The following is a 144,179-nucleotide window of genomic DNA, read 5'->3' on the forward strand; positions in this document are numbered from 1 at the left end:
AGATTATGAAGTTTTAAGACCACAAGTTGAAATTTGTAAATGACACATTATACTGTGGCGACCCCTTAATTTGAGAGCATTTGGGTTGGATCGGGCTTAGAACCAATTTGATACCTATGGTGTAAATTAACCAAAGCTTTAAAATAAGTAAAGTGAAATTTGTAACGGACATGTGATCCTAAATATCAGAGGGTTTTGGTTGGAATGGTTCAACAACCAATTTGATACTTGTGGTGGAGATTAAGAAACACATTAAGAGAAGTACTTGACATTTGTAAAGGACGTGTTATATTGTCGAAAAACCTTAAAATCTAGGGGTGTTGTAGTCATCATAATGGGAAAATGCTAGTACCGCACCATTATATTGTAAATATACACCATAAATGATTTTATGGTGAAATCACATTATAATTATAGAGAACAAATCTTACATTTACATAACCTCATTTTATTGATGTCGTTTATAATAAATTTATATTTATTTATCATATGTATTCAAATTAAAATAGTGTGGTAACATCACAACCATTATAATAGAAATACTACACTTTATCTTATTGTAGAATCACAATGTAACTAAAATGATTCATTACATTAGGAAAAATTCCTTAATATGAATACGTATTAACCATACAACAAGAGTTTCATGGCTTACCTTAATGTGCACACCATTAAAAGATTAAGAAATTGCAAAAATGCAATCTTTAATGGACCTTGAACTATGAATGCGACTAATCAAACTCTAGATATTAAAGTTTATGATGCAACAAAAAAGAGTATGACTAAGGCATGAAAGTATGCTATCAACGAGAAATTGTGGGGTTATATGATCACCATCAAAGTATGTCCTCTACCTCTCATGTGTAACACATGTCTCCAAAGATATTTAAGGTTGTATGACGATCAAGGAGAGGGGGCCCATAGTCAAAATGATGGAGTCAAGCTAGGCAAGGGAGGCCCATCTTTCTCAGGTAGTGGCGAGGAACTCGGGTCATCCATAAGACCGGCTTCGGGTAGATTTTTGACTCAAGTCTAATAAAGATTTTTTAACCCTCATCCTTAACCTTATTAGTTGACACAATAGGAGTAGTTTATACGGAATCGTTTAACTCACGGGTCATACGCTTCTAGTTGCTTCCAAGAGTGATCCACCTCTTTTAATCAATCCCTTTGCACCAACAATTATAAGAAAATACGTGTAATGAGGCTTTTGACCATTATAACTAAATCATTGGGTTTTCGTGTAAATTAGGAATTTTATGTGATAAAAATTTGATAATACGTTCAAAAGAAATGAGAAAAATATAAAATATGTGTATTATTAGGTTTCTGTCTAAGTAGTCCCAAACTTTTAGACAGTGACTTTATAGTTCATTTAGTAAAGGGTATTTTAGTAAAACACCTAAGAAATGGGCCATATTAGTGTCACCCCCTCCCCCCTGAAATGCAAGTTAAGGTCCACCCCTTGGACTTTCGTCGAAGCAATCAAACAAAAATGATTGTCTCTCAGTAGAGATGGTAAAATGTACAAAAATACCTTAATGCTGTTGAAATTATGAAAATGTCCTTCGATTAACACCATTCAACCACGTTTGATCTAATCGTTCTAAACACTATAATGTGAGAATCGTAATCATTCTCAACTTAATGTTGTCGTTTGAAGTTGAATCTCAATATTTTCAACTCAATTTCATATTTTCAACATAATCTCATCGTTTTCTACTCAACCCAAGGGCATTCTTTGATCTAGTGGAATCTCCACTGAAAAAAGAAAAATGAATTAGTAATATCCCCTATTGCAAATAATTACATTAGTTCTACCCCCCTTCCTACTCCCAATGAAAACATACAACTTTTTTCTTGGTTTTTTTCACTGAACTTAAGCCTTGAGGTTGAAAATGTTAAAACAAGCCCACAAGACCGTTTAAACCTCCATCTATTAATGATAGGGTTTGAAAGTAATGGGTCTAAGAAATACATCCCAAACACTCTTGAGAAAAATTCAACAATAAATAATACAAACCTAACTAGAATATACGAGGTAATGGAAAAACCCTAACTTCATAAGCATATTTCTAAACAAAATGAAGTTAAGTTTTTTCCTTTTAGTCGAATGATGTAAATTGTTTCAACCCAACAATGTAAGTTAGTTTTTATTTATTTTTTATTTTTTCTTTCATTTAAAATAATGGTATTTTGGTAAATTAAATGCTAACATGGTATTTTGGGTATTTAAACAATAAAACATTCATTGAAAAAAAGTTTGTAACGATTTGATTGTGTCAACGAAAGTCAATGGGGTAGTCGTCATCTTACCTATCAGCGAGGGTAACACTAATATCACTCATTTTGCATTAGGTTTTATAAGAATTCCCACTAGTAAACTTTTTTTCCTTTCTTAATAGTCCATGGACATCATATTTTCTTATAATATTTTTAAAGTACCTAAACTACCATTCTCGCATCTTTATCACACATACTTAGGTTTTTTAACGACAATTACAATAATTTTTTACAATTTTTTTGGGTGAATAGATGATAGGTTTTTGAACATTTAGATGTATTTTCTTACAATTTATAACAAAAAAGACGAATGAAGTCGGGATTTTTATTTTTTTTGAAGATTTAATCATAACTTATGATTTGAATACCAATTTCATAACTATAATATATGCATTTTGGATTTTTCAAGAGTATCTATCCGGTATCAAAGTCTAAAAAATGAAAAAAATAAAATAAAATCTTGATCACGTTTACAATGTTGAGTTCACCACATTCTCTTATCGAGTTCAACATTGTTATTGTCGAGCTTACCACTTTTTATGGCCGAGTTCAACATTTTACTATCAAGATTAAGATTGTCAAGTTCGACATTTTTTATTGTTGAGTTTGATCATGTTTTTGAGCTCAACAATTTTTAGATCTATTGGAATGGATGTATTTGTCTATAGCTCAACAATAAAAATTTATGAATTCAACAAATTTTAAAAATTGTTGAGTTCGACAATTTATACTCAAATAAGTAGTGTCGATCTCAAAAATAAATAAATAAAATTGTTAAGTTAAAAATTGTCAAACTCAACATTTTTTTTTTTTTAATTTTAGAATTCAATGAGTTTTTTTGTTGAGCTATATAGAGTGATATATTTGCCACAATAAATATAAAAAAAAGTTTTGAACTCAATAATAAAAATTGTTGAACTCAACAATAAAAAATTATCGAACTCAATGATAAAATGTTGAATTCGACAATGACAAGTGGTGAGCTCGACAATAAAAATGTTGAACTTGACACTGTAAACATGACCAACATTTTATCGGTTAACCCCTAATTCAGAGAATTTCATGAATTTAAAACAAAAAATGGAAAATTTTGTGAATATGCAACATAGTTTAATCAATTGTAGGTAATTTTGGAAAAACACTCCAAGTTTTGGTGCAAATTAGAGACATCTCATGCATTTTCAAACTAATGGCATACCCTTGACTTTAGTCTTCCATGAGATACTAATATAAAATGATTGAAATACTCTCATCTTCAAACTCAGATTTATAAATGAGCCTTAACCACTGTCGAGGTTCTCCATCAAACAAATGGTTGAGATGCTGGAGATTTCAAAGTAAAATGTATCTCTATAAGTATTTTATATTAACCCTCCAAGATAAGAATTGATATCTAAGTTTTTCCCCCTCTAATCTTATAAGGAAAAACGTTAGGTTAATGTGACTCAATAATATTTCAAATCTTACATGAATGCTCATGTTGGCAAAATGCACCATACCACTGATAGTTGTTGCAATTATGGATGTAGACTATGATATAGCTTAAGGTCGCTCTATTTCCACCTACCATTAGATGTAAGTGTACTATCTTTATAAAAAAAAAAAGACATACTTTTACATCCATCGATTTTTAATAAGTGCATCAACCACTTTCAAACACAAGGCCCTAACCTCTCTGTCATGCATTTCATGTATAAAACGAATTGTAAATCTTAATTATTACATTTTTTATAGATTCATTCGCTATAAATTTTCTAAAATTCAAAATTTGACATATATCAATGGATATGTATTTCAACTGATATGTATATGTGTGTGTGTGTGTGTGTGTGTGTGTGTGTGTGTGTGTAATTCATTTACAATTGAACTTAATGATCTCAATATAAATGGAATGGTGAAATTGAAGAACTTCAAGCAAATTCAATAAACGGTGAGTTAAATGACGAATGCAAGAAAATTGGCTAGAAATTAGAAAACACACACACACACATATTTAATAAAATTATTAATTTTATTTATGTCAACATGTAATAGGCCATGTCGATAGGTGAATTGTCAAAATGATTTTATCCATGTGGATAAGCACCTATCAGCATGGTGAAATTGCCTTAACTCTTTTTTACTAAATAGTTTAAAGGAGTCCGATTGGTACATGGGAGATTTTATAAGAAATGGGAGTCATATCTAGTTTAGGTCTATGAACCAAAAATAATTCCAAATGGATATGGATCGATCCACGGATAAAAGAAATGGGTAAGGGATAAAATTATGAATTTCGGAAGGTGTTAGACACCGAACTCGCCCGATCGAGATGATCGGTTTCTACTACAATCCAAAATTATCCTATGCTCAACATACAAAATCTAAAGTCAAACTAAGGTCCAATCATCATCAAAGTATATCGGATTTGCTAAACGAATCTTACAACTAATATTATCTCAAATATCACATAATTTCTCAAATTTCGCACAAGAACGAGAATTTATGAAAAAACCCAAATCATATTTCATGTTCTAGGATTTACATGGCAATATTTTTCAATTAAAAATTTACACATGCAAATATTTTTCAAATCGGATAAAACATAAATTTGTAAAAAATCTTCAAATTTCTAAATTGACAATTTATAAAGTTTCAAAATTAGAAAATTTTCCCAAACCAGAAATTTGCAAATATGATGAATTCCCAAATTAGAAATTTATATAAATGAATTTTCTAAAATAGAAAATTACAAATACAGGACGAGTTCCAAATTAGAAATTTGCAAAAAATGAATTTTTCAAAATAAAAAGCTTCAAAATATATAATTTCTAAATTAAAAAATCACAAATTTCCACGAACATGAAATCTTCAAAGTAGAAAGTTTCAAAAAAACATGTCATTTCCAAATCACAAATCAACATGGAATTTCCACAAAAAAAAAAAAAAAAAGTAAGATTCCCAAATTGGACAATTACAAATATATGAAGTTTCTAAATTAGACATTTATGAATTTGAATTTTCCTAAAATAGAAAATTATGTAATTTCCACATTAGAAAGTTTCAAATGTAAATTTTTCAGAATTGAAACTTCTAATCATGAATTTTCCAAAATATAAATTTAAGAATATGAATTTTCCAAAAATAAAGAATTAAACATGAAAATTTCAAATTAGAAAATCTTAAATTGCCATGAAAATGAAATTTCTAAATAAGAAAAATGCAAACTTTCAAATTGGGAAATCACAAAAAAATAGAATTTCTAAATTAGATGAATATGAATTTTCTTAAAACAGAAAATTATGAATTTCCAAATTAGAGAGTTCCAAAAATGAATTTTTAAAAATAGAAATTATGAGTATGAAACTTTCCAAATTAAGCAATTATGGACACATGATAATTCAACAAATTGACAAAATTCAAAATCGTATAGAAACACCCAATTAACAAAATATGAATATATATGAATCTCAAAATTAGTAAAAATCAAAATCATGTGAAATTATCAAATCAGAAAAATTATGAACATGTTAACAAATTCATGAATGAAATTTATATATGCCAAAGTTCTAAATTATGAACATCGTGAATACATAGCAAATCAACGAATAAAAAAAAACTCACATATATGTAAAATCTTAAAATCAAAATGATATATATGAAATTTTAAAACCATAACGTTAGGAACACATGAAAAATCCGTGAAGAAAAATTCATGTGTACATATAAAATTTTAAAGTAAAAAAAAAAAAAGTTAAGGATACACGGTAAATGCTACAAACACATTGACTAAAGTTGGACAATCATCCATACATAATAGAAACGAGAAAATGAAAAAAAATAAAAAATAAAAAATAATTAATTAAATAAAATAAAAATAAATTGAACTTACCTCCATGATTGAGTTGTGGTCGCAGTGCATTTCTTCAAACAAAACTTGGAATGGCTTGCAAGTATTATAGCAATCTTGCAAGTATTATAGCAATTGAAGCGGCTGTGTGAAAGAGAGAGATGTCATGTGGTTGTTGCTATGGAAAGTTCTTTAAGAGAAAAAAAAAATGTTTGTGAGAGAGGGAGAGAGCATCATTACTACTGTTGGGAGTTGGGACGTGGAGGGAGAACGTGAGAGAGAAATGATGGCAATGTTGAATGTAGTTAGGTAAGTCTCCGTTCTCTCTTCTCTTTCTTTCTTGCTTCTTTTTTCGTTTGTTGTCCAAAACATGGACTGAATTAAAAAGACAGTTGAGCAAGAGGAAAAGAAGGAGATAGAAAGGGATAGACATAGGGAGAGGTGCAGGGCATAAGAGAAGGAGACGTTCAACACGTTTAAATTGTTCGAGAAGAGTAGCGTTAAAGAGAAAAAGAGATCGTGAGAATTGGGCAGAACGTTATTGCAGCAGGGAGAAGGAGTTGGGGTGTTGATGTAGCCAAAAGAGATGAGGACGTGGATCTGGGAAGAAGATATTGCAGCAGCCAACAGAGAAGAAGAGATCAAGAGATGGAGGAGTTCAGTCTGTAGAAGACATGCAGACCACAAAGAGAAGATAAAAACGTTCGACAGTTTTTTTTTTTTTTATAGAGAAAAGGGAGAGCGTTCAACAATTATACGTTGGAAAATAGATAGCCAAATTCATTGGAGAAGAGAAAGGGCTCCTCGTTTTATAGAAACAAAGTTGTCATTTTTTTTTCTTCTTCTTTTACACATTACTTTCTTTCTTTTTTCTTTTAAGATAATGGGAGTAGCGATTCCACGCTACTCACCTCGTTGATGAGTTTGTGAGTTGGTTTTGTCGATTGGATTTTGAATTTTATTTGATTAATTGATATCAACAATGAATTCTTCAAGCAAATGAAACTTTTGAGGAAATAAAAAACTAACAAAATAAGAGCGAGAATACTGGCACCCACATTTTTAGACGTTTACACCCACTTAAAAATAAGAAAAGAAAAAATGCCGAATTGGTCTCATTCGTATCAGTAGTTGGACTCATCATTATAACTAACCACTTGAAATCTAGAACCCTCAATTCATGCTCATGCCATTGGGGAATACAAATAGAACTTTTCTTAGTTATTCTATTTTCTATTGATTCTAGGTTTCAAAGGATTCTAAAAATCAATATTTCGACAAATTACGACAATGTAAATTGGTTACTATTGAATTCTCATTTAGATTTTTTTATTGGTTTATTTTATTTGTTTGAGCTCAAATGAATGATTCCCCAAGAACTAAATCTAAAAAGGAAATAACCCAATCAAATGACCACTATTACAAAGAATATATTCGTTTAAAAGTTGTAGATAAAACTTGTATTTTTCTATGCATATATCAATCTCTGTTTTCATATTTTACGTTAACTCCATGTCAGCAGGATGCATCTAACATGGCTTAATACATGTTGCTCATGCCCCTGTCGACATGCCATTTCACTCCTGTCCCATCAACACAAAGTTTTTAGATACAAAAAAATATGTTGACATGACACATCTAAAATGGCTTAATCCATGTCAAATGTGTCCCATTGACATGGTTTAACACATGTCGACCTTTCGTAGATTGAATGCATTATCAAGAAGTTATTGTTATCAATAATTTCTAAAAATATTTGTCAGCGTTTTTAAGCATTCAAACGTTGTACATTAATTTTTTAAGTCTAACCTAAATCAATTCCTATTATCTACCCCAAATTTTCTATTGTTTTTCCCATCATAAACACATTACAAAATAAAGATGATAAACAAACAAAAAATAACTTATGTTTAATACATTGCAAGGTTTAGAGCAACTCTTGGTTGAAGATGAAGTTCTTCGTGGGACAAAGATGTCTTGAGAAATTTTTTTGAGTGTAACAGACGAAAACATATTTGATGTGTGCATATACCATGATCTTAACAAATTTGTTGTAAATTTTAAGAGTGCAACCACTTAAGTGGGAGTCTCAAAAAGTGGGTGTGTGTATTCTTACTCCTAAAACAAGTTGCAGGGTATTTATACGAATAAAAAGCAAAAAAATTACAAAAAGCTACTGGCAACCCAACTTTTACTTATTATACACCAATTTCTTAAATATTTGTCACACCCCAATTAAATATTAAAACACACTTTTCACACATTACAAAGGTTTGGCTTAAACGAGAATCTCAACAGTAGAAAATATTATAACACTTGTTCAAACAATTTCAATATTTGTTTACGATTATGACTAGCCTCATATAAAATCTTAAATCCAAAAAATAGAAATTTGGTAAAAAAATAAATGAGAGAGCTTTTATTGGTACCCCCAACTTTTATTCATTCTTAAGTCAGGGCATAATAAGTAAACATTGGGGTGCAAATAACATCTTTCTAAATTTAATACAATCAAGACCATTTTGGTAAAAAACTAAGAAAATTGCAATCAAATGCTCACTTTGCATAGATTTCAAAATGACAAAACTATCATTTTTAGCTTGAATAATGATAAATTGACTAAAAAAATCATTCAAAATTCAATATAACCATAGACATTTTTCCTTATGTGTCATGAAGAAAAAATTCTATGATTTTGCATCTACCATGTAGGTTGAGTGAATTTTGAAATTCTTTTTACGAGTCCGTACACTTTTTTAAATTTTTACTATGTATGATTTTAAAAGAGTCGTGCTGGAATGACCTCAATATTGTACCTCATACTTACTTTCTTAATGTGGAAGTGTGTAGGAATCATAGATGCTTTTTTACTTGTATCTTAATGAAAATCATCTATGGTTCTTACATACTTCCATATCAGGGAAGCGAGGCATGGGGTATGATAATGAGGTCACTTCTTATTCTATTAAAAATCCTTTAATTAATACTTTAAACTACAAATGAATCCTTTTGATACATGTGCACATGCCACCTTCTTGTGTTTATAGAGAAAGACTAATGATAAATTGACTCGGCAAAACATACGTGATCTGTACACAACAAGGGCACGAAACTGTTGATCTTTTTCCTTGTGTATCCTGAAGAAAAAGATTTATGATTTTGTGCACTTGTTACGTCGGCCATGTACAAATCGTGTACGTATTGTGCGTCAATTAATCACGACTTATAAATAAAAAGGACATATGCTAGATCGGTATATTTTTCCTCGGGATATACACTTTGGAAAAAAATCTATGATTCTAACCTATACTACGTCAGGGAGCGTATGTCAGAGGGGGCGTCCGAAAATCACGACTCAATTTTCAACACACTCAAGCCAAGAAATTTCGCTCCCCGGCGAATTCATTCTTCCCGCTAAACACTAAACTCATCCTCACCGTCCATTTCCATTTTGCAAAATCGACGGTTAATGTCATCGATCCGCGTCAAAGAAAATACACCAATCAAACTCATTTTCCAATCCTATAAATACCCACGTTCTCTATTTCTTCAGAAACTCGCAATCTATCCCAAGAAGTATTCCCTTTCGCTCCCCTCCCAACCTCGCAAAAGTCTCTAATGGCGCCGAAGGCAGAGAAGAAACCAGCAGAGAAGAAGCCAGCCTCGGCTGCTGCAGAAGAGAAAAAGGCTGAGAAGGCTCCAGTTGCAGAGAAGAAACCCAAAGCAGAGAAAAAGCTCCCAAAGGAGGCAGCTTCATCTGACAAGAAGAAGAAGCGATCGAAGAAGAACGTAGAAACCTACAAGATCTACATCTTTAAGGTCTTGAAACAGGTCCACCCTGATATTGGTATCTCTAGCAAGGCTATGGGAATCATGAACAGTTTCATTAACGACATCTTCGAGAAGCTTGCGCAGGAGGCTTCGAAGCTTGCGAGATACAACAAGAAGCCAACAATTACGTCTCGGGAGATCCAGACCGCTGTTCGTCTCGTGTTGCCTGGAGAGCTTGCAAAGCACGCTGTATCTGAAGGGACTAAGGCGGTTACTAAGTTTACCAGTTCTTAGGTTTTTTTTATGAATTAGGGTTTGTTCTTTATAGTGTTATTGAACTTGGTTATCCCTACCAACCAGTCCTTGTTAAATGACAGAATCTATTTTTAATTAATATCAATTTTATGATTTTTGTCAATCATGTTCTCTGGAAGAGTATTAACGTTCTGTGAATTATAGTCAGAAACCTTCGCTTCTTTCTCCGTTGCCAAAGTTCTTGGATGCCATTAATTGCTAGTTAGGGTTTATTTTGATTGGACCAGGATGCTCAATTTTGTCCCTTTTTAGAGTGATCTTTGCTATAATGGATTGATCTCTCTTGTATCGATGTTAATTTGTTGTATCCAGAGTTTTAACTTCAATTTTGGGCTAATTCGTCCTTGAAAGCATGATCCGTGTTTTGACTGATTTCTTTTAGGGGTTAATTATGAAAGAAAAGATGATCTTGGCCTAATTAGCTAAACATTGGTTCCTGAAAAAAAAGCAAATGTAGAGAAAAAATGTTAAAAGATTTAGAATTTAAGACCATCTCATCTAGAATTATTGTAGAGACGCCAACTTACCCAATTTTGATATTCTTTTTGTGGTTAAAAAATTCTAGGGTTTGATAATCTTTGAAGCCATGCAGATTCACTTGGAGCTTTCTTTCTTGAGATTTGAATAATAAATTTTAGGTTTTGAAGTAATGGAGTTCTGGTTTGATCTTGAAATAGAAAGAGAGATTAAATGATCTTTGGATTCAATTGCGGAAGAAAATGAGAGAACAATGGATAGATTGATACATATCCTTTGTATTTTATTATAGCAAGCTATTTATCTTTTTCTCATTATTGCAATGTTCTTTCCTCTGTTTTATCTCTTATCCTAGGTTCTTAAAATGCAGAAAAATTCAAGGTAGTTTATACTTAAAAAAAAAAAAAAAAAAGAACTTTTTCTTGGATGGTTTATATGCCAAGTTCTTCCAAGAAATATTGCTGTTAAGGTTTCAAGGCTCCAAAGGAATGAATCAACAAGTGTTACATTTTTCAAAATCATTAAAATATGTTTTAAGTTGCCAAAGAACCTTTCAAAGTAGTCTGCCCTTTGTTGCTGAATAGGTTCTGCACTTATTTCTGATTTTAGTCTTGCCTTAACTGATTCTTGTCTTCAGAAAATCAAACACTTCAGCACAAAAAGAACAAGCATCGAAGCGATGTAATTGAAATAACTCAAAATGCAGTTGTTGCGTGCTCGTATGCAACGAGGCTGATATGCTAATCCCATTTCCCATCCAGGTGAAACTTGGAATTGAAAATGACTTGATTTAGTTTTAATAGCCTAATTAGCTTCACATTTGGTTTATGGTTGCTGTCTCGAAATCAAGTACAAGATTGGATACTTCGTTATCTTGGGCTGCGTTGTATTATGGTTTTGCAGATCCCAAGTTCCAACACTGTATTACAATGTTTTTGGTGATAAAATGTGTAGAGTACCTTCTGCTTGCTTATTTTTTATTACATGTGGCATTTAAAATGTCACGTGGCTTGTAATGTGGAGGGTTCCTTCAAATTTTGAAGCGAGCTGCCCACTTCAAAGTCGGACTTGATTGTACATAGTGATATTTTTTGAACTTGAAAACTAATTTAACGAGCTATTTGATGTTGTATCTCAAGGAGTACTTGTGATTGCAGCTTGAAGGTTTCAAAAGCCAAATATGTAAGGTTTCAAAAGCCAAATATGTAAGGACGTCGCCGGAATATTAAATGAAATGCTACATCATTATAATCAATTGTTGCACAGATCAATACCTCTTTTGCAGTGTTCAAGTTCTTTTACTCTTTTTGTGTTCTTGTTTCTGTTATGGTATCAAAATTTGGTCCACTGCAAATCCTACTATGTTCGATTTGGATCTATTTGGGTTACCAAATGGATATTGTTAACATAATGTATCGTTACCAGGAAATCTTAATTATTTTGATAGAATTTGCGTGGATGTAATAAATTGGGTCGAATGCCAATCTACCAGTTGGCCTGCCTGTCTGGTACAGTACGTATTTCCATTTTGGATCTAAGCTTCTGTTGATCGATTGGTATTTGTTATTGTAATGGATTATTTATTTGCAAAATTTCAAGAATATTAACATCATATGTATATATTTTTTATACTAAATCATCTCAACACCGCGCTAATGTGACTTTGTGCAGAGAACCATGGATTTTTGTCCTTATATCTTGAGGATGTTTTTATTTGTGATTCAATTCCATGAACGCTGCCACATCAGCACAATGGCAAAGGAAGCCGGTTTTGAGCAACTCCAAAATAATTAATATGATGAGTTGTGTAGCTTAAAGTGATGCAATGATACTTTTATAACTTTAAAATTAAATTATTTGCATCAAGAATAGTCGTCCTCTCATTATAATTGTGAGGATACGTCGTAAATTATTGATTAGAGTTGTGATTTTTTGATGCCCTCTCTGACATAATGCCCCCATACGCTCCTTAACATGGCATGGGTTAGAATCATAGCTTTTTACTTGGGATACACAATTGTACATCTTTATAAATATGTGCAGTTGTGTATCCCAAGAAAAAATATTTATGATTTTAACACATGTCTTGATAGAGAACGTAAGGGGGTGTATGCTAGTGGGGGCTTTAGAAAATCATTATTCTATTAATTATACTTGATGGAAGAAAAAAGATGGGTGGGTGCCCTAATCCAAACAGATATTAAAAAAGTGTTCAAATTGAAGATGGAAATGACACTTTTGCCTAGAGTTATATGTCAAGTAACTTTAAGCCTTTTGATTGCATTGGCTATTTGTTTGGAATTTTCCTTATGGAACTATTCGATTGGAAACTTATTGGTGTTTCCTTTCCTTGGGTTGGTAGGCTGGCAAAAGTGTTTCAATGGACATAAAAAAAAATTAATACTAACCCTCTTTTTGGAAATAGAGAGAAACATGATCAAACATCTAAATCTTCACTCCTTAAATGTACCTTTGATTTAAAACAAGAATAATGCTGAAGTGACCTCAATATTGCACATCCTCATGTTTGGATGTGCAATGTGAGATACAATATTGAGGTTATTACAGCACGACTCTTAAGACGATAGTCTAATTTTAACATCGGGTTGATAGTAATTATTATCTTTTGATCTCAGGACCCCAATGTAACGATTGTCAGGTTGTAGAATTGATTTTAGGATTTGTATATTTAGTCTTGTTTATCAATGATAAATATGAACATTTTTTTAACTTATGGTTGTCATGAATTGAATTAAAATCATATTATTTTGGATCAGTCATCAATGTCAACAATAGAGAATTACATAATAACACGGGTACTCTTAACTTGTGAGGTGTGACTTAAGGGCACACGTTAAGATACATTAAATACGCCTCTAAAATTTATTTTACTACTTAAAACATCCCCATAAATTTTTTTCCTGCCCAAAACACCCTCAAATACTTATTTCAAAGTGTTTTCAATACATCTAAACATCAACCTTTAAGATTTTATGAAAATATTTATATTAAAAAAAAAAAATAATTAATTTTCAAGTTTGATCTCAAGTGTTGAAAATAGATGATTATTGAGCATCCAAATTTAAAAATAAAATTTAACGATAAAAATAATATATATATATTTTTAAATTGACATAATTTTGTCCTCTACAACTCCATTGCATCACGAGGTGATCACATCAAAATTTTTTTTTTTTTTTTTTACTAAAGGCAAAAGAGAGAAAGGGTGTCAGGTGCATTCGACAAAAGGTGTTGTATTATCAAAATTCTTAATGAAACCCATAATTAAAATATAAAACTCCATTAATCCATGGTCCCGAAATATTTCGATACTCTTAAAAACGATTGCTAATTGAAAACCGTCATACATGCTAAGTTGGATTTGGTAAAATTGCTTTTGGCAGGTATAGTAGCTGATTAAACATTCATACTGCATAGATACATAAATCCAACCAAAATTGTCCAAAAGCGCGAAAAGAAGAGTAGATGAGAAAATGTAAATTGGCGCTTTTATAAGTAACAAATAATTTATGACAAACTGTTATTAAAAATTAGTTAGACGCCAGGACGACAAACACTCGCTTCTCTGTGCTGTCATCACTGCCTCCCTCTTTATTCTTCTCTTTGTGTACATCTCTTCTCTTCTCTTCTTCTCTGCATCCATGGCGTCTTCAAGTTCTGGAAATTCTCTACTCGCACCAGGTAACCCTAATTTCCATCAAATGATCTCCAATTCCGTCTATTTCTTCTTCTTCTTCTTTTAATAATTATTATCTTTCGTTACTGTTTCAGAGGCCGTACAGGTTCTTGTTTCTTCGCTTGCAGATGAATCTTCTATGGTTAGGGAAGCTTCCATGGCTGCTCTCAAAGACATCGCTGCTCTGTAATAAGCTTCTCATTCTCTCCCTTTCTATATAAAAGCAAAAATAGATCTATTGTTTTTTGATTGTTTGAATCTAAATGAATTCGTGATTGCAGGAACCCTCTTTTGGTCCTTGACTGTTGCTCTTCAATTTCTCGTGGAGGGCGTCGGGTACTCTTAATTTCGTTTTTTTGTTTAGTTTCTAGTTTAGGTTTGTTTTTCTCCGTTTTTTAATTTAATTAAATTGTTTTGTTTTCTTCCAATGTGGCAGCGTTTTGGGAACATGGCTGGTGTTTTTGAAGTGATGGCTTTTGCAGTCCGTTCTCTGGACAAGAAAGAAGTTGATCCTCCTTTCATGGCGAAGCTAGCTAAGATCACGACTGCTGAGATAATCTCTTCAAAGGTACTTTATTGTTTCTTCCACTCGATTTGGTACAATTTCCAGTTTCAGATCTTGCAAGTAACTGATAAATGCTTAGTATTATCCGAGAAACACCTCATCGCCACGGACTAATGATTTTCTGTTTTTATTTTATTTTTGATATATTTAAAATTTCATTAATAGATTAAAATGGAGGTCAAGAAGACCTACCTAATATGGGGATGAACAGAGGGGAAATAATATAACACTACCATATGTAATTGGAGTTCTCTTTATGAACATGGCTCCATCCGAAAAGAAAATCCTCAAAAGAAAATCCTTTAATGTTATCTAAACCTTTGCTTCAATAACAATTCAGCTGTATTATGCTAATAATGAAGTACCTATTTCCAATGTGTAAGGCCCTGGACAAAGGAGTGCTTCTCCCCTACTCAGGAATGATGGTGCATAAAACACTCGGTCTATGTTATATATTAACTAAACCACTACTCATCTTGTTGGAGGAAAAAAAAAACGAAAACAGTACCTCAAAGTGACCGAGAAAGCCTGCAAAGGAAATAACAAGCGAACAACAGAGAATTAGTTGCCCTCCATCTTCACTCCCACCCCCATAATGAGACCCAATCTAAATGTACGTGATCTTTAAAGAAAATCTGATGAAACTTAGATTGTTTGTGCAAAAGAGATTAATATTAATAATAATGGCTTGAGTTTCTTCCATAATGCTTAGATAGGTGCCACATGATTTGAGGCTTGTTATGGAAAGGTTTACAATACACTTCAGAAGTTGATGGAGCTAGAGGGATCAACATAGTGAGGTTGATAGATATATACTCTTTTCCATGTTCACTTTAGGTGGAGCTTGTTTTAACGAGAAGTGTCTTTTGCTTTATTTTGAAACCCTATTTTATCATTGTTGTAATCTTGAGCCCCCACGAAATTAAAAGTGACAACTTTGATAAACAGTATGATGAGTGTAGAAAATGACCAGAGAGGGGGGTGTGTGTTAACTGTGGGGAATTCTTTGGATTTTATTTCACTTTGGATGTTAATTTAGTTGAAGAAAAGAATAAAAACTCATGATGTGCGTAGTTGGGAGGATTGACAAGAAGATCCAAGTCATGGAGGAAGTTTAGAAATTGATCAGTAGGAGACTGTCTCCCGACTTTTTACACAAAGAAAACACACATGGGCATTCTATTTTTCTTACTTTTCAAATGGTCCATGCTTAGGATCAACACTGTGGCTGTCTGCCAAAAGAAAACTAACACATGGATTTAAATAATGCTGGACTAAATTTTTTCTTAAGGATATTTTTCCTAGTAAGAACTTTGTTTGCAGTTATGGAGTTTATTCGTACAGTTCATAATTTCTTTTTCACATTTATGTAGGAACTTAATGCTGTTTGGCAAAGGGCTGCAGCAGGTCTACTTGTTTCAATAGGCTCTCATTTGCCTGACCTGGTAAGCTTTGTTGACATGACGAGAATTTCATTGGTAGTAGTAGCTATGTTATTTGAATAAATAGTTGGAACTAGCCATTGACTTGGTTTTATACCTGAGAATTGACAGGTGCTTTTTATTCATAGGAAATGATAGGTAAACAGTTCCATATTGGTGTTAACTAATGAATATTAGAACACAGTAAACAGGGACAGAGCCAGGATTTTCTAGGATGGAGGGCAAACTATAGTTAATTGTTAAGGTAGAAGAACTTGAAGATGACTGGCTTTGGGAGAAAATTCAAGGTTTTTTGGTCAGAGGTTGAAGAAAACGGCATTTAGGTAATTTTCATTAGTCTATGATAGAAGACCCAAGTCAGGGTGATTACTTGAGTTTAAAAACATAGAATATCTCAAATATTCACCAAAACTCTTACATGCCCCCTTGACCTCTGTCTTCTCTAATAAACTAATGCAAAATGATCTCAATACCCTCGTCTTCAACCTAAGATCAAAAGCTCTTTGAATTATCTTCCCCAAATCAGTCATCTTCAACCTCTTGGGTAAAACTTTTTACCCTAGCCTTCAGCCTTAAGATTAATATTTTACCTTAATACCTAAAGAACAAGATAGGATTTTTGAATTAGAAGAGGATGAAATTTCTTGATAGACAATTCTAGGGTTTTCTACAAGGGATTAAGGTGAGATTCAAACCAATGGATCGAAGTTGAGGTTAAATAGATTAAAATTAATTTACCATAGAGGTTGAATAGTTTGAAGACAGTCGATTTTAGGAAGAAAAATTAAAGGTTTTTGGTTACACTTCTAAATACAAGCTACTACCTAATAATACTAGGCAATGTTTTGTTAGTCGCATCTTCTAAGTACTTTCTCATGCACTCTTTTGTATTATTCTCTCTCTCTCCCCCCCTTTTTGAAGTCATTTTTCTGCCTTTTAATTTGTTAGATGATGGAGGAAATTTTTCTTCACTTGTCGGGGCCTAATTTAGTCTTACCAGCCATGGTTCAAATCCTAGCAGACTTCGCTTCTGTTGAAGGTTAACCATCCTTTTTCTATCCTCCCTTTCTGTTGTGATAAGCTTGATATAATTCTGGGATATTGCACTGTCAGAAAAAAAATCTAAAGTGCCCCTGTACTTGTTCATTTAATTGAAGCTTTGCAGTTTGCTCCACGACTAAAAGATGTTCTTTCCCGAGTTTTGCCTATTCTTGGGAATGTGAGGGATGCTCAGAGGCCAATTTTTGCAAATGGTAAAATGATCTTTTCATTAACATATTATTTAGAACTTGCATCATTAGAATCTTGTTAACTATTTTATCTAATAAAAAAAGTTCAATCACTATTTAGTATTGTTCTTTGATAATCTGCTGTAACTATTAATGTTATTATTGTGCACTTCATTTTCTTCTTCTCATACATTTAAGCAAGTATTTACTGATTCTCGGTTTATTTCCAGCATTCAAATGTTGGTGTCAAGCTGTTTGGCAATATGGCGTGGATTTTCCATCTCATTCACTCCTTGATAGTGATGTCATGTGAGCTTATTCTCGTTTATGTTGTGGTTCTAACCTTTGAAAGCTCAATTAATTTTTCAAAGCTGTTATATTTCTAAAATAAAGCTGTATCCTTCTAGTGCAGGTCATTTCTGAATTCTGCCTTCGAACTTCTATTGAGGGTTTGGGCAAGTTCCCGGGATCTGAAGGTCTGTGATATAGGCTCCCCCCCTCCCTCCCTCCCTCCCTCCCTCCCTCCTAATGTACTTCACTAACTGGTGGTACTCGATCGTTATAGTTTTATTAATTCTTTTTTTGGATGATCGGCCTAAAATTCAATAAATAGATCGAAGACAGAAAAACCGTAGGCAAGAATAATACAATAGTTCTAGCTTTTCTGTGAAAAAAGGGAATATTACCATGTACACCACTCTTGGTCCTGTATAATAACTTTAGCTTACCTTTTAGCATAATGAAGGTATGGCCTTAAAATATTGTTGAAGTACATTTGATTTGTTCTCTCTTTTTATTTAATAGGTTCGTGTCTCTTCTGTGGAAGCATTAGGTCAGATGGTTGGCCTTATTACCAGGGTGCAACTAAAAACAGCTTTACCAAGACTGGTTCCAACTATATTGGATTTGTAAGATTTTTATCAAGTAGTGACGTTGGTTACTTTCCATCATTTCATCAACAGGGATCACCATTGAAGTTCCTATATTTATTGGGTTCCACTACGCAGGTATAAGAAAGATCTAGAAACTGCCTTTCTAGCAACATGTAGTCTACATAATCTCCTCAATGCCTCTTTGCTATCAGAAAATGGTCCTCCTTTGCTTGACTTTGAGGTAATATTCATCTTTTCCCATTTTGTTTTGGACTTCTGGTGTTAATCTGAACTTTTTTTGCTTATTAAAAGTTGTTGATCACGCTTATCTGCATCTCTTATAATTTCATGATTCCTTTGTGAAGAATGGAGAATCTCGCAATATATCATTTTCTATTCTTTTCTTTTGGTTAAACATCTTGAAGATAACCTTCTTTGGATCTTTATTTGTTTTTGTCAATGCCTTGTAAATTTTTTAACCATTGGAGTGATGTTTGCTCCTCTGTATTAGAGCTATATAAGTTGGTTTTCTCCCCAAGTTTGAGTACCGATGAACCGAAGTGCAGAATTTCACGGAATGTGATGAAATCGGACTCTCTGGTCTAACTAAGATGACCAAAAACTGGAATTTAACAAGCAGCACTTTAAGCTTCAATGGAAATAATTCGCAAGAGGATTAGTGCATGGCCTTCTGAAGTTCATTAAGTTGTTCTATGGCGTTGTAAGAGGTTTCCCTCTCTTTTAGAAGGATACCCATTCCCCAAAATGATCCATCTAACAAAGATAGGTTAGAGAAAGAGGGAATAATTAAAAACAAAGCAAGATGTCATTATTTGCCCAAGAAGAAACTAAAGGGCTTCATGAATTGAAGGCCTAAGATTTATGCCCCCTATTTTTGTAATGAAGACTTGGTTGAGACCAATTGTTCAATTCATTCCCTTCAATGCACTACCGAATCTTGAGTATTGGGCATTGTTCCAAGAAACTATTTTCTTTAGTCACAAAAATGACGATAGTGACTTAAATCTTAAGTTTCACTACACGAAACTAGGGGTGTCAACGGGTAACCAATCAACTAGTTTCTATCTGGAATTGTTCCCAATTGTCCTGTTTTGGGCCAGCTGTTTTAGTATAACTGGTACCAAACCTGAAATGGCTCTCGGAGTCTACATAAATAATAGTGCACCACAAATTTCAAGTCGTGTGTGAAATTGAGCGTTTTGTAAGTTAGATCATCATCATCATTTTTGCTCCTATTTTGGGGGATGTATTGAAGACAATTATTGAAATCATGTTTAGTTGATAGTTTATATTTAGACTTATTAAAATAAAAAGATAGTTTGTATTTGAGTAGGGTAATTTTGGTATCTTGTGTGTTTAGTCCCTCATTGCTTACAAGTTACTTTTGTACTTAGTTGCTCCTCTATGTAAAGGAGCTTAGGTCTTTGTTTGTCATACGTCTATTCCAATCATAGTTGCTCAAGTATGCTCTGTGTAACTCCATGACTTTATTTGTACTTTTTATGGAAAACTTATCACAATAAGAAAAAATGTTTTGTGGACGAAAAATGTGAAACATATGATGTATGATGTGATCATGCAACAAATTAGGTATTTATTTGTTTTTTGGGTTTTTTCTTATAAATATTTGTTATCTAAATCATCGATAAAGGATGTTGACGTTTGCTAAGATGAAATGAATTGTTAAGTGCATTTTGCTTAATCAAAAACTTTACGGGGAGTTGGTAGTTGGATTTTGTATGCATTTCGGGGTTTGGTTTATCAATAAAAAGGAAAATTGGAGATTGACACGTTGTAATCGTGCAAGTCTGTCCTTGAGAAAAATAGTTGCAGTGTAATTCATTATAGTATCTTGGCCAATTATATGGTCTTTTAAGTTTTAACAAACCTTTTCTGGAAAAACTTATGTCACCACATTTTTTTTCTGCAAATAATTAGGCTAGAGTACATTTTTGGGTTTAGGGTCGGTTTTGTGATACTTGTTCAATGTTTTGGTTTCTTCACAGGAACTCACTGTCATTTTGTCCACACTTCTCCCAGTGGTGTCCATTCATAATGACAACAAAGAGCGCTTAGACTTTTCAGCGGGACTGAAGGTGTAACTGTCAATCCCTTCCATTTCTACTCAGATTCTCTTTTCCTGCCTTGATTTTGATTAAAAGTTGACTGGTTGCAATTTTTATTTGTGTGCAATTTTTATCACTTTACCCTATTTATGTTTTTATTACTTTGGATGGTCTGTGCTCTTCCATTTCTCTTGGACTCTAGTATCACTTTTAACAACAAAGGGTTGAAAGTTCAAGTTATGATACCAAACTCATCAACATTGTCAACAACAACAACAACAGTAGAAAAGTCTTAACCAGGTCTTTACACCACTTGGTTCCGTTGAAGGCATACAGTGAAACCCTAAAACCCTTTCTGCTTCTTTGTCTATGCAAGAGAGGGTGAGCTTGTTGCCTTGTTCCATCTCTCATGCAAGAAAAGGGTTTTATAAATCAACAATGTTCTCTCTCTTCATTTTATTTCAACAGCTATCTGTTTTTTTTTTGTTGTGTGTGTGTGTTTTCCCCTATCCAATGGTCTTGCGTGGAAGGAAAATCTAAATATGTGAGCACTGAATTTCTTCCAGCCTATATTTGTAGTGGCAACCTAAAGGTGTAGCATGCTCTTAATCATGTTTTAGTTTAGGGAACCGCCCTAAATCTTCTTCAGTCATCATCAAAGATTTGGGGTGAGCTAAACAAATCCTATTCCTCCATTCGACCCTGGCCAAGGCCAAATCTACTGTTATTATTATTATTATTTTGAAATATATAAGATGCAATTATATTAATGAGAAGAACATCTCCAACATATCCAATTTTCTCAACAAATTTTTATTCTGTTTGCAATGTCAATGGGGTATCTATTGACCATCTCCTTCTTCGTTGCTCTTTTCTCATAACATTTGGCCTCACTTCTTTTCCCTAAATTGGTTTCTCTCTAAGATGTGAAAAATCCTATGGGCTATAACCCCCTTCTTTGTGTTGGAGCATTTGGAAGGAGACGAACATCCATATTTTTGAAGGGCGAGAGCAATCGCCTCAAGAGATTATCATTTCTATTATGGGCTCCCTTTTCTTTTGGTGCAAAGACTTCAAAGAGTTTAAAAGGGGTATTCTTTGAAGGCTTTCTATTTAGATGGGGTAGTGTTTTTAATATCAGAGTCGCAGTGTGCTGTGGTTTGTTTACGAGGCTTTAAGGGGTCTGATTTTCCTTGTTGATCTTGTTTGTGTTTTCGTTTCCCTTTCATTTTTTGGTCTATATCAGGTCATTTCGATCCCTTCCTTTCGTAATATAATGTTTTACTTGTCAAGAAGGTGAGTCTCTTTCCTGATGTGTGCTGTTTTTTTGCTGAAAATCATGGTTGGTTACAAAAAAGTTATATTTTCCTTTTGTTCTTTTTTTTTTTTGATGCGTAAGCTGGGCTTGAACCCACGACCTCAAGGTTGCCTTGCAATGTGTCAAACCAAACCGAGCTATGGGTCTAGGCCCCCTTTTGTTCTTTTCTTTAACACCCCCTATTCTTCTTCACTCTTTGGTGTTATTGCTGGTCCGTCCTTTTTGAGATCTACCAAGAATTGTGGATGTTTTCATTGTCCTTTTTTGATAGTCACTAGCTATGACTAATATTTTTGCATTCCATTTTTCTGTTGCCATTATCATTATTGTTAATGTGGCAGACCTATAATGAAGTTCAGCATTGCTTCCTGACGGTTGGTTTGGTGTACCACGAGGACCTTTTCGCGTTCCTTTTGAATGTGAGTAACTTTTCTAGCAAATATAGCTTTTGGATCTTCATTACTTGTACAATTTTAACATCATCGAGATACATTCAATCATTTTTTACTTATTATTTTTTGGTCCTGTAAGTTCAAGAACATAACTAAAATTCATCTTTCTTGCTGAGATGGACATCTAAGGAAGACCAGGTTCCCTTTTCTTTTCTGTTACTTGAATCTACCTATTATTGTTACTAGAAATGCAGGTTAAAGGAAGAACCTTTTACATTTGGCGCTCTTTGTGTACTAAAGCACCTCTTGCCCAGGTTCCTTTCCCTCTTATGATTCATAAACCTAATTTCAGTTGTCTTACTGGAGCTTACCTTATTTTCATTTATTCTTTGGAGGTTGTCTGAAGCATGGCACTCAAAAAGGCCTGAACTTGTTGAAGCTGTACGGCTGCTTCTTGATGAGCAGAGCTTAGGTGTTCGCAAGGCACTTTCAGAGGTCAGCCAAGTGTCGGAATATTTTGTTGTTACATTTTGCATTTTTGAATTCTTCATTTGTTTTTGGCTTTGATGCACAAGTGTGGACGTGGTGTCAAATATCTGGTGTGGACCAAAGTAGTAGACCTAATAAATCATATGGTTGACTATCGAAGATCATGATTTTTCTGGTGCCACAGTGAATAGATGCTGGAAAAAGAGGTTCCGATTCTCATTACAAAGCTTGTTTTGAGCTCTATAATAGCTAATTTAGGACTTTTGTCGATATTTTATGCTTTGGGCCTCAAATCATGCTAAAAATTTGGATGCAATGGTAATGTCAAGATTTAGGTGTATTATAGTCCTCATAAGAAAAATGTTTATGTTAATTTATTAGATGGATGGTTGGGATTTATTTTCTTTAAATGGATGTGAGAATTCCAGGATCAGATGGTCATAATGATCCAGTTGGAATAATTTTATTGATCTTGGGGATATTCCTGGGGAACACATTGAGAAGGGGAGAACAGGCTGGGGGGCCCTCACCCTGTTATATGTTCAGCACATGTTCAACATGGGCGTGGGGTAGGATTCTTTTTCTTTCATGGTTACCCCCCCATGTTTTCTCACTTCTTCAATAGTTTTTTGGATCCTGTTAATGTCTTGAGCTCATATTTTTGGAGGGATGTTTATTGGTGTTAGTTGAGTTTTGTTCGAGACTCTGCTCTGTGCTTGAATGTTGGTTAAATCAAATTCAAGAGTTTAGGGGTGAAGAGCTCCCCCCCCCCCCACAACACACACACATGTTTTCTCACTACTTCAGCAGTTTATGTCTTTAGTTCATATTTTTTTCCAGGGGATGTTTATTGGTGCTAGTTGAGTTTTTGTTCGGGAGACTGCTCTGTGTTTGAATGTTGGTTAGAATCGAATTCAAGAGTTTAGGGGTGAAGAAATGGTTGAAAAACCATTTGGATGTTGTTATCGTGGAGAAGATAACAAGACTGATGTTTCAATGTGTCTTCTTAACAAGGAAACAGTCTGGACTGTGGATGTTATGTTTGATGCGGCTCAGATCTGTTAAGAAAAATCTGTATGGGAATAATCAATTGTGTTTGGCAAAATCAATGTGGCGGTAAGAGGGTCTACTGGCACTGGGCGCTTTGTGAGGGTGTCTGAGCTTTAGATAAAAAGTGGTCCTGCCCTTTATTTTGTTGTTTTGTGGGGGAAACATAAAAGGATCGTAGAGCATGTACCTTGGCCATTGCTTCAGGGTGATGAGATTCATGCTTTTGTTAGGATCCTCATCGAAGGTTTTGTGAACTGGATATTTCCGATTCTCTGTGAAAGTTCCTTATAAGTTCGTATAAGGAGTTGATCTAGGAGGATGTGCAGGAGGCCATATTCGAGATCTCTTGTGCATCTTATTACCTTGTCCCAATGGGTTAATGGTTTTGAAGCATAGGGTCTTTATTGCTAAAAATTGGTCTGACTTTGATTGCTTTTGCCCTCCAAAATTGACAAGGATTCAGGACCATTCCATTATCCTCAGAGCATGGTGGGCTCTTTCGAATCGTATTCCATCCTTTGGGGGGGGGGGGGGGTAAATGTGTTTCATGGATTTACAATATTGGGTGTGGAAACCTAATACCTTCATCCAGGTCGGATGGTATTTGTAAAAGCTTGTCTTCATGTTCTTATTGAGTTCTTCTTGTTGGAGATCCCTAGGAATCATCCGATGGTTTGTCTGCCTCAAGAGTTCCGTACTCCATAAACTTCCCATCCCCATCTAGTAGCTTGTGTGGCTGTTTCCACGGAGATCCAGAATGATAAAAGACACTCTTCTGTCTTTCTGACGGAGGATAACAACTTTCATAGAGGCATAGATACTCTATCTATTGATGTTGTTTGCTGAAGGTCCATGGTTTGCGATTTACATGTTGGTAAGGGTTGGTATTCATTGGTTCAAGTCATTTAAGGAGTTATTTGGTGCATGCCATCGATCGAAGGGAAAGATGACTCAATGATTTACATTGTTGATGAATTCATTGAAGGATTGCTAGGTATTTGTTCAAGGTGCGATCTCTTGTATCTAGGATGCTCAAATCCAAGTGTAGCATAGATTGCCATTTTTTTTTTTTTTGGGGGGGGGGGGGGGGGATGCACTACCACCATTTGCGTACTTGTTGGATTTGGAATCATCTGCATTGAGGCCCATTGATGTCATCAATGAGTTGAGCTCATTGTAATGTTTTGTCTCTGAGTGGGCATAGTCAAGGACCGGGAGTCTTTGGTTCATGAGTCTTGAGGCCCATCCCAAATCCTAGCCCATTATCCGGAGCATTCCATTTTTCTGCCAGGTTACCATTTTCTCTGCAGTTGTTAGTTTCGATTAGCATGAGTTTCTCTTTGCTCTAGAGGTGGTCCTTCCTGCTTTTGTGAGGAAAGGTATGGTGTTGGTCTCATTCCAGATCATGAGCTGCAAGAGTTCTCAATGGTCAGTAATGGTGCTAACCAGGAGAGTAGGGCAGTTTGTGTCTGTAGTTGTTCCTAGTCCTGGTTTAGGATCTTTTATTTAGTCGCTTTGTATTGGGGGCTGCTAGGTCTTGACTTTTATTTCGTGTTGTATTAGTATATCTTCTGTATATCCCTTTTCTTTTATATAATTTCGTTTATTTTATACAAAATTGAATCGCAGGATACACTTTTGATTATTGAATACAAGACATGCTTAGGATTTAGCTTCTCTTTCGATTGCTTATGTAGCACCTTGAAGGAAATCTTTGTGCCATCCTGCAGGATATTTTATGTTGATCTTCCTCTAAGAAATCTTGGCCTCGATGGTGATTGAAGTTTTTCTCCCTCTGCCCGTACCATCATCTTCTGCACAACAGAGATATATTTTCCCCTGCATCAATTTTAGATAAGGATATGGACTGACATTGTTCATGAAAGCTGAAAACTAGGATATTGAACTCAATTGTATCACTTACTTAAGAAGAATACCTCTAAGAGGGTATAATGAGTTATATAATTGGATTTATAATGTGTTATACTGTGAATCTTGGGAACTGTGGCATGTGACACGTTATCAAAAATTGAAAAAAGGAATACTAAAGTTTGAAAAAATGGAATACTAATTGTATCTTTCACACTCAAATGTTGAATAGTCCTTCATGTGTCAACCATGATTCTTTACATAGTCAGAAAATTTCTTGCAACCTAGGTTCTCGGGTACATTTTTTCTGGATATTATATGTTTAATTTTAGCTGTTATCACACCATTCATGATATGATTTGGTTTTGTAAGTCCTACTAATATAGAGATGTAATACTCTTATGTGACAGTTGATTGTGGTCATGGCTTCGCACTGTTACTTGGTTGGTCCTTTAGGAGAGTCGTTCGTTGAATATCTTGTACTCCATTGTGCTATATCAAAGGAAGAACTAAAAGATTTTGAGAACTCCAACGGAGCTTTTCATTCTTTTCCATATAAAAGATCGGAGGTTTTACATCTGACTTTTTTTTTTATTATCATCAATAAGCGCTTTATTTTACTTTTCAATCTTACTTATGTAGCACCATGACAAACTACTTCTAGGTGAAGATTGGAGCTGTTTGTCCAACAGAGTTGAGAGCAATATGTGAAAAGGGTCTTCTTTTGCTAACTGTTACAATTCCAGAAATGGAGGTACTCTTGATTTCCAATTCTTGACATGTATTAAATGTGTTCTCAAATGCAAGTTTAATTTCTAGATGGCGATCTTTATTATGACTTCCTTTCCATTTTTGGATGTTGTTTAAAATCCAAATTTTTACAGCATATCCTCTGGCCTTTTCTGTTGAAGATGATCGTTCCAAGGAAGTATACTGGTGCAGTTTCTATGGTAGGAGTTTAGCTGTTTCTTCTTACTTCCCTGAGCACTGTGGACATTTCTTTCCAATTATAAATTTGGTATTATCCAATTATAAATGTGTGTGTGTGTGTGTGTGGAGATGGGTACGTTGGTATACATGTGGTAGCGGATGGTGGGAGGTGGTGTTTGCTGTTGTGCCTATCTGGCCAGTCACTTTTCATTTGATTTATTATGCTGTTTTTACAGGTTTGTAGATGCATCTCAGAATTATGCAGGAATAGATCATCTTATACTACTTCCTTGCTTACTGAGTGTGGAGCCCGTGCAGATATTCCTAAGCCCGAGGTAGAAGCTTTGGTCGTGTATTTAACTTTCATTTTTATCTTCTTTAATACGTGGGATTTAAACCTTGACCATCTATAGGGTGCACTATAATGCAGGAGCTTTTTGCACGGTTGGTGGTGCTTTTGCATGATCCTCTTGCTCGGGGGCAGTTGGCGACTCAGATTTTGACGGTCACTGCCTTTCTTTTTGTGCTTGATTAAGTTGGATTTATTTACATGATATTGACAAATAATTAGGAGGAAGTCCCCCATAATTAAGAGGAAGTCCTTGTCACCCAATTGAATTTGCTTCTCATTTTTATGCTCAAGACTGACTTGTTTTTTGAGGAATAGTAACTTGGATCGATTAACTGTTCGTATTGTTTAAATTCTTGTCATTCTTTGGAATATATTTATTTTTCGACATCCATGTAACAAGGGCATAGACAATGTGTCAAGGTGTCGTGACATGGCACCATTGAGAAGTCTATAAATCTGACAGTTACACATCTATTATAATTTTAAGTACGGTTAACCGGAAAGTGCTTTCAGTAAGAATATAGATTAGGGAGGAGATTGCCCTTGGGTTATATTAAATGACGTAGCAAAAAAGAAAACAAAGATATAATTAGTTAATCACAATATTTTACCCTCAATTAGTGGAAGTCTTGTCCTTGAAAAGTATGTAGGAAATGATAGTTTTTTATTCAAGTGCATAAGCCAATGTATATGAATTATTTTGGTCAACACCATAAGAAAAACTTGACATCAGGCACTTGTTTTAAACTTACTAATCCCTCTAATAAAAATATTCCTTCACATTTTTCTAGCTACTTTAAGTTGCATGCATAAACTTAATGACCATGCTTACTACATAGACCGAGGTAAATTTGGTCATGGTGATTGGTCTGTATAGCAACTGGAATATTACATTGATACTCCGGATTTCTCTCTGATGCTCCCAAATTTAAAGGAAGGGAGACTATTCTGGAGCCATATAAAAGAGAGAACTATGCTTGTTTTGGTGTTTGACACAGGTACGAAAAATGTACTGACCACCAAAATTCAATAAGCTGACAAGTTCATACAAATTGGAGAGAATGGTTCGGTTATTTCCCATCTTCAGTTCAGATGGAACCATTTTCGATATATAAGCTATATCAGTTACTGAAATAAGTTTCCTACATAAAGTAGATAAAGTGAGAGGTTTTAAAGTACATTATGCTGGCGAAATTTAGCTAAAAGAGTGTTGCTGGTTCACCTTTTTGTTTGTTTGCTTGTTTTCCTAGTTGTGTTTTCAATGGTAAGTACCTTTTAGTGTCATGCAAGTCATTTGCGATGGAGTGTTATGCTCAGTTCAGGAAACAACTCCTCTTAATTTATTATTGTTATTTTTTATTTTTGGTCCTTGCAGGTCTTGTGTTACTTGGCACCTCTCTTTCCAAAGAATATTAATTTATTTTGGCAGGATGAGGTATGTAGTATAAGGTTGTGTTATATAGGACACCCTGATGAGAGAGTGTGTTCCTTTCTTATTTTTTGGTGTTCGACTGAAAGGAGATGTGTCACAAGCTTAGAAAATGAGTTATTTCAAGAAAGGAATGATACCATATGCCTCAAATACAAATATTTATCTCATGGATGAAAATTATATTATCAATTAAAGCTCAATAACTTATTGAATGTGATGGACTATAAGAACTTGGATAGTTGGATATGCTTGTGCATTATTAGATTGTTCTCCAATTGCATTAGTAGAATGTGGTGCTCTCCAAGTACGTTATGCCATAAAAATTATGTATATGCCAGTTCTAGGTTCTATTTGTTTCAGATTGAATGTCAAATGCATAGAACCAAAAACTACAATAAAAGTTATTTATGTTGTAGTTGTTTTGGTTCTAAAATAGGTGCTCAGAACAGGGATAGTTGGTCTTTATTCCAGTCGGATCCCTGTTTATTAGTTATTCATTTGATGCCTGTATGAACGAAGTTCTGTTTTATTTTTTAATTGCTGTTGAGTATGTACTAGATATCGACAACTTATGGAGTGTTGAGTGTAGGATTCACTTGAGTGTTATGTATTTTAGTACCCCTATTTAGCCTGTGATCCTCTTATATATTTATATATCATATATATTTGATAGATAAAAGAGAAATTATATTAAAAAGAGAAGGGAGGTCGAGGTGACCAACCCGAAAATATACAAAACAGAAAAAGCCCCCAACAAGCTACGGGGTCTCTAAATTACGGACCAAGTTCCACCGTACAATGGAACCCTCAAAGAAAATACCCTAAAACTCCTTGTACAGTTTACTCCACACAAAAAGAAGAGCAAAAACATAAAAATGACATCTTGGAGGTAACTTTCCTTGTTATCAAAGATACTACTGTTCCTTTCCTTCCAAATGCTCCAACAAACCGCAAAAGGCAAGATACTCCAAAGAATGCGCTTAGATCTCTTACAAAAACCACTCTAGAAGAGCCAAGACTGAAATAGAGCTTGTATTGAAGAGGGGATCCCAAACAAAGATGAAAAATGGGTCTATGATTTCTTTAAACTTTAAAGATGACATGTACTTTTAAGGTCAAGATGGGTGATAAGGTGAGAGTTTGGGAAGGTATTTGGTGTGAGGATATCTCATTTCATATTATTTTTCTTATTTCTTTGCTTTGTCTGATTTTCCGGGGGAAATAGCTCCTGAGTATATTGATGTTTTAGTTTGGATTGAAGTGAAATTGATCTGAGTAGTTACAGGAACCCTAACAAGCGACCCTAGAAAGGATACATTTTTTTCCTTGAAGTTTTCTTGAACAAAGTAGCTTGAAGACGACCTAACAATGACGAAATCATTGTCCCTGATTATCATAACCGTTAATCATCTCAATTTCTTTATTGTTGTTCTTCCCCCTTATTCTTCTTGCTCATTTTAGACTCCTAGGTCATGAATTCAGCTACTGATTGAGTTTTTAGCTTGATTCTACTTGAAATCCAATTAAGTTGACTCATTGAGTTCTAAAACCTTGCTTCGTGTCATACTTGAAATGGAGCATATATATTTATGGAGGTGAGTAAGAGAATTTGGAAGTGGGATATTTGCTTTAATGCTCTCCTATTTTCCACTTACAATAATGTGGGGATTTGTTTTTGGGTAAAGTTTGATGATGAGTAGCGGGGATTTTCTCCAAGCTATTATTTTTCTTTTGACGTCAATGCTTTATATGATACATACGGTGGACCACTTGATTGATATTAGAACCATGCCTAATGCGTGCTTTAAATAAGTTATTATCATGCTGTGCCAAAAGTAAGTATTATTGTTTCCCTTTTTAATATACTTCATTTACTTTTAAACGTAAGTACTGCATTAAATGCTTGTATTTGACATTCAAACAATATTGTCAACCCGAAAGTGAAAAAAATTAGAATTAATACTAAGCTGATGGAGTTACAATGGGTAGCGGTACTTGGGGGGTCTTTGGAAGTGCATTTCTTTGGTAAGAGATTAAGTAGGAATGGGATATAAAGCAGGATCTCTTTATGAGCAAATGTTTCGGCTTGTAATATGCAAAAGGTCTCTTAGTCATCATTTTATCATATTTCTTCTCGATACCGCTACTGAAATTGAGACTTTGCGGTAGCACTTACTGTCTGGTTGTGAGCACTTTGAAGGAAAGGAAGTTCTTCAGACGGTCGGTGAACTAGGCGGTTATAGGGTGCCAGCCCAGATGGCTTTCCCACTGTTTTTTCCAAAAGATGTTGGCTCATCATTGGGATCAATTTTATGAAGGTGATGGATGAGTTCCATCAGGAGGGTTTCTTGGACTAGAGAAATACCGCTTTTATTACTTTGATCCCAGAGAAACAAGGGAGCGATTCTTTGAATGATTTCAGAGGCCAATTAGTCTATTGGGTAGTGTGTACAAGATTATCTCCAAGACTTAGCTCCCTGGAGGTGTTTCATGTGTGAATCCTCGTTTGTGATTGGGCTGTTTGGTCAGTCTTTGTGAGATCTTCCCTTGCACGATTAATGTATTGTAAGGTACTTCAGGGTTTTCCTACCTATATCTTTATAAACAGTTGTTTTCTGATCAAAAGAATGTTGTCATTGGATCTTCCTACAATACCTTGTTCCTCCGGACATTGATACCCATTTGTCTGATGGATTGTTATCTGGAGTCACTTTTTATGGGCTTAAAAGGTAATGCAAATTTCTTGTAGTGATTAATACATGCCAAGGTATTATTGGATGGACATACTGGGTGCTGCTTTTCCTGTTGAGTAATCTTGCAGTGGATTTAGAGAGTAAAATTTTAATTTCTGACTGAATTTGCCAGTACTAACGTAATTTCTTTTCATGATTTCTTTTATGCTGTTGTATAACATTTAGTTATAGATTGAGTTTTTCCTGGTTCTGTCATTACATTTTGTTATAGATGGGGAGTTTACTTTGTTGATTTCTGACAAAACTTTGCAAGCTGGCTTTGCTTGAGAAATTCTTATTCAGTGCTTGTTTTGGTAAGCTCTAGATTCCGAAAATGAAGGCATATATCAGTGACCCAGATGACCTAAAGCTGGACTGTTCATACCAAGAGACTTGGGATGACATGATCATAGATGTAAGATTTACTGAGTTTCTGAAACATTAACTTACGATTATGATTAGATTTAGGGTAATTTTCCTTTGGATTTTTGGTTATGGAGAATTTTATTATTTTTTGGGTAGACTTTATGTCCCCCGTGTCTAATAGAACTCCTCTTTATGAGTTCCAACAGGCAACTTGTTGTGTTTGGTTGTCGTGCATGTATGATCCAAGTCTAACTGTACTTCATCTGATAAATTACAGTTTTTAATGGGGCAAACAGAATTGGTCAAAAAACCATTCTGTTGGTTTGCTTTACTCTGTTAACATGAGTCCTGGTTTACCAGAAACCTGAGCCAGCTTAATCAAAACCAGTTTGTTCAGGGTCTGTTTGTTACGGCTTTTTTTGGTGGCTTTTTGGGCTGAGCCGAAAAAGCCAGAAAAATGTTTGTTGGTAACGGCTTCTGCTTCAACAACTTTTGTGGCAAGCCCGAAACTGCATTTTTGAGAAGTCTTGCTGGGGCTGCTTCCGTGTGAGAGCCACTAATAGAAGCCAACACCGAAAAATGTATGGAGGTGAAATGAAGATTTCACCCCCCATTCTTCTTAACTCATCGATTAAACAACAAAATCAATTTGACCTCTCTCTATTACTTCTACTACTTTTTCGTCAGTTTCTGTAACAAACAAGATTCTCTTGGAAGCAACTTTCCAGACTCTGAGCTTCTACTTCTCCTAGACACAAAATCATGAAGCAGAAGCTGGAATCTGCAAACCCTAAGTAATTGGGTTCTAATTTCTAACTTCTAAACTATTCTACCTGGAACTGACCAGAGACTGGCAAAACTGGTTTGGTCGGGTTTTTTAATGGGGTTGATCCAACTTATTACTACTTTCTTGTTGATTGATTTAACTACAGTTTTTTTTTATTTTTTATGTACATAAATGAGATTTTGTTTACTATTCTTCACCCATACGTAGTGCTAGTTTTTCTTTTGTGTTGAATCAGTATTCTGTAGGAATCTGTTATCCAACATATAACCTAAGCAACCTCATTGTACGGATGAGGTTTGATAGAAAAATGCATCGTAGTGAATTTTTGTATGTCCATTGATTTATATCCTTTGGCCTGACAGTTTCTTGCTGAATCTTTGGCTGTGATCGAGGATACTGAATGGGTGATTTCTCTAGGAAATATTTTTGCCAAACAATATGAACTTTACACGTCAGATGATGAACATTCAGCTCTACTTCATAGGTACTTCTGCATCATTTGCAATTTTTGCTTTCTAAATTTTGTGAAAGATGTTTTGGGTTGGTGTCAAGACAACTGTTGTGATATCATTTTTTCAATATATCCTTTGAGAAGTTCATTACAAAGGGGATTCTTAACATGGAATTAAAACTCAGTTTCGCGTCTCGTCTCGTCCAGGCCTGATACCGAGTCGTCTCGGACGAGTTTTCCGATACGTTTGAGACGTCTTGTGAGACATAAAAAATTTGAACGTGAGTCCTAAATCTCAGTCAAAAAATGACTTTGTGAGTTGGTCTCGTTCAGCTCCGATATCGAGTTAACTCGGGCGATACGTCTCGGTCTTGGACGGGTTTAAAAACCATGATTCTTAATGTTCCTTTCTTATGCAGATTTAGTAGTTCTTCCATCCTCTCTATATGTCAAATGTCTCTTCTTTTCTCGAGTTGTGAACTGAAATCCTTTTAGTATGGTATAATGGGCAATTGCTTGGATTGGAGTTGTAGATTCTTATCTTATCCACTCTGACATGATGGCAGTAGTCGTTGGTGTTTGAGTGTACACTGTACACTGTACACATATGGTGGGAGGCCTTAAATGTTTATCTATATCTTTCCGGTGCAGATGTTTGGGCGTACTTCTTCAGAAAGTTGATGACCGAGCTTTTGTTAATGAGAATATCGATTGGATGTATAAACAAGCTAATATTTCAGTCCCAATAAATCGGCTTGGTCTAGCGAAAGGCATGGGGTTGGTATGTAGGTGTAGTAGCTTTTAACCCTTTGTGAAAACACTGACCTTTTTTATGATTAAGGGTATTAAATTTCTAGTTTTTCTTACAGGTTGCAGCATCACATTTGGATACTGTCTTGGAAAAGCTGAAAGTCATTCTTGACGGGATTGGACAGAATATTTTTCAAAGGTACCAGTGGGTGGTGAGAACAATTGAATGTGACACACAACTTTCTAAAAAGAGCTATACAACTTTTTTCAGTTGCACCAAGTTTGTTGTACATTTTTCTTTGATGCAATATAGGTAGAGAGAAGTTTTTGATAAGAATCTAGAGATCTGATTTAGCCAATAAGTGAAGCATTGTTCGCAGAACATTGTTTTCACTTTAAAATAGTAATCAATAGAATCAGGATCCAGAACGGTGTCTACGTGGCATGATTTGGTTGGTGTTTTAAACACATTGGGCTCCTAAAGAAGCTGTGCATGCAGCACTGTGTGCTTGTAAATCCAATCAAAACGTGCCACGTAGGCACCCTTTGTTGCTATAGGAACGGGACACTGTTTTGGACTGCAACTCTAATCAATATGCTAGATTCATAATTTGGAAAGCAGTTTCCATATAAAATTTAATTATCTTTGATTCCAATAAATTATTAGGATTTCCTCTGCTATCATTCAATCTAATTTTGGTATATTTACAAATACTTTAAATTAAAAGCATATTTTCAGATTATAAGAAAAGTACCCCTATTATATTAACATGTGATACAAGGAACATGTGGAGATAATATGCTTTTAATTTACCCCTATTGATTCGAAAATCTCAAATTGAAGTTAACGGGGAAGGGGTTTCATTACTACTTGTGCTGACATTTTTAATATTCATTTGTTGCAGATTTCTTGCTTTTTTCTCTGATAGAGTCAAAGTAGAAGATGCTGATGACATACATGCTGCTTTGGCTTTAATGTACGGATATGCAGCAAGATATGCCCCATCGACAGTTATTGAAGCCAGAATAGATGCGCTTGTGGTGTGATATTACATTCTCAAAACTTGTTTACAATCCTTTTAATACACTAATTACATCTATGGCTTATGTCTCTTCCTTATTTAAGCTCTTGTTATTACTGAAGAACTAAATTCTTTGCTCTTGTTGTTTTGTAGCCATACAAAATAAATACAGTATTTTTGTTGAGATAATGACCATATTTTGTTAGTTAAGAAATGATGCCCTGTCTCTGCAAGGATATAGATTTTAAAAGAATCAAATTTATAGAGAATCACAGAACTTATGCTGTGTATACATGATGTGGATAAAAATTATTTTGCGGTCAAAGCTTTTACAGAATTGACTACATTGGAGTTTCATCTGAAAAAGAGCTGATCTGAGAGTGTAGTGTGTTACATGTAGGCATATGCTTGCTTATCAAGATTGTTAGTTTGCATACGTGGCTGCGTGGGTATACAAAAAATTCTGATTTCCACTGCCCTATGCCAGGTGAACTGTGATTCCATTGCTTTTTCTTGGTTTATGGCATACAATAATCAACCAACCTTTGCCCCAGTTCGTTATTACAGTCCATAAAGTTGGCTAGTCTGCACAAGATGACACCCTCCCATTTTTCACTCATTTGATGGCACTTGCGGATTATACATGTTTGAACCACAGACCATTCAATTTGGTTGTGAAAGACAAATGTCTGATTGATCACTGATTGGGTATGAAAAAAACTGTTGATTTGGTTTGGCTCATTGCTGCATTTATCTAGTGCTGGTTTTATTATGCATCTTTTAGTATATGGCGGGCCTATATTTTTTGGCACTCATGATGAGGATTATGTTGGCTACTGTTTATGGGTTCAGGGGACTAATATGCTTTCAAGGCTTCTTCATGTGCGCCAGCCTACAGCAAAGCAAGCTGTTATCACTGCGATTGATTTACTAGGTGCGTATGTGTATGTACGTTCCTCAAGCAATTATGAGAATTATATTTTCTTACTCACCTTTATCTAGAGAAATTAAATCTGTGGTTTACTTATTAATGCAATACAGGTTCCATATATTGTGGCATTCATAAGATATAATGTTGAATGAACAAGGTTGGTGGTGTTATTGCTGATGAATGAGTATGGGAAAGGAGTTATTTTCCTGGAGCAGTATATCATGGGGACCTGACAAAGGGGTTTGGTGTGTGTGTGTGGGGGGGGGGGGGGGGGGGTTACTTAGCATTTAATAAGCCTTTATGGGTTTGAGGAGTATTGGTTTGAATACGGGATTTATGCAGTTGCCTGCTTTAGCTTTGGAATGCAAAGCATAACTGAAAGTCGTGGTGTCTTTAACCAATCCATTTATTCTACAAAACCTAACTAGTTGAAATTCTTTCGCTTGGTTAAAATGGAAATCTTTCTTATATTTTTCCTTAAAATTTCAGATAGTAATCTGTTCTTGTTTCTGGTGAGAGTCCACCACATTTTCTTAATAGTGTGAAGTTAAAAGCCCTTAACCTATCCTACTTTTAGGAGAAAAAATAGTCTCTCAACCCACTTCATTAATCTCTCTTTTTGACCATAGAGTTGCCACCCTTAAAAGAATTCTAATGAATAAAAATTGCAAGTATGGATGTGTCAAAGTTAGCTATTTAAGAGTTTTCATGAGGTCGTGAAACTCCATATATTAGGAAAATTTTGGAATTTAAATTTACGTATTATGCTGTCTTTGGTTATATGCTAAAACTATAACCTCTTCTAATTTTCCAATTAGTTGTTCTGTTATTGTCTAGAAAATTCTTCACTTTAAATCCACATAAAACCATAATGTTTTCTTCTCCAATTCGGATGCCGTATAAAATTTTATGCATTAGTTCTGAATTTTTTTTCCCTTCGTGTTGAAATATACTAGAAAGTTGATGAGCTTTGAGAAGATCATATCTATGCATGTTATGTTGCCAATTCAGGTCGTTCTGTCATCAATGCTGCTCAAAGTGGTGCATCATTCCCGTTAAAAAAAAGAGATCTACTGCTGGATTATATATTGACTTTGATGGGGCGAGATGATGATGACAGCTTTGATGGTTCTAGCCTTGAACTCCTCCGTACTCAGGTTTTATGTTTGGATAGGACTACTTTTTCCATTAGCAAATCTTATAGTTCATTACTCCATTTTTTACTGTTCAAAAATACATTTGTTAGTGGTACATCTGCACCAACTTTCTTTTTGGTTCATCTGGTAATGGAAATTTATATGTTAGAAGAGAAGTACAAGTATTAGGTAAGTGAATTGCCTATCCTCTAAAATTCTCTCATGCTCACTTCCTCTGGTTAGAGGATCTGCCAAGTCATTAGCAACCCTAAGGGTGTATGAAAATACAACTGTCCACTCAATGTCCAACTCCCTAATGTGGTAGGCATTTGGCTGGAAATTCTTAACTTCAAAATTATTTCTGTCTATGTTTCTGCAGAGCCTTGCCATAAGTGCTTGTACTACTTTGGTTTCTGTGGAACCAAAGCTAACCACCGAAACAAGAAATCATGTTATGAAGGTATTAATTTCAGTTTTTATTTTTATTTATTTCAAACGCCCTTGTTGGTCATCCCCGTGGTGCTTTAAGAGGCCAGTACACTTGGCATGGGTTAGAAGGGGTGATTCATGTGTCCATGGAAATAATCAGACTAAGTCTGGATACCCATGTATCAATTTTTTTTGTTTTGTTTTTCCAGTGTTTATTGTCACTTGTAACTGGTCAAACTTGTCTTCCTGAATCATTTGATTTTGACCTGTGCATGATGATATTGACAGGCTACGTTGGGTTTCTTCGCTCTACCAAATGATCCATCAGAGATTGTTGATCCACTCATAAACAACCTTATAACTCTCTTATGCGCAATTCTTGTCACAAGGTACTATTTCTGTTGCTATTAATTTATTTTATGTAATATTTCCTTAAATTTCTGTTGTATTCGCTACTCGAGGTTTTTTTAATTATTATTATTATTTTTTTTTGGGGGGGGGGGTGTATCTTGTACGAAATCAACGTGCGTTTGTAACAGGACTAGGACATAGGATGGTTTTTTGACTCATTTCTTGAAAGGAAACTGTGATTTACGCCAGTGAGTTCAGCTTTGTTAGAAAGTGGACATTTTCTGGGGTTTGGCCAAGCAGGTAAAATATATTCAATACAAGTTTGATACAATTCGAAGGTTCTAAAGGGAAATAAATAGGAAGGATAAAAGAGAGATGTGAATGGAGGTAGCTATAAAATTATGAAGACTCGTGCCTTGGTTGAATATATGTGGTTTAAAATAGAGTTGGATGGATAATTAAGAATCATGTTGCCTGAGTCTAATTTGGGGTCAGCCGATTATTTATTTATTTCTGATAAGGCATATATGATGATATTAATTATACGTTCCATTGAGAATGTTGTTACAAACAAATAACCTAGGTTTCAAACTTTAATTTCAACCTAAACTTTACTGAGTTAAAATCCTTAATTAATTTGAACAAGTTTAATTAGAAAAAGAGAAGTTTTGTAAAATTTCATCAGTTTAGAGAATCAATACTAGATGGGAAAAAACTAATATTACAAAAAATAATAAAACAGGCATAATGACTACACTTACGCCTCAAGACTTTGGCTAATGAAATCCCTTGTCTCACGCCTTAGAATTTAAAACACTGGTTTTATCCAACTGAAGAATTATCAAACAACCACCTCATTTTTAGCTAACTTTAGAAAATTCATCACTCATTTCCTTTATGGGATTAAGATCCCTTTTCTTGAGCATGCAGCTCAATACAAGGGAGAAGTAGACTTTTTAAAGGCATTTGAGGTGTAGGACGCACGCGGTCAAAGTTCTAAAGGTGTTGGAAAAAATCCTTATTTTTTGGGTGCTTAGCCTCACCTAGACACCTACTTGCGTTTTAGTAGGGTTTATGCATCACAATTTTAGCTTTTCTACTGCTTTTTATTGGAGGCTTGCATCTCATGTGCACGCTACTAGTGGTTATAAACTTGTGTAGCCAGTTGCCACAATTTAACAATAACATTTTAATTGTTTCTGGTTCTCCGAACTTGTAGTACTTATCTATTATAGGTTATAGAAAAGTAACACTAACTACTTACGTGCCCCTTATGAAATATATCAATATCGAGGGAGTAAATGCATCAAGGATTTAAAAAGTGTTTGACATCAAAGACTACCCTAATTATACTTGTTCTCCTGGATATATACAATGCTATCAACTGTAGCCTTTTGCTTGCCCCTCTCCTGACTCCAGTATCTGGCTTAATCAGTGGAGAAGATGGAAGAAGCCGAGTAGAGCAGCTATTGCATATTTTGAGGCAAATTGATCTTTATGTTTCCTCTTCTGTGGAGCATCAAAGAAGAAGAGGTTGTGTTGCAGTGCATGAGATGCTTCTGAAATTCCGGACACTTTGTTCTAGTGGGTTTTGCGCCCTTGGTTGCCATGGAAGTTGCATTCACAGCCATCAAATTGACCGAACGCTGCACAGGAATTTTTCCAACTTGCCATGTAATCAAGTTCCAAGCAGCTTTCTTCATCCTTTTTGCCCACACTTTCTGCATCTGTTTGTCCATAACTTCATGTTGTTTGTTTTGTCTTCAAATACCAGCTGCATTTGTATTGCCAAATCGGGCCTCCTTGTGTCTGGGGGAAAGGGTCATTGTTTATCTTCCGCGTTGTGCGGATACCAGTTCTGAAGTTAGAAAGATTTCAGCTCAGGTTTGTAATTAACGGACACTGACTTTAACCACTTCTAATTTATGCTCTAATTCAATATTAACCTTTCTAGAAAATAAAGTTGCTCCTGTTGTATCGTGTATTCGTCACTATGATTGTGATATAGTATCTCAGTCTTCTACTCTTCTTGGATGGTTGTAGATTCTTGATCTATTCTTCAGCATATCCCTTTCACTTCCAAGGCCAGTAGGATCGACTGTCATAGAAGCTATAGAAATGTCATACAGTGCTCTGTCTTCCCTTGAAGATGTCATTGCCATTTTGAGAAGAGTGAGCATCTTGGCAATTCTCTGTTCTTTTTTTTTTTTTTCATTTCTTTTCTTGATTATAACCATTAAAACTGGTGAGTTGCTAATTTGACATTTGGTTGAGAATTTGTTTTTCCCCCTTCAGGATGCTTCAATTGATCCGTCGGAGGTTTTTAATAGGATTGTTTCCTCTGTTTGTATTTTACTAAGCAGGGATGAGGTAAGACCTTGCTATTTTATTGCAGATATAATAAAAAATTTATGGTCTAACAGCTTAATATTAGTCTCAATGATTTCTTGACAGCTTGTTGCCACCTTGCGTGGTTGCACTGCTGCAATGTGCGATAAGATCAAGCAGTCAGCAGAAGGTACCATTCAAGCCGTCGTTGAATTTGTTACAAAGAGGGGAAATGAGTTGAAAGAAAATGATGTTTCAAGGTTTGTATAATAATTAAGCAACTTGTTTCATTGCAGAATTAGTGGAGATCTCATACCAATCAGGTCTGTGTGTGCAGGACAACACAATCTTTGCTTTCTGCTACAATGCTTGTGACTGAGAAACACTTACGTCAGGAAATTCTTGGTGCTGTATCCTTTTTAGATCAAATTGATTACACAATTAAATTTTCTACCCTACAACCCTTTGTGTTTGCTTGTATTTTGACATTGTTAGTAAATGTTGCTGATGCATTGTTCTATATTTTTAACTAAGAATTCCTTCACTGTACAAAGATTTCTTGTCTAGCTGAAAACACGAGTTCAACGATCGTCTTCAATGAAGTATTGGCTGCCGCAGGTAGGGATATCGTCACAAAGGATATTTCCAGATTACGAGGTGGATGGCCAATGCAGGATGCTTTCTATGTGGGTCCCATTATTGATATTATTATTTATGACATAATTTTCTTATGTAAGATTTCCTGCTCACTTGCATTTCACCTGTTTTATTAACAATGTCAATTTATTTGTTTTACCGGTATTAGGCATTTTCCCAGCATGCAGTACTTGCAGTTCTGTTCCTAGAGCATTTGATATCTATCCTTAACCCAACAACGATCCTTAAAAGAGATTCTGAGAGAGGAGACGATAGTAGTCATTCTGTTGACAGTCTGACTGAGGAAGATGTCCTCCAAGCATCTGTTCTTGCTCTTACTGCCTTGTTCAGGTCTCGACCAATATAAATTGCAACCATTAGAAGAAATTTTTTGATAGTCATCTTTCTTTGTAGTCTATCACAACATTGTGGTATTTTTCTTCACAGAGGTGGCGGTAAAGTCGGGAAGAGAGCTGTCGAGCAAAGTTATGCTGCTGTTCTCTCTGCTCTTACACTTCAATTAGGAAGTTGTCATGTTCTTTTGGGATCTGGTCAGCAGGAACCTTTACGGTACTCGTGTTTGCATATATTTTTTATTCCAGAGACTGGATTTGGTTATTATCTACTTTTTAATCTGTGCAGGAGAATTCTCTTTGAATGCTATCTGTTTCTCTTACTTTGTAGGACCCTGTTAACTGCATTCCAGGCATTCTGTGAATGTGTTGGAGATCTCGAAATGGGAAAGGTGTGTTGATTTAGTTATCTTGTTCATTAATAAAGAATTGCAGTGAAATAATGTAAATATTTTTGTGTGTAGATTTTGGCTCGAGGTGGAGAACTAAATGAAAATGAGAAGTGGATCACTCTTATTGGGGATTTGGCAGGTTGCATCTGTATAAAGAGACCTAAAGAGGTAATGCGATATACTTGGGGTACTCTTCCAGTTCTCTATTTTTTCCTTAATCCATCGTAAAAGTTACTATCATATAAGAGGCAAGAAGGATACAACAGAAATACTAGAGAAAGGCCCTAAGCTATTTAGAAGACAGTAGACTACATCTTTTTTCATTCAATTTTTCCTATGAGAAGCAAACTATCAGTGGATGACATTCTACTGTACAAGAAGAGGTTCTGGTGTCAATCCCAGCTTGCCTACCAAATTTTTTTTATGGAAATAGGGGATGGGTATTATAGAGGTAGACTCAACTCCTTTTAGAAGTGGCAGGTCTCTGTTACATATCCAGCTATCTCTGTTACATATCCAGCTATGGTGGCAAGCTCAAAGGGCTCCCGTGTTTCACCACCTCAACATCCACCTACATGTAAAGTTTTATCCCAACAACACATTGTTACACGAAAAAAAAAGAGGCATGTTTCTTTGTGCCTATTTGAATTTCTTTTTTCAAAATTCAATGGCTGTAATTCACGTGAGAGAAATACAATGGTACATGGTAGGGTATAGGCATGACTGTCTGGGTTGGGCATGTCAGCCCTCCTCGTGCAAATAAAACCCTACATTATCGTGATGAGTTCCTGCTAACCAAGGTGTGGTTCTATCCCACTATATTGGAATTGAGCACCTACATACAATATATAATTTCTGAAGTTATATGAAATATTATGTTTTTTCAATTATTCTTGACAAAAAGTAGTGGCAAAGTTCAATTATGCATCCACATACAATAAAATTTTGAATTTCTAATAGTTCCTTTATTTGGTATTTAGTGCAAGCCTTTCTGGTAATATGGTTGTTTATTTCATCTGTAGTTTGCATTAATGTTTCTCTAGTTTTTTCTTCTCTACTTGATATTATTTTTCTGTCCAGATTCCAGCTATATGTTTGCTTCTGAGTGATGCCTTGAATCAAAACCATAGGTATCAAAGGGAAGCTGCTGCTGCTGCATTGTCACAGTTTGTCTGCTATAGGTATGACTTGGTAATCTGAACTATGCTAAGGGAAATTAGCTATATGTTACTGTCACTTGTGTATGTTCAGAATTCCACAAATTCTTTTAATAAACTAATGCAATTTGCTGAGAGAAATTTCAGATTGGTAATAGAAGGTTGATCCCTATGTTTCAGGAGAAGTTCCAATGATAAGCTAGTAATGAATATGCAGCTAGGACATTTTTCTGACCAGATTAAGCTTTTATCTCTCATGTCCATATGGAGGGAGAATAATTCATAAAGTTGATATGCTAGCTAGAGATTGGGAAGCTACAATTCGTATCATCATCTGGGTTCATACGGCCAATTTGTGATTTTCTTGTTGAGCCTCTTATGTATTTGGCTTGTCTTAGCTAATGTACTTCTATGCAACAAGGTCATTCCATTCCCTGTGCTGTGCTAATGTGTTAAGACACCATGCCAACACACTTTATATCTGCTTATTCACACCACCATTCCCTATGAGCTAGCAAATACGAGTACGATGAGATTGATGAGTGGAAAGACAAATATAATTAGAAATGAACACATCAATGAAAATTTAGTAGCTCCAATAAGTGATAAAATTAAGGGAAAGTTGATAGAGAAGGCTTAGTGATGTAGGGTAGAACACACAAAGCTAGAGTTTATGTTAAAAATCTGGTTCTAAGGTGAAATCCTAAGAAACTTCGATCAAAACATTCTAGAAACTTTGATCTAGGTTTGAAATTGATAGAAGTCAATCGCAAACATCAAAATTAAGAACCAATGTCGGGCTCTTATGCTCAAAATTTCAAGAAAAAAAAAAAAAAACAAAGAAGGGGAAGAAGTCTCTTCTTTTTCTTTTATTAATCAATCTTAAAAAAAAATTAACTCATACAATTTGTTTATTGGAGCTCCTTATATAGATAACTCCATAACAACTTAGGAATCTTCTAAAACACTAAAAAATTAACTTCCTAATCTATCTGTAACATATTACTAACCTTTTAATCTTATTAGAACTCAATTTAAATATCTAATTATGACCTAAAGAATAAAAACAAATTTTAAATATAAAACAAATTAGAAACTAACTAGGAAAAGAAACTACTTAAGCAACTTAAAAAATAGAAACTCAATAAAAGAAAGAGTCCTAAGAGAAGTTGGACTAGGTCTTGTAGACCGGTCAAAGCTTGGGTCGAGTTGATTCGGTCAAATGCTATTGATTTATTTCTTCGATGCATCTTAACTCGATCATAGGCATTGAGATAAGTGTCGGCAAGTCTATCTACATCACTTAGTCATGTGCGAGAAGAAGGATAACAACTCTCACTATAATGAAATTGCAAGTTGAAGGGTTCTAAAGAGGTAGAGGAATACCAAAAAGAATGTGAATTGAGGTAGTGAGAGTGAATATGAAAATGCCTAAATTAACAAAAGACATGGCTTTAGAGAAGAACAAGATCTGTAGCGCTCCCACCCTTGATCAGGTAACAATATTGTTTGCTTTGGGTTTCTTCTCACTGCTTTAAAACACGTTGTGTCAAGGTTAGAGAGTTGGACTACCTATAACTCAGAATCTCGAACGTTCCTTGGTCGATGTGGGACTAACTTTACCTCCTCACTGCTATTCCACCCCGCATTCATGAGCCCAACCCACGTGCAAACACATGCTTGGTTGACTACGGGTGGCGAGGGTGTGACAGCACTCCCTACCTAACCGGAGAGCTGTCCTCGGCTCTGGTACCATTTTTTTAGCGCCCCCGCCCCTGACCGGGCAACAATATTGTCTACTTTGGGTTTCCACTCTTGGATTTAAAATGCATTGTTACAAGATAAGGTAGTTGGACTATCGATGTGGGACTAACTTCACCCACATGTGTTGCACACGTGCCTGGTCGACTTCAAATATGTGACCTTTCATTTTATTGCTGGATTTTCTATGAATTGAAGTTTTTGGGAAAATGTATTGATGAAGACATCATGAGCATACCTTTCAGAGTCTTCTAGAGGAGGAAAAGACATTCAGAGTCGTTGTGGATGGACTAAGTATGGATGTGAAATTTATGGATGAGCACCATTTCATGGGCCCTTCTCATTGGGTCATTATATTTCATGTTTTTATTTAATTTATGTTTAGGAGAGTATTTTAGTGTTTAGGATGAGTATTTGAAGTTATTTTTATGTTTTATTAACCTATGATGTTAGTATAGGTGTTTAGGGGCAATTTGATAACTTTATAATGATTTTTTAATGAGTTTTCATAGGTTGAAAATTCAAGTGAAATAATGTTACGGGATTGGGACATAGATGGTATTTCTGATTTTGTTTTATTTAAGTTATTTAAGTTTTATTTACAACCATTGGATCTTATTATCTTAGTTGGATGGTTGAGATTAGATTTAGGGTTTAGAGAACATTATAAGTACATGTTTACTGCTGTAATTTTCTCGAATAATGAATAGAAATAGAGATTAAGCTTTGAGATTCCCAATAATGAATGTGGTGTGAGGATATTTTGGAGTGAGTGCAAAATAACATTCTTTTTCTCTATTGATTTCTCTATTGAGGTAGGTAGTTACTGTTTTCTTAACATCTTCTTTCTCACTTTCTCTTTTAATTTTCTGTTTGAACCTTTAAACTATCTATAAACCCTAGCCAATCCATTCTATAACCCAAAACCCATTGAAATTCTTTCATCCATTGAAACCTAATCCTAATACCCATAAAAACCCAACCTAACCCTTCCATTTCAAACCACATTGTTCCAAACCACCTTAAACCTTTTTTTTTTCAAGCCCCACTTGCCATTCAACAAATTAGCACTATTTATTTGGCTGTTTTTGCATTGAAATTGAACATAAAAATATATTTTGAGCATCTAACTAGAACCTTAGGCTAGAGGAAGACTTGCCTTTCATTTGTAACTTATTGTTAGTACTTGAATTACTATTATTGTGGGATTGTGAGAAAACTTAGAACTGTTTTTTGATTATTGCTTGGATTCTCTTGCATATCTATGAATGTATGAGCTCATAATTTATGTTTACATTGCTTATATTAATTAAATTTGATCTCCGATTCATCATCCTAGGGTAACATTCACGGTCCTGCATCATTTACTCCCTCAAAAGTGATTTTTGTCTTTATTTCTTGTTTCCAAATCATATTCTTTCAATTTCTCTTCTTTCCAAATCATCTTCTTTGTTTCAATTTCAATTTCTTGTTTTCAATTTCTCTTCTTTATTTTTCCTGTTGTCGTCTTTTATTTCATCACTCTATCTACTATAGTTTTAGTTAGTTTAGATATAGGTTTGGAAATTATACTTGCTTTTTAATTCACTGACTAATGATCCTTTTCTTATGTAGTGATGGGGCTAGTTCCTTGTTGGAACAGATGGTTGAAGCAATGTGTCGGCATGTTTCTGATGAGTCACCTACTGTAAGACGTCTTTGTCTAAGGGGGCTAGTACAGGTATTAATTCTTTACATATATCTTCTGAGGCTGAAATACTTTTGGTTCCATTGCTAAGGAATAACTGTTCAGAATGGTTATGCTATCCTTTGTCAAATGCCCAATGTCTAATTATTTTCCTTTATATAATTTGTTTGTTGTCGAAATTTTTTTCCCAGCCATCACATGTTCTATTTTGACACGGTAGACTATCTTTTTTCTTTTTTTGGTTTAATTTGCAATGTTTTAGGTTCCTCCCTGATAGTTCCTAGTTAGTTACACGTGTCGATTTCACATGCTAAAACTTTTCCCCACACATCAAGAGGTGTGACTTGGGAGGGTTTGGAGCCAACCCCAACCCAATGAGAGAGATTGAGAGAGGGAGCTTGTAGATAACGGATGTTACATATTCTTGGTTTTGATGACCCATCATGCCTTTCAACTTGCAGATACCTTCAATTCATATCCTTCAACATGCTACTGAGGTTGTTGGGGTGGTAGTAGCTTTACTAGAGGATCCCGATGAATCTGTTCAATTAACAGCGGTATTATGCTTGCTGACGGTTAGTTCTTTTTATTTCCTTTCTTTCCTTTTGAGTGTTTTTTTAACTCCAAAAAAAATCTGGTAGTTCTGTGTAGTAAGACGAACTGGAATTTGGATATCTGTCTGGTCCTCTTCCATCTTCAGTTTATATTACTTTTTACCTGTCATAGGTCCTTGAGTCATCACCTAAAGAGGCTGTGGATCCTGTTTTACTTAGCCTTTCTAAACGGCTGCGCAATCTCCAAGTGAGCCTTTTTACTAAATGATATTTTTCTGAAACTTGAATTTATACATTTTGTTGCCATCAGTTGATCCTGTTTGTTGTCAATAATGTAAATATTTCCGTTCCAGTTAATACTTTGCTAGCAAATTGATGTAACTAAATGGAAACAGTTGTATGTTGTATAGAAATATATATATAGGGTCGGGTTCCGTAGACACATAAAGCTACTCATAAAGCTACAACGTTTTTGTCTTATATGGTTAAAAAGATTTGGAGTAGGCTGATTTTTTGTGAGGATGATCTCTATGGTGAGGGAATCATCCTTGCAAAAAATCATCCCATTCCAAAACTTCTAAACCCATCAAAACTGATTTACTAAAATTGACGGTCTAAAATTTTTCAACTTGTAAACATGGGGCTAGAAGTTGCATAATAGGCTGATTTTTGGCAAGGATGATCTCCTCACCATAGAGATCATCCTCACAAAAAATCAGCCCATTCCAAACATTTTTGCCCATATAAGACAAAACACGTTGTAGCTTTATGAGTAGCTTTATGTGTATACGGATCCTATATATATATATATATATATATATATTTACTTTGTATATAATAATATCTTTGTTTTTTTTTAAAGAACTGATTTGAATATAGATAAAATAGTATATTATAATACATGTGCATGGGCATGTCAGCATTTCGAGCCTCTCCAAAGACAACATGGCACCTTGCATCAATAGACACATGAAGTTTGTGTCCTTGTTACAAAGCTTATAAGTTTGATATATTTTAAGAGCCCAGATAAAGAGAAAAAAAGAGTTTACGAAGGAGCAAGCTCTTCGCTACAACACAAAATGAGGGTACAACCATTTTTTTTTTCAAAACTACTCTTATCATACCTAAAAATTTGTGTAGTGAATGGGTTACAAAAAAAAAACCGTGAAGTAACAAGAATAACCTAAAATCTTTTCAAAACAATGCATGTTTTGGACACAGCCACAGTGGTACTTGATCCAAAATGGTGTGTTGGGAAGTATTGGACACATTTTAACATCCAGGGAGCAGGGGCGGATTTAGAGTGGGGGTACTTGCCCCCACAAGAATTTTCAAAGTCTAAATTAGTGAGATATTGCAACAGATTTTAGTGGCGGATAAAAAAATCTGCCACTATTGCCCCCACAATTTTTTTTTTCCGGTCTTAGTTGCCCCCACAACTATTTTTTTTCACTCTTAGTTGTCCCCACAAAAAATTTCTACTCTTGGTTGCCCCCACACAGGCAAAATCCTGGCTCCGCCCCCTGTCAGGGAGTAAATGGACAATGCTAAGTTTGTTTTAGTTTTGTGAAACTTGGAAATGGGTTGCACAAAGGTTTTAAAGGTCCCTTTACTCTCTTACCCATTTTTTAAGAGATAAGTAAGAAAATGCATAAAAAGAGTAACAATTGCATGATAGAAAATTCCACAACAGTCTAGAAAACATGGCATGATGACAGTTTTTGTAAAATTATTTTTATTAGTATCACTCACTAAAATATTTGAAACAGACAATTAGGCAAAAAAAAAAGCTATGCAAGCTTATTATATTAAAAGGTAACATATTGATTAGGGGTATCAATGGGCCGGTCCGGCCCAGTCTTGGGCAAGATAAATAAGTCCAGTATGATTTCCGGTCAGGCTGGGCTAGGCCTGTTTATTGTGACAGTCAGGCAGTGCTTGGGCTAGCATTTTTTAGCCTGGATTAAAAGAGGCATTCTTTTAGGCCAGCCCATCCTGGTCCATTGACAACCCTAATTTTGACTACTTAAGAAAGATTTCTAATACCAATCAATGATTGTCTTTAAAAACATAATAAATTAGTGTATGAAGGACGGATAACACCAACTCTCTTTCATGTCACTTTTAAAATATAAAATCACTAAAAATAAAGACTACCTTACATGTTAGGCTGTGTCTCATGGTGTGTCCATATGTTGATATATGTTCGACACAACAAAAGTCCTGAAATCAATGCCTAGGTAATACAAAATGTGTCTTAAGTCCATGCTTTTTAGAATATATGGTGTTTCCAAGGATATGTACCTATATCTCATTTGAATTAGTAACACAAGAGTACTGCCCTTGAGTGGTATTTATACCTCCAAAGAGTGGAATTCTCAATAAAGGTCTATTTTTTTTTTTTTTTTTTTAAATGGGAGTTGGCACTCTGATTAGGGGGAAGGGAAATGAGAACTCAAATGATAATCTTTAGAAATTGTTGATTACTCTGGAACTAATCTACTTACCCATAACCAGGAGCCAAGAATTTGGTTACTATGTTGGGAGGTGTTAGGCACCCACACTTAATACACATTCTGAATTCAGGGAATTTGCTGATACCAATGGTACACTATATAGACTTCAGGCTCTAAGAGTGACTACTTCTATACCATAGAAAGGAAAGGATTGAATGGGAATTTAAAGTAGTTCCATTGGATTCAAACTAGTTTCTAAAATAATATAATAAAAATGTCAAAACTAGAAACTATACTAGGATGGCTCTAGAAAAGGTTTTAAATGTAGCCCTGGGATATACTTGCTATTGAATAAGGGTGTGAAGAGGCATCATGAAAGGGTATGGAAACTTCTCTTGAGGTCTTCCTAAAGGTTATCTTCTACGTATATATTCTTGACAGGGAGATTGAAAAATGTTGCTGAAGCATTTTGAGGAAATCCAGGCTCATCCTGTCTATGAGAATCAAATTTCTTTTCTAAACAAATGGCATGCCTGCTTTTTGTTAGTGTATCTGACCCACCCAATAATTATCTATCTCCTAGCAGTAGCCCGTTTGTTTGGTAGATATCATATAACAATGTTCAAGTGCTTGTTAAACTCATACTCGATTTCTACTAAACTATTGTTTGCAAGTTTTAAAGTGCACAGGTAATTGTCATCATCTTGCTTTACCCTATGGTTTTTGAAGAATGTTTGCGTTGTATTTTTTTTCTTGGAGCAGGATTTACGTAATTCTAAGTTGTATAAATTAGTGTTTGACTTTGATATATGTCATTAAAGGGAACTTGCAAGCATGAAAGCTGATTCTTTTATTGTTTGGGGTAACAGATCTGTATGAATGGGAAGATGCGAGCCACTGCTTTTGCCGCATTTGGAGCGCTATGCAATTATGGATCTGGTGCACAACATGAGGCCTTTCTTGAGCAGGTGTATCTTATAGACATGAGTTTTACCATTGGAAATTATATTTAGACTTCATACATCTTTCTAAAGTTTGGAATAATTGGATACAAATTATTTTTTAACATTGTCGTATTCTTTTTTGACAGTTATTTTTAACATCCTTAACATGATAGACCATGTAAATGCTGGACTTGAGTAATATGACAAAAGACTAATTTCATATTAATGAAATAATCTTAAGAAAAAATCAAATAATATAAATTATGGGATTAGGGGAGTGATCATTGTCCTCTGCTTAAACGCTCAATTCACTTCTCGAGTGCAAGTGTATGTGTGTAGTGGTTTGTCTAGCTCAATCATTTGGCCAGTCTAGTACTTTTTTTGACACATCCCTACAATCTAATACGCTTTCAAAGCTAATTCAATGTTAATTATGATTTTCAGGTGCATGCGACTCTGCCACGCTTGATTCTCCATATTCATGATGATGATATTAGTGTCCGACAAGCTTGCCGAGTAAATTCTTTTTGTACTTTCCATCCGTTATTTTTTTATACGTATATTTTGTATGGGAACCACCTTTACACTCATTTGTTGTTCCAATAGAACACCCTCAGACAAATTGGGCCCTTGATAGAAGTAGATGGCATGGTGACTCTCTTTAACATGCATTTTTTCAATTCTGACCATCGGTATGTATTAACAGAATTACAGTTTCAAATGTCTCAAACTATTGTGTGATCCATTTTGTGCTTTGTTCTGGAATAGAATCACAGTAGATCGTGTACTTTTTTGTTTTATCAGAAGTGACTATGAGGACTTCATAAGGAACTTTACAAGACAACTGTGTCAAAACTTTGCCTCCAGATCTGATACTTACATGGAATCAGTAATCCAGGTTTACATCTTTGATTATTCTATTTACAAATACACCACAAAGCATGCCTTATTTGGTAGCATGTTGGTCAACTTACTAAATGGTTTCACGGGTTTTCTAGATTATCAATCCCCAGTCCACTAAGTTGAATATGTTTCGAAGAAATAAAATATTATAAACTAGAATGAATAATTTAGAATTTGAATTGGTTATGTGCTCTTGATGCAGGCTTTTGACGCTCCTTGGCCAACCATCCAAGCAAATGCAATTTGCTTCTCTAGTAGCATGTTATCACATTCAGATGACCAGAGCATGTTAGTAGCTCCCTACTATACACAGGTATCTCAAGTTCAACCACTTAAATTTGAAAAAAATAAAATAAACTATTTATTAGTGGTGTACATTATCTGCTAATAAACACATAAATTGACAAAAAAGAATTCTCTTCCCAGGTGTTTGGTATGTTGGTAGGTAAAATGAGTCGGTCACCAGATGCAGTTGTTAGAACAACTTGCTCTTCAGCTATTGGTTTGCTGCTAAAATCCACCCACTCACTCTCGTGGAGAACATCACGACTTGACAGAGTGGATGTGGTTCGGAGGGGCCATGACTCTTTTGTCGGTTAAGAATTAAGTACCCAGAAACCTAGGAGAAGAGAACAAATTGTACAATGATGGAGCAGCCAAATCGTTACCATAACCTACTATAGGGTTGTAGATTCACATTCTGTACGTCTCAGTTCTTCAATCTGTATAGCTGTATAAGAATGTAATTTATAGTCATGCAACATAAATTGCTCAAGGTTCTTGGCTTATTTTTGTACATTGTTGCTGCGTTTGAGAACTGTCTGAAACGAGATTTGAGTTTATCTAATAAATGAAAGCTTGTGTGGGATTGAGTTGTTTCCAATTGAGAAAGTTATATGATTTCCCTTTTGGGACCACAGGAACCTTAATGCAAACCAAAATAGACAGCAGATGGTTCACTAGTATTCTAGGGTTTACTGCTGACACTACATATTCCCACGTCATTTTTCTCCTCACCTTCACAGGAAGTTCTGCATTTACCATGAGTAAATTAGGGAAAAAGACTTGAACCTTTTAGGCTTAGACCCATAGCTCAGTTAGTTAGACACATAGCAAGGCAACTTTGATGTCGTGGGTTCAAGTCAAGCTTACCCATTGAAGTGGCCAACCCGCTTCAAAATTTTGAAGGAACCCCCTTCCATTAGATGACACGTGGTGTGTTCAGGGAGGTATCCCAATTATTAATGAAAAAAAATTGAGGCTTGAAATATACCCAAAAAGTTGCATGACATGAAGCAAGGAGGGCTCCTTCAAAGTCGGGCACAGTAAATTAAGAGGTGGTATTCACCCTGTATAAATTTCTAGCACTGGAATTGATAAATTAGTTCCATTCTCTACACATGAGTATTATCTGTTAGAATTTGATTGGCTGTGGTTGTTATCGGTATTTCTCTGTGTTGAAATGCTGGAATCCATAATACCTGCGGAAGACTATTTCAGTATTGGAACTTGGTTCCCACAAACGATAGACATGGCCCGAAAACTTAAATCAAGGATCAACATACATTAAGAGTTTTGGGAACAAATCAAAGATACTGACCATATACTAATTCTATGATTTGTAGCCTAGATGTGTGAAGGAGTACAAAATGCCAAATTATATAAGCTAGTGTCTACAATGTAACAAGAGGGGTGTGAGAAGGGAAGGTTAAGTGATGGTGAAGAAAAATGAGGTTGATTAAGTGTGATAGAAGTAACAAAGCCTTTGTTGATGAGAACGTTAGAAGTAACAAAGCCTCTGTTGATGAGAACTTTAGTGGCTGAAATTGCTGACTATCCATTCATCTAGATTCTCAAAGGGATTACAATTTACAAAGCCTATTACCATCATAATTGTGTATAAAAAATCTAAAATGATGGTAGGTGCCCCCAACTTTTTTTTGTTTGTTTCATTATTAAGTTCTTTTTAAGTAACAGTCAAACAAATCAAACCAGTCCATCATCGTATTGCATTTGAAGTTGTTGAATATTCACTGGGGCCCCAAATCAAAGTTAGGATTCAACATGGACATTTATGAAGTTTGATTCCAATTTTTTTTTTTCTGTAGTAAAATGACATTTAAAAATGGAAATAGTCTTCAAATTTTGGAACGGCACGATAAAGGATGCATTTAGATTTAGCTACAACTTTTTTATAACTCGTTTGAGTCGATTCGAAACTTGGCGGAGTCCTCTCCACTCAATTCAATTTTTTGGCATAACTTAATAATAGAGAGCTCCTATTGGCATCCCAACATGTACTCTTTATTATTATTATTATTTTTTGATAATGAACTTTTACTTATTACACTCCATAAAGAAAATAAGTGAATGGTTGAGAATAAGTAAAAGTTGGGGGTGCCAATAGAAATTTGTTTGTTTTTTTTTTTTTCTTTCGCTAGATTTATATTTCGTAGGTTATGATTTTATATGAGCCCAATCATACTTGTAAACAACTATTGAAATTGTTTGAACGAATGTTTGTAATGTTGAGATTATAATGTGAGTCAAACCTTTGTAATGTTGGAAGAGTGTTTTAATCTTTAATTAGGGTGTGATAAATGATTGAAGAAATTGGGGTGTAGTAAGTAAAAGTCAGGGTGACTATAGCAGATCTCTAATAATTAGACCTCTCTCCTCATTGGCCAGTGGCCCTAAAAGTGTGAGCATGAGACCAGGAGTTGGGTTGCAAGTTACAACTACTTGCACCTTTGTTCCAATCACTGTTGGATGATCAAAATGTACAGAGTTATTCTTACGATTCATCGATCATCATCGATTGTGCCATTGGACCAAATAGAGTAAGGGTTGGGTTGGAGTTGCTCGAATCGCTATCGCAAGAGCGATCTATGATCTTTGCACCATGGCCCACCCACCAAGAAGTAGGCCATGTATTGTTTGATCTTGGATCAATAACACCATCCTTTGCGCAGATGAACAAGGATCCTATACTCCAGGGAGTTTGAATAGCTACCCAACTCCATGTGTCCACGTGTCTCTCTAGGAGCACTCAATAATGTCTGGACATAGAGAGCACTTTTCAAGGAAGGGGTACGATAACATCAATAAACTTACCCAGACGGCAACAAACCTTCGATAGATGCTCTCTATTTCTGCTCACGTTAGTGCTTACGTCTTTAAAAATGTTGGAAGCTAGCCATAGAACAAGAACTAAAGATAAGCTTATTTTTCAATCTTATATAATATAGTCCCCACAAAGCAATGTGACATAAACCCAAACTTTGCACTCTAACCTGTTAATGATCCATCTCCCAACAATCTCAATCCCTATGGATTCACAAGCCCAACACCACCAGCTTCACTTCATCATGTTCCCTCTAATGGCCCAAGGCCACATGATCCCAATGATAGACATGGCTAGACTCTTCGCGCATCGTGGCGTGATCATCACAATAGTCACTACACCCCTCAACACCTTACGATTCAAGTCTATCATCGATCGTGCCATTCAATCGGGCCTACCAATTCGAATCCTCCAACTCCGATTTCCATGTAAAGAAGCTGGGTTGCCTGAGGGATGTGAGAATATTGACACACTCCCTACGGGTGAACTTGGAATAAATTTCTTCATTGCAACTAATATGTTACAACAACCACTTGAACAATCGCTTCGAGAACTACAACCCACACCAAGTTGTATCATATCTGATGCGCACTTCCCATGGACATCTGAGACAGCCCAAAAATTTCAAATACCAAGGATTGTGTTCCACTGTACATCTACCTTCTATCACTTGTGCTGTCACAATATAATCCATTACAAGGTTTTCGAGAGTGTCAGCTCCGAGTCAGAGGCCTTTGTAGTGCCAGGTTTACCCGATCAAATTGAAATAACAAAGGCCAAGCTGCCTGAATGTTTAACACAACAAACTGAAAGCTTCAAAGATTTGTGGAAACATATGGAAGAGGCTGAACTAACCGCGTACGGTGTTGTGGTGAATAGTTTCTATGATTTGGAACCGAGATACATTGAGGAGTACAAGAAGGCTAAACAAAATAAGGTGTGGTGCATCGGACCAGTGTCACTATGTAACAAGGACGCGATTGATAAGTTGGAGAGAGGTAATAAGACCTCAATTGATGAGAATCAATGTTTGAAGTGGCTCGATTCAAGGGAACCAAACTCTGTTGTTTATGTTTGTCTTGGTAGCCTATGTCAATTATCACCTTCACAATTGATGGAGCTCGGGTTAGGCCTAGAAGCATCGAAACGCCCATTTGTTTGGGTGATCAAAGGTGGTGACCGATATTCAGATTTAGAGAAATGGTTACGTGAAGAAGGATTCGAGGAAAGGACTAAAGATAGGAGTTTTATAATAAGGGGTTGGGCACCACAAGTAATAATATTGTCTCACCCATCGGTTGGAGGATTCTTGACACATTGCGGTTGGAATTCGACATTGGAAGGGGTGTGTGTGGGTGTTCCAATGATAACTTGGCCTATGTTTGCTGATCAATTCCTGAATGAGAAGCTGATTGTACAAGTTTTGGGGGTTGGAGTAAGGGTTGGTGTGAATGTACCTTCTAGTTGGGGGGAAGAAGAGAAAGGTGTAGTTTTGGTGAAGAAGGAAGAAGTTGAGAAGGCTGTAAACAAATTAATGGATGGAAATGAAGAAGATGGTGAGGAGGAGATAAGAAAAAGAGCAAGAGAGTTTGGGGAGATGGCAAGGAGGGCAATGGAAGAAGGGGGATCTTCTTACTTGAACATGACACTCTTAATCCAAGATATCATGCACCAAACAAACAATAAATAGTGCATCTATCCATTAGTAGAAGACAATAATATTATTGCTGATTTATTTGAGTTCTTCTGATTTTGTTACTTTTTTTTAATAAAAAAAATGTTCTCAATGGCAATGATGATTTTGTTGTTGAATGTTAGGGGATGATTTGTATGGCATTTATGTAAATTCAGGTATGCTATGTGGGGCGGACACTCTTTTGGTGCACCCACACAATAAATCAACGTTTTTTTCCTTGTTTTCTTTATGTTTGATTTGGGTACCCAAAAAAGTGCTGAAAACAAATGCTTAGAAATCACCTACTAACATAAATGACCTATTTTTGCTTCAAAATATGATATTCGATGGACTGCAAATCGCGCTTTTTCTCTTCACCATAGATCAGGGACCATTTAGGTCATTTTCTGTTAGTCTCTCATAGAAGATGTAGGTCAAGGGGGGGCATGTCTTCAGTTTGAAAACAAAGTGGGTATCTCAAGTATTGACCAAAACATGGAAGGGCAAGTCTTAATCACCCTTGTTACTTCAATTCTACACATGGGATGGGAAACTGTAGATGCACGAAATGGCTCTACACTTTCCTTCTCTTTCAGCTCGGGGAGGACTTGCAAATCAGCCCACTCCGACGATCAAGTTAGTCAAATTGATCAGTGTAATTTTTAAGAGAAGAAGAATTCGAACCCTTTTTACCCATAATTTTCTTCTTTATATAGGCGTTCCACTTGATCGTTTTCTGTGCCATCCCTTGAGGTGACCTAGGGTAGTTAGCCTACTCTCTGACATGTCAGCTGCAGGAGTTGTTGCAACTGCCCTATCACCTCTGAGAAAATCGGAGTTGGTCTGACATGACGTGGGTTGTCAGGACTGACTGTTTATCACTGGCACACCTGTCAAATCCGTCCTACCGACCTATGAGGCAGTTGCCCGGACCGCTCCACCGGCTGATGGCTTAGTTCCGAGCTTCGAATACATGCATTCGTCGGGGTTAATAAACCGAGCAAGAGTCGTTGTTCGCCCCGACCTCAAAATCATTAATCCTGGCCCCTGATCGAGCCATGTGTCCGTGCTCAAGAATTTTCCCCCACAATACCCCCTCCCGAGGGCTCGGGCAGAATGATCGGGTACTCGGGAATACTAATAATAAGTTAGGAAACTGACACGTGGGTGTCTCTCATTGGGTTTCAGCTAAGATTAATGATATCTTTATGGCGAATCGTTACTTAGCCTTTTCACTTTTCGAGGGCGGCGGTCGGTTGGGCTATTATCGCAGTTCGCGTCCTGTCTGTTGGTTTAAACGGCGCAATTATTGCATAAATTACACGTGGCGCCTGGGGAATGGCTTCGATTCGCGTGTAATGGGGCGAACGGTCATATTGGGTTTCTCAGCGTTTAATGCCTCATTATTGACCTGAGAAAACCCTGTCCGTTGATCCTAAGCGCACATCTCGAGGCTTCTCAGGCCTATAAATACCCCATCCGTTTCTTATTTTCATTTTCACTCTCACTTGCCTTGCCGTTACTCTGCCCCTTTATCGCTGTCCGGGACTCAAATTGTAAGTCGTACTCTCCGAGGATCACAGCCCACCTCGCCATCCTCCTCGACTTTTCGGATCTGTGCATCATCTCTTTCAGCGGAGTGTCCGTCACAACTCGGATGCGGTGGGAAAGGAAGTAAGGCCTGAGCTTGTGTGCCGAGTAAACGAGCGACAATCCCACCTTCTCCGTCCTGGTGTACTTAACCTCCGATACGCCCAATGTTTTGCTGACGTAATAAATAGGATATTCCCGTCCCATTTCAACTTTAAAGAGAACTGAGCTTACTGACGATGAACTGGTCGCCAGATAAATCCCCAGCTCCTCTCCTTCTTCCGGAGAGCTAAGGATCGGTGGCTGCCCCAAATACTTCTTTAGGTCGCTGAAGGCTGCCTCGCACTCCGTACTCCATGTGAAATTCTTCTCCTTTTGCAATAACGCGAAGAGCGGGCGGCATCGATCGGATACCCTGGAGATAAACCTGTTCAGCGCAGCTATTCTCCCTACCAACTTCTGCACCTGCTTCTGGTTAGAGGGGCTCGGCATTTCTACCAACGCCCGGATTTGGTCTGGGTTGGCCTCAATGCCTCTCCTGGTGATAATGTGCCCGAGGAATTTCCCAGAAGAGACAGCGAAGACACATTTCTTCGGATTCAGCTTCATTTTGAAACTCCTCAGCCGATCAAACGTTTGCTTGAGGTCTTCCAGATGATCCCCTGCTCGCTTGCTTTTTACCAATAAATCGTCGATATATACCTCCACGATCTTCCCGATCAATCCTTCGAACATTTTCGTCACGAGTCTCTGGTAAGTTGCCCCAGCATTTTTCAAGCCGAACGGCATAACCTTAAAACAAAACAATCCTTGCTCGGTGATGAATGATGTTCGTTCCTGGTCCTCCATTGCTAGGGGGATCTGGTTATACCCCGAGTATCCATCCATAAAGGACATTCTCTCATGACCAGCAGTGGCGTCGACCAACCTGTCGATCCTTGGCAGCGGAAAGGTGTCCTTTGGGCACGCCTTATTCAGGTTTGTGAAGTCAATGCACACTCTCACCCTTCCATCCTTCTTCGGCACCGCTACTATGTTCGCTATCCATTCTGGGTACTCTACTTCCCTGATAAACCCGGCCTTTAAGAGTTTCTCGATTTCCTCATTTACCCCTTGCCTAAGGCGCGGAGACAGCCTCCTCGGCTTCTGTCTAACAGGTCGGAAGCTTTCATCGACATTTAATCTATGGCACGCCACCGTTGGGTCTATCCCGGGCATGTCCTCCAATGACCATGCGAATACGTCCTTGTTTGTCCTCAGAAGTTGGAGTAGTGCTGTCTTCTCCTCCTGCAACATTGTGGTGCCAATACTAACTAGCTGTCCTCCATTATCGCCGAGGTCCACGGCTTCGACTTCTTCAACTGTTACCCGCTGCTCTCGCTGCGGCTGCTTCTGTAATTGCTACGAAGCTTCACCAACAGTTGGAGGTACCTTTCTCTTCTTCAGGGGGACGGCCTCGGGCCCGCGGTCTTGCTTCAAAGCCAGGTGAAAACACCTCTGCGCCATCTCCTGGTCACCCCTAATTTCCATTATTCCTTCCTTACTCGGGAAACGAATAACTTGATGATAGGTTGACGGGACTGCTCTCATCTCGTGTATCCATCTCCGGCCCAAGATTGCGTTATAGGCCGAGTCTGCATCTATTACCACAAATCTCGTCATTACCACTTTGGACCCTGCAGAGATCGGGAGCGTGATTTCTCCTACCGAACTGCTAGCGGCATCGTTGAACCCATAGACGAGGGTCGGCGTTGGCTCCAAACTACCTGAAACCCCCATTCTCTTAGCCGCGCTTAGGAAGAGAATGTCCACCGCGCTTCCCGAATCCACAAGTATTCTACGGAGCTCGACGTTCCCTACTGGGAGTGCGACTACTAATGCATCCTGATGGGGCCCTGCCGTTCCCTTCAGGTCATCCTCCGTGAACACAATTGCCTGGGAATCTGCTCCGTGGTTCGTCGTTCCAACTGCTCGTGCTCCTGATGCTACGTTGTTGACTCCGACCACATGTCGGATCTTTTTCACCTTCTCCCGAATCTCCCTCCTAGATGGCACTCCGTCCCCCAACACCCCCGTGATGGTATGAACTATCCTGCGCTCTTCAGTTTCTCGACGCCCACCTTTAGTTGGCCTTATTTGTTCGGGTTTTCGTTCGGCTTTCTCAGAAATTTCCCATCCTCTTCCTCTTCTCGCCGAAACGTACCTACCGAGCTTCCCTGCTTCAATCATATCCTGTATGATATGACGCAGCCTGTAACAGTCCTCCGTAGGATGGTCTTCAGCCTCATGATACTCACAATACGGTTTTCCGGGCTTCCCCTTGTACCCCCGCGGTGGTTGAATGAAATCGGGTTCCCCCTTTATGTGCCTCAGTATCACGGATAGCTTCTCGTTGAGCGGGGTATACACCCGGCCTCTCTTCCACCATGACTGCTTGTTCGAATCTCTCCGCCTTTTCTTGCTTTCTTCCCCTCCGAGGCGTGTCGGCACCTTTGCAGCGTCCATCCCCCCTTCACTGTTGGCCACTGTTTGAGCGCTTCGTCTCCTGCCCTTTACCGACTCTTCCACCAAGATGTACTTTTCCACCTTCGTATACAGATCTTCCAGACGAGTCGGGTCAGACTTGATCAAGGATTCATGCAACCGTGTCCTCGGGATGACCGCAGCGACATACGCCGCGCAGGCCGTTGCCTCGTCCATGCCTTCTACATCTAGGGCTTTTGTTCGAAAGCGAGTTACGAACGATCTAATACTTTCCCCAGGCTCTTGTCTAAGGTTAAATAGAGTGTTAACTCCGACCTTCTTCCTTCGCAAATGAACAAACTGCCCAACAAACGTCTCCTCTAGCTCGGAAAAATTTGTTATTGTTCCAGCTGGTAAGGTCTGGAACCACATCATGGCCCCGAGCCTCAAGGTTGACGGAAATTTCTTGATCGAGCCCCTGATCGAGCCGTCCATTTTCAACTCCTTGGATCAAGCCAATATGTTTATTTATTTATGGAGTCTGAGTTTTTCCATGAAATGTAGAGGGCTGTGGTTAGTCAGCATAACCAAAAACTGTCCCAACATGTGTTAGCTACTGTGGAGGATATTTTTCAAAAACGGACAGTCTGACATGGGGCAGTTATGAAATGATTCCGTCGAATATTCGACAAAACAGAAGATCGGAAGAAGGGAGATTGGTTGTTAAGGGAGAAGAATCTTAAATCGAGATTTCAAAGATTGAATATATAGTTCAAAAACACTATATCCCTGAAAATCAGGAATCCAACCATATTCACGAGAATTAAGGAAAGTCCTAAAAAAGGCAAAACTGATTGGAAGGGAAAGAATGGAAATCATCGAGGAGGCTTTTATAAACAAAAGGGCATAGGGTATTGCAGAGGTTTACAAATTTCTCCTTTAAAATCTTAAATACTATTTTTTTTTTGTACTAAGATTTTGACTTGAGTGGAAAGGTGTTGTTGCAGGCACACCCAAGTGTACAGGAAAGTGAGGAATTAGAATTCAGTGAAAATCTTGAGGTAGTGCAAGTTTTTGTATCTACAACTATCCAACTCCACATATCCACTCTAAGTGCTTCTCGAGAAACACTACATAGTACGTAGGCCTGTCAATGGATAATCGAAAATTTGAATTCGTATTTGAAATTTTGAATATCGAATTTGGATTTAGATATATTCTAAGTATTCGAATAGATTTTGGATACGAATTCGGATGTTGATACATCCAAGTTGTTAATATTTGATCCGATACCAATGCAAAATACTTATATTTTACTTTCAATTTATATTATACATAAAGAAAAGTGGAAGGCAATTTTTTCATATTATATATATGGGAAATGTTCAGCAACAAACATTTTGACAAACATTTTGGCAAAACATTTTTCAAAACATGGGTTAGAGGTTTTGGAATGGGCTGATTTTTGGTGAGGATGATCTCTACGGTGAGGAGATTATCATCACCAAAAATCAGCCCATTCCAAAACTTCTAACCCCATCAAAAATGATTTACAAGAAATGGACGGTCCACGATTTTTCAACTTGTAAACTGGGGCTAGAAGTTTTGGAATGGGCTGATTTTTGGTGAGGATGATCTCCTCACCGTAGAGATCATCCTCACCAAAAATCAACCCATTCCAAAACCTCTAGCCCATGTTTTGAAAAATGTTTTGCCAAAATGTTTGTCAAAATGTTTGTTGCTGAACGGGACCCTATATATATATATATATATATAGGGTCAGGTTCAAAGGACAACCATTTCTACACACATATAGACAACGTGTTTTGTCTTATATGGGCAAAAATGTTCGGAATGGACTGATTTTTTGTGAGGATGATCTCTGTGATGAGGAGATCCTCCTTGCCAAAAATCAGCTCATTATGAAACTTCTAGACCGTCCAATTTTTGTTGAAAAATTATAGACCGTCCAATTTTTGTAAATCAATTTTGATGGGGTTACAAGTTTTGGAATGGGATGATTTTTTGCCAGGATGATCCCCTCATCACAGAGATCATCCTCACAAAAAATCAGTCCATTCCAAACATTTTTGCCCATATAAGACAAAACACGTTGTCTATATGTGTGTAGAAATGATTGTCCTTTGAACCTGACCCATATATATATATATATATAAAAAAGGTGTGAGACACCTTTTCATATTATATATTATATATAAATAAAAGTAATCATTATACAAGACGTGTGTGAAAGGTCTCACTCTCTTTTTCCCTCTCTCCATCTTTGGTAAAGAGAAATCTTTGATCTCATCACTTTGAGGACATGGCAGCCCTGAAGCTTATTGTTGGGCAAGAACTTCGACCAAATAGATGATCGATGATCGTAGAACATTTGGAGATAAGATGTTTGAATTGGGCATTCAAATCAAAGGTAAAAATACTGCTTTGATGAAAGAGATTTTCATGCTTTCAAGTCCCAGAAATTGAGGTTTATTAAGATCTCACCATAGCTCCATCGCCATGGTAGACTTCGAAAACTCACCATAGTTAGTCTTTCCCGTCATAGAAATCCTCATCCATTTTCTCATGTGTGTTGAGATCTTGGGTTGCAAGTGATTCCTCTCTCTCTCTCTCTCTTCCTTCAAGCAAGAGTAAAAAACCCTTGATATTTTTGGGTTGAAGATGACTGGGTTGGAGGGGGGAAATTTTAGTGCTTTTGGCTTTGGGATGAGGATGAGGTCATTTCAATCAATCATAGATTAATTCAAGGGCCTGTTCAAATCGGATAATATAGGATATCCGACAAGTTAGTCGAATTTGGATTCGAATGTCCATGTATTACATCCGATCGGATTCGAATATCAATATTTTTTTTTCAGATTCTAATTCGGATATAAGACACATCCAATCGGATATCTATCACAGCCCTAACAGTCCGGACATAGAGACTATACTGCTGTTTGTATCACTTGAAGAATAGTACGTAAGAAACAAAACAAAAACCAACCTTGGATGGATACTCTGTGCTCACGTTAGAGCTTACGTCGTCAAACTTAAAAATATCGCAAGCCGCTCAAGGACTAGAAGACAAGACAAGCTTGGCGAATCTAATAATATAGTCTCCTTTGCAATCTGATCTTTATGATCCAAAACTTTACTCTTTCATAATCCATCTCCTTACAATCTCAACTCCCATGGATCCACAACCCCATCACCACCAACTTCACTTCATCTTATTTCCTCTAATGGCCCAAGGCCACATGATCCCAATGATAGACATGGCTAGACTCTTTGCACAACGTGGCATGATTGTCACGATAGTTGCTACCCATGTCAACATTTTACGATTCAAGTCCATCATCGATCGTGCCATACAATCCGGTCTTCAAATTCGAATCCTCCAACTTCAATTTCCATGTAAAGAAGCCGGGTTGCCTGAGGGATGTGAGAGCGCCGACAAACTCCCTTCAGATGACATGATGAAAAAGTTCGCTCTTGCAACTAATATGTTACAACAACCATTCGAACAATCGCTCGGAGAATTACAACCCGTACCGAGTTGTATTATATCTGATATGTTCATCACATGGACATCTGAGACTGCTCTTAAATTTCAAATACCAAGGCTTATCTTCCATGGTACATGTGCCTTCTCTCTCTTGAGCAATCACAATATACTCCATTACAATGTTCTTGAGAACGTCACCTCTGAGACAGAGCCCTTTGTCCTGCCTGGCTTGCATGATCGAATAGAGATAACAAAAGCCCAGCTGCCTGGAAATTTAAATCAACGCTCAGCGGGCATGCAAGATGTTTGGGAACAATTAAAAGACGCAGAACAAACCGCCTATGGTGTCGTGATAAATAGTTTCTATGAATTGGAGCCTAGATATGTTGAGGAGTATCAGAAGGCCAAACAAAATAAGGTGTGGTGCATCGGCCCCGTGTCACTATGTAACAAGGAAGTGATTGATAAGTTTGAGAGAGGTGATAAGGCCTCAATTGGTGAGAATCAATGTTTAAAGTGGCTCGATTTGAGGGAACCAAATTCCATTGTTTATGTTTGCCTTGGTAGCCTATGTCGCTTATTACCTTCACAAATGATCGAGATTGGGTTAGGCCTTGAAGCATCAAAACACCCATTTGTTTGGGTGACCCGAGGCTGCGAGAATGATTTAGAGTTAGAGAAATGGTTACATGAAGAAGGATTTGAGGAGAGGACCAAAGATCGAGGTATGATAATTAGGGGATGGGCACCACAAGTAGTAATTTTATCGCATCCAGCTGTGGGAGGGTTCTTAACGCATTGCGGTTGGAATTCGACGTTGGAAGGGGTGTGTGCGGGTGTTCCAATGATAACTTGGCCTATGTTCGGTGAACAATTCCTTAATGAGAAGCTGATTGTACAAGTTTTGGGGATAGGAGTAAGGATTGGCATCAATGAAGCTGTTAGTTGGGAGGAGGAAGAGAAGGTTGGAGCATTGGTGAAGAAGGAAGAGGTTGAGAAGGCTGTAAACAAACTAATGGGTGGAGGTGAAGAAGGAGAGGAGAGAAGAAAAAGAGCAAGAGAGCTTGGGGAGATGACAGAGAAGGCAATGGAAGAGGGAGGGTCTTCTTACTTGAACATGACACTTCTAATCCAAGATATCATGCATCAAGTAAACAAGAAAATGTGCATCCATGAGTAGAACATAATTGTACTGTTTTGAGTTCTCATGATCTTGATAATTTAATTTGCTATGTTCTTAGTAGTGATTTTGTTATTGAAAGTTTGGGGATTTGTATGGAATTTAGGTTCTACAAGTTGGTAATAATCTGTTGAGGTTCTACGAGTGTCATACGGATGAATGGAAGATGAAGGATTGATAATCCAAGATGAAGAAAGCCGAAACTCTGACCTACTATAATGTTCTTAGACCAAAGCATGGTCACCAAGTCGGGATTTGGAAATAAGTCGGCAAGGAAAAAAGTCGGAAAAAAAAAGGGAAAAAATCGAAATAGTATTTAGATAATTTTTTTTTCTTTCTATTAAGTGGTGTTATCATTTATATCATCAACTCCTATTTTGTTATGTGCCTAATTGTAGGGATGGGAGTAGAGTAGTTTTAAGTACGTATGATGTATAGAATATATTCTTAACAAGTAGTATAATAGTTGAAATAGGTTAGGTGCATGGGATCATAATCTATATTGTAGGAGAAGTTGAGTTGTGGGTTATGGGTAGTTTGGAGAAGTGGGTAGTTAGGGTAGTGTTTCTCTTGTATTTAAATTTATTATGAGATTAATGAAAAGATATGCAGAGAAATTGTTATTAAGATCCTATTGGATTTTGGAAATTCACTATCTCGAATTGGTGGCCTAGGAGGTCCGATCTCCCTCGAACGAGATCAATCTCAATCTATTTCTTCTTTTTTATTATTTTTGTGAACCGATCTAAGTGGGTACGTAACATATTTAAACTTAAGAATAAATGGTCTTTGAAAAACTCTTTTAAAATAGTTTGCTCAACAAAAAAATAAAAAAAAAAATCACATTTTTTGTGTTTAAATCACGATTTTTTCAAAAAGTCATAATTTAATCGCCAGCCTTTAAAATTAAAATTTAAACACGATTTATTGAAAAAGTCAACAAATTTGGTGACTATGGACCAAAGAACCAACGAAGGTCGAATCAACCATATTGAAGGAGAGGATGTAACCGATACCACTTTGTAAAATTATTTCTCAAAAATCAATTACGTTCCTCGAATGTTCACAAATTCTTCAAGTATGAGTGACAATTTGTTCAATCAGAGACACCATAACCAAACATTGGCATATATGCATAAAAGTTCTCTATGAAGAGCCGCATACTACCATTCCCAACATGAGTGACATATGTAGGATTCATCTTTTGTACAAATCTCTCTTGATCATTATTTGTTGTCTTGAAAGGATGAAAGAATGTCCACATAATTCAATCAGATTAATACTGAAAAAAAAAAAAAAAAAAAAAAAAAAAAAGGAAGTACGCAAGAGTAATTTCAATTCTGTTTTTATTTACAAATGAATAAACCAAATCATTATAGATTCAATTTAAGGAAACACACTCCTTTTGGGAAGGTTGCACATTTTCATTAGTTGCAATAACCGGACTCTCCCATGTGGCATGTTCAAAATAATCTTCTGACATGGCATGTGCTAGAACCATAGATTTTATGCCTCGGGATTCAAATCTACACATCCTCATAAATATGTGCAGTTATGTATCCCGAGAAAAAAAGATCTATGATTCTAGCAGATGCCACATCAGGACAGTATTTTGAGTATGCTACGTGCAGGAGTTGGTAAATTATTACTGAAAAATCAAGTCATTTGACAATGGTCAAACCAATATAACCAATAGTCCTACAGTCACTTATTGATCAATTAGGACCCCTCAATATCACCAAAGCCCTCTATGTGCCTGAAGGCAAATCGACTCTTAGCAATGAAGTATATACTCCATTGACCTTTACGATGAAGTATATACTCTCTTACCAAAATATATAACTGAAGTAGAAGTAGATATATATATATATATATATATATATATATATATATATATATATATATATATATATATATATATATATATATGGGTAGTGTTCAATGGCAAACTTTTTAGCAAACTTTTTGGCAAAACATTTTTCAAAACATGAGTTAGAGGTTTTGGAATGAGCTGATTTTTGGTGAGGGTGATCTCTACGGTGAGGAGATCATCCTCACCAAAAATCAGCCCATTCCAAAACTTCTAACCCATGTTTACAAGCTGAAAAATAGTGGACCGTCCATTTTTTGTAAACTGTTTTTGATGGGATTAGAAGTTTTGGAATGAGCTGATTTTTGGTGAGGATGATCTCCTCACCGTAGAGATCATCCTCACCAAAAATCAGCCCATTCCAAAACCTCTAACTCATGTTTTGAAAAATGTTTTGCCAAAAAGTTTGCCATTGAACGCCCCCCTATATATATATATATATGTGGGACTATATTTTAAGAGATTTCGTAAATTAAGCAAACACTATGCATAAACAATACAATAATGCCACTAAACTTATCAAAAATCTTGTTTAATTATATATATATATATTATTTTCATTCAGTCTAATAAAATATTTATATTATTTATTTTAAAACTAGGCCCAAAAAGCTTGCATAATGATGCCAGTCGGTCACAACCACCTGCACCATTGTTGTAAATCTTAGACGAACTAAATATCAAATGTTCCAATCACTATGGGATGATCAAAAGGTCCAAATAAGAATCACATTAGTAAAATGGCTACAACTATCCAATAGAATCTTTGCAGTATGGCCCATCAAGAAGCAGGGGTGGAGTGTTCGTTCTTGGAGTTGGACCAACCATAGTGACAATAATCTGTGATTGTTTCAAAAAATCACGATTAAAAAAAGATTTTAATAATTATCGATTAAATCATGATTTAAAAAACAAATCATGGTTAATCAACGATTATTTGAAATATCACAAATTATTTTTAAAATTTTAAGTTTTATTTATCATTTAATATATGAAATATATTTTTTATATTTAAATTTTATTTTTATTTTTTATTTTTTCTGATGTTTTCTTGACTTTATTGATCTTTTGCTGACTTTTATCGAAGCTTTCTCTTGCCAAATTTTTCCTAAACATTCGACTTTGTCACTATGGCCACCGACATTGTAGCTCCACTTTACTGTAGCGCTCTGTAGCTCTCTTGCACGGTTAAAAGACTGCCATGTCAATGATAGATTTATAATACACAGTTGATAAATGTTTGAAAATTGAAGGTTCAATGACCGTCCATTTTCGAAGTCATGAACCACCTTAAAGAAAATATTTTTATTTATTTATTTATTTATATTATTAAATCTGATCTAAAACATGAGTACAAGAGATTGAAATGTTAATTTTTTTTTGAGATTTACCGGGTAGACCCAACTGTTACAATTTTATTATAAAAACTCCCTTACTGTATCAAGTGACCAAGTCTTACTTTATGAATCAGACTAGCATGACTAACTTAATAAGATTTAAAATCTTACTAAGAGTATTTGGGCTCATATGAATTATCAAATTAACAATCCAACACCAAAGCCTTCAAGATTTCATGAAAAACTCATAATCAAAGCAAAACATACCAAAAAATAAGCATTTTCAAGCTTGGTAGTAGGTGTTGACATTGGATGGTTACTAATTCCCTAATTTAAAATTAAAAGTCAATCATAAAAATTAATTAATTAATTAATTTTTTAAAATCTTACAATTTTGTCCTTTAAAATCCAATGCCATCAAATTAATTTTTTAATAAATTAAGCCCATAAATTTGAATTTTATTATATTGATCCCAACTCCAAGGTTTGTGGGTAACAAACTTGATAAATTAAGGTTTAGAAATTGCCATGCGCATGGAGTTGTGAGAATTTCAAGGGAATTTTTGTAATTAAAGTACGACAGTTGGATCTGTCGAGTAAATCTCTCTAATTTTTTGTTTCTAATATTTTGTGGGCTGTAGAAGTCGTGCTATATGGCGCTAGAGGAAAGAAAATGGGGCAACTCACGTCACGGACCAACAGGCAACTGAGCGACGATCCTGTACTCCATGGAGTTAATACTTTTTCCTTCACAGCGCTCAGTGGATTCGTGACCGAGCAATCACATCATCCCACCCCGCGTGTAAGGATGGAATCCCTAAATTTACAAAACTAACCTTATTAGTTGCACGTGTCATGCAGTGGAGAGTCTGTGAGCGTTGTGAGGAAACAGAACGTGAGCAAAAATTTTTGAAACTAAAAAAAACCATACCGAAGACGTTATTAAAAAGAGTCCTGATAATCTGGCACTCCAATACGCCCTCATCACATAACTGTAGATCATTTGCCTCGGGAAAACAAGAAAAAGATTTATGATTCTGTGATAGGGGCGTACGTCAGAGAGGGGCGTCCAGAAATCGTTAGACTAATAGAAATGTTGAAAGCTAGCTGGCCATATCACTAAGGACTAAAGTCAAATAAATTTGGTGTAGTAAGTAGTTCCCTTGACAATGTGACTTTTTATAAATACTTATAGTCTTTCATGATCCATCTCACAACAACCTCAATTCTCATTCATGGATCCACAAGCCCACCACCACCAACAGCTTCACTTCATCTTGTTTCCTCTAATGGCCCAAGGCCACACCATCCCAATGATAGACATGGCCAGACTCATTGCGCAACGTGGTGTGATCGTCACCATAGTTACTACACCCCTCAACAACTTACGATTCAAACCAATCATTGATCGCGCCATTCAATCTGGCCTCCCAATTCGAGTCCTCCTACTTCGATTTCCATGTGAAGAAGTTGGGTTACCTGAGGGATGTGAAAACGCTGACATGCTCCCATCACCTGAATTTGGGAAAATTTTCTTCATGGCAATTAATATGTTGCAACAACCATTTGAAAAATCACTAAAAGAACTACAACCCATACCGAGCTGTATAATATCCGATATGTGTCTACCATGGACATCAGAGACCGCTCTCAAATTTCAAATACCAAGGATTGTGTTCCATGGCACATCTTCCTTCTATCTCTTGTGCTCCCACAATATATTCCATTACAATGCTCTCGATAGTGTCACCTCTGAGTCAGATCCCTTTGTCTTGCCGGGTTTGCCTGATCGAATTGAGATGACAAAGGCCCAGATGCCCAGAAGTTTAATTCAACGCTCAGCAGACTTGAAGGATGTTTGGAAACAAATGAAAGATGCTGAATTAAAGGCATATGGTGTGGTGGTAAATAGTTTCTATGAATTGGAGCCTAGTTATGTTGAAGAGTATCGAAAGACCAAAGAAAATAAGGTGTGGTGTATCGGTCCAGTCTCGCTATGTAACAAGGAGACCATTGATAAGTTTGAGAGAGGTAATAAGGCCTCAATTGATGAGGATCAATGTTTGAAGTGGCTCGATTCGAGGGAAGTAAACTCTGTTGTTTATGTTTGTCTCGGTAGCCTATGTCTCCTAACACCTTCACAATTGATGGAGATCGGATTAGGCCTCGAAGCATCAAAACACCCATTTATTTGGGTGATCAGAGGGGGCGAGATAGATTCTGAGTTAGAGAAATGGTTATGTGAAGAGGGATTTGAAGAGAGGACCAAAGATAGGAGTTTGATAATAAGGGGTTGGGCTCCACAAGTAGTAATTTTGTCGCACCCAGCGGTGGGAGGATTCTTGACGCATTGTGGTTGGAATTCGACATTGGAAGGGGTGTGTGCAGGTGTTCCAATGATAACTTGGCCTATGTTTGCAGATCAATTCCTTAATGAGAAGCTGATTGTACAAGTTTTGGGGATAGGAGTAAGGGTTGGTGTCAATAGAGCTGTTAGTTGGGGGGAGGAAAAGAAGGTTGGAGTTTTGGTGAAGAAGGAAGATGTTGAGAAGGCTATAGAGAAAATAATGGATGGAGATGAAGAAGGAAAGGAGAGAAGTAAAAGAGCAAGAGAGATTGGGGAGATGACAGGGAAGGCAATGGAAGAAGTGGGGTCTTCTTACCTGAACTTGACACTCTTAATCCAAGATATCATGCACCAAACAAACAAGAAATTGGGCATACATGACTAGTAGAAAACAATAATGGTGTCGTTTTAGGTTGGCTTATGTGATTTTGATAAAAAAAATTTGTTCTCAATAATGATGTTGTTATTGAATGTTTTGGATTTGAATGGAATTTTTGTAAATTTATGTTCTACAAGTTGAGTGAACCCTGTTAATAAATTGTTTTGATTATCGATCTATTATATAGATTATGAGAGCATTATAAGGATGGGAAGGAAGAAGGATTGATAATCCAATGTCAGGCTCTGATCTATATATCGTTCTCAAATTGAAAAACACGAGAAAATGCATGGAACCAAATCCACTTACCCATATTTTATCTCTAAGATTTTTCCGAATCTAAGTGTAGGATTAGGAAGATTCTCGAGTTGGAAAACTTAGTAACCTTGCAATTCCTAACCATCTTGACGTACAATCCTTGGAATTGTCTAGCTAAATCGACTGTCAAGATCCAAAGGCCATAACGACATTCTTAACAAATGTTAACATATATATACTCAGGTAATATGTGGTCTTACAATTTGATGAATCAAAGACACTATAACCAAACTTTGACACGTGTACCATGTTCCGAAGATCTCTCATAAAGTCTAGGGTCAAAGCATGATGCAACTATAATTTTCAAAAATTCTATGAACATGAGTGTCAAAGGTAAACTTTGATAAATGGAATTTATCATTGGACATATACAAAGGGATTGGAGCTAAATAAATGTTGTATCCACAATAATGATATTATTACCATTGCATGAGCCAATAATATTTTATTTTTTTGAACTAAAAGATAAAATAATAAATATTTACTTTAGACGTTATTGTTCTTATTTTTTAAATGAAAAATCCTAAAGTGACGCTGTAGGACAATGTGTTCGTCACTGAGCTCATGTGGAGGTGTGCACAGAACCATAGATACTTTCATCAAGATATGAGTGAAAATGCCTATAGTTTTGTGCACATCTTCATGTCAGCTCAATGTCGATCACAGTGCAATCACTCTAACACAACTCTTTCCAAATAATGTATACTGTTATGGAACGGGGGTCCTCCGTACGGTGATGAAAGCGCCCTTATGAAGGAAGGTCTTCCACTACCGGCGGGAGACAGGGCTCTCTTCCCAAAGTTAAAATCGCCTAGGTCCAAAATACAAAATTCACTCTTTATGTAGAATGTAGGCTTAGGTTAGTATCTAAAGTCACGGGTGGTCAGGGATGAACTAGGGCATTGCGAAAAGTTTAAATAAATACAGAGTCATACTAAAGTGACTACGCATGATGCTACATTTGACATTGAGCTAACGTGGTTTGAAGAACCATAGACATGAGGGGATTTACGAAGGGAGCACTTGCCCCCACAAGAATTTTTTGTCTTTTTGAACTATTGCGACATATAGTAGAGGTGGATAAAAAAATCCATCGTTTTCACTCTTGGTTGTCCCCACGTTAAAATTAATTGATCCTGGCTCCTCCCTTGACCATAGATACTTTTCACTCGTATCTCGCAGTAAAGCATTTATGGTATGCACAGCTCCACATCAGCTCAATATCAAACACAATGTCTTGCGCAATTACTTTAGGATTTTCCATAATTGAATTTTCGATGCTAAATATTATAATTTTTAATGTAAAAAAAGAAAGAAAGAAAGATATATTAATTTGTAATCAATTATTAACTAGTGGGTGACACAAAAAGTCCCATTTGTATATAGGTTAGGTTAAGTTGTCTTCGCAATTAATTTAAGAGATTGTTTTAGACATGTCCTATACTATCATTCAATGTAAAGTAACTACGTAATGATATTTTAAAATTTAAAAAAGAAATAATTAATATGAATTTAGGTCGACAAATTCACCACTTTCATTATAATAGTAGCTAGTCAAGCATGTTTTTAAAACTCATTTTGACATCTCATCTCATTCATGAACGAGACCGAGTCATCTCAGACAAGTTTTCCAATATGTTTGAGTCGTCTCGTTCAACAATGAGACAAATGGACCATATATGATTTTAAATCTCGTCCGATATGTTTGACTTGTCTATCCGTCTTATTGGTGGACGATACTGAGACATATCGGACGAGTCGTCTCGATCTTGGACTTTGATCAGATTTAAAATCATGTAGTCAAGTGACTTTTGCTCCAAGAAAATAGACTACTCAGTGACTGAAAGTACTAGGGTTTAAATAATACATAAAATGTAGAGAAAAAGGCATGGAACGAGAATGAGATGGTAAGGTTTTGGACCATCTACTAGCACAGAAGTGGTTTTGGGCTTTTAACTCCAAAATAAAAATAAAATAATAAAAAGATAAAAATTGAAACTTCGTGGCAAAGTTATAAGAACCAAGTCATTGAAAAAGATTAATTAATGCACACGGAAGGAACTTATTTCCATACACCACTAATTTTTCCACTGTAGCTTAATTTCCCCTAATCAACTTAAATCAAATGCTTTAAGTTGGAAACTTGACCCCAAGTAGTAGGCATACCCACCGAAACTATTGTTCGCTAGATTCCAATTTTCATTAAGTACTATAGACTTAAAAATTGCGTACTTGAGAAATGAATGAACCATCGACACAAAACTGAACAATTCTACAATGTTTGAACATAGTTTTAATATCAGCCAACACATTTCAAAGCAAACAAAATTTGCTCAGTTAAAAAGAAGTATCTTCCATTAAAAAAGAGTAAATTTAGTTAAGAAAACTTATGTGAATATATAAGAGAATGTAATATAGAGAGGCTAATTTAGTTAAGAAAACCTACGTGAATGCTATTGCAAGTGTTAGAGAGGCTAATTCTTCTCTCTTCAATTTTTACAGTATATTTCAGTTTCTTTCTGGTCTAAAGTACAATATTGCTTCTAATCCAGGGTAACAAGTGGGAACAACTTAAGTGGATCTATTCCTGATTCAATCACAAACATTTCTGGATTAGTGGAATTGTAAGAAACTCTATGTACCTTCTATCTTACTGTTGGTCTTGCTTAATCGTTGCTCCTCTTGTGCAATATTCTTGCATTCGTAGTAATTATGAGTTTTAATGCTCACAAGGATCTTTCATCCAACAACTTTATTGGGAGAATACCAACATAACTGTTTTCAGTTTCAATGTTTTAAGTAAATCTATTACACATCTCTTTTTTATGTCATTTTATTTTTATTAACGTAACATTAAATGTGATCTTAATCAATAAGCACATGAAGGCACCAACTTAGCTAAGATGGTAAAGGCGTGTGGAGTGTTGATCCCACTACCTAAGGTTCAAATCTCATTGAACTCACTTTCATGTTGACTACCAACCAAATTGCTTGCCTAGCAAAATTTTTTTTGTAGGTTTCTGCAATGTTATTATGTTTCATTCTGGGTTCAACTTCAATTATACGCGTATAGTACTGCAAGGAGATCATAGATAGATTGGTATTTGGGAAGATTGATTAGGTGAAATATGATGATGAAAATGATTTAGGAGAAATAGGGGGTGGTCATGAGAAACCATTCTAATTCAATCCCTATAACATCTTTTTTTGAAGCTAGGGGTTTGTCTGGATCAGTTCCTAGATTATACTTTGAGGGTGAGTTGAAGTGCTATTTGAAGGAGCTGGAGAAGTGTTGTGAGCTAGATATGCGTTTAAAAATGACGTTGGATTCTAGAAAATTGACTAGAATGTGCTTCTATGCAAACTAAAGCACTGTTTGTTATTTTTAGACTTCCTAAGACAAAAACTATGCCCTGAAACAATGTTTTGTGGATCTCACTAATAAAATAGTTAAAAAAAAAAGAAGAAGTGAGTTAATTTAAAGAGCACATTACAGCCAAAAAGATATAGCCACATCACTAAGAATTGGGATCCAAGTAAATTGGCAATGGATTAGTGGTCGTTCTTGGAAGGGACAAATTTTGGTACAATGCAGGGGATCCGTCCGTTGAAGGATTCGAGGGAGCCATTTAGTTTTTATGGCAGCTGGATCAGAGCCATTTGATGTCATCACAAATGCAGTAAAGTACGAAATTTAATTTCGCCTTTGTAATTGATCTGAGTGCATATTGTAAAAAAACGATAAAAAATGTCGGTTCATAACTTTACCTGAAAGTTCTTAACTAGACATTGATCGATTAGAATTGGTATTGATCCAAAATTATGTTATGGGTCAACCTTTAATTTAGCTGGACTTCAAATTTTTACAGGACTGTCCGAGAAGCACTTAGTTGTTATTCCATTTATTACATGATTCAGTAGATGTGGGGAAACTGGTAAGTAAGGATGACAAAAAAATTAAAATCTTTGACCAGAATTTTAAGTTTTTGGTCATGTAATTCCCTTATTGTATATCTTGTTTTTCATTATGCTTCCATTGGCAGTGGATGTCATGCTTAGTTGTTATTCCATTTCTATCTATTTTACTTGAGATATGTTGTTGCTTTTGTTTTGCATTGTAGTTATAGCTATGGACTTGAAGCAGACTGTTCAGGTTGATATAGATCTTCAAATCCGTGCTTCCTATGCAGGGCATGTATGCTCTTTGAACTTTGTGCATAAATCTCTTTCTTTACTTTTCCAACAGCCATGCGAATGCAAATAATAATGAATTTCTATTGCTAACTAACATTTCAAATTAATCTATCGTTGTACATATGAGTCATATTTTTATGCATGAGAAATTCATCTTTTACCATAAAAGATATATATATATTTATATTGTTATGCTTTTCACCTCTCTCAGATTCATGAACTTATTATTCAGAATTGTAGATTTGCTTCATCAAGAACCTGATTTTTAATTAAAATAATTATTTCAAAGATACTCATAACTTGTGTCATTTAGCAACCCTTTCCTAATTGCTTGTCCTTTAAAGCATATATGGTAAATTGATTTTGTGATGGTAAATTAATTGGGGTTCTAAAATATCATCTTATGCGGCCATTTTTATTGTATGCATACCTTGATAAAATCCTCAATAACTTGTTGATTTTTTGCTTGATGTGAATCCAATGGGAATTTGTTATTTTTAATCATCTTCTTCTTCAATGTGAGTTAGCTAGAAGGATTGGAACATTTTCTTTTCTTCTTTTGGATGTATTGGCGTTCACCTTTTTTATATTAATTTTCTTGGCCGTTAGTTCATTTCTTTATTCTTTTCCAAGGTTCTAATACTATGGAGATTGTACCTATTCAATAGAAAATCATGGTCTACTCATTGTTTGTTGATAGAGAGAAATGTTTGTCCCTTACATTTTTATTTGGACACAACAAGATGAATGTCAATTGTGATTCACAATTCTAACTGTATTTAATTAGCATTGCCTATTTGACTTTATGGGTATCAATTTCTGAATTAAAAGGCCTTTTTTTTCATTGTAAATTGTTTTTTAATATATATATATATATATATATATATATATATATAATTATTATTAACAATGGTTAAAATAAGCACCTCGAATATCTTGTTATTTTTAAATATATTATTAATACTATTACCGGCAGTTACAAAAGCGCCTCTAATACATTATTTAATGGCGGTGTCCAGTAAATGTCGTTAATATGATATATTACCGACAGTTTAAATAAGTGCTTCTAATACATTATTTAACAGCGGTTCCCAATGAATGACGTTAAAAGGATCAATTACCAGCGGTTCAAATAAGTACCTTTAATACAAATTTCACTAGTGATTTCTAATAAACGTCGTTTATATTAGACATTGCCGGTGGTTAATAACCACAAGTAATAGACAAATACATGTGGACAAAGAGTTTTGTTGGTATTTCATAACCGTCGGTAATTGATCAACAAACCGTCTTAAAAAATCCATAATTGGTAATTGTTCCATGACTGCCATTTCAACCGCCACTACAAACCGTCGTTGATATGCAATACCGACACTTCTTTATTTTGTAGTGATTTCATGGAAAACTCAGATTCAAACCAAAACATTCGAAAAAAAAAAAAGAAGAAGACCTTTTTGAGCTTGATCGTATGTGTTGAAATTGGATGGCTACCGAATTTCCAAATTTAAAATTAAAATACAATGGTGAAAATAATTTTTTGTTTCTATTTTATTTAAAAAATTCTTAAAATTTTATCCTTTAAAACCCAATGATATCAGATCATATTTCTAGATGCTACAAATTGATGAAGTTAGAATCCACACTAAGGTATGTTAAATAATAAATTAATCTCATAAATTTGAATTTTATTATATGGTTCCCGACTCCAATGTTTGCTGAGTAACAAACTTGATAAAGTGAGGTTTAGTGAGTAACAAACTTCATAAAACTCGATGGGGGCATGGAATTGTCAAAACTCCAAGGGAGTTGGGTCTGTCGAGAAAATCTCTCTAAGTAATTAATTAATTAATTATTTAAATTGATATTTTGTGGGCTGTAGAAAGCCGTGCAGCATGGTGCTAGAGGAAAATGGGGCTACTGATCACGTCACTATGGGACCAACAGGCCAGACCTTTGTGCAAATGAGCGACGATCTTATACTCCATGAAGTTATACATTTTCCATGACAGCGCTCCCAGGATTCGGAACCGAACAATCACATCATCCAACCCCGTGTGGTAGGATGGAATCCCCAAATGTACAAAACTACCCTTGTTAGCTGCACGTGTCATGCAGTGGAGAATCTATGAACGTTGTGACGAAAAGAATGTGAGCAAAACATTTCTCAATACGATATTGCTATAAAGAAGACTTAAAAAAAACTTACGGAAGACGTTAGAGCTTACGTTACTAAAAAGAGTCCTGAAAAATGACGCCCCAATACGCCCCCATCATATAACCGTAAGATCATTTGCCTCGGGAAACACAAGAAAAAGATTTATGATTCTGTGATGGGGGCGTAAGTCACATTGACAATGTGACTTCTTATAAAAACTTAAAAGAGTCTTTCATGATCCATCTCCCAACAACGTCAATTTTCATTCATGGATCCACTAGCCCACCACCACCACCACCAGCTTCACTTCATCTTGTTTCCTCTAATGGCCCAAGGCCACACCATCCCAATGATAGACATGGCCAGACTCATTGCGCAACGTGGTGTGATCGTTACCATAGTTACTACACCCCTCAACAACTTACGATTCAAACCAATCATTGATCGCGCCATTCAATCTGGCCTCCCAATTCGAGTCCTCCTACTTCGATTTCCATGTGAAGAAGTTGGGTTACCCAAGGGATGTGAAAACGCTGACATGCTCCCATCACCTAAATTTAGGAAAAATTTCTTCATGGCAATTAATATGTTGCAACAACCATTTGAAAAATCACTAAAAGAACTACAACCCATACCGAGCTGTATAATATCCGATATGGGTCTACCATGGACATTGGAGACCGCTCTCAAATTTCAAATACCGAGGCTTGTGTTCCATGGCACATCTACCTTCTATCTCCAGTGCTCCCACAATATATCCCATTACAATGTTCTCGAGAGCGTCACCTCTGAGTCAGATCCCTTTGTCGTGCCGGGTTTGCCTGATCGAATTGAGATGACAAAGGCCCAGATGCCTGGAAGTTTAGCTCAACGCTCAGCAGACTTGAAGGATGTTTGGAAACAAATGAAAGATGCTGAATTAAAGGCATATGGTGTGGTGGTAAATAGTTTCTATGAATTGGAGCCTAGTTATGTTGACGAGTATCGAAAGACCAAAGAAAATAAGGTGTGGTGTATTGGTCCAGTCTCGCTATGTAACAAGGAGGCAATTGATAAGTTTGAGAGAGGTAATAAGGCCTCAATTGATGAAGATCAATGTTTAAAGTGGCTCAATTCGAGGGAAGTAAACTCTGTTGTTTATGTTTGTCTGGGTAGCCTATGTCACCTAGCACCTTCACAATTGATGGAGATCGGATTTGGCCTTGAAGCATCAAAACACCCATTTATTTGGGTGATCAGAGGGGGCGAGCAAGATTCTGAGTTAGAGAAATGGTTATGTGAAGAGGGATTCGAAGAGAGGACCAAAGATAGGAGTTTGATAATAAGGGGTTGGGCTCCACAAGTAGTAATTTTGTCGCACCCGGCAGTGGGAGGATTCTTGACGCATTGCGGTTGGAATTCAACATTGGAAGGGGTGTGTGCGGGTGTTCCAATGATAACTTGGCCTATGTTTGCAGAGCAATTCCTTAATGAGAAGCTGATTGTACAAGTTTTGGGGATAGGAGTAAGGGTTGGTGTCAATAGAGCTGTTAGTTGGGGGAAGGAAAAGAAGGTTGGAGTTTTGGTGAAGAAAGAAGATGTTGAGAAGGCTATAGAGAAACTAATGGATGGAGATGAAGAAGGAAAGGAGAGAAGAAAAAGAGCAAGAGAGATTGGGGAGATGACAGGGAAGGCAACGGAAGAAGTAGGGTCTTCTTACTTGAACTTGACACTCTTAATCCAAGATATCATGCACCAAGCAAACAAGAAATTGGGTATACATGACTAGTAGAAAACATAATGCTGTTGTTTTAAGTTGGCTTATGTGATTTTGAGAATTTTTTTTTTGTTCTCAATAATGATTTTGTTATTGAATGTTTGGGATTTGAATGGAATTTTTGTAAATTTATGTTCTACAAGTTGAGTGAACCGTGTTAATAAATTGTTTTGATTTTCCTTCTATTATATAAATTATGAGAGCATTATAAGGATGGGAAGGAAGACAAGGATTGATAATCCAATGTCAGGCCAAGATCTATATATCGCTCTCAGATCAAAAAACACGAGAAAATGCATAGAACCTACGCCACTTACCAAGATTTTATTTCTAAGATTTTTCCGTATCGAAGTGTAGGATTAGGAAGATTCTAGAGTCGGAAAACTTAGTAACCTTGAAATTCCTAACCATCTTGATATACAATCCTTGGAATTGTCTAGCTAAATCGACTGTCAAGATCCAAAGGCTATAACGACATTCTTAACAAGTGCTGACATATATACTCAGGTAATATGTGGTCTTACAATTTGATGAATCGATGACACTATAACCAAACTTTGACACATGTGTACCATCTTCCGAAGAGCTCTCACAAAGTCTAGGGTCAAAGCATGATGCAACTATAACTTTCAAAAATTCTATGAACATGAGTGACAAGGTAAAAGTATGCAATCTCGCTTAAAAAATAATACCACTCTACCAAAATTTCAATGGTAAACTTTGATAAATGAAATTTATCATTGGACACATACAATGGGATTGGAGCTAAATAAATGTTGTATCCACAATAATGATATTATTACCATTGCATGAGCCAATAATATTTTATTTTTTTTAATTAAAAGATAAAATAATAAATATTGACTTTAGACATTACTGTTCTTATTTTTTAAATGGAAAATCCTAGAGTGACGTTGTAGGACAATGTGTTTGTCACTGAGCTAATGTGGAGGTGTGCACAGAACCATAGATACTTTCATCGAGATATCAGTGAAAAGGCCTATAGTTTTGTGCGCACCTTTATGTCAGTTTAATGTCGAACACAATGTCTTGTGTAGTCACTCTAATACAACTCTTTGTAAATATTGTATACTGTTATCTCTTCCCAAATTTAGAATCGCCTAGGTCGAAAATATAAAATTCACTCTTTATGTAAAATACAAAATTCACCACTCTCATTATAATAGTAGCTAGTCAAACATGGTTTTAAAACTCATTTTGACGTCTCATCTCATCCATGAACGAGACCAAGTCATCTTAGACAAGTTTTCCAATATGTTTGAGTTGTCTCGTTCGACAATGAGACAAATGAACCATATATTATTTTAAATCTCGTCCGATACATTTGACTTATCTATCCATCTTGTTGGTGGATGATACCGAGACGTATCGGACGAGTCGTTACTATGTGAAACTTGAAAATTTTGACAAAAAAATTCGATGAGTCAAAGCTCACAAATTTTAGAAAGTGAATTTTGACGGCCTATGGCCGTTGAAATTTTTAATGATCCCCAATTCTACAGCTTAGAATCATCAAATTTCTTTCATCCTTTATTAATTTAACGGTTTCGGTCCGTCGAAAAATAAATTTGACAATGAAAATTTTGACGCCTTGGTCCGTCAAATTTTATGAAATTCGACAGCCTGGAACCGTCAAATATAGGCTTTTTTCACGTTGTGCGACTCGATTTTGGACTCCGACCAGATTTAAAATCATGTAGTCAAGTGACTTTTGCTCCAAGAAAATGGACAACTCAGTGACTGAAAGTAATAGGATTTTAAAATAATACATAAAATGTAGAGAAAAAGACATGGAACGACAATGAGATGGTAAGGTTTTGGATCATCTACTAGCAAACAGAAGTGGTTTTGGACTTTTTAACTCCAAAATAAAAATAAAATAATAAAAAGATAAAAATTGAAACTTGGCGGCAAAGTTTTAAGAACAAAGTCATTGAAAAGATTAATTAATGCACACGGGAGGAACTCATTTCTATACCCCCCTAATTTTTTCACGATACCTTAATTTCCCCTGACCTCCCTTTAATTGGTGAGATCAATGATTCAAATTGTCGAGATGGACAATTCAAGTTATTGAGATCGATTTTTGTTTCGGGCGTCGATTTCACTAGTTACAACCATCATGAACAAAAGATTGTATATCGTCGATCTTAACGTTTGACTTTGAATCAATTGAGATCAACATTCAAATTGTTGAGATCGATTTTGAGACAATGGTCGATCTCGATGTCTCAACATGAGTCATCAAGATCAACTATTTGAATTTTAATTTGTCATTTTATCAGAGTGGGCCAATAAGAATTTTTTTTACCAACTGGGTTGTCAGGCTTTAAATTATTGATCCGTCCCAATAAAGAGATGAGTCCATTAGTGAATTTAACTGTTGGTAATGGAACAAGAAATTCGTTGATTGTTAAGCCTCGAAGAAACACCTGTCAACTAAATGGCCGAAGGTGAGACTTCTACACGTCAAGTCATGATTTAGGATCCTACGATCAAGAGCATTCAAATCTCACTTAGATAGATTATAATGCTTGGTGAAGCATAGTTATCATGTGAGAAAAATTGCACATCACACCGTACTATGATTTAAACTTGTGTCATAATCTCCAAATATGATGTAAACAAAATGTAATACTATATGATAACAAACAAGATGTCATCACATGCTATAGTAAGTAATTTTGAATTCTGATAAAATAGATAACAAACAAAGGCAAATGTACACAATTCCATCTGAAATCACATTTGCACCATAAAAATTTAAATTAATCAAGCTAAACTTCAATATATAGGTTAACCATTGGTAGACCAAAAACGCATGAGTCAAAAGAAATATATTAAAATTTATTTTTATATTCAAAATTTATTTTAATATTTTAAATAAATAAATAATAATATTTATCTTTTGTTCTCCTAAAAAATATTAAAAAATAACACCAAAACTAATTAACTGATTTTCTGATTATGGAATTGATGTTTTTTTTCGTTGATCGGGCCGATTTGATGAATTGACTTGACATTTTTCAAGTTGACTCGATGAGTTGGTTCCATTGAGTTTTGTGGCCAATTCACCTAAAAAACTACCCAAAAGACGGTTTTTTAATTTAAATTATGCTGGTAACTACACGCAGCATGCTTGGGAGGTTACCATTTTTAAAACATTCAATCCCGTAAGAGACTTGTCAAGCGGATCGTAATCTTTCAAATCCGTGCTTGCGTTAGAGCTTACGTAATTATGTTATTGAAGTGCTGGAACTTGAGACTTTATCTAATGAGGACAGAATTGGTCCCCTTCTATAGGCTTTCTAAGTCTTATTAGTTATATTATATATAGTTGGTCCTCTGGGCAAAGTGCCACTTATCCAAACTTTTGGACTTTTAACCTGTTTGTGATCCATCTCTCAAACAAATCTCAATTCCCATGGATTCACAAGCTCACCACCACCAACTTCACTTCATCTTATTTCCTCTAATGGCCCAAGGCCACATGATCCCAATGATAGACATGGCTAGACTCTTTGCACAACGTGGCGTGATCGTCACGATTGTTGCTACCCCTGTCAATATCTTACGATTTAAGTCCATCATCGATCGTGCCATACAATCGGGCCTCCCAATTCGAATCCTACAACTTCGATTCCCATGTGAAGAAGTTGGGTTACCTGCGGGATGTGAGAATGTTGACATACTACCTTCGCGAGAATTGATAGAGAAGTTCACCCTGGCAACTAGTATGTTAAAACAACCACTCGAAGAATCGCTCGGACAATTACAACCCATACCGAGTTGTATTATATCTGATATGTTCTTCCCATGGACATCAGAGACTGCCCAAAAATTCCAAATACCAAGGCTTATCTTCCATGGCATGTCTTCCTTCTCCCTCTTGTGCTCCCACAATATACTCCATCACAATGTTCTTGAAAATGTCGCCTCTGAGTCAGAGCCCTTTATCATCCCTGGCTTGCCTGATCAAATTGAGATAACAAAGGCCCAACTTCCCGGAACCGTATATCAAAGCTCGACAATTCAGCTTAATGATCTTCGAAAACGAATGAAAGAGGTTGAACTAACCGCGTATGGTGTGGTGGTGAATAGTTTCCATGATTTGGAACCTAAATATGTCGAGGAGTATAAGAGTACAAAACAAAATAAGGCATGGTGTATTGGACCAGTATCACTATGTAACAAGGAGGGAATTGATAAGGCTGAGAGAGGTAACAAGGCATCAATTGATGAGAATCAATGTTTGAAGTGGCTCGATTCGAGGGAACCAAATTCTGTTATTTATGTTTGTCTTGGTAGCCTAAGTCGCATGACATCTTCTCAATTAATGGAGATCGGGTTAGGCCTCAAAGCATCGAAACACCCATTTGTTTGGGTGTTCAAAGGCAGCGATAGATATTCAAAGTTAGAGAAGTGGTTACATGAAGAAGGATTCGAGGAGAGGAACAAAGATAGGTGTTTGATAATAAGGGGTTGGGCACCACAAGTAGTAATATTGTCGCACCCATCGGTGGGAGGATTCTTGACGCATTGCGGTTGGAATTCGACATTGGAAGGGGTGTGTGCAGGTGTTCCAATGATAACTTGGCCTATGTTTGCTGAGCAATTCCTCAATGAGAAGCTAATTGTACAAGTTTTGGGGATAGGAGTAAGGGTTGGTGTCAATAAAGTTGTTAGTTGGGGTGAGGAGGAGAAGGTTGGAGTGTTAGTGAAGAAGGAAGAAGTTGAGAAGGTTGTGAATAAAATAATGGATGGAAGTGAAGAAGGTAGTGAGGAGAGAAGAAAAAGAGCAAGAGAGCTTGGGGAGATGGCAAAGAGGGCAATGAAGGAGGGAGAGTCTTCTTACTTGGAGATGACACACTTGATACAAGATATCATGGAACAAGCAAGCAAGTCCAACCAAGACAAGAAGACAATAGTGGATTAATGTTTCTAGGCCCAAAGTCAGATTGAGATCACCAATAAGATTCTATTCGCATGTCATGTTGTTTTATGATTTTGATCATTTTGTTTTCTAAAAATAGTGTTTTTGCTATTGAATGTTTAAGGGGTTTTGTATGACATTTATGTGAACTCTGTTAATGACAAATAGTATGTGGTGCCCCATATGCTGGTAAGACCCTAACTAATACAACTAAAGCACTGTCTCTCATCTGTCCTACTTAAAGAGTGACCATATCTATGTTTAGGGAATTAGAGGTGTCAATGGTGGTCCTTCAGGCTTGAATTTGAATTGTATGGCTGGGGCTGGCCTATTAACAAATTATCATTGATGCCCTTTGGTCCATAGTTTTAGAACTCGTGGACATCAAATGTCAAGATAACTCTAACCCCAAACTTGATGGAACAAACCCATTGAGTCAACTTGGAGAATAGACCAAGTCAAATTGGCTTAGTTAGCTCAATAATGCAAAACACCGAGTCTGGTAAAAAATTTGACTGAGTTATTTGGTTCTGTATATAATATTTTGAGCGAGAACTAAATACATTTATGATTTAGTCTGCCGGGTTAATCATAACCTAAAAGCACTCAAGCGCCGATTCTTCAATCAAATCTATCTCACTTGAGGTTTAGAAAAAAAAAAAAAAAACTAGAAATTCAGTTGGCTTGACTTGTAAAATAATTACCCCTCAAGAAACTCGAGCTAGAGAAAGTAGTCCACTTTGGACTCAAAGCCTCCAACAACAAAGCAAGATTGGAAATGGCTTCTCATTTACCTAACTAGCATTTACCTAACTAGCGGTCTACAGTGACTCATAGTTGGATGTCAAGCACATCAACGGAATCTACGGAGCCAAAGGCGAATTGAATCCTCAAGCACACTTAAAGTGAGTAACATCAACTACGATTAACGTAATCCTGAATTATGTAAAGATAGATTATTCATCTTAGTTTTCTACTCTTTTAAGTCTCAAAAAATTAAGATAACAAATACGGTCCGAACCACATTAAGGAAAGAAGACTTCCAAAAGGTTGAAGAATCACCCGAGGGCAACTCAGCTCAAATAGTCGGCATGTTGAAAAGTCTACAACTTCAAATCCAGGTTGCATGGAATTATCCCAACTTGAAGAGTCGGCACGGTAACCAATCCTACAATTTCAAATCCTAGTTGCATGAAAGTATACCAACTCGAAAAGTAGGCCCGATGAAAAGCTATGACTAAGAGAGCTAAGTTGAATGAGGGAACTCCTAACTCAAGGGGTTGATGATGAGTCAACAATCAATGATTTAAATTTTATCTCAAACGAGTTGCATGGGGGCAACCCTCAACTTAAAAAAGTCAACAGAATGCAAAACATATCATTTGCTAATCCTAAGAAATAAAAGTTATTCTTAAGACCTTGTAGGAACTAAAATATTCCATCCTACGAATTATCAAAGTAACCAAATTGAGGAAATCAAATTTGACCCTAAGGATCCGATCCAAAAAAGGCAAGGAGAGGTTCGGCCAAATTGGCCAAACCCCTGTCTAGTACACCAAGAGGTTCGGCCTGTTTAATCTGCCCCTCCTTATAATGTGCTAAGAGGTTCGGTCTATAATTCGTCCCTCATGATGTACACCAAGAGGTTTAGCCTCTTAAGTCCATACCTCCTTATAATTCATCATCAAGAGATTTGGCCTCTTAGTCCTTCCCTCCTTATAATGCATCATCACGAGGTTCGATCTCTGAGTCCGTCCTACTTTACAACGCAATTCCAAGAGATTCAGCCACTAGGTCCGATCCCATTCTATATTCATCCAAAGAAGGTTTGACCTCCTCAAAAAGTCGATCCCTTGTTATTTCATCAAAATGAGGTTTGGCCTCCTCAAGGGACCAACCCCTTTCTATTTCATCAGAAAGAGGTTTGGCTTTTCCAAGGAGTCGAACCCTTGCCACATTATCTGAGCCTTCTCAACGTTATACACTACATGGTTCATACACCCAGACCAAGGAAAAACTCGTGCAGTAACTAAAGAGGCAATCTTATGCCAAGTTACCCAAGTAACACAACTCACACATGGTGTCTAAAGGAACCACAACTACATAGCTTAACTGAGTCAACTCAAAAATTGAGTAGCCATCGAGTTAAGACGATTACACATTTAAAATTGTTCCTCATGTAACTCATGTAAGTTACAAGAATCATGAGAAGTGTGTCTCCATTATCATTAAAGTATCATGGATTTTTATTATCATAAATGCTAGATAACATAGGTGAGTGGTTACAATTGAATTTACTACTCCCATTAAAGATCTTACTTTATAAATAGGGGGGTTTCTCTCACTCATACCCAAGGAAAAAAAGACAAATCACAAGTCGCACATAACTCTATTGCTCTTATTTTCTTCTTCTTATTCTATAACTTATATCAAACAATAACTCGATTGTCAAAGGTTTTTTCGCTGACACCACATATGTGTCTTTTAAGATTTAGATGAACGAAAAAGGCAATCCAAAAAAGGAATATTCACCAAAGAAGACAATCGAAAACTTAAAAGATCATCAAAGAAGAAGATCGAAGAGACGCATTAATTGAAGTGCATATCTCGATGAATGTGAGTTTCGAAAAATCCCCCACATATGGTATGCACACCTCCACATCAGCTCAATGTCAAATACAATGTCTTGCTCAATCACTTTAGTATTTTCCATAGTTTTATTTTTCTTACTAAATATTATAAGTTTTAAAGTAAAAAATAAAATAAAAAATTGTTAATCTGTAATCAATCGTTAACTAGTGGGGTGAGGTTTGTATTTTCACATAAATTACCAAAAGTCTTATTTATATATGTCAAGTTAAATTGTTTTTGCAATTAATTTAGAGAGTTACTATTGCCACACAAAATTTGGTCTGTGTAATTGTTTGGTGATTTACATAAGAATTGGTGTGGCAATAACAACTCTCTTAATTTAAGAGATTGTTTTAGACGTGCTATACCATCATTAAGTAACTATGTAAGGATATTTTATAATTTAAATAAAAAAATAATTAATATGAATTTTGGTGGACAAATTCACAAATCTCATTATAATAGTCCAAGAAAATAGACAACTGAGTGACTGAAAGTAATCAACCGCGGGCCACCATAAATCTTTAATAATACATAAACGTAGAGAAAAAGACATGGAACGGCAGTGAGATCATCCATCAACTAGCATACAGAAGTGGAGATTACTTGATGCACCCGGGAGGAACTTATTTCAATACCCCCATAATTTTTCTGTGATAATTAATGGTCTATTTAATAAATTTTTTATTTCTTAATTTCCTCTGACCTTTTTCAATTGGTGAAATGGACGATTTAAATTGTCGAGATGAACAATTCAAGTCATAGAGATCAATTTTTGTTTCGAGTGTCGATATCACCAATTACAACCATCATGAGCAAAAGATTGTAAATCGTTGATCTCAACGTTAATTTGAACTATAATCATTGAGATCAACATTCAAATTGTCGAGATTGACTTTGTTACAATGGTTGATCTCGATGTTTCACCATGAATCATCAAGATCAACAATTTGAATTTTAGTTTGCCATTTTATCAGAGTGGGGGCATTGAGCTTTATTGTTAGGCATTAAATTATTGATCCCTCTCAATAAAAAGATTTTAGTGGGCACATGTACAAGCATCTGTAGTCCTTTATTTTCTGGTCAGGGTCTACTTAACCCCCCTTTAATCTACAAAAAGAAAGACAAAAAATAAATAAAAGATGAGCCCACTAAACCATGAATAATTTAGTGAATTTAATTGTTGGTATCTGAACAAGAAAGATTACCTCAATTCTTGAAAATTGTTTGATTGCTAAGCCTCTAAGAAACATTTGCCGACTAAATAGCCAAAGGTGAGACTTCTGCACGTCAAGTCATGATTTAGGATCCTTCGATCAGGAGCATTCAAATCTCACTTAGATAGACGATGATGTTTGGTGACACATAGATGTCGTGTGAGAAAAGTTGCACACTGTACTCTGATCCAAACACTTGTCACAATCTCCAAATATGATGCAAATAAAATGTCATGCTATATGATAACAAACAAGATGTCATATAAAAATAATAAACAAAAGCAAAGATACGCAATTTTATTTGAAATCACATTATTTTAAATGAACTTAATCATTTAATGTACAATCATACATAGGGTTCTTGGTATTGAAGGTCAAAAAGCTATATACCATCAATAGGAGTTAAGTACTACACTTTATAAACATTGGTTGGATTCAAGCCTTTTTCTTGACAACAAATCTTAGCATCCATTATTGAAAATTAACAATCAAGCTAAACTTCAATATCTAGGTTAACCATTGATAGACTAAGAACGCATGAGTCAAAAAGAATATATTAAAATTTATTTATATATTCAAAATTAATTTTAATAATTTAAATAAATAATAATTTTTATCTTTTGCTCTCTTAAAAAATATTAAAAAAATAACAGCAAAACTAACTGAATTTCTGATTATGGAATCGATTTTTTTTAGTTGATTCGAGGGATTTGATGAATTTGACTTGACATTTTCCAAGTTGGCTCAATGAGTTGTTCCACTGAGTTTTGGGGCCAATTCACCTAATTTTAAATTTTAATTATGCATGTAACTACACTCAACATCCTTGGGAGGGTACCATTTTTAAAAGAGTCGTGATGAATGCTCACAGTAAATCATACACGATCTGTACGGGGTTGACGTGGCAAGGGCACATAATCATAGATCTTTTTGTTCGGGATACACAAGGAAAAACATCTACGGTTTTGTGCTCTTGCCACATCAGCCGCGAACAGACCATGAATGATTTATTGCATGCATTCATCATTAGTCTTTTTAAAACCATTCAACCACGTAAGAGACTTGTTAAACAGATCAGAATCTTTCAAATCCGTGCTTGAGTTAGAGATTATGTTAGTAAATTGTTGGAGATCGCACATGATATGCAGTCTGTATGTGATTGACGTCAAAACTTACAGACGGGCAGATTTACAGTGGGGGCACTTGCCCAAACAAGAACTTTCAAAGCCTATGGATCAGTGAGCGACAGATTTCAGGAGCAGCTAAAAAAAAAATCTGTCACTACTGCCCTCACAAAAAAAATTCCTACTCTTGATTATCCCCCAAACATGGGAAAAATCCTATCTCCACCCCTGCTTACAGACCGTGTATGATTTACCATATGCATTTATCATTATTCAATGTTGGAGCCTATAAGGACAAACTTGGTCCCTTCTTTAAGTATACATTGGAAATTGGATTTTATATAAAAATGCCCTTAAAAATTATATTTTATCAAAATACCCTCAAATTCCAATTTTCAAAGTGTATTTATTGCACTTTAACGTGTGCCCTTAGTCCCTTAGTTATATTATATATGGTCATCAGTTCCCTAGGCAAAGGGCCGCATCCAAACTCTTGGACTCTTAACATGTTTGTGATCCATCTCTCAACAAATCTCAATTCCCATGGATTCACAAGCCCAGGACCACCACCAACTTCACTTCATCTTATTTCCCCTAATGGCACAAGGCCACATGATCCCAATGATAGACATGGCCAAACTCTTTGCACAACGTGGCGTGACTGTCACGATTGTAGGTACCCCTGTCAATATCTTACGATTCAAGTCCATCATCGATCGTACCATACAATCGGGCCTCCCAATTCGAATCCTACAACTTCAATTCCCATGCGAAGAAGTCGGGTTACCTGTGGGATGTGAGAACCTTGACGCACTACCTTCACGAGAATTGTTAGAGAATTTCATCCTGGCAACTAGTATGTTACAACCACGACTCGAAGAATCGCTAGAAGAATTACAACCTGTACCGAGTTGTATTATATCTGATATGTTCTTCCCATGGACAACAGAGACTGCCCGAAAATTCCAAATACCAAGGCTCATCTTCAATGGCACTTCTACCTTCTCTATCCTGTGTTACCACAATATACTCCTTTACAAGGATCTTGAGAGCGTCACTTCGGAGCCAGAGCCTTTTATCTTCCCGGGCTTGCCTGATCAAATTGAGATAACAAAGGCCCAACTTCCTGAAACCATATATAAAACTCGACAATGGTGTTTAAAGGTATTCGACAACGGATGAAAGAGGCTGAACTAACCACGTATGGTGTGGTGGTGAATACTTTCTACGATTTGGAACCTAGATATGTTGAGGAGTACAAGAAGGCAAAACAAAATAAGGTGTGGTGCATCGGTCCAGTATCACTATGTAACAAGGAGGTAATTGATAAGGTTGAGAGAGGTAACAAGGCATCAATTGATGAGAATCAGTGTTTGAAGTGGCTCGATTCCAGGGAACCAAATTCTGTTATTTATGTTTGTCTTGGTAGCCTAAGTTGCATAACATCTTCTCAATTAATGGAGATCGGGTTAGGCCTCGAAGCATCGAAACACCCATTTGTTTGGGTGTTCAAAGGCGGCAATAGATATTCAGAGTTAGAGAAGTGGTTACATGAAGAAGGATTCGAGGAGAGGAACAAAGATAGGTGTTTGATAATAAGGGGTTGGGCACCACAAGTAGTAATATTGTCGCACCCATCGGTGGGAGGATTCTTGACGCATTGCGGTTGGAATTCGACATTGGAAGGGGTGTGTGCAGGTGTTCCAATGATAACTTGGCCTATGTTTGCTGAGCAATTCCTCAATGAGAAGCTAATTGTACAAGTTTTGGGGATAGGAGTAAGGGTTGGTGTCAATAAAGTTGTTAGTTGACGCGAGGAGGAGAAGGTTGGAGTGTTAGTGAAGAAGGAAGAAGTTGAGAAGGTTGTAAACAAAATAATGGATGGAAGTGAAGAAGGTAGTGAGGAGAGAAGGAAAAGAGCAAGAGATCTTGGGGAGATGGCAAAGAGGGCAATGAAGGAGGGAGAGTCTTCTTACTTGGAGATGACACACTTGATACAAGATATCATGGAACAAGCAAGCAAGTCCAACCAAGACAAATAGAAAATAGTGGATTATTGTTTCTAGGCCCAAACACATTTCATATGTTGTTTTATGTGAGATTTTATGATTTTGATCATTTTATTTTCCTAAAAATAGTGTTTTTGTTACTGAATGTGTAAGGGTTTTTGTATGATATTTATGTGAACTCTGTTAATGACATATTGTATGTGCTGCCCCATATGCTGAAAAGACCATACTAATACAACTAAAGCACTGTCTGTCATCTTTCCTATTCAAAGGGTGACCGACCATATTATCCATGTTTAGGGGTGTCAAGGGTGGTCCTTTAGGCTTGAATTTGAATTGTAAACCAAGTCAATTGGTCAAATTTGGATCTATATATAATGGGTCCGTTCAGCACCAAACATTTTGGCCAACATTTTAGCCAATCATTTTTGTCCTACATGGGTTAGAAGTTTTGGAATGAGCTGATTTTTGGTGAGGAGATCATCCTCACCAAAAATCAGCTCATTCCAAAATTTCTAGTCCCATGTTTACAAGTTGAAAAATCGTGAATCGTCCATTTTACCGAGGAGATCATCCTCACCAAAAATCAGCCCATTCCAAAATTTCTAGTCTCATGTTTACAAGTTGAAAAATCGTGAATCGTCCATTTTTTGTAAATCATTTTTGATGGGGTTAGAAGTCTTGGAATGGGCTGATTTTTGGTGATGATGATCTCCTCACCGTAGAGATCATCCTTACCAAAAATCAGCCTATTCCAGAACTTCTAACCCATGTTTTGAAGAATGTTTTGCCAAAATGTTTGGTGCTGAACATTTCCCATATATAATAGATCTATATATAATATTTGAGTAAAACAAAATACAAATGTTTTTATTTATTTGAAATATTAAAAATTACAACTCAAATATTTATAAATAAATGTAATTTCATTTGATTCATTCGAGCATGAGTTTTAAAACTATGATTTAGCTTGCCGGGTTAATCATAACCTAAAAGCACTCTAGCGACGACTCCTCAATCAAATCTATCTTACTTGAGATTTAAAAAAAAAATACCTAGAAATTAAGTGAGCTCATAAAATAAGTATTAAAATTTCAATTTCAATTTCAACAACAATAATTTATATTTAAAATTAATACATGATAAGGAATATAGTCGTTTTTGGCTCACAGACAGTGCTTGCCACGTCAGTATACAAGTGTACTTTTGTAAATTAGTAATGTCATTCAATACACGTGGGTACATGTGATTGGTGGATACCAGACTTCTGTGAGCAAAAAACATTTCTCAAGGAATGTGAAAGAGTAGTCTACACGTCACTTTTTCAGGGGGTAATTTATCATGTTGTCCATTCATATTAGTTTCGGTTTCTCGTTATAGTCATATATTTATATTTATATTTGTATATAGAAATCACAATCGGGCATTTGGTCTAGTGGTATGATTCTCGCTTAGGGTGCGAGAGGTCCCGAGTTCAATTCTCGGAATGCCCCTTGCTTTTAGTTTTATATTTTTTACTCCTCAAGCAAATGTTGAACTTCTTCAATTTTTCTGAAAATTATGATTTTTTTTATTATAAATTTATTGGCTAGCCATTGAATAAAAAACATGTTTTATTATTTTTATAGACTGAATCAGTTCTAACCTTCACCTCCATCTCTCAAAATCCTAACTCTAATGAACATTTTTTTAAACAATATTTTTATAATTTCTGAAATTTTACCAAATAATTGTATATTGATTTCTATAGTCCCATACGCCATGGTTTTAAAACTCGTCCGATTCGTCTTGGTATCGTCCGCCAACGAGATAGATTGACACGTCATCTCAAATCTGACATGTCTCTTAAAAGTCAGTCGATTGTGTCATTTTTGAACAAGACGACCAGAATAAATCAGAAAAAAAAACTCATCCGAGACGGCTCACTCTCGTTCGTGTACTGTGGAACAAGGACACAAGAATTTCTCAACTCATAGAACTGAATGTAGGATAAATTTTAAAGAACAGTGGAAAATAGGAAAAGTTAGGTATCAATTAGGATCAACCGGTCTAGCCACTAGTGGGATCATCACATCACGATATCAGCATAAGCCACCTGAAGCTCATCTGAGCCACAACCCATCCCTGATCCACCAAATCTCAGATTGTTAGTAAATCAACCAATGGTTGCAAATCAAACCGACGAATGAACACCAAACAGTATGGAAGTTCTCATTATGTCCTTTAGACAAGAAACTACAAGAAAGAACATTTGTATAAAACAAAGAAATTTGAATTTGTAACAAATCTGGAATTGCTTTGGATAAGCAATGAGAGACTTCAAAACCATGTTTAAGTTAAATGATCAAATCCACAAAATATAAAAAATAAATGGAACATTTCTGCAAATCAACACAATTAGTGCAGAGCACTGCTGCCCGATTATCAAAATAAAAAAAGTTTCATCAGCTTGTTTTTGTCATCTTGATCAGTTCCAAGTTTCATATCTTCATCTACTGGGGGGGAGGGGATGGCTATCACTTTCTTCTTTACCCCTGTTGCTATAAAAATTATCATTCCTGTACATGACCCACACAGATCCTTCTTTGCACATTCACAAGTGAAAGGCATAACAAAAAGTGGATCGATCATCCACACATTCCATCCAAAATTTCCCAAGAAAATACACCATATCAGCTGCTGTTGGTTGATTTATTAACAATCCGACATTTGGGGACTGGCTTCCGTAGCATATTAGTCCCTTGAAAGGTCATCAGCGGGTAGTTTTTTCTGTATTCGATCAGCTGCAACACATACATATTGAAATTTTAAATTGCAGTCAAATACAAAACCATAGAAACACAAGTGCATATACATTTTCACTAACCACTCACCTGGTCTTGGGTTATCTTATTGAAACCAAATTTATCTGTCCATATCGATTCTGCTTGGTAGGCAGCTGGGAGCACTATATTTCTTACATTCAAGAAGGCCAACAATCTCTCAATGCAAGACAACAGCGACTGGAAGTAGCCCTGTGAAAGGGATCAAAATCTTGCATCAAAAGATGGTCTTGCATACAAATTTAAGTGTAGTATCACCGTTTTGAAGATTAGGAGCATTTTATGATACATGTACGATTTGAACAACGTTGATGGGTCAGATGACTCGGATCAAACCCGAATTCTGATCCAATTGTTAAGAAATAAAAAAATTTATCAACCCAACTCAATAGCCTCACCTTCCCTTGGTTGTCACTACAAGTAGCAACTATAGGAAGTTCAGCAACTTCTAGTCCAAAAATCCGAATCACTCCAGCTGACACAACAGAGGAGCTGCAAGAAATAGAGTGGATGATAAGACAATATTACAGTGAAGTAATGCTTATAGCACACATAAGAGGTAATTCTCACTCACTTCACTGTCAAGACCGTACAATACATTCCCCCAAATTCTTCATCCCTTGTATTCCTTCTGTAGAATATTTAGTATAGGAAGAAGAAAGTTAATTACAGAGCACACTAAATAAGAAAAAGTGAAAAACAAAAACTAAAAACTAAAGAAAAAAAAAAAAAGAAAGAAAAAAACCCAAACATACACTTACCCATAAATCATGGAAGGGATAAGGTTGTGGTTTGTTTTTGGATCTATTATTGGATCAAAGCGGTCCTATGAACAAAGATTTGAGAGAATATTAGCGACAGTAATGGTAGTGGCATTTCTATCCAATATATTAAAAGAAAAGCATAAATGCCTTAAGTAACAAAAAATAAAACACGGTCGAACTCAAATAAATAAATATTTTGACGACATCCAACAACCTAGGGAAAAAAAAAGAATAAAGATTGTGTGACGCCCCCCCTCTGACATACGCCCTCTGATGTGGCATGTGCTAGAGCTGTAGATTTGTCCTCGGGATACACAACGGCACATATTTATGGGGATGTACAGTTGTGTATCCTGAGGGAAAAAAAATCTAGGGTTCTAGCCCATGCCACATCAGAGAGTGTATAGGAGGAGCATATGTCAGAGGAGCATCAGAAAATCACAACTCAAAAAAAAAAAGAAAAAGCTTATCTAGCTAGCAGAATTTCAGGAAAATAGTGTGGCATTATCACTGATCACAAGTGCAAATGATGATTTAAGAACAGTGCATAATCATCATGTCATTCATCACGTTATAATAGGTACTTTTACAATGTGACTATTGTAGGAAACTACTGAAGAACCAAAGAATCTTGTCACAGCACGGACAACTACTTACATGGAATATCGCTGCAGCCTTTGAAAGCAAGAGTATACTTTCAGGAGAGTTAACTTTCCCACTAAGAAGGCTCCATCTTATATCAAGATCAGCCTCATTATTTGAAAAAATTTCTTCGTGTTTCTTCTTTATAACGTTTGAAAGAGAGTCTGGAAGCTTTTCTGATCCACGAACAAGTAGCTTCTGCAAAACAATATGGACCTTACTGCAGTCTGCGCAGCAAAACCACTTCCCCTTTGGTAATTCCTGTTATATTTATGTAGGTAAGATTATTATACAGGTAAGATGAAACTCTAAATAAGCATAAAATAACAGATCATTAAGAAACACACACACACACACACCTTTAGATCCGCCATTTCATGATCCTTCAAACAGCCAACATGAAATCCCTTCTCACACTGGAGAGTAAAAAAAGGGGGGGTTCAAATTTGTACACTGAAAATTAGGTGTAAAAAGAACTCATATAACAAATGGGGGCATGAAGAGAACAGAAGTATACTTGATCACAGAGAATAACTGTGCGTGAACCAAATCCAGATTTGGTAAAATCATCGTGCCTACAAGCAAGATACAAAAGCATAAGCTCAAGCATAACCAGAATGACAAAGGATGGGAATCAGCACAACAAAAAAAAACCCACTACTATGAAGTAAAAATTTATGTCCAACAACAAGCTTACTGCAGCCCACCTGCATAAAACACATCCACCGGCTTCAGTCTCTTGTGTTTTGACAATCCGAATGCATCGCTTGGATATTTGTTCAATAGAGTCAACTCCAGAAACTCTCCCGGCAGCCTTTGCATTGGCATTATACCCGCAGGATTTTTCCCTGTTATACATATTTAAGCAATATGGGCAGTACCATTTACCATTTGGGATGCTTGACAGTTGCAAACAATCTGTGATAGGAAAATGAGGATGCAAGTCAAAACTAGTACATCAACAAGCCAAACATGCTGTCAATTTGGAAATAAATGGAGTAATGAGAAGCTGTCTCTTATTGAATCAAGAGTATAACCTTATGGTCATGTGGTACCTATCACTGAGAAGAAAATAATAGAACAGTGGGCTGGCAGATTCTAAGAAGCAACTCAGTTATAAATATTAAATTAATTGTACAAGACTAAATCAAGAGATGAGAGTGAGAGAGAGAGAGAGAGAGAGAGGCAGAAACATAAATGTACAACCAAAAATCAGATGGATGAGAAAAGATTGAAATCACAAAATAAAGGTGCAAAGATTGAAATCACAAAACTGTAGCCTGAAGATTTGGAGGTTGTCATCCTATTTCTTTTCAACTTTTTTTATTTTTTATTTTTAGTATTTAATATTTTTCTCTTTTAGCAAGCTAGCACTAAATTGGATAGTTCATAAAAATTAATTAAACTATAACAAACCTTCTAATAATTGGAGCAATCAAAGCAGTAGAAATGTGATAAAAAAAATTGAACGCTGGAGAGTGAAATTCTTCACCTCTGTGAAAAGCCTTGGGACATCCATCATAAAGAAAAAGATCCCCGATGTCTGCGCATATGCTGCAAAGGTCATCATTGTCATAGACAGAAAGTTTCCGCTCCCTTGATAGAGATACTGACAATTCATGAAGCGACACCCCATTGGAGGTGTAAATGTTCAAATAACTGTAGAAACACAAATAGGCATAAATCAAAATAAAATAAAAATAGAAACAGAGGGGAGTTCAATGGTAACTGTCAAAATTTTCAAGTAAGTTACTTACGGTTTGCGTCGTGAAGCACAACCAGCATGAGCTTCAAACACTGAAGGGCTAACCTGTTCATTAAATAAAATAATGTCAGCATCTTTAGCATATATTCAGTGATCAGTCATTTGGGACATAGAAAACCAATACCTTATCTTTGCAGCAATGGCAGAATATAGCAAAACCCTTTTTATAACCCTCAAGCAATTTCTGTATGAAAAAAAGGAATTATTATTTTTATAAAAAGAAACATAGAAAAAAATGCAACGAAAAGAAAATAATCTTCATTGCAACAACCTTCCCACGACAATAATAAGCTAGTTCAGTTCCATCAGGTAATCCATCTTCCTCAAAGACCAACTTATGCAATTTCAGATGCCTTGAGAACAAATATCCAAATACAAGGTTTAGTTACTTGTCAAACAGAAAAACTTAGCAAGACAAAACATAGTAAATGGAACAATTCAGTATTGAATTTAAACAAAGAATGGAGTACCAACTTTCTTGTTATCTTCCCTTGACTGCGTTTATTCTGTAGCGAGACATTCTCTGAATAACTGTCAAAGGACTTTGGAGTTAAACTTCGCTTTGACAACCTGAAATAACCCATACATATTGTCAGACAACTCCAAAGAAAACCCAAAAAGTGGCTTCGACAACCTGAAGTAACCCATAGATAGAAATACATAGAATAGAAACATATCAAAAGTAAAAAAGTTGTACATTTTACTTTAACAAGAACCAACTTTTGAGAATTATATAACCGAAGGACTGTCTAACCTGAGTATTACTTTCAATATTCGGAGTTGAGGAACATAAAACAATCAGAGTAAAAAGTTTAACAAACAAGAAACCTTTCCAAGATTCTCCCATGATAATAGTCCTTAAAACCTCCTACCATTGGAAACCAATCCCCAAAATCCAAAATGCTTCCTATTTTTCCCCCTTTTTCATAAATTTATCTAATGTGAATTGAGACATACATATGCAGTATACATATAGCATGATATTAAATGATATTTAATATGAACACATTTTCTTGTTCAAGCAAAATCTTAAAATATTCCAAAAATAGTCACCTCGACACATCTATGATCAAAACTAAGTAAATCATAGTTACAACTTGCACCCATTGTAGCCTGAACAGAATCCAAAATTCTCTAAAACATAATTGAATAAGGAACCACAGTTGAAGGAGACTAATACCTAGCATTAGTACCATCCCTACAAGCACGGCTTGCTGGATATTTCCCATTATTCGTTTCAGTTGTTTCGTTCTTGCAAACATCTTCCAATACTGCAGAGCTACCACTCGACATGGCTGCTTCCGATATCTCCATTGGCTCTGTCTCAGGTTTCAAAGCAGAGTGAGTAAAAAGACTCTGAGATTTCTCCAGTAAAGCATTCTGTACCACCATATCGTCATTAACTGCATTTGAGATTTCAGTATCAGTTCTCTCTTCTTTGGTAGATTTTGCTGCATTGTTGACAGGATTTCCTCCAATTGGAGATTTCGTCCAATCGGTTTTGGGCTTTTCTGCGGTTGGAGATTTTAAAGAATAGCACATTGGGTCCTCTCCACTTGTGGAATTTGCAACATCGACATGATTCTTGGATTCCTCAAGGCTTGAAGACTTCACCGATTCATTCAAGGGATCATACTTGTTCTTCGATTCTTCCTCGGCAACAGAGCTCTTTAATCTCTTATTGCTCGAATTCCTTGAGTCTCCATTGCTAGAAGGGCTACTCTGAAACATTGTCGCTCGATTCCAACCAAGCGAATTGTTCATCTCAGATTGAACCTTTAAAAGCATAGAAAAGTCGCGTTTCAAACCCGTATGAGGCCCAGAAAACAACACGACCGAATCCGAATCGGTGTTGTTCTCCATGAGGCACAGATCAAAGATAATCTAACATAAAATAAACATCTAAAGAGAAGAAAAGATCGACTTGTTGAGTCTGAAAAATCCCTAGAAAACAAGATGAAACCTTAACTTCGTCGATTAAGAAAAAAATTCAAAGCGGAAAATCTGCAACAAGCATCATTGTGACTCCGCCATTCATATTTTCAAATCGAAAACAAATAATCAAAACTCGTCTGCAACCGAACAAGAAAGAGAAATCTAGGGTTTGCGAGATCTCTCAATCGAATTCAAAGAGAGAGAAAGAGAAGGATTCCACAATATCTTCGTAAGGGGAAGCAACGTGAGAGAGAGAAGCGGCGCGAAGGGCAGAAATCGTAATTAAACGATTAAAATAACCGATTGAGCAAAATTTAATTTTCTGTAATTGTCCAAAATACCCTTATATTTTCCTTCTAATGACCTGCCTTTACGAATGAAATTTTGGTAATTTTAATATCTTCTAACGACTTTTGGTACTTTCAAAGAGAATAGCGAGATTTTGGAAAGTAACGCGAGAGTCTAGGAATTTCTATACTTTTTGTTTCTAATTCGTACGACGAAATTGGAAATTGGTTTCTGATTCGTACGACGAATTTGGAAACCCGAGAAATATAGCAAGCTCAACTAATCCGTTGATTAGCATAATAACCAACGGTTGAGATTTGATTTATGGGTGGGCGCACATTGATTGGGTGGAAGTACAATATAATGGTGGAGCGGGAAGTACTTTACTTGGAATCGAGCGGGAAACGCAACGAACGCCACGCTGGAACCTGGCCCATATATAGCCTAGCCGTTGGGATGTTGTAGTTTGAAACTTTGAACTTTGAATATATAATAGGTAGTATTTGTGGATTTATCCGAATTAATCAAACTAACTCCACATTGAATAATTGCTTAATCCAAACTTCACTTATCATTTAAACTATACAGTCAATAATGGCATAATTAGGTCAAACTATTTTCGTTGTAAATGTTATATTGGTCATTATAAAATAGTAGACGAGCTATTCTTATTAATAACAAAGATCATGTCAACAATATATAAGAGAAGACCGTGCTTAAAGATGTCACTAGTTTGAAAATATAGGGATATCTGAGATCATTTGGGATATTGGTATGCATAGAATCATAAATACTTCTCACTCGTATCTCGATGAAAAGCATTTATGGTTCTATAGACACAATCATATCAGAAATGTTTGAAACGATGTCGATTTCCATGTTACTTCAGCATTTTCCTATCTCAAATGTTCACCGAAAGATGGAGGGATATGTCTAAATCACTCTAAACAAAATCAAATTGACCTAACAAAATATATAATGAATTTTGGTTTTTATTGAGAATCAACTAATGGGTGGCATGTGTGTTTTCATATGGGTTACAAAAAATCGTAAGAGAAATTTGTAAGATAAATATATTAGTTTTATATTATTTAAATATTTATTATTTAAAATAATTATCTTGTAACTAATTATCTTATAATCTATCTTAATTAATTTATAAAAATAAATTATAAATTTCTATACGTAAATATATTTTAATAAATAATTGTAAATCAAGCTAAATGGTTCATCTCATTCGAGACGAGATCTTATCCGAGATAACTTAGCCTCATCCGTGAATGAGATGAGATGTTAGAACGAGATTTAAAACAATATTTCTATGGTGATTTGTAAGGATTTAAAATCAATCATAAACAATTGTAATCCTGAACAATCATGTACTATTAAAATTCTTTCAAAATTATCTTCATGAAAATTTTTAATCAACTATAGATGTATTATTTTTAAAGGTTTTTGGTTGTCCATATTACCCCAAACCCCTTTTCGTGTCACTACACCAAAAATAGACTCAATTTTTCATAATCATTCAAATCTTAAGATTTATATTGGTGTTTGTATCTCAATCCTTCACAAGAAACTATGACCTTAGAAAATATGGGACAAACGAGGGTTAAAAAGCTCCTTGAAATAGAAATTCAAAACTTTAAATCCATGGAAAGCTAACATAAAAGGCTAAAATATTGCATATCAAGCAAGACAATTTTCAAGTACACAAAAATAAGCAACAAGTAATATAAAGGATTCTCATGGCAATACCTCCATTTCTTGGGAGAAATAATGGTCGAAACCGTGGATGAAATGCTACAAATCAAATTAACAAATAATTAGGGTTTTAGTGAATCACTTAACTTTTTTTCATGAGTAAGACCAACAAACCTAGAAAATTAGGGAAGAATCCTCTCCACTTTAGCAATCTTCTTTGTTTCTCCGAATTTGCAAGTATTGGACTTTGAAGGAAATAAGTTGATAAGAACTCTAAAAAATCATCGTTTTGTCCATCTATTCATAAGAATCAATGGTTCAGATGGTCGAACCACCGATTTGACTAAAATCATTGTATCTGACAACTGTTAGCCAATTGGATTTCCATCAAATAAATAAGAAATTTTTATTGTACCAAGAAATATTTATTAAGAATATCAAATATGATAAAGACTGAGTATGGATGATACTTGTCGACTAATGTAAAATGCATATAAACAGCTATGAAATTATGTGTCATTTAGATCATTTTGTTATTTTGCATTAATGGCCTTTACATTTATACCAAATTAGGCATCATTAGTATATCAAATGTTAGATTGTATAAATTTTTTTTTTTTTGGTAATCGGGTATCCTTGTAAATGGTGAACTGGGATTGTACCTGGGCTTTGCCAAGTCCATAGACCAGATTCTTGTCCAAGGACTAGTCCTAAAGCATGTGCAACGCCCGTACATCACATGCATCAAGAAAGTGAGAGTATGCCCTCGCAAGTAGCCCTTGAGGAATTAATGCTCAGACTGTATAATCTTACTGGTGTGTCAAATGCCAAAGTGTGTATGAGAATGTTTTCATTTTTTATGTTGAGCCAATTAACCATTTGTTTCATTGAGTATTCAAAGGTTGAAAATCTTCCTTCTTAATTGTGTGGTCAAAATTCGATGGATGGCTCTGATGAACTCTGCCTCATTGATTCGAAGTAGCTCCGAATACCTCCCTCCTCACAACAATTTGGTACCTATCAAAATCACTTCGACGCTTAAGTTAAAGAAGCAAAGGAACAATCTAAGAGTACTGGTTAGACCTCTAATCTCTCTAAAAAGATCTCCCTACCAATGCTTAATGTGCTACTTATAATTCCTGATCGCGAATCAGGATTTTTCCTTTTTCGGGCGTCAATCCTAGGATATCTCTTGACTCCACGGATTCGCTTACCGAACGAGGATCTTCTGGATTGATCATACTATACTACAGAAATCTCCTCCGAGATCTCTAGGATTGTCGTGCGCATATAAAGCTTACGGTGATTCAACGACCAGGTCTGTCCTACTTGGTGGACCAAGTATCACTTAATGTTGTGTTGTCATCCTAGCCAGGCTAGGGAGATCTTTGCTTTGACTTTCCCAGCTTGAAGGACAACGCCTGTTTGTTGACCTACGCTTAGTACCACTTAATCGGTTTGGACATGTGTACGGTTTGAATATCTATACGATTATTTCCCTCTATACTAATATTTCAAATTTAGCTTCTAGTCAAAAGATCATTATTTTTCTCTAAATTATATCATCTTCTATGATAAATTTCTTTTAATCCATCCATCCTTATCATTAATCAATTTTTTTTTTTCTAATTCTCTGAAAATTGCTACTAGAATTTAAGGATTTACAAATTCAATCTTCCATTATTTTAATTGTTAAGAATCAACAATATATCTCAAGAATCTATCAAGTTCATGATCTAATCAAATTAAATTGGTGCATACTTTGTTGCGCCATTGAGATCAATAATTTGACTTAAATGAACTTGCGGAGTGAACCGATATCCCCTTTGATGCGAATCGAAATAACTCGCCCTCTTGAATGCTAGACTCACCTTCTCTCTCTCTCTCTCTCTCTGTGGATTGATTATGGTTTTACGCTATTGATGTATTATGACCAAATTCACTAGAGAAAATCTCCAACCTTTTAGTTGATACCTTAATAGGGGTGCCAATTCTTCTTTTATAAATGAGAGTAGAGGGCTTAAAATTTCTCTTTAGAAGGATTCTTTTCCATTAAGGTTTTCTAACAAAACCTAACAAGGATTCTTTCCAATTCCAACAGCTTAGGATTTTCCAAATATTGGCATTCATTTATTAATGAATCCAATTAAAATAAAATACTTAAAAGTGTAGGCCTTGTGAGTCACAACCAAAATCGTGGTCTAACAATCACATCTTCCATTGAGGTTTGTGAATGAAGTAGATAGAAGCTCAAGATTGATGAGGAAAATTAATTGGATTTCGGCAACAGGTGGAGGATAAGGCATCAAGATCCTTTTGTATTATTATATGAGAAGAAGATTGAGTTCGAGGGGTAGTTTGTGAACATGAGGGTATCTCAAGTATTCTTCATAACATAACAACAACAAAAAAAAAAAAAAAAGAGTAATGATAATCTGACACCCCCATGTGCCATATTCAAAATACTCTCTTGACACGGGATGTGCTAGAACCATAGATTTTCTTTCATCGGGGTAGACAACTACACAGATTTATGTGGATGTATAGTTGTGTATCCCGATGCATAATATGACTAAATTCCAAACTTATGATATAATTGGGTAATTTTGAAGAACCCCCTGAACTTGTGAATCTTGGAGAGATCCATATTTTCAATTGAACACGCATAGCTTGACATTGGCAGTCTTCCAACAATCCAACTAACATATGAAGATCCAACATAGCAAAGTGGTAAGACGTGTAGAGTGTTGTTCGAATGTCTTAGTTTCAAACCCCCTTAACCCAATTTCGTACGCTAACCAATATCGCTACACCTATCAAAAAAACAAAACAAAATTCTGACTAGCATAAAATAACAAAAATACTCTCACCTTCAATCTTTTTCGAAAATCTTTAATTTTTCCCAAAAATCAGTTTGTAAAATGTTTTATCATTATTTTCAAGGATTAATTGATGGGTTCGAAAAAAACGAATAGAAGGTTTTTGTTGTGGTGTTGAAGATCAAGGTGTTGTGGTGATTTTATGTTAGTCTTTCATGAGATTAAACTCAAAGTTCATAAAAAAAACTTATAATTTTTCTCTCATAATGGTGTATATTGTATTATATGGTAAACTGGTAAATATTTTAAAGACAACTTTACCAGGATTATCTTAGTGCTTACCTAAATTAAAGTTTTAATTAGATTTTTGAGTAAACCTTGGAAGAGGGGATTGAAATCCAATCCTCAGACATCATCTGCTGAAGGTAATTGAAATTCCATCTCTAGACATCATCTTCATCAGTGAAGCACGAAGAAAATCAAAAAATCAAAAATTTAATTTTTGTTAGGTGCTTGGTTGACCTCCACTGATCACGAATCATAGCAAATATTTGTACATTCTTGGGAATCCTTTGAGAAATCAACACATCTTTTCTATCCAAAATATCAGTGAAAAAGACTGCAAAGATTTTTACCTGCAAGAACCTGCTTTATAAATTTATAACCGACCGACAAAAATACTATCCATATGATCATTCAGAGCACAAATACTTTATTCAAAATAATAGATAAATAGTTGAAATTTACATTGTAGATGCTTATACATTCCCAAACTAATTTACAACAAAATCTATTATATATTATATGTACTCATCGTACTAACTTTCTTGACTTCAACCTTGAATATTCGCAAAGTCCAAAAATCGGATTTTTTTATTATTTTTATCACTGTCTGATCCTTCTGCAAGATGTCGTGGTAAAGTATGAGTGACATTTTTTTTTTCTGATCATGGGTATCCCCACCCTTCGAGTGAGACTTATCCCACCGTCACACGCACCACCCCCTCGAAAAGTCCTAGATGCAACTGGTTGAGTTGAGGGTCAACCGGACCTGGAGGGTGGCCCCAAGAAATTCAGTGCTTGATGGGTTTCAAACACTTGACCTACCCTTCCTAAGGAGTTTATTAAAGCTGGGCTTGCCACTAGGCTAACCCCTTGGGGTTGTATGAGCGACATAGCCCAATCTAGACTTGACAAGTGGCTTTAAAAATTGTTGATCACTGAACTTCCAAAATTTTATAGGTTAGATGTTATTATTTTGATGATGTGGCATTCCCTTAATTGTCTAAAAAGTACCACACATGGTACTACAAGAAAGAAGTCCTACAGAGGATCAGCTTCTTACTTACTCAACCTAAGTAAATGGGATGGTCTAAGCCATGTGAGCCCATGCTCTAATTGATCAAATCCTAAAGATTTTAAGGGTGATACGTCGAAGTCTTAATGGAACCTATATGTTAACTTAATTATCAACATATATAGAGCCAAATAAGGCAGGAATTCCAGCCCTTGTTACCTCTAATTAGGACTGACTTTATTGAAAACTAATATTAAGCAATCTCAGTACAACTAGAAAAGCAACTCTTGCTCTTCTACATAAACATTGGAGTGGGAGATGGCTAGGATGTCTTGTGCATTCCAATTTATGAGAAAAAAAAAAAAAAAACTGAAAACCAGTGTGAGGGATGGACCGGACAACTAATACCTCAATTCATGTTGAAAAGAGGAACTAATCCAAAGAACAACAGATACAATAAGGGTCTGTTAATTTGTTATGGGTTTTTTCGACAATTTTTTGGGCTTTGAGCCGAAAAAGCTAGAAAAACAATTTTGTTGGTAACAGCTTATGTCTCAACAACTTTTGCGGGAAACCCAAAACTACGTTTTTGAGAAGCCTTGTTAGGGGTGCTTTCATGCGAGACCCAATAGAAGCCAACACTAAAAAATGTATGGGGTGAAATGACGATTGCACCCCTCATTCTTCTTAACTCGTGGATTAAACAATATAATCAATTCAACCCCTCTCTACTTTTATTTATACTACTTTTTCATCAGTCTCTATAACAAACAAGATTCTCCTGGAAGCAATTACTTGGGCTGTGAGCTTCTACATCTCCTAGACACAGAATCTTGAAGTAGAAGTTAGAATCTGTAGCTTCTGCATCTCCTAGACACAGAACTTGAAGTAGAAGTTAGAATCTATAACAAACAAACCCTAAGCTTTGGAGGTTCAAACTTCATCAACGATACCCACATTTAATTAACCATTGAGATTGATCAAATATATGAATTTTGAAATCCAAATTGTAGTTTGATATCTAATTTCACATTTGGGATTATACCGATGTACAAAAGACCCCACAGAAATCTAAGATAGTTATTTTTTAAACGAATCAAATAAAATAAATTCCACAAAAAATCATAGAACTTGTCACCCTAAAAAATCTTTTTTTTTTTGCCCAGAGAGGAATTGTTTTGGACTGGAATTCATTTTCATAAGAAAATGGCCGTTGCATTTCCTTAATTGGAATAAGAAAACATTTTCCATGAAGAATAATCAAGACCCCAAATGCAATTATAAACTTTTTCCAAGGCATAATAAGGAAATTAAGGAGACATCTCTCTCCATATATCATACCCAAGCTTTAATAACATTCATAAAAAGGCAAAAAAAAAGGCACCCAAGAAATCAGAGACTTCATGGGTTGGTACCAGCACCACAGCCTTCGATTATTTCATACTTCATAGTCACACATACTAATAACCTAAAGAAAGAAGAAAAAAAGAAGGCAAAATAAGACTTGCCCGCACATAGTAGTGTCCAGCTAGTGAAAATGCCAAAGGATCCAAGTTGCCCTGAAGGATACAAACCGCCCCCCCTAGAAAAGGTGATTCATTCCCAATCAATCCATTTCTCCCACTCTCCTCCTGAAGCAGAAGAAGTCCAAAGAAACCGAATTTTCACCATCGACACCATCGACACGTAAGAAAGTAGGAAATATAAGTAGATGTGACCAACCTCGACCCCTTCAGGCCGAGGCGGTGGTGCCATTGGCCCTGGTGGCCACATGAACATGATGGGACGGTTAGTAGTTGTAAGAGGGGGGTGAAGGAATGAGCTTGGTTTGGTAGTTATAAGGTTATGTTGTTTTTGACTTATGAGTGTGTGAAGGGATGTGGGGGAGCAATGTGAGGGGTGAGTGAGGTGGTAGAGTCTAGAGAAGAGTGTGGTTGCTTTTGAAGAAAGAAAGTGAAATGGGGGTTTCCAAAGCAGCATCTTCCAAGGGATATGCGGTTCAGCACCACAACTATGCTCCACAATGCTGACACCACCTTTCCTCCTCCTTTCTTGTCTCACCTAAATTCTTTTCAAGTTCCACATGCTACAACTTCAAAACTCGACTCCACTCCACTCGACCCAGAGAGTCGACTAAAGCGAATCATTGAAAGATATATTAAAATTATTAATATAATTTAAATTTTTTAAATCTTATATATATATATATGGACAGTTTTTTTTTGTTGCGAAAGTCTTAGTCAAATTATTTTTTCTTATATGCGTTAAAAGTTTCAGAATAGGCTGATTTTTTGTGAGTATGATCTCTATGACGAAGAGATCACCCTCACAAAAATTAGCAAATATTGAAACTTCTAGCCCTAATTTATAAGGTGAAGAATCGTGGACTGTCAATTTTTACTGTTAATTTATAAATCACTTTTGAAGTTTTGGATTGGACAGATTTTTTGTTTGGCTATTGAACATGACCCACTATACATATAAATGTGGAATGCTAACATTCATACATCATGGGATGTTAGAATTGTCCGTCACAATTTTTTTTTTAATAATACCTATATCCATTTTATCTTTTGTGAAAAAAGATAGGGGTATATTGATTTTTTATATTGGTCCAAGGGTATATTCTTTTTCTTCTTTGTTTTTTTTTTTTAAACCTTACAATAGAGGAATTGAAAATTAACAATATCTAAATATATCCCCAAGAGAAGAAACATTTTCAAACAAAAATTTGGAATTTAAATGAACAAACATTGCAACAATTTTCCTGGGACCAAATCCTCTGTAGCACAAATCTCCTGTAGCCCATATCAACGTTTGATTGTGTGCCACATCATCAAGTTGATTGCATCCAATTGTTTAAATATAGGAGTACAATGATTGTCCAGTTTCAAATACTTGATTAAGGTCAAAAGAAAGTTTTTTTTGATAATTTTTTTTGTTTTTTTCAAACCTGACCTAAACCATGTGTCCAAGAGGACTATGTTGTTATTGTCCTCGAATGTGGTGTTCTATGGACTATAGGACAAGAGCTATTGGAGAAATGGGCTATAGAGGATCCACTCCCAAATTTCCTTTCCTAAACATGTGGAAGATTTCCCACTTGGTTGTAGAACATCAAAATTTTAAAAATAAAAAAATAATAATAATATGACTCTCCCACGTGGCATGTGTTAGAATCATAGATTTTATGTCTCAGGATATACATTTACACATCCCCCAAAATATGTGCAATCGTGTATCCCGATGAAAAAATCTACCGTTCTAACACATGCCAATTCAAGAGAGTAGTTTGAGTATCCAACGTGAGGGGTCTATGAAAAAAAAAATTGTTCAGTTCTTTTGCTTTCTACAGGGACCAATCCCCAAGTCACTTTGAGTTCATATACTGAGTCAACTCAACCCCACTGAGCTCCGGGTGACCATCGAGTTCTAGAACTACATTTTTAATTGAACTTTAATGAATTGGAGTGCGTAATGCTTGTGAAGAACGGTTGAGCTTCAATTGTCATGTTTTACCATTTAAGGAATGGTTGATGAGGCAAAAAGATTTAAGAATCTGAATTATCATATTTGTTTAAGGATGCTGATGTCATGGACCTGTGTCCGGCCCAAACATCCAAAAAATTGCCACGTGGTGAACTCTTCATGCCCAAGCTCCTTTAAGTATGAATTGATTTCAAGCCCAATGTGATTAGTAACATGGGCTTTAATAGTTTTCATGGGCAATTGCCCAATGCCCCAATGTTGTTTGTGACATACAATCGTTGGTATCTCAGAAGCTTCTAAAGCATATTACTTTATGCCAAAACCATGGTTTTTAAACAGTGTTTTATACTTAAGAACTCGACTCGGTCCATTGTCTTCTGAGTTGAGTTCATACTGTGATTCACCACTCAACTTGTTGAGTCAATTAGTGGCAAAACCACAATTACAACCTCTATTTTAAACATTTAGTTCGGATTAGATTGAGGAAAATGCTGGAATGACACAAATGGAGACATAAGGGTGACACAAATAATGTGGTGGCGCGCACATTATGGTACATGCTTTTTACTCGTATCTCGTGGAAAAGCATCTATGATAATGTGTGTGCCACCACATCATTGTGTCACCCCTGTGTCTCCCTTTGTGTCACCCCAGCACGACTCATTGATTGAAGGGGATGGATGTTCTAACAGTGCATAACATCATTATTTTGGACTGGGGATTTAGCTTTTTAGAAAAATTTGATTTGAAACTTAGTAACATTTTTCGTTTAGCCATCATTACTACCTTTATTTCATTATTCAAGTTTAAAATTACTTCAAAAAAAAAAATCCTTTTTTAAAAATGTTATTTGAAATATTTTTCTAAATCATTTATGGGCCCAAATCGTAGAGACCCATTTTAAAACTTGGACAAAACCATCCATTATCAAATGGGAACCTCAAGGTCCATAACATTGAATGATCGTTCGACGAGTCCAGCTTTTGTTAAAACCTGAGGATCAGAAATGGGTTGGAGTTTTTAGAATGGGATTCTAATTCAATATCTTTTGAGATTTAGAGAAGAGTTGCTCTTTGGAGAGTACGATATGATGAAAGTTTTAAACTATGGTCAAGGGGGAGTTATGCTACTCCGAGAGGCTAGTAGTGGGGTATTGCATGTTAGGTCCAAACACCCCCATCATAAAATAAAATAAAGTATAATGATACCAAAATTACTGGCCCAAACACATTTTTGAAAGATTTATCAAAAGAGTCATATAATCATTTTGGTATTTATTATTTTTACCAAAATGGATACCACCTTTGTTTTTTAACCTTCTTGTGAACCTTTAAAAAGAGACCATATTTTTTACAAAATTATGAAAAACTTGTAACTATATTTAAGTGTTAGGTTCTATTCATGGTGAAAATAATGGTATAAAGGCTAATTCAATTAATTAATAGGTCTTTTCTTTTGAAGAAAATCAGTTCATTTGTTAAATTTTAAAAAAGAAGTTATAAAGGCAAATTCTGTTTAATGTTACAAATACCCAATTTGGTAAAAATGAATATGTTATAGGTGTTATTTTAAATAAATATTTCAAAAACGTGGCTGGACCAGTGATTTTGGCAAAATACTCAGAACAGTTTTGTTAAAAATACCTTTTTTTTAAATAATATGTTGTTTCCCAAAATATCCATAACATCAACCACACAACGACTATAAAAAAACGATCCTCTGTTAATGGGAGTACGGACCTTTAGGTGGTAGCTGCCATAATTGTATTTTGGATACACTACCATCAGTCGTAAGTGAAATCATGTTTTTTCTCAAAAACACTTTTACGTGCTCTGAACCCAATAAAAAAAAATGTTTTTTTTTAGAATAATTTGTTTTAGTCAAATAAGAGATGGATTCTATATGATGGTGGTTGTCCATCCTTTGAGAATTCTCAACTTTAGGTGGATTGCACTTGTGATGCATGGGTCTTGTTAGGGCACTCGTTAAAGTGCAATAAATACACTTTGGAAATTGAAATTTGTATCGAAAATGACCTTGAAATTTTTAATTTTTTACCAAACGATAGGTAGGTTAGATTACAAGTTTACACCAAACAACAACAACAACAACAAAGCTTTGTTCCGTAAATTTGGAATCTATTAGGCAAATCTTGTTCTCCTGTTTTACTTTTATTTACAATGTCACTTATAAAAAATCAAGTTTGTACTTTGTGCTAGTATTTTATAAAAATTAAAATAATAAATTTGTATAATAATAGAGACCAAGATCATCGCAAAGACCTCAAGTTTAACTTATATAAAGGAAGTTATGACATTTTTAAAATTTGAGTAATGATTTTTTAACTCTTGCATGTGACATGTTCAAAATACTCTCCTAATGTGGCATGTGTTAGAATCATAAATCTTTTTGCCTCGGGATACACACTTGCACATATTTATGGGAATGTGTGGATGTGTATGCTAAGGCAAAAAATATTTAGTTATAGCACATGTCATGCCAAGAGAGTATTTTGAATAAGCCACGTGGGGGAGTTAGATTATGATGATTCTTTTTAAAACTCAAATTAAAAAAAAATATTAAAAATCTTTGGTTATAGCACATGCCACATCAGGAGAGTATTTTGAGTATGTCATGTGGGGGAGTCAGATTATCATGAATCTTCTTAAAACTCAAATGAAAAAAGAAAAATTACTTTATAGGAAGAGCCATGATAATCGAACTACCCCACATGGCATGCTCAATTGACTCTCCTGGCATGGCAAGTCTGGGAACCATAGATTTGCATGTCTCGGGATACAAAATTGCATTTCCATATAAAAATATGTATCTTGAGGAATATAGATCACATTCTTGAACTTGTCACATTAAAATAGTCAATTGAGTGTGCTATGTGGAGTGGTCAGATTATCATGACTCTTATGGGAATGTTGATATGTGAGTAGATGTGATTAATTTCAATTACACTCTAAAAGGATATTGTAGAATAGCCTTAAAAAGAAATTATAAAACCAACTCAAATAACAATTTTGTCATAAGTTGATAGCACATTAGAATTTTTAAGTAAAAAAAAATGACAAAATAGCTTCAACCTCATAAAGGATGTGTGTTAATAAGAACATAGCTTATTTCACATAGAATCACTTGTGATATTTGAGCTAATCTCCCGATGTAGCCCTAATCAAATCTCTCCCTCAACACCTTAAGGTGTCCACACTCTCATGTAGAAGTGTTTTTGGAAAAAAGACTTGTATCACTCACAATTCTTGAATTTGCTCACTCTCTTCCTTTCATATAGATCTTGGAAGGAGGAAATGAATGACCTGGTTCAACTTCATGGTGATGATCCAACTGTTGTTGAACCCTATTAAATTGTACACCCCTTGAATCTTTCAATATATATATTATAGTTGGTTTTTATATAATAATTATAATTATAATTGCGATACAGTAGAAAAACTACCTAATTAAAGGGAGAAATCTCAAGCTGCACCACAAGAATGCAATATTAGATTTATTGGTAAAAACAGTTTTAAAGTTTGTACAATTTATATATGGAGCTCATTTTTTACTTCATATTCACACAATGTGAAAAAAGCCTAAATTTGACGGCCTTGGGCATCAAATTTCATAAATTCGACGGACCAAGAAGTCCAATTGGCGTCGAATTTTTTATTGTCAAATTTTATTTTTCAATAGGTCAGAACTCTCAAATTAATGAAGGGTGAGAGAAATTCAACAGCTCTAAGCCGTCAAATCTGGGAATATCAAGAATTTCGACGGTCCTAGACCGTCAAAACTCAGTTTCTAAAATTCGTGGGCCTTGGCCTGTAAATTTTTTTCTTTCGAATTTTTCAATTTTCACGTAGTGTCAGAGACTCACAATGTGAAAAAAGCCTATATTTGATGGCCCAAGGCCATTGAAATTCATGAAATTTGACAGACTACGACGTCAAAAATTTTTGTTTCGACAAATTGACACCGTCAAATTAATGGAGGATAGGGGAAATTTGATGGCTCTAAGCCGTTGAAATTTGGTTTCAAAACTTGTGGCTTTGGCCCGTCAAAATTTTCAGTTTTCACTTGGTGATTGGAGGCTGAGGGTCAAGTAAGATTTTGTTTGAAAATATTACTTACCTTCTCAAAAAGACCTTCACACCTATAGTGTACTTTATATGCCTACAAAAGGAATAACTTGAGGAGAAAGCAAGAAATATAGAAACTCAAAAGCAGGAATTGCTTGAACCTCAGTTCATTCTGGGGAAGAGTAAAGTCATGATGAACATGCATGTTTACAGCCATGAAAAAAGTCCATCTATTCTACAACTTTGAACACTTTGATTTTCCAAATTAATTATATTCTGTTTGAATCTCAAAAGCTCATCAAAGGAACATATCATACCCACATTTAAATATAAAATCTCAAATTTAAGTTGAACATGAAATTGTCAGAATATGGGGCAAGGGAACCTGAATCCATGCATCCTGAGTTTCATAGAAGAAATTAAAAGTAAAAAAAAAAGTGTCTAAAGTGATAAAGAAAAGCATAAAAGAACAAACCCAATACATCACACATTCTCTAAACTCCTTCCTTGGAAAAGATACTTAAAGACCCAAGGAATTCTTCTCCCATTGTGTGTTAGAGAACCTTCTCATATCAAACACTCTCCAAACTTTTCCTATAAAAAAACTACTAATCTGTTCTCCCCTTGTGTGGGATAACAAGTGTCCTTTTCTATGGCTAATCCTGGATCGGGGGGTACGGGACGATCCAAATTGATAAGGACCATTGCCATTTGTTTACTAGCCACAATTGTGCTTATTGGTCTCGCCGTTCTCATAATATGGCTTGCAGTGAAGCCTAAAAAACTAGTCTATAGCGTTGAGACTGGTCAAGTCCATGCGTTTGATCTACATTATAACCATCTCAACGCCACATTCGAGTTTGCCCTGAAGGCCTACAACCCCAATAAAAAGGTCTCATTGTATTATGACTCCTTTCGGGTTTCGGTCTCCTATGATGATCAGAACATAGCATTTGAGACTGTCGAGCCCTTCTTTCAAAAACATCGCAATGTCACTCGGTTAGTGGTGAAGCCCACTGCTCAATCTGTGCCATTACAAGGGTCAGTATCTAAGGATCTTAGGCTCGAGAAATCATCGGGGCAGATTGACTTGGAGGTTCGGGTGAAGGCGAGAATACGATTCAAGGTGGGGGTATGGAAGTCGTGGCACTATACCTTAAGCGTCATATGTTCCCCTGTGAAGGTGCATCCATATTCGCCGAAGTCCTTTGAAACAAAATATTGCGATGTAGATATTTGAATGTCTTGTTTGTTTGTTTTGCTTAATTATATCCTTCATACTTCATTTGTTTGATCAATTTCGTTTTGTTGCAATTTGGATTTGGGAGTTTCTTTGTGTAATAATATAACAAGAGGAAATGTGGTTGTATTGAGTTCTTTTTATTGAGAAATTATTTTCTTGATGGGCTTGGATTTGGGCTTTATCCTCTTTTGCAATTATTTGTCTATCAACTTATTTTCTGCAGATTCGTTCATCGACACTTCTTTGAGTTTCAAAATAAAGTTGTGGATCTAATGCTTAGCATTCTTCCATTCAGGTCATCTAATCTTTAGGATCTAAGCTTATCAGAGGGCACGTGGGGTTGTAAGTACCGATACCGTCTACTTTTTGTTGAATTTTGAATAGGCCCAAGAAGTCTAATGGGCTGGACCTTTTAACACTTAACATCCTAGCTTGGTTGGGTCTATTCTAGATTAACAATCAAAAACTACTTAACCTGGATCCAGTATGATGGGCTTTGATCTTTCAAACAGGTCCCTAGCCCACTTAAATTTATCTGTAATGATTTGGTCTTTGTTAGGCCATCTGCCCGGGCCTGATTATGGCCAGTACTGGTCAAAGTGGAATATGTTCAAGGTTAAGTGCAATAAAAATATAAATTGCTTGTATTAAAATGGGGTATCTTATTCTTGGTGCATCTTATTTGTGTGAAAAATTAAGCACTAAAGACAACTAAAATCACACTCGAAACACACAAGGAATTATGTGGTTCGACGGTATGCCTACGTCTACAAAACAAAACAAAAACAATCACTATTTTCTTATAAGTTTTACAGTCTTAAAGAATTCTATTTATATAATCGAGAATTACCAAAACATGTAAAACTCCCCAAAACAGAAATCCCAAAAATAGAAAACCCTTAAGAAACTATTACGCAATTGCCCTTTTATCAATATTTGGAATACCTCATTGAACATGCCACGTGTCATAGTGCGAAGAGAGTTTCTTCAAAATTTTGAAGCAAGCTGCCCGCTTCAAAGTTTTTCCCATTAGTTTAGTGGTTGGATTATTACACATGAATAAGGATTATTGCTAGAGTGACCTCAGTGGGGGATACACAAGACATCTACGTGCATGCCCGTACATGTGTTTTCTTCAAGATATGAGTAAAATGCATCTACGGACATGCACGTGCCACCATGTCAAGGTGTACCCCGTGTGTCCCCCGCTAAGGTCACACCAGCACAACTCATGAAGAAGAATAACAAAATAAAGAGAATAGCGTTCCTTGTAAAAAATCATTCTACGACCAGTTATACACGGGTGTTTCGCAATTTGTGGGTGTTGGTTAGTGCCTCCATAAAGGATAGCAAATGTTTGCATATGCTTGGTTGCTCTCTGTTGCCTGCAAACTTATGTAGCACACATGTTTGCAATTTTGCAATGATTTATGGCTGTACCGAGCATACTTGTTTCAATTATATTGTTATTTTTGTATAATTTTCTTTGATAGATATAAGTTAAGGTGGGAGGATAATCTCACACATTGAGAACTTAGAGGTATGTAACAAGTAGAGATAAGCTAGGGATACATGCACATCTTGATCTGGTATGTAGATGTAGGCAAATCCCTTGTAATTTTGCCTATAAATTAAAGACACTAGGAATATCAATATGATTGATGCAAAATCTTCCCAAAATTATTTGAATTTTATTATGGCATGAGAGCCATGACCGACTCTAATCCTGGTATCAAGTCGACCGTGGTCTGATATGATCTTTTTTTTTTAACCGCATGATTTTATTTCATATGTTCTTGAGAGAGATCATGACAGACTTGATATGATTGGTTACCAATACTGACAACCAAAAAATGAGTGGAAAGTGATGGTACTATACTTTCGCAAATTGGAAGTGATCAACAAGAAGCATGATTAGATATTTTCGGTCATTTAACAATAACTCACGAGATAAATGATTGATGTTTTATGTAATCAATTGCATATTCCTTTTTCTAAGAATCATACACTTGTGCGAGATCAGTTAGAGAAATATGTCGGGGAATTTAGAGGTACGTTGAAGGTGACAGCTTTGCTAAATAATACACTGGTGTTGATAACCTACTTAGCACAAAAAAAAAACAAAAGAAAAAAAGAAAGAAGAGGTAAGTTAGGGTGAAAGTATAACCCCACTTATTAGATATAAGTTATTAGGGATATGGATTCACATGTTGATTAGATATGGAAACAAAGAAAAACCATTTGAAAAAATGTGGTATTTAGAGTTTTATCACTGTTCTATTTACTACAATTCCAACCTTACACAAGCATTAATTCATAACATTTTCTTTATGAATGAGACGGGATCTAACCAACAAACTTATGGTTGCAGTGCATAAAGCTGAATTCGAAATACGGCAAAAATTCAAGTTCTACTCGATTTTGGGTTGCAAAAATCTAGACTAAAATTCGAAAAATGGAAAATATGTGACTTATTTGTGTGAAAAATTAAGCACTAAAGACAACTAAAATGGCACACGAAATACACAAGGATTTGCTTGGTTTGCCAATATGTCTATATCTACATAATAAAACAAGAACAATCTTATAAGTTTTACAGTCCTAAAGATCTCTATTTAGATAATCAGAGTTACTAAAACATGTAAAACTCCCCAAAACAGAAACCTCAAAAATAGAAAATCCTTCAGAAAATATTACATAATTACCCTTAAAAAAATATTACACGATTGCCCTTTTATCAATATTTAAAATACCTCCTTGAAGATGTCACGTGTCATAATGCGAAAAGGGTTTCTTCAAGATTTTGAAGAGGGCTGCCCGCTTCAAAGTTTTTTCTGTTAGTTTAGTGGTAGGATTATTATATATGAAAACGGATTATTGTTGGAGTGACCTTAGTGGGGGGACACACAGGAGACATCTGCCCGCATGCCCGTAAATATGTTTTCTCCGATATACAAGTAAAATGCATATACGGATATGCGAGCGCCACCACGTCAAGGTATACCACGTGTGTCCCCCGCTGAGGTCACTCCAGCACGACTCATGAAAAAGAATAACAAAATAAAGAGAATAGTGGTCCTCATAAGAAATCATTCTACAACCAGTTATACACGGGTGTTTCGCAATTTGTGGGTGTTGGTTAGTGCCTCCATAAAGGATAGCAAATGTTTGTACATGCTTGGTTGCTCTCTGTTGCCTGCAAACTTATGTAGCACGCATGTTTGCAATTTTGCAGTGATTTATGGCTGTACCAAGCATACTTGTTTCAAGTATATCGTTATTTTTGGATGATTTTCTTTGACAGATAAGTTAAGGTGAGTATAATCTCACACATTGAGAACTTAGAGGTATGTAAGCAAGTAGAGATAAGCTAGTGATACATGCACATCTTGATCTGGTATGTAGATGTAGGCAAATCCCTTGTAATTTCGCCTATAAATTAAAGACACAAGGAATGTCAATATAATTAATGCAAAATCTTCCCAAAATGTAGTATTTGAATTTTATTATGGCATGAGAGCCATGGCCAACTCTGATCCTCCTATCAAGTCGGCCATGGTTTGATATGATCCTTTTTTTTCAAAACATCTCCAATCAGATTTTTTTACCCGTATGATTTTATTTTGTATGTTTTTAAAAGAGATTACGACAAACTTAATCTAATTGGTTACTAGTGCTGACACCAAAAAATGAGTGGAAAATGATGGTACTATACTTTCACAAATTGGAAGTAGTCAAAAATAAGCATGATTAGATATTTTCGGTCATTTAACAACAACTCATAAGATAAATGATTGATGTTTTATGTAATCAATTGCATATTCCTTTTTCTAAAGATCACACACTTGTGAGAGATCAGTTAGCGAAATTTGTCGGGGAATTTGGAGATAAGTTGAAGGTGCCAGCTTTGCTAAATAATACACTTGTGTTGATAAGCTACTTAACACCCCAAAAAAAATAAAAAAAAAGAGGTAGGTTAGGGTGAAAGTATAACCCCACTTATTAGATATAAGTTATTAGGGATATGGATTCACATGTTGATTAGATATGGAAACAAAGAAAAACCATTTGAAATTTTTTATCTATACAAAACGCATTGCATATTTAATGAAATTAATGCTAAATCTTATCAAAATTTAGTATTTAGAGTTTTATCACTCTTCTATTTACTACAATTCCAACCTTACATAAGCGTTAATTCATAACATTTTCTTTATGAATGAGAGATGGGATCTAACCAGCAAACTTATGGTTGCAGTGCATAAAGCTGATCCCTTGTTAACAATTCGAAATATGGCAAAAATTCGAGTTCTATTCCATTTTGTGTGGTAAAAATCTGATCTAAAATTCAAAAAATAGAAAATATGCAGCTTATGCTATAAACTATACATCTCATTTCAAAAATTTGGTAATATGATAATGACACTAATAGTGAAGGTGACGATGAAATTAGTGATGGTGATGATAATGAAGGTATTGAAGTTATTGTTCTATAAGTTTATAAAAGAAGACCAAAGCCAATGGACAAATCATCAATTTGAAAAATTAAGGTGGCATCTCAAATAAATTTAAAGAGGCATGTCATTATTTATTTTTTTAGAATCATGATAATCTAACTCACTCACGTGACATAATCAACACCCCTGATGCGATAAGTTCAAAAATCGTAAATCTACTCTCCTCGGGATACAGAATTATAGTTCCCCATAAAAAGGTGCAATTTTGTATCCCAAGGAGAACAGATATATTGTCCCAAGCATGTCACGTCAAGGATGTCTATTGAGTATGCCACGCGAGTAAGTCAAATTATCACGACTCTTTTTTTGTTAAAATAAAAGGGACATGTGTCACTTAAAATGTAGAATTTCTTTAAATTTTTGTAAGTTGACCACTCCTAAAGCCAAATTTGTATTACACATTACAACTTACAATTTTGCACTTTACAACATATAACAAGTTATAGTAGCATTTTTTTTAATCAAATTTTATACAAATTTGTAAAAGATGTAAAAATCATGTTTTATTCTTTTTTAACTTAAAATACGTGAAGTATTCAGAATAATTCAATAATTCAGAGAATAATACTTTCTTTCAACAACAAAAAAACTCAGGAATTGTTCATGAATTAAATGGGAGATTGCTAACAGAGAGCCGACCAACTGAACTATGTGCTCAAGCCCAATCTGCATTATATTGCCCATTTGCAAGATTTTGCTTAAATCTAATGCTTGCAACAGCTTACCTACCCCTACCTAAGAACTTTTCTCTTAGCTTCTACTCCATAATAAACTCACAACAACAACAACAACAACAAAATCTCTCAAAAAGTTACATGAACAAAGATTTTCTTCGACAGCTTAGTTTCTTACTTGTCTGAGTCGCCTTCATCTCTAATCTCCATCATTTATAAAGTCTCCCAATACAGATAGGGGAGGTTTGATGCAGCGTTTATCTTTTGCAGTAATTAATGGAAATTTAGTGGAGTGGACAGTGGCAAAGTCAGGATTTTTCCCTTATGGGGGTAGTAACTCATAAATTCTTATAAAATTTAAAAATTCTTGTAGGGGCAACTGCCCCCACTGTAAATCCACCCGGGAGTTGATATCAACTCGTAAATCATCAATCCATGAGCATTGGTAAAGCCTAAGTACATTTTAAAAGTAATCTGGACTCATTTGAATTTCCAGTTGATTCCATCTCGAAACTTAAACCAACTCGTTGAATTAAATCGTAAACTTGATTGGGTCAACTTAAAACGCACCAAGTCAAATTAGATATTTGACCAAGTTAGACAGTCCCACGTAATCTTTTCGAAATCTAAAACTATGGGTAAAGCTGTATAGGAGATGCCACGGCACCACGTGAACACTTTTAGGTACAAAGTGAGAATGTGGTTGCTTCTTATCCAGGGAAAGAATATAATTTCTTAGCTAAATGAACCATTATGCAAGACAAGTATTAATCTGACTTATTTTGGAGTCGATTTCTCGAAAATAGAGCAAATATATTCCCCTACTAGAAGTTGACACTAAGAAGATCAAAAGCCAAATCCCAAGATCTAAGCTGTCTGGGCCCATCAACCCTTTGAGAAACATAGGATGCTAATCTCATGTCAACTCACCTTGAAACCCTAAAATCCTATATGGATTCCACCAACACAAGTTATGGATAAAATGCATGGAAATCTGTGCTCTAAGTCACACATTTCTGAACCCAACCCATGTAACTCCTATGATGCAACTTGGGTGGAGGGTTTGTTGAACAAATTATTCTTGTCTTGGCTTCTTGGGTATTGGAGTTTTGTTGAAATACTAGATCATTATATGAGAGTTAAGGGGACATAGAAGGAATGAATGACAGATAACCTAACACATCTTCATTTATTTCTCTATAATTCCAATGCTCTTGTCTCTTTGCTAATGGACATAAGTAAACACTTGCCCTTATCTTGAGGCCCATCAAATGCTTATGTCCATTCACTCCTCATGAACCTTGTTATCTCACATCAAATGTGAAAGGTCTTAAATTTAGTTTTTTATTTCCATTTTTTATTTTTATCTTTATTTTATTTGATCTTTTATTTTTTAAGTATTGGATTAAAAATAAATTGTGTAAGGATTTTATGACGCCCCTCTGACACCCACCCCCTATGCTCTCATCACAGAACAATAGATCATTTCCTCGAGATACATATAACCATAAATCTTCTTCTTATGTATCTCGAGGCAAATGATCTATGGTTCTGTGATGGGGGCGTAGGGGAGCGTGTGTCAAAGGGAGGCGTCATATTATCACGACTCAAACAAATTTTGTTTGGGTGGCTTCCACTTTACATGGTTAAATGAAAATAAAATTTTTATGCAGGGTTAATTTTTTAGAGTTGCTATTGGCACCTCAACTTTTACTTATTACTTGTCAATTAAAAATAAACAAATAAGTTAATGATTAAGAATAAATAAATGTTGAGGTGCCGATAGAAACTCTCATTTTTTTTAATAGATTTTTATTTTTTTAGATTTAGGATTTTATATGAGCCTAATCATAATTGTAAAGAGCTACTGAAATTGTTTGAACGAGTGTTATAATGTTTTTGTAATATTGAGATTATAATTTGAGCTGAGCCTTTCTAATGTTGGAAGAGTGTGTTTTAATCTTTAATTGGAGTGTGATAAATAATTTAAGAAATTGCGAGTGTAACAAGTAAAAGTTGAGTTGTCAATAGCAGCTCTCTAATTTTTTAATCTTAATGCACAACATTGTTGAGATGCTCATTCTCAAGCTTTAATTTAGGATAGTATGGTGTTAAGCAATACCTCTCATTATCTTTAATTCCTCCATAAATGAAGAACAAACATGATTAAATTTAGGGCAATTTAGACATACCTCTCCACATTTGATTGAATATTTGAGATATCCCGTAATTTCAAGTGGAATGCATATACCCCTTGACCTCAGTCTTCTCATGCAAATTAATCTTGAATGATCAAAATGACCTCATCTTCAACCATTAGTGAAAAGTTCCTTGATTTTTCTTCAAAAAAATTTCATCATTAAACTCTTTAATCTTTATAATAAAGTTATTTTAATAAATTCAAGCTTATCTTCAATCTATTATGTTCACCATTTGCAGAAAATGCTGGATTTTTTATCCAAAATTTCCTATTTTCCTACTTCCCAAAAATCTAATCTTTTTCTACAATTTGAGGATGTGAAGGTTGAAGTAGATAGAATCTTCAAGTTGAAGATAAAAATTAAAGGTCAAAGATTATTGAATTTGAAATAAAAAAACAAAAAAAATAAAGCATATTTTATTATAAATGGTAAATAAGGGTATTTAGATCATTTTCTAATGGCCTATCACAACAGACCAAGTTCAAGGAAGGAATATCATTACTTTCGAAACATAAGAATATAAGGAGTACCTCAAATATTCTCCCTAAAGGGGAGTGATATGTCTAATATCCTTAAATTTAAACCCCAAAGGATGGCTTAATGACAATTTCGGATCTAATAAGTGATGAGAGTCCTTAGGTTGTGTGTTCAATACCCAGTATGTGCAATATTTCCTTGATCCCCCTAAGCGGTGAGCATCCTTAGGGTGTGTGCTCACTTACTTGATGTGTGTGATGTGAAAGCGTTGCACATGCCCGGGGGAGGGATCCATATGCCTTGGTTCATTTGGTCCCCCATATATATATATATATATATATAGAGAGAGAGAGAGAGAGAGATTGGAATCTGTAGACTCATGAAAAGTGAACTCATATGTTCACACGTAATCTTGATTATGTATTTATGAGATCCAACGATTGAGATAAAAGATATATCTCAAAAATATATTACAAATCTCTAAGATAAATTTCTACAGTTGAATCTTATAAATATAAGTTCAAGATTACATGTGAACATATGAGTGCATTTTCATAAGTCTTGGCATCCCAACCCAAATCCAATAGAAACAAATATAGTAATAGAGAACCTACACCCAAAATACAATATTATCCTAAGATCCAAATGTCTGGATGATTATACGACTCTTGAGGAGTCTCTGACGTTATCCTATAATTTATATTTTATTTATTATTTTATAAAGACGCCTAAGAAAATGTATATAATTATGGGAATACTTAGATATTCTCACAAGGGGACATTCAACACCGTGGGCGGAAGCGGACAGAGCTACCTCGCTAGTTTATATTTGTAAGAGTTGTGATAATCTGACTACCCACGTGGCATACTTAATCAACTCTTATGACGTGACATGTGTGAGAATCATAGATATGTATTCCTTGTAATTGTGTATCCCGATGAATATATATCTACAGTTTTACCACATGTCACGTTATGAGGAGTTGATTGAGTATGCCATGTGGGATAGTCAGATTATCACGATTTTATTAGTAGATAATAATTGATAGATAAGGTAGCAAAGACAAGGGAGAATGGGACGCCTCTTATTTCCACATCAATGCTGTGGGGTTAAGGGCACGTGGCTTTCATTAGGAATAGATGTTTATCTAATTACGAAAAGGAAATGCCAAGGAGACACGTGTACACATTTTTAAATGTAATGTTGCTTACCAAGTCAACCCAAAAATTAGTTGTCAATCCCAATTTAATTATCTTTCTTGGTACCTTGAACGAGATGAGATTATTTTTATTATTTTTTCAAGACTTATGTATGAAAAAGAAAAAGGAGTATAAAATTCTTTGGTGAATTACTTTTTATTGACTTATAATGCTCATCGTCGTTTCAACTAATAATTTTTTAAATCATTGACTCAAAATTTCACCAACTTAAATTGACACAATTGGGTTTTGAGGTGATCCCCTACTAATATTTGATGGAATTAACTCATAATTGATTCGACATGAAAATACATTGATTGATTCAGATCTGAATTCAACCAAGTTATTAGCCTATGTACAATATTTTTGTGAAAATCAAACTTTTTCGATATTAAAAATTATTTAAAAATATTTAAAAATTTAATACATTTTTTTATATTCAACTCAACTCATGAGTTGTGGACTCAAGGTGGGAGATGGAGTCGAGTTTTTAAACTTTAGAAGTAGTGTAATGATTTGCCTCATATATTATAACGACTCTTAAAATTATGGTCTTAATTAACTTGATCATGGCCTATTAGAAATTTATCAAGGCCCTATTGACATGTAATTTACATGGATGGGGTTGAGTTGTAGAGATGAGGTTGTATAAATTGTTTCATTTAAAATTATAAATAAGATTACTAATTATTTGAAAATACCTAAAAATTTAAATTGATATATGTTGACAGATAAAATTTTACTTTTTTTACTTAACAAAAATCAAGTATGAGAGATTATTATTGGTCTATCTCTTAGAAGTCATTTAGAAGTTTGATTTGTGTAAACTTATGTGCAGTTAAAGAAAAATGATGATTCCATCCATAGTTGTAAAGCTCATTGAATCAACTCAGCTGTTCAATCGGATTCTGAGGTGACTCAAATACGAAACTCTATGGAAACAAATTGGTTTCCAAGTCGATAAAACGACGCAACAAGTCAAGTTAAGAATTTTACCAAGTTATTCAATTATTATTATTTTTTATCTGACAAGTGAGATTAAGTAATGAGAAACAAGTAGCTGAACGTGGAAGATGCCAACTTAGCAAGTTTGTAAGATTTGTGGAAAGCATTCCCAAGTCTTAGGTTCAAATCCCTGAGAACCCAACTTCATGATTACCTTCTAAAAGAAAATTATCTGACAAGTGGGATTGAGTTATGAGAAACAAGTCAGTGAAGGTCGAAGATGCCTAAGATGTGTGGGAAGCATTCTAACATCTTAGGTTCAACTCTCTTAGATCCCAATTTAAAATCATAGGCCTTCAACTAGATGTGATCGTATTGTTTTAGAAAATTTTACAAAATTGGTACGATTGAACTGACAAATATTTATATTGAATTTTCAACGCTTGAGAAATATTCAACATGTAAAGAACACGTGCACGTATCACACACATGTACTATAGGTACGAGCATCCGCTAGTATATATATCTTAAGTTTTTAACGAGAAGAAAATTTGAAAATACGCCACCACATGTTTTTTCAACCTGATGATTTGAACATAATTTGAACTTTGTCCATAAAAATCTGTCATTTTCATCAAGTATGAATTTTCTGTTAAGGAATTTTTGTGCTAAGCTGATGAACCAATGACATGATGCCACATGAATTAAAAAAATTCGCAAGTGCAATTAATTGGTGGAGAGAAAAATTATAAGCAGTTAGGAGATGTTTTAGTAATACACGTGGCGTCATGCTTTTAGTTCATCGTCTTAGCAACATAAATTTCTTTACATTAAATGGGTATTCATCTTCTTCCTCTAACATAAAAAATTTTAATATATTTTAACCTTTCAAACTGGTCTTCACCCATCACTTTCGACCTTAAAGAAAAAATCCTTTGATTTTTTTCTTCTAAAAAATCATTGTCTTCAACCTTTCAAAATCTAATCTTGTTCTCTAAAGCTTAAAAGTCAAAGAAGATCCAAATTTTTAAGGAAAAATCAAGATTTTTATTTAGTAAAATTACTTAAAAGACTCTAGTAGAGAGATTTTTTTTTGAAATAAACCCTAGGTTTGGATAGTCTCTTAGTAGTCCCTTTAGTAAAATTTTCTTTTCTTAATAACCATTGAACCTCATCTCCTATTTATAATGTATGTTTGCAATATCCAAACTTTCATTTTCTCACATTCTTCACTTAAGATTTTCAATGACAATTGTTCTCATTTTCGAAGATCTTTTATCATGAATGACAAATGGAGAATGATATTCTCCTACTTTTGAACATTTAGACGTATTTTTATTTATTTGTTTCAATGTTTCATTAAAAAAGTGACCAAATTGAGATTCTAAATTTTTTTATGATTGCATCATAACTTTTGATTTGCAAATATGATATATGCATTTTGTATATTTCTAGGAGATTTATCAAATATTGATATCGAAAAAACAAAACATACGGTTCACATTACAATGTCGAGTCACCACTTTTTATTCTCTAATTCAACATTTAATTACTTAGTATAGTGTCGAGTTCACCACTTTTTTATTGTCTAGTTCAACATTTAATTATTTACGAGTTCGACAGTATTTTCATAAAAAAAGAAACCGTCGAACTCGGTAGTAATTAAATGTTAAACTAGACAATAAAAAATGGAGTACTAGACACTAAATGGTGAGTTTGACAATAAAAATGTTAAAATAGATAATAAAAAATAGTGAACTCAATATTGTAAATGTGATCAAAAATTTTCATTTGTTTTGTTTTTTTTTTTTTTTGAGTTGGATACTGGATAAATTTCCTCGAAATGCAAATAAAAAATTATAACATAATCATCAAAAAATTTAGAATCTCAACTTCGTTCTTCATTTATTTTTATAAAACATTAAAATAAATATAAAAATGCGTCTAAATGTTCAAAATTAAGAGAATATCATTATCCATTCGTCATTCATGATCAAAGATTGTCGGAAATGATTGCAATTGTCATTAGAACACCTAACTATGTTTGGGTATTTTCAAATACATTATAGTATAAAAATGAGATTAGGTCCAAGACTACTAAGAAAAGGAAAAATTATTAAATTGACTATTAAGAGACCGTCCAAAACTTAGGGAAAATCCTTCTGCCAGAGTCCATTATGTAATTTTTTTCTTTTTTGTTTCCACCAAAGTTGTAGACAAGTCATATCAATCCCTAAATGACAAATATTAAGAATTAAGGACCAAAGTTATGGGGTATTTGAAAATATAGGGATGTTTCTAATATTCACTAAGACTGAAATGGCTTCTTCAATACCATTCGACTTTATTACCTTAAATAAAATGGTATTTTTGTATAATATTTTAAAATAATAATTTAATTCATAGTGTGATTTATGGTAGTATGATTGTAGTATAAACTTTGTGATTGTAATGAGTTTTGACCCATAGCTTATTTTATTTTATTATCATTGTAGGGGTAATTTCTAGTTACCTTTATCAACTTTATCTTGTAGCCATGATGTGAAACATTCCTTACTTCTCACATAATCTAATAGCACCGTTGTGGTACCTGTGAAAATTCCCCCAACGTTCCTGGAGATTCTGTGAAAATTCCCCCAACGTTCTTGGAGATTTAAAAGAGAAACGCCTCCTTTCTCTCGATCCCTCTCGTTTATATATGGTTTTCCCTTGAACCATAATTCCTATTTTTATTCTTCCTAATTCAGGATTAGACCATAGAAGATCCCATAATCTGTGGAATCACAACCAAAATAGAATTATTCCTTCCCTCGTTCCCTGATTCTTGAGATTTCTCCTCGATCTTCGAAAGTCAGACCTTCCAAACCTTTCCTAATTCTTCATGCTCTGTCGTCAGAGCATGAACCTAATCTTGTCTTCTCTTGTAGTTGAACAGAACTGAGCTGTTTGGTTGATCTGGGTACCATCTTTGTAGAGTCTCACCTATTTGTCTGGCTTATTTCTTAGTCAAAATCCGGATACTTGTTCGATTCAAATATGTTATAGCTTTTATCCTTTACAATCATTATTAATTTTATTTTTAACTCAGGCAGTATCCCATTCACTTTTTTATTATTAACTTTAATAGGATCCAGGTACAGAACCATAAAAGATTAAAGTTAATAAAATAATTTACTATAAAGGTTTAATTAGACTTACATCCAAAACCCTTGATTTTCCTTCCCAAAATTCATCAACTTCAAGCTTTACAACCTTTATAGTAATTTATTTTAATCTATTATTTTCAATCCATCATTTTCAACCTTTATATTGATCAATTCAATGCTTCATTTTTCCTCCCAAAACGAATTATCATCAATCTAAATGATCTCCATGGTAAATTACTTTAATCTATTAAACCTCACTTCAATCAATTGTTTTTAAATCTATTGAACATTTAATTTTTCTTCCCAAAAGCAATCATCTTCAAGCTCTATAACCTTTATTGTTGTCTCATTAGGAAAAACATAGTAACTAACTAGAACTCTAAAAAGATGGGAAAAAACTAAAAGAAAACAAAATAAAGAATTAACGACAATAGATTGGTACCCGCTTTGATAATCTATCTAACAACATCCAAACAAGTACAATTCAACGAATCATTGTTCATTGTGGAACAATTATAACCAGATTTTTCAAGATTTTTTTATTCCAAAGTTGCTCTCCCTCTCAAGCGACATTTAATATAAGTTAGGGACTTATGGGTAAAAATATGATGGTTTTGGGAAGAAACCAGGCAAAAAAAATACATTAGAGTTATTTATTTACTTATTTATTTTTTTATAGTTGGAGATGGATCATTAAACTTGAAATAACTAAATGAGATATTCACAAAACCGTGATCAAATTTTGATGAAATTACGATTCCGGCTCATTGTTCGTTTTAATTACTAAAACGTGGACGGTATAATACCAGAAGTTTTTAAGTGATAATTTCGTAGGTTTAAAGTGGCAATCTCGTGCATGTTTCACCACTTTTAGTGAAATCATCTCTATACAAACCAGTAAGTTTGTCGTCGGAGGGGGGTCAATCTCATTACTTGAAAAACTTGTGATTTCGCATTTTCACATTTTAGGAATTAAAAGGAACAATTAGACCGAATAATACTTTCATCAAATTTGACTCACCAAAATGGTAATTGACCCTAGTTAAATTGTTCATTTAATCTGAAATAACTACATTATTTATTAAATTTTCTTATTTTTACAACTTTATGTCAAAATATATAACTTGAAAAATGGTTTACTGTACAAAAGGGCCTGAAGTAAGGTCCCCATTTGGACCACTTGGAGTGGGATGTTGGTCTAAATGACACCTCAACTATTTAAGGTCATGGTTGAGATTAATTTTACATTTATATATACATATATCTTTTGCCTTATTTGGGCATTTGCTTAGATACTTTATGTGCCCTGTTTTTTTTGTTTATTAGTGTTAATTTTATGTCATAATCGCAAACAGGGGGTCCTTATCGTGGATCTACTATTATTGAGTTGTGATAATATGACTCGTCATGTGACATACCCAAATGACTTCATGATGTCATAATGTCTCGGGATACATGTACTTTCTTATAAAAGTTGTATCCCGAGACATATAGATCTATTTTTCTTGAATTTGTATGAAAGAATTTAAATTTCAAGTGCAGCTGCTGAGGTGGCATTAATATGATCTGTTTGTATAATCAGGGACTGCCACCTTGACACGTGGTAGTCATATTTAAGGTGAGAAAAGTATTCAAAACTTTTTAGAATCCACGTGGCATCCAGATAAACCGCAGTTGTACTAGTTCTTGACCGGCTCGATCAGATTAAAGATTACTTGATGATTCTTTAGCCCATCAACATCCCATCGAAAAAGGCAACCCAACGCACATTATTTTAACGTTAGAGTAAGACAACCGCTTGCATTTTCCTTTCTCGTGGCGAATCGACCAATCCTCTTACCTATCTACCTGGAATCTTCCCTAGGACCCATTTGGTCTGCCTTTGTGTGGAATAAAATCTAGTCCTTTGAGACTATTTAATCCTTTGGATCGTATCCCTAGGTCAAATTTAGTGCATCTGTTTGATGGGATCATTTCATCGATAAAACAATTGGATGGTTATGATCTATCCAAGTTTCATATATATATATATATTTGAATAGTAAGATTGAGTTTTCAATTCCCGCGATTTAAAATCCTCAGATACGAGCCTGACACATGATAGTAGGCTTTGAATTGGATCCACAATATTTTAAATAAATTTTTTTCAGAAAACATATTTTAAAATTGAATCCTGATAATCTGACCCACTTTTTTTTGTACTCCCTTTGAATTCTCTCATCACATAATCATACAAAATCAAAAATATACATTCTTGTATTCCACGAAGTAAAAAAATCTATGGTTATTTGAGGGGAGAGTCCAAAGAGAGTATATAAAAGTGAGTTCGATGTTAGATTATCACGATGCTTTCAAATTAAACTTCTAAATTTTTTTAATAAATATTTTGTTTTTAACTGATTTTTTTTTTAATAATTGTTCTGGGATTTTATTGTAGTTCTTTTTTTTTTTTTTTTTTTTTTTAAAGGCTACTTGGGATGGCCTGGTTTCGATTCAAGTTATGCTTCTGAAACTTAAGCTCCTACCTACCCTGACCTTGAATCTAGAATGGGGATTGACTTAGAATCGAGTCAGGTTTGGGTCTCAAGTATTTCAAACAAAGCTAGATTTCAAGCCCACGAGTTTTATTTTTTTACACTTATGTTCTAAGCACTTGTGTTATAGGGGACCACAATTTACATGCCTAAGTATCACTAATGATGGTAGTATCCCCCAATCTTGTTGGAAATCATTTAGTAGATTGATCACAATTGTCAAGTGGATGCCAACTTTTGTGATGGGCCCAAAATGGAAAAAAAATTTAAGAATCAAATGATCCTATATTTTTTTATTTGATTTATAAATACAATAATGATAACGAAGCCATATCCCAAAGATTTTAATAGTTAAATGAATCTTATTATTCTTTTTCACTATGTTTTAAAGTCAAATTTATCGTTATTGTGAAGGAGTTCATCTATCCAAGCCTTTTGGGTCTACTTCTTGAATTTTAATATCTTCAAAGTGAATATTTCTTTTAATTATGATTATAGTAGATATTTGTTTTAGAATAATGATATTCTGACATCACCTTTGACATACACTCCCTAATGTGGCATGTGTTAGAACCATAGATTTTTTTTATCGGGATACACAATTGCACATATTTACAAGGATGTACAATTGTGTATTTAAAAAAAAAAAAAAGATCTATGATTCTAACCCCTGTCACGTCAATGAGTGTATATGGGGGTGTATGTTAGAGGGGGAGTCACTCTTTATTTATTTATTTATTTATAATATAATCAAATCAAATCATCTTAATTTATATTTGATTAACTTAATGTTACCTATTATACTTTTTCTTTTTTATATTCTTTTAATGTAAGTGTTTTAACTTTATATTTCTTATTTTTTATATTCATCTATCTTAATATACCATATTTGTTACCCTCAATTTTTTAAAATTTGATTAACCAATCAAAGACAATAAATTTAGAGGATGGGATGAAAATAGAGGAGCCCACATGAGTCTATGTGGTGCAAACTGAAATGCACTCTTTATTTTAAAATTTTATCTATATATTACTGTACCTAATGTAAAGTTTATTTTATATAAAATTGAACAACCTCACTTTATTTCATAGGGAAAGAAAGCTGCCACGCGGCGCTTTCTCAAGAATTATGACGTGGACGTTACGAATAAAATAAAATAAATAAAATGAGGTACATAATTTCAATTTTTTTTTTTAATCGTCTCTCCTCTCCCTTTGTTTTTGCCTAGAGATCTGTGGTGCCGGTGCGTTGTTTCTTTCTTCAACTCTCTTCAAAATTAAATATATAATACAAAAAGAAAAAAAGTAATTTATTAATAAAAACGAAAAAATATATATAAAACGTCGGTCTTTCTCTTCTTCTCTCTGTATTTATAATCTCACATTTCTATGGAAGAAATCTCCGTTGTTTCTGAAAAGTTAGGTTTTTTTGTTTCTTCTACTGTGAAGGAAGAATAGAGTTGGGTGTTTTTCATTTTGATCTCTTTTGCCCTAGAAGTTTAACCAAATAGTTGTTTTTCAATTTCTATTTTCTTCGATTAGATCCTGTCGTTTTCCACTTCGATCTGGATTTGATCGAATTTACTGTTCAGTTCGATTTCTTTCTGGATGGTTCGGTTTGAACGATCTGATTTTAAGATGTAAATCTTGATTATTTTTAGGTTTTGTAAATCGATCTGTTTAGTAATTTTGATGAACAGAACTCCAATGCAGATTTAGGATTTCCGCCACGTTTGTTTGAGAAGCTTGGTAGGTTTAGGGTCGCAATCGTGAACAAATTGTAGATTTTTGTTACTTGATCTTTGATTTTAGGTGTGAAAATGGTGGATTCTGTGTTATGTCTTGGATTCGCCTTTGAGGCTGTTGAGGAATATTGGATTCGCCTTTAGAGAGTGAATTGGAGAACATGGCGGATTTCCAATCTGTGAACCCGAAACAAGAAAGCAATGATGCTCGTGCCAATTTCCAACGAGGATTGGAGGAGTTGATGCGGGATCGTTTGAATGATTGTATGCCTTTGGCGTCTTGTAGCTCTACTCGAGATCAGGAGGATTGTGATGAGGAGGGTGATCAGCTTGTTCGTCGAAGGAGACGCTCGGATCTCGAAGGAGATGACCTAGCAGAGTCTTCGGCCGCTCGAAGGCGCCACTCTCGGATATTGAGTAGGTGGGCAGCGAGGCAGGCTGAGGAGATGATAACGACGATTGAGAGGAGTAATCGTGAGACCGAACTTATGGCTCTTGCAGGTTTGCACACAGTGTCCATGCTTGATTCTTCATTTCTTAGGGAATCACAGTCTCCATCTTCAAGAAGGCAGGGTCCTGTGGAGAGGCCTAGCACCCATGCTTCGTCTCTCTTGCAGATGTGGCGAGAGCTGGAGGATGAGCATGTAATTAATCGTGCAAGAGAGAGGGTGCGGGAAAGGTTGAGACAACAGAGGAGTGTAGAATCAAATACTAATGTTTCGAGCACAAACATGTCTGAAATTCAAGAGAACTTACAACGCGGTAGTTCAGAGGATGTGAGTGAGAGCGAGAATGAGTATGGGACATGGTCCCAACTCTCCCAAGCTCAAATTGACACTCAAAATGAGCGTGGGGACAACCTAATATCGAGCCGAGAGCAGTCCCCCGACATTGGAGACGTTGAGAGGGAGAGAGTGAGGCAAATTGTTCGGGGATGGATGGATACTGGTATTAGTGAACATGAATCTAATGTTTCCCAAAGGAACAATCCGAGGGCAGAATGGCTTGGTGAAACTGAACGTGAGAGGGTAAGGCTTGTGAGGGAGTGGGTGCAAATGACAAGCCAGCAGAGAGGTGCACATGGCGGTAGAAGTGAAGAACAACAAGTTGCGGGGGGACTTGGTGATGCTCAGATGGATCGTGCTCGGGATGGGTCAGTTATTGACCATGATGAAGGCCAACCTGAGCATATCCGAAGGGACATGCTTAGATTACGTGGCAGACAGGCTTTAATCGATTTGCTTGTGAGAATTGAGAGGGAAAGGCAGAGGGAGCTGCAGGGCTTATTGGAACACAGGGCTGTTTCAGACTTTGCTCATCGTAATCGAATTCAGGTCAGCTGCCTAATTTAACTACTTTTTATTTTTGTAAATTTATTATGATCTTCCTACCGATTCTATTCTTATTACCTCCACACATGTATTTAAGAGTGAAATGATGATTAATTCTTTAGAGTCGGGGCATGGTTTTTGTAAACATTTTTGTTATATTCCAATGACACTGTATTTTGTGGCTCCATGTTGTCCTGGAAGGTTTTTGAGTTGCTTTGGTAGGATTCAAGTACAGAATAGCTGCACTCAAGATATATATATATATATATATCAGACATGTTTCATTAGGGATTATGTTCTTTATTTTGGGGCATTTGGATGGAAAGAAATTGCCACCTTTTCAAGGAGAAGAAGCACTCTCTTCAAGAGGTTATTATCAATATCTTGGGAATCCCTTTGTTTTTTGTGTAAAATGTTTATGGAGTTCAAGGGGGTGCTCTTTGTTGTTTTTGTTCGCTTTCTTTTGTAGGTCTCCCAACCTCCATTTCCTTGACTGAAATTTGCTTATCTATAGTTATTAAAAAAAAAAGACACTTTTTTTTTTATCGGTAAAAAAATAAAGAAAAAGAAAAAAAAGACAAACTTAAAAGAATTATGGATTCAAGTTATTCACTTTAGAAGTTTCTTTGAAATGCATGATATGTTGATAATAGCTTACAGATAACTATATCCTTTGTATGTATATTCTTACTTGAAAGTTGATTAGAAGTCTACGTGAAGGCAACTTCAATCAACAGTTTTCTAAAGTTTATTTGCTTTCATACTTCATTAGGAACATAATTTTTTTTATGTAGCATGCAAAACTTCTGCTTGAACATAAATGACTTAATTTGATCCTGTATCATTTTCCAGTCATTACTTAGAGGTAGATTCTTACGAAATGAAAGGCCTACTGAGGATGAGAGACCGCCTTCAATGGCAGCAAGTGAATTAGGTCTGTTAAGGCAACGACATACTGTATCTGGTTTAAGGTATGTGCCAATCTGTTCTGTTTTTCTTTGTTTGGCTGAAGCTGTTACTTAGTTAAGTTTTCTAGATTAGCACTTGTATGTTTCCTTTTAGCAGCCTTTATTGTCTAGGCACTAAGGTATCTCTGATTAAGAAAAGAATGTTTGGACTTCCCTGGTTTAGAGATGACTAGGGAAAACCTTAATCTTCATTTATTCATTTTATTTATTCCATTAGATTAGTGAAATCCAATTTTAACTAGTCCTATGCATGCATGATGCATCTCTTGTAGAAAAGAAAAACAGTGGTTTAAGCGTTAAGACAGCTAAAAGATAAGTAGACTTCTAGTGGGTGTCCATCTTTTTATTCTTTAGGATGGGATGCTCAATGCTGGTGATTGTCAATGGAAATAATTTGATGCATTCATTAAATGATTGTACTAGATGCACTTAAAAGTACATGTTTTGACAGAAGATAAAGCACTGGACAGAGTAGAGTGGGAACACGGGTCATCTTGCATTTTTTAGACCCCAACCAGTTGGATCAATGAGTATGATGATGACTACTTGTCATTACTATGAAGGAAAGAAAAGCACTGATGTGAACTTGCCAATTTCATTTCTAGATATTGTGGCATTGACAGAAGAAAACAGGAGTGCCAGTACATTTGCTAGGGTCCTATTGTTACTATAAATTCTTTTACTACTTAATCACTGAACCCTGCTCTTTATCGTTTTCATGGGAACATTGTAAAATGATACACTTAGGTGCCAAGGATGAGAAGAAAGGCATTAATGTCTTATAATTCTCTTATTCCAAAGGAAGTTGAAGATCATGGATAGAAACATTAGTTAAATGATAAGCTTAGGTGACAAAGGGTATTAAAAAAAAATCATAACTATCTTATAGTATTTGATGGCTCTCTCTGATTCCAAGTGGAGTTGAGGATCATGACTGGCTATTGTCACACGCAGTGGGAGAACCTCAATTTTCACTTTTTGGAATTTGTTATGCCATAGCACCTACAATACAGCCACTGATGGATATCCAACTATCACTACTAACCTTCTTAGATGCTATTGGTCGTGCATCCCTTTTGCTTCTCCATCTAATAATTTTCTCAATCTAGCAAAGATGCTCCTCATGTTTGATTCTAAATCTATTTTTATTATTTTTCTCTGATAGTTGCTAATTATTGATTTTTATAGCTCCCATGAGAACATGGATGTCTTCTCAAAAGTAGCTGCTCATAACTACACCAAGAATCCATGGACTTCACCTCTTCTAACCATAGTACCAAAAAATGGCGATTTTTTTTGACAAAAACGGTTTAAAACGTGTCCTGCATTTCTGAAGATTAAAAAAAGCTACATTTTCATTTGTGGCAAAAGAAACACCGTTTTTTTCCCGATTTTTTCGTTTTTTTCATAGGAAAAAAAATTTATACACTTTCTTGTTTTTTCAATGTGGGATTGGATACATAATAGAATTTGATGATAATAACTCAATTTTTGAATTTTCATTAGATATATATATATATATATATATATAGATATATATATATATATATATATATATATATATATATATATATATATATATATATATATATATATTTCATAACTTTTAACATATTTTTTATTTTTATTTTTATCGTTTTTTTCCCATTTTTTTTTCTCGTTTTTCCCCGTTTTCAATGTTTTTTCCGAAGTTTTCCCTTGCCGATTTAAACCTGTACTCCAACTTTGTGACTATGCTTCTAACTACCTTTATTGAGTTACTTAGCAATGGTTTCCAACTCTTCATGGTGTGCTGCACGCCAAAATTTTCCGTGTTTTACAATTTGGGAGGAGATGACAGGGAGCAAAATAAACAGTCCCTTCCATTTCATCAACTACTTCATATGAGCTGTACTGCGAAATTTGTTATTAGTGTGGGCTGTCTGAAATTGAAGATAGAGGACATTGTATCAATGGAGGTGTAACCTATTCCTAGCTTGCAGCCTCTTTCGAATGGTTTTAGAGGCAGGCATCTGTGTTCGTTTTGTTTCATAACCCATATTGCATTTGTTTATTCAGAGAAGATAACATTGACTACAACTTTATAAATGGTTATAGACAGCTCACTCTATCTTCAGAGTAACTTGACCATTCTCCAAGGTAGGAGGTGTGCATGCCAAGGGTTGTGATTTGCACTAAAAGGCCATGAATCATATTTTAAGTGCAGGAAGTAGTCACCTATCTTTCAAGGCATAGCTGGTTAATCCAATTATAATTTAATCAATTAATACGTTTCTATCAGTGGAATTCTTGCCACAGCTAATACTGGTCTTACTATATTTCTTTTTGAAAGCATTATGCTTGAGGCATTTTTAATTTTGGTATTATTTCTGATACTCTAATATTTTTCATTGAATATGGTGCTTCTTGAATATTAGTTTGGTGATGGTTTTCCTTTTTCTGGTGGGGGGTTAGAGTTGTAATCATAAATTGTTGAATAGCATATTGACAAAACCCTTTTCTGCAAACAGGGAGGGATTCCGCTCCAGATTGGAAACTATTGTTTGTGGGCAAGTAAATACCCATTCTGATACCTCAACTAACAATAACATCAATGGTTCTAGAAATGAACCAACCCAAATAAGTAATTCACAGGAGGTTCCAAATTCAAACCATCAACCTAGGAGTCAAGAAAGTGATGTTCGTCGGTTGGCAGAGCAGACAAGGGACTTTGAAAGCAACACGGCTGTTGAGGGTATAAATGGGCTAGAACCTACTACTCAAGGAGAGGATTGGCCGGATCAAGTTACAGAAGATGAGAGAAGAGACTGGCAACAGTCAACTGAAGTTGAGTTCAACGAATGGCGAGATAATAATGAAGAAGAAATGGAAGGAAACTGGCAGGAGAATACTGCTACAGATTGGCCCCAAGCTACTCCAGTAAATGATGATGGAGAAGATGGTCATCTTCAAGAAGCACGTGAGGATGGCTCTCCAGAGGCTGCAGATAACTGGCCTGATGGGCCTTCCAATCCTTCAAGAACTCGGCATGCTCTTCCCATTAGAAGACTCAATAGATTCCATCCACCCGAAGATGATAATGTGTACAGTATGGAGCTCAGGGAACTCCTTAGCAGGTATCTTATCTTATTTTCTTGAAGTTTTCTTCAATTTCTGTTTCATTTGTTTAGCTGCTTTATCTTCTGTAAATGATGTCACAATGGTTTAATCATGTCTTGAAAAGAAATCTGTTATCTGTCCTTGGTGTAGGAGAAGTGTCTCTAATCTTCTTCGTAGTGGGTTTCGAGAAAGTCTAGACCAATTGATACAGTCGTACGTCGAAAGGCAAGGTCGTGCTCCCATAGACTGGGATCTGCACAGAACCTTGCCTACACCTTCACCAGAGGAAGACCAGGAACAGCTGAGAGATGATCAAAATGAGGATCAACCAGACGATGTAGCCAGACCTCCACTTGTGCTACCGTCTCCACCAGTGCCCCCACCACAGCCACTTTGGCACCAGGATCTGCATCATGCTAATTGGCCTCGTCACAGTGGACATCGTTCAGAAATTGTGCGTTTTTTTTTATATAAGTAATCAATTGGATCTTGGATCTCACTAGAATACGTATTTTTATATTTAGCATGAAATGTGATAATTGATTTTCTTTTGTTAGTTGCATGCATTTTGTCTCCAAGCATGAACTGTTTGTTCTAACATTTCTATTGCGAAGTGCCTGTAAACAATCTCTAATCCTAAATTAGATGGTGGCTCGACAGAACTGGGTTCAGAACCCGGTTTCACCTTAAGAATTACAGATCTTGTTAAAAACAGTGGGGGTTTTGTGCAATAAGTTAATTATCAACTATGATCAACCCACAACAGGAAAAGAGGGATTGCCTCTAATGGATTGTATATCTTTAATCATTGCTTATTCCTGTTCTAAATTTGTCAATCTCTTTTATAAGTATCTGAATCTGTCTATCTGAATCTGTCCATTTCAGAATTGTTCTTTGTGATTTTCAGTTTGAACTGAATGTGGGTGTTGATTTGAAGCAGGAGTGGGAGATCATTAATGATTTGAGGGCAGACATGGCCAGGCTTCAACAAGGGATGAGCCACATGCAGAGGATGTTGGAAGCCTGCATGGACATGCAACTGGAGTTACAGCGTTCAGTTAGACAGGAAGTCTCGGCAGCTTTAAATCGTTCAGCTGGTGGACCGGGTCTGTATAATTTGAATTAGTCATCCTTATAAATTCTTTAATTTGAGGAGCCTATTATACAAGATTATTTATTTTCCATGTTTAACTTAGGATGGATTTGTTGCTTTGCAAATAAAAGAAAAAAGAAGAAAAAAAGACACGAAGGAACAAAAAACCTAGGATGGATTTATGTTGTATGAAATTGACTTGTGAAGTTGGTGATTTGTTGCCAGGGGTGGTGGGTGTGGAGTCATCAGATGATGGATCTAAATGGGGTCATGTGAGGAAGGGGACCTGTTGTGTCTGTTGTGATAGTCATATTGATTCTTTACTGTACAGGTGGGGGTTTACTTATATTTGTATGCCTTGGCCCTTATTGACCAAAACAAATACAACCTAACAAGACAGAACATAGTGATTTATTGGTATATAATAATGTGGTGATTTCTTCCTTGTTTGCAGATGTGGGCATATGTGCACTTGCTCAAAATGTGCAAATGAATTGGCTCGAGGAGGAGGTAAGTGTCCATTGTGTCGTGCGCCGATCGCTGAGGTGATCCGAGCTTATTCCATACTGTAGAAAACGATAAAGAAATAAACAAGGAAAGATAAGATGTTGGGAGTTGTTTCAGTTGTTGACTTTGCTTTGAGGGCTGCTGCTCCAGGTTCTTATCTATCAGATCAGATTGTTCGGTTCTTCTTGCTGTTGTTGTTCTGATTATTTTTTGGAACCTATACAATGTATATGATTGGAATAACAAATGGCACCACCATTCGATTCATTGTTCATGTCTCAATAAATAATATGCTTAGTTGAAGATCTTATTATTCCTTCTAATTTATGCACTTTAATTATAAGTTAGCAAAACCCATCCCCTCCCTTCAACAGTTATTCCTTACCCAGGTTTAAAAACAAAAAGAAAAAAAAAAATATATATATATATATATATATATATATATATGGGTCACGTTATTACGACCCCCTTTGCGACCCCCTTTGCGACACACCTTTTTGTCTTATATGGGCAAAAATGTTTGGAATGAGCTGATTTTTTGTGAGGATGATCTCTATGGTGAGGGGATCATCCTGGCAAAAAATCATCCCATTCCAAAACTTCTAACCCCATCAAAATTGATTTACAAAAATTGGACGGTCTATAATTTTTCAACAAAAATCGGACGGTCTAGAAGTTTTGGAATGGGCTGATTTTTGCCAGGATGATCCCCTCACCATAGAGATCATCCTCACAAAAAATCAGCCCATTCCAAACATTTTTGCCCATATAAGACAAAAAGGTGTGTCGCAAAGGGGGTCGCAAAGGGGGTCGTAATAACGCAACTCTATATATATATATATATATATATATAGGGTAGCGATCAATGGCCAACAGTTTGGCAAACATTTTGGCAAACACATTTTTCAAAACATGGGTTAGAGGTCTTGGAATGGGCTGATTTTTGGTGAGGATGATCTCTATGGTGAGGAGATCATCATCACCAAAAATCAGCCCATTCCAAAACTTCTAACCTCATCAAAAATGGTTTACAAAAAATGGACGGTTCACGATTTTTCAACTTGTAAAATGAGGCTAGAAGTTTTGGAATGAGCTGATTTTTGGTGAGGATGATCTCCTCACCGTAGAGATCATCCTCACCAAAAATCAGCCCATTCCAAGACCTCTAACCCATGTTTTGAAAAAGTGTTTGCCAAAATGTTTGCCAAACTGTTGGCCACGGATAGGGACCCATATATATATATATATATATGGGTCCCTATCCGTGGCCAACAGTTTGGCAAACATTTTGGCAAACACTTTTTCAAAACATGGGTTAGAGGTCTTGGAATGGGCTGATTTTTGGTGAGGATGATCTCTACGGTGAGGAGATCATCCTCACCAAAAATCAGCTCATTCCAAAACTTCTAGCCCCATTTTACAAGTTGAAAAATCGTGAACCGTCCATTTTTTGTAAACCATTTTTGATGAGGTTAGAAGTTTTGGAATGAGCTGATTTTTGGTGAGGATGATCTCCTCACCGTAGAGATCATCCTCACCAAAAATCAGCCCATTCCAAGACCTCTAACCCATGTTTTGAAAAATGTGTTTGCCAAAATGTTTGCCAAACTGTTGGCCATGGATCGCTACCCTATATATATATATATATATATGGAAATGTTCAGCACCCTAAGTTTTACCACACACTTTAACAAACGTTTTTTGTCCTACATGGGTTAGAAGTTTTGGAATGGGCTGATTTTTGGTGAGGATGATCTCTATGATTAGAAGATCATCCTCCCCAAAAATCAGCCCATTCCGAAATGTTTAGCCCCATGTTTACACGTTGAAAAATCGTGGACCGTCCATTTTTTGTAAATCAATTTTGATGGGGTTAGAAGTTTTGGAATGAGCTGATTTTTGGTGAGGATGATCTCCTTACCATAGAGATCATCCTCACCAAAAATCAGCTTATTCCGAAACTTCTAACCCATGTAAGACAAAACGCGTTTGTTAAAGTGTGTGGTAAAACTAAGGGTGGCGAACGGGACCCATATATATATATATATGGATCTCTCTCCCCACCCAGTGTCCTCTGTTTACTGTACAGCAGTTAATTTTTTTTAGTCCACTGTATTATGATTAATATTTTTTCTATTTGTTTGATCGTATTTATCTATTTGATAAGAGGTAACTGTCACAACAGGCTGTGGACGTAGGGTGCACCTTATCTAACCAAATAGGTGGCTCAACCTCGCCCGGGCTTGGGCTATATATATATATATAACTCTTTTGGACTTGGATGCAGCTTGGTTTGAGAAAATATGGAATGGTTTTGGATAACGTACTTTAAATGCTTCTACTAATTTTTATTCGAATAAGTTTTAAGGAAAATCTTTGTTTTTCACCGTCACTGTGTTGATTTGATAGCTATAGATGTGTTTTTCACCGTCACTGTGTTGATAATGAGTAAAAACCATCTTCGCTTATATGTGCACATCCACGTCAGAAGTCAGTAGTCAGAAATGTGAGAATCCTCCAGTGTCACCCCAGCATTACTCTAAATTTAATGGTTTTCTTTCGGAGTTATCTTCTGGATGCCAATTATGTATTTTTGAAATTTTAAAAAGAAATTTGTCTTCCACAAGATAACTATGAAAGAAACCATTAAATTTTGAATATACACAATTAGTATCTACAAGATATCTATGAAAGGGACACCACACCCACCACATTGCCCTTAAGTTAAGCTCCTCGAGAAATCCTTAATAGGAAAGTGAAATTCTTAAATTTCCTTCAATCTTATGTACATAAAAAATGAAACAAGTTAAAAAAAAAAAAACCCAATGCCTTTTTTTTTTTTTTTCAGTGCTTTTCCTCGAGATACGAGTGACGCATACTCGAAGAAAGTAGACGGTTCTCGGCAGACATACAGTGCTGTGGCTCCTGCTGAAATGTACATCTGTCCTACTAACTATGCACTTGTCTAGTTAGCTCTTAATTATGATGTCTCCACTCTCGCTCCTCCAGTCTCCACTTGCCACTCTACATCAAATTTTGACGAAGACGTCTTTATCGAATTCCAACCCCTTCAGAACTCAGCAGCTCCAGCTGAGCTGCCCTGCAACGAAACTCTCTCTCCTAAGCTTGAACAGCTACGGATCCTTCTCATACCAAACAATACCTCTCCATTTTCCACCGTAGATCTATCAAGAGATTCGCTAACATTTTGATCATCAACCATAACTTCTACCACCGTTGATCTATCTAGAGATTCGCTAACATTTTGAACATCAACCATAACTTCTACCACATTATTCAAACAACCATCTTTCTTTACACAAGGCAACAACTGAGTCGATCGACACATAGGACAAGAAGCATGAGAAGATAGCCACGTGTCGATGCACTCTGGATGAAACACATGCCCACAGTACGGGATCACTTTAACAGTCTCTTTCTCTTCGAATTCACTGAGACAAACAGCACAATCGAGTGGTTCCTTTGCGTTCTTGTCGAAAGAAAACAAAGGTAGAGATCGAACGATTGATAGATCCAGACCGTTGATCGAGACCCGAGACAACATCGAAGAAGACGACGATGAAGGTGGAGATTGTGATGTTCGTCGATGCTGACGTCGACGGCGAGATACGTCGACAGAATTTTCTTCTGAACAGCGTTGGATGTAGACGGAGAAGAAACCCATGAAGAAGAGAGCAGTGAGGAGTACCAAGACCGTTAGAGCCATTGAAGAGTCGAAGTTTGCAGTGGTTCTCAAGGGTTTTCGAAAAGTTGATGTGTTGGTGGGCAGTGGTGATGGTGGAGTAGACGAAGAAGATAATAGGAAATCTCGCGACCGAGAAGGTGATACCGTGGTTTCTGGAGCATCTTCAATTGGTAATAATTTGCGAATTAGGGGTTTCATCGAGATGGAATAATAGATCTCTTCTCTTTCTTCTTCTTCTTTATGTTCTGTTTCTGAAATCTCAGAGAGGCACAGAGAGAGAGAGAGAGAGAGAGAGTATTGATGAAGGAGATGGTTAGGTGAGCACTAAGAGAAGAGGGGCGGTTAGATGAGAAAGCTGATCATCAGATTGAAAAGAGTGGGCCCACACAAAAACGTACTCTCTCTCTCTCTCTCAATAAGAAAAAAAAAAAATCCCTAAGTAACTTTCCAAGACACTGTGCTGATATAGAGATCCGTACAAAATCAAAGATTGTTTTCAATGCTATCTATAGGAAAAGCATCTATGGTGTAGTACGCACCTCCACGTCAGCCTAATGTCTAACGCAGTGTCTTGTATAGTCAGTTCATCACGACTGTATAAATGTACATTTTTTCAGACTGCGTTCAACACTGTGATGACGTGGTAGTATGTCGAAGAACATTTTCCTTGATTTTTCTACTCTGTTATCTGAATCAAATTTGGATTCTTGTGTGATAGAGATGATTGAAATTTGTACTGTTGTGACGGGTTGACGTTATCCGTTGGTTCCTATTTTAAACTGGCTCTTCAAAACATTAATCATTTATTTTTGGCCCTAAGATGATCTTTCTCCCTAGTTGTCAATTATGTCTGTTTACAAAGCTATTTATTTTCTTTGGTTAATTGGATTGCAATGTTCTAAATGGATTTAGTGCTTTGGAATATGGTTGAAATTAAGTTTTGAATTAGTGGATGTTTTCAAAGAAAGAAATAATTTTCAGGTCACTTTCTTTGGCTGATGTGATTTTATTATATGAATATAACTTAAGCTTTATGTACATTTATAATGGTCCAAGTTCTAAATATATTATCTGAAAATAATTATTAAGATATAGATAAGGCGGAGTCATGATTTTGCACATGTGAGGGAAACCAAGTTTTTTGGGAGACAACTAAGAGTGAGAGATAGATTTTTTTTAATCCATCGTTAAAATCTGTCATAATAACTCACTAATCTTTAGACTTTGAAAATTCTTGTGAGGACAAGTGACCTTCACTGTAAATCCGCTCTGAATCTATAGACTCATGGAAATGGAATCCATGTATATATTCACACATAATCCTGATATATTTTCAAGTTTTGTAACATTATATCTTGAAAAATCCCTATTAATCGTCCCAAATTCGAGAATGTGAAAACCTTAACCTTTTTCAGGTACCAAACATTTACAAGCGTCCATGAAATCTAAAAAGAATCATATATTACAATTCTTAGTAAAATATAATGTAGATTTGACATAAAGACTTTCAAAAGCATATATAAATGAATGACAAAGGCAAAGATTTGTAAATTTTAGAGTACCTCATATGGCACATCGTGATGTGAAAGTGGATAGGGGTCATAGATAATTATCACTTGTATCTAGAGAAAAACATCTAAGGTCCTCATATACTTTCACACCTGCCAGGGTGTGCCATGTGAGGTCCAATCTTAAGGTCACTTTAGCTATATTCTAAATTTTATCTTACATCAATTATTAGATTTTGATGTTAAATCAATGGATCTAATTATTAGATTTTAACTATTCGAATTCATTGTCAGATTTAATGTGGAGTTACTAAAGTTGACCGAATCGGAAAATACATACATGCACCCACATCGATAATCCAACTAACTTTTGAAATAGGATACAAACTTGATTTTTGGACATTAGTTGAACCAATTTATTCTGTGAGGACAAGTTCATATTAGAACAAAAAGTTAGGAAAGTTATTGTCATTATTTAATGATATTTTTTTTGTTGATTTACCAAAAAAAATACTCGTGATCGTGAAAAGACACTCGATCTCAATCGTACAAGTGCAAAATTCAACGGTTGGGATTTGGCCTTTAGAAAAATATTAATAGGAGATGCATCGATCATAATCATAAACAAGTAAAATTTGACGGTGAAGATTTATCCTTGAGATAATATCAATAGGATATATATTATTAGGGTTGATATAATAAGATCTCAAAAAAAAAAATTTCCACAATAATACTCTAAGTCTCTTGATATGATCTAACAGTACCAAATCAAATTTGAATGTAACCCAAGTCTCATCGAAACAGTTCTAGATTGGATTATTATTAGAGCGGATTCAAACTCAAAGATTGATATCTAATAACGAATTGATCAATTAAGACTAAGATCTTGTATAGTATCAAATTGAATCCAATTTTAATCCCAATATGTCTTGGATTCAGTATGGGTCCAATTCAACTCTACTCGAAACAACTTGATCCGGATCAAAGACACCTTTGTTCCACTATGGCATCATCTTCAACCATGGATTTTGCACTGCGTGTAAAGAAGCTGAACTCGGGTGATTTCTCATGTGCGTTTGGCCCGAGAACTAGTGTCCCACAAAACACAAAAATTCCCCAATTTTACAAATGAAAGTCGAGAATCAGGAGTTCTTTTGTCATGTTGATGTTTGTTCGTATATATTGTCTAAAAACCTTCATCACTCAAATCATAGTTGACCCGCTCGAGTTGATTCAACAATTCCACTAGTCAAAACTCAAAACAGCCATTTTCATTACTAGATCAATTAGATCAAATATCGGACAGCAAAAGTGGATGG

At 35.5% G+C, this 144,179-nt stretch overlaps 9 protein-coding genes, 1 non-coding gene and 4 pseudogenes across 15 annotated transcripts in view; 11 read left to right on the plus strand and 3 right to left on the minus strand.

Annotated features, from left to right (window-relative positions):
• The first annotated feature begins 9,654 nt into the window (after positions 1 to 9,654).
• On the plus strand, positions 9,655 to 10,301 carry LOC147385890 (histone H2B.3-like). Its single transcript, XM_086423789.1, has one exon. The coding sequence runs from the start codon at positions 9,731 to 9,733 to the stop codon at positions 10,175 to 10,177; it is 447 nt and encodes a 148-aa protein (XP_086279915.1). The 5' UTR covers positions 9,655 to 9,730; the 3' UTR covers positions 10,178 to 10,301.
• A 3,912-nt stretch (positions 10,302 to 14,213) lies between these two features.
• LOC147385891 (ARM repeat superfamily protein) lies at positions 14,214 to 51,397 on the plus strand. 4 transcript variants are annotated; one of them, XM_086422622.1, is made up of 51 exons: positions 14,214 to 14,377; positions 14,468 to 14,558; positions 14,654 to 14,708; positions 14,809 to 14,940; positions 16,311 to 16,382; positions 17,328 to 17,418; positions 17,537 to 17,632; positions 17,839 to 17,917; positions 18,021 to 18,084; positions 18,413 to 18,516; positions 18,616 to 18,721; positions 20,508 to 20,597; positions 22,227 to 22,304; positions 22,524 to 22,591; positions 22,673 to 22,772; positions 26,096 to 26,254; positions 26,350 to 26,439; positions 26,570 to 26,635; positions 26,852 to 26,950; positions 27,046 to 27,120; positions 28,343 to 28,402; positions 31,457 to 31,546; positions 32,647 to 32,768; positions 33,387 to 33,516; positions 33,605 to 33,684; positions 34,391 to 34,526; positions 35,360 to 35,441; positions 36,450 to 36,595; positions 36,954 to 37,034; positions 37,292 to 37,392; positions 38,790 to 39,028; positions 39,129 to 39,238; positions 39,398 to 39,526; positions 39,629 to 39,724; positions 39,809 to 39,942; positions 40,020 to 40,092; positions 40,237 to 40,368; positions 40,488 to 40,669; positions 40,766 to 40,888; positions 41,003 to 41,063; positions 41,136 to 41,231; positions 42,144 to 42,244; positions 45,596 to 45,701; positions 46,130 to 46,243; positions 46,395 to 46,469; positions 49,548 to 49,646; positions 50,067 to 50,138; positions 50,229 to 50,314; positions 50,427 to 50,520; positions 50,728 to 50,838; positions 50,952 to 51,397. In XM_086422622.1, the coding sequence occupies exons 1-51, from the start codon at positions 14,338 to 14,340 to the stop codon at positions 51,123 to 51,125; spliced, it is 5,190 nt and encodes a 1,729-aa protein (XP_086278748.1). In that variant the 5' UTR covers positions 14,214 to 14,337; the 3' UTR covers positions 51,126 to 51,397. The 4 variants fall into 4 exon arrangements, with proteins under 4 accessions (XP_086278748.1, XP_086278749.1, XP_086278750.1 ...); XM_086422623.1 differs by having other exon boundaries at positions 39,650 to 39,724; XM_086422624.1 differs by lacking the exon at positions 31,457 to 31,546.
• A 2,420-nt stretch (positions 51,398 to 53,817) lies between these two features.
• LOC147385892 (UDP-glycosyltransferase 73C6 pseudogene) lies at positions 53,818 to 55,352 on the plus strand (annotated as a pseudogene).
• A 6,275-nt stretch (positions 55,353 to 61,627) lies between these two features.
• LOC147385893 (UDP-glycosyltransferase 73C3 pseudogene) lies at positions 61,628 to 64,166 on the plus strand (annotated as a pseudogene).
• A 4,272-nt stretch (positions 64,167 to 68,438) lies between these two features.
• On the plus strand, positions 68,439 to 70,133 carry LOC147385894 (UDP-glycosyltransferase 73C2-like). Its single transcript, XM_086423306.1, has one exon. It carries the CDS (start codon positions 68,508 to 68,510, stop codon positions 70,002 to 70,004), a length of 1,497 nt encoding a protein of 498 aa, XP_086279432.1. The 5' UTR covers positions 68,439 to 68,507; the 3' UTR covers positions 70,005 to 70,133.
• Positions 70,134 to 76,709: 6,576 nt separating this feature from the next.
• Positions 76,710 to 78,945, plus strand: LOC147385895 (UDP-glycosyltransferase 73C3 pseudogene; annotated as a pseudogene).
• A 2,869-nt stretch (positions 78,946 to 81,814) lies between these two features.
• On the plus strand, positions 81,815 to 83,497 carry LOC147385896 (UDP-glycosyltransferase 73C6-like). Its single transcript, XM_086423438.1, has one exon. The coding sequence runs from the start codon at positions 81,867 to 81,869 to the stop codon at positions 83,376 to 83,378; it is 1,512 nt and encodes a 503-aa protein (XP_086279564.1). The 5' UTR covers positions 81,815 to 81,866; the 3' UTR covers positions 83,379 to 83,497.
• A 5,393-nt stretch (positions 83,498 to 88,890) lies between these two features.
• LOC147385897 (UDP-glycosyltransferase 73C4 pseudogene) lies at positions 88,891 to 90,496 on the plus strand (annotated as a pseudogene).
• Positions 90,497 to 91,777: 1,281 nt separating this feature from the next.
• TRNAP-AGG (transfer RNA proline (anticodon AGG)) lies at positions 91,778 to 91,849 on the plus strand. The gene has a single exon. It is a non-coding gene; the product is annotated as a tRNA-Pro (tRNA).
• Positions 91,850 to 92,725: 876 nt separating this feature from the next.
• LOC147385899 (uncharacterized) lies at positions 92,726 to 98,541 on the minus strand. Its single transcript, XM_086424659.1, has 15 exons — positions 97,530 to 98,541; positions 96,824 to 96,919; positions 96,621 to 96,702; positions 96,474 to 96,533; positions 96,342 to 96,394; positions 96,077 to 96,243; positions 95,292 to 95,502; positions 95,102 to 95,159; positions 94,944 to 95,000; positions 94,600 to 94,845; positions 93,940 to 94,004; positions 93,753 to 93,809; positions 93,577 to 93,670; positions 93,230 to 93,370; positions 92,726 to 93,139 (listed from the first exon to the last, which is right to left on the minus strand). The coding sequence occupies exons 1-15, from the start codon at positions 98,210 to 98,212 to the stop codon at positions 93,029 to 93,031; spliced, it is 2,181 nt and encodes a 726-aa protein (XP_086280785.1). The 5' UTR covers positions 98,213 to 98,541; the 3' UTR covers positions 92,726 to 93,028.
• Positions 98,542 to 112,507: 13,966 nt separating this feature from the next.
• Positions 112,508 to 113,369, plus strand: LOC147385900 (uncharacterized protein At1g08160-like). Its single transcript, XM_086423669.1, has one exon. It carries the CDS (start codon positions 112,619 to 112,621, stop codon positions 113,204 to 113,206), a length of 588 nt encoding a protein of 195 aa, XP_086279795.1. The 5' UTR covers positions 112,508 to 112,618; the 3' UTR covers positions 113,207 to 113,369.
• A 16,859-nt stretch (positions 113,370 to 130,228) lies between these two features.
• Positions 130,229 to 137,969, plus strand: LOC147385901 (uncharacterized). 2 transcript variants are annotated; one of them, XM_086422789.1, is made up of 7 exons: positions 130,229 to 131,982; positions 132,832 to 132,950; positions 135,458 to 136,063; positions 136,197 to 136,500; positions 136,984 to 137,152; positions 137,365 to 137,470; positions 137,594 to 137,969. In XM_086422789.1, the coding sequence occupies exons 1-7, from the start codon at positions 130,810 to 130,812 to the stop codon at positions 137,709 to 137,711; spliced, it is 2,595 nt and encodes an 864-aa protein (XP_086278915.1). In that variant the 5' UTR covers positions 130,229 to 130,809; the 3' UTR covers positions 137,712 to 137,969. The 2 variants fall into 2 exon arrangements, with proteins under 2 accessions (XP_086278915.1, XP_086278916.1); XM_086422790.1 differs by having other exon boundaries at positions 130,232 to 131,982; positions 136,987 to 137,152.
• Positions 137,970 to 140,463: 2,494 nt separating this feature from the next.
• Positions 140,464 to 142,083, minus strand: LOC147385902 (RING-H2 finger protein ATL46-like). Its single transcript, XM_086422901.1, has one exon. It carries the CDS (start codon positions 141,548 to 141,550, stop codon positions 140,717 to 140,719), a length of 834 nt encoding a protein of 277 aa, XP_086279027.1. The 5' UTR covers positions 141,551 to 142,083; the 3' UTR covers positions 140,464 to 140,716.
• A 1,455-nt stretch (positions 142,084 to 143,538) lies between these two features.
• The window catches only part of LUT1 (Cytochrome P450 superfamily protein), a 7,621-nt gene continuing 6,980 nt past the window's right edge, over positions 143,539 to 144,179 (minus strand). The window contains exon 10 of one of the 2 annotated variants that reach the window (XM_086422900.1): positions 143,539 to 144,105. In XM_086422900.1, the coding sequence (XP_086279026.1) occupies positions 144,069 to 144,105 (37 nt within the window). In that variant the 3' untranslated portion in view covers positions 143,539 to 144,068. The remainder of the gene's footprint in view (positions 144,106 to 144,179) is intronic. The other variant, XM_086422898.1, reaches the window with a different exon arrangement.

Source organism: Akebia trifoliata, chromosome 14 (genome assembly GCF_017979445.1).
Source record: "Akebia trifoliata isolate Shusen 1 chromosome 14, ASM1797944v1, whole genome shotgun sequence".
NCBI lineage: Eukaryota > Viridiplantae > Streptophyta > Magnoliopsida > Ranunculales > Lardizabalaceae > Akebia > Akebia trifoliata.

Bases quoted from the DNA above. Each gene is read 5' to 3' on its own strand.
- LOC147385890 (XM_086423789.1), top strand. From the start codon at position 9,731: ATGGCGCCGAAGGCAGAGAAGAAACCAGCAGAGAAGAAGCCAGCCTCG.
- LOC147385891 (XM_086422622.1), top strand. From the start codon at position 14,338: ATGGCGTCTTCAAGTTCTGGAAATTCTCTACTCGCACCAG. The intron at 32,769-33,386 runs GTACTTCTGCAT...TTTCCGGTGCAG, and splicing joins CATTCAGCTCTACTTCATAG to ATGTTTGGGCGTACTTCTTC. The intron at 36,596-36,953 runs GTTTTATGTTTG...ATGTTTCTGCAG, and splicing joins TTGAACTCCTCCGTACTCAG to AGCCTTGCCATAAGTGCTTG.
- LOC147385894 (XM_086423306.1), top strand. From the start codon at position 68,508: ATGGATCCACAAGCCCACCACCACCAACAGCTTCACTTCATCTTGTTT.
- LOC147385896 (XM_086423438.1), top strand. From the start codon at position 81,867: ATGGATTCACAAGCTCACCACCACCAACTTCACTTCATCTTATTTCCT.
- LOC147385899 (XM_086424659.1), bottom strand. From the start codon at position 98,212: ATGGAGAACAACACCGATTCGGATTCGGTCGTGTTGTTTTCTGGGCCT. The intron at 96,703-96,823 runs GTTGGTACTCCA...TTTGTTCTCAAG, and splicing joins CAAGGGAAGATAACAAGAAA to GCATCTGAAATTGCATAAGT. The intron at 95,001-95,101 runs GTATACTTCTGT...TTTACTCTCCAG, and splicing joins CAGTTATTCTCTGTGATCAA to TGTGAGAAGGGATTTCATGT.
- LOC147385900 (XM_086423669.1), top strand. From the start codon at position 112,619: ATGGCTAATCCTGGATCGGGGGGTACGGGACGATCCAAATTGATAAGG.
- LOC147385901 (XM_086422789.1), top strand. From the start codon at position 130,810: ATGGCGGATTTCCAATCTGTGAACCCGAAACAAGAAAGCAATGATGCT. The intron at 137,153-137,364 runs GTCTGTATAATT...ATTTGTTGCCAG, and splicing joins TCGTTCAGCTGGTGGACCGG to GGGTGGTGGGTGTGGAGTCA. The intron at 137,471-137,593 runs GTGGGGGTTTAC...CCTTGTTTGCAG, and splicing joins ATTGATTCTTTACTGTACAG to ATGTGGGCATATGTGCACTT.
- LOC147385902 (XM_086422901.1), bottom strand. From the start codon at position 141,550: ATGAAACCCCTAATTCGCAAATTATTACCAATTGAAGATGCTCCAGAA.